The sequence below is a fragment of the Coregonus lavaretus genome, assembly GCF_964263955.1.
Source record: "Coregonus lavaretus genome assembly, chromosome: 15".
Lineage (NCBI taxonomy): Eukaryota > Metazoa > Chordata > Actinopteri > Salmoniformes > Salmonidae > Coregonus > Coregonus lavaretus.
This window is the reverse complement of record NC_140002.1, coordinates 6,403,409-6,513,120: the sequence shown is the minus strand read 5'-3', so window position 1 is coordinate 6,513,120 and position 109,712 is coordinate 6,403,409. Positions and strand designations below refer to the sequence as shown.

Genomic DNA, 109,712 nt, shown 5'->3' with positions numbered 1-109,712 from the left:
ATTTATCTTGTGGATGTAAATTCTGGTGTTATATGTAGAATAATAGATGATAATTTGGAAAGGTGGAATTATATAATATTGTGTTATATTATGTTAATCCTACTACTACTACTAATAATAATAATTGACCATTATGTATTTATACCTGTATATTTTATATTTTATTATTAATTAGTTTTTCTAGCCATTTACCAATGCTGTGTTGATAATTTAGTTGAAATATTGATAACGCTTTTAATATTTCAGATTTTTCTTTTCTTTTTTATCGTCACAAACCCAGTGCACTTGACTTGGGTAATAAAATATATTCCCAGTTCAAAACCAAACCCTAGTATATATACAGTGAGGGAAAAAAGTATTTGATCTCCTGCTGATTTTGTACGTTTGCCCACTGACAAAGACATGATCAGTCTATAATTTTAATGGTATGTTTATTTGAACAGTGAGAGACAGAATAACAACAAAAAAATCCAGAAAAACGCATGTCAAAAATGTTATTGATTTGCATTTTAATGAGGGAAATAAGTATTTGACCCCTCTGCAAAACATGACTTAGTACTTGGTGGCAAAACCCTTGTTGGCAATCACAGAGGTCAGACGTTTCTTGTAGTTGGCCACCAGGTTTGCACACATCTCAGGAGGGATTTTGTCCCACTCCTCTTTGCAGATCTTCTCCAAGTCATTAAGGTTTCGAGCCTGACGTTTGGCAACTCGAACCTTCAGCTCCCTCCACAGATTTTCTATGGGATTAAGGTCTGGAGACTGGCTAGGCCACTCCAGGACCTTAATGTGCTTCTTCTTGAGCCACTCCTTTGTTGCCTTGGCCGTGTGTTTTGGGTCATTGTCATGCTGGAATACCCATCCACAACCCATTTTCAATGCCCTGGCTGAGGGAAGGAGGTTCTCACCCAAAATTTGACCGTACATGGCCACGTCCATCGTCCCTTTGATGCTGTGAAGTTGTCCTATCCCCTTAGCAGAAAAACACCCCCAAAGCATAATGTTTCCACCTCCATGTTTGACGGTGGGGATGGTGTTCTTGGGGTCATAGGCAGCATTCCTCCTCCACCAAACACGGCGAGTTGAGTTGATGCCAAAGAGCTCCATTTTGGTCTCATCTGACCACAACACTTTCACCCAGTTCTCCTCTGAATCATTCAGATGTTCATTGGCAAACTTCAGACGGCCCTGTATATGTGCTTTCTTGAGCAGGGGGACCTTGTGGGCGCTGCAGGATTTCAGTCCTTCACGGCGTAGTGTGTTACCAATTGTTTTCTTGGTGATTATGGTCCCAGCTGCCTTGAGATCATTGACAAGATCCTCCCGTGTAGTTCTGGGCTGATTCCTCACCGTTCTCATGATCATTGCAACTCCATGAGGTGAGAACTTGCATGGAGCCCCAGGCCGAGGGAGATTGACAGTTATTTTGTGTTTCTTCCATTTGCGAATAATCGCACCAATAGTTGTCACCTTCTCACCAATCTGCTTGGCGATGGTCTTGTAGCCCATTCCAACCTTGTGTAGGTCTATAATCTTGTCCCTGACATCCTTGGAGAGCTCTTTGGTCTTGGCCATGGAGAGTTTGGAATCTGATTGATTGATTGCTTCTGTGGACAGGTGTCTTTTATACAGGTAACAAGCTGAGATTAGGAGCACTCCATTTAAGAGTGTGCTCCTAATCTCAGCTCGTTACCTGTATAAAAGACACCTGGGAGCCAGAAATCTTTCTGATTGAGAGGGGGTAAAATACTTATTTCCCTCATTAAAATGCAAATCAATTTATAACATTTTTGACATGCCTTTTTCTGGATTTTGTTGTTGTTATTCTGTCTCTCACTGTTCAAATAAACCTACCATTAAAATTAAAGACTGATCATTTCTTTGTCAGTGGGCAAACGTACAAAATCAGCAGGGGATCAAATACTTTTTTCCCTCACTGTATGTGATATATTGTATTATATTATTTTATACTAATACAATTATTATTATTTTATCTATAAAAAGATATGGAGCAAAAGTATTGCCACCTGTTTTCAATACTCCGGCACCCTCCACTTGCGAGGATAACAGCACAGCTTTTTTATAAAATGTTTTATCAGGTTGGAGAACATATTGGGAATTATCTTTTAGTTTTCACCTCCACTATTCCTCTATTATTTTCAAGCTATAACATATCAAATTAATTATAATTCTTTAAAAAGACTGAAATTAAGTCAGTCAAAAAAACATATCATATTACATCATATTCACCCACAGTAAACATGTGTATCTTCTTTCTTACATGATTATGTATTTGGATAGAAAGCAAGCATATAATGTCACAGGAAGGGTATAGCTGGCTCTAAGTGTGTGTGTCCTCAGATCAGGAGAGAAGGGGGCTGTTTCGGGCGTGTGTCTTCAGCCCCTGGGCAACAACTCTTCTCTGTTGTTCCTCCCCTCCATCCCCTCCCTCGCTTTTCTCCTGTCATCTGCCTGATGCCTCTCTCCTGTGTCTGCACCTCATAGCTCCCCTAGGAAACCTGTAAGAGAGAGGGAAATAGAGAGACAGGAGAGGTTATAATCTTATGGACAATTCCAAGGGGCAAGTATTGAAACGAACACCATGCAGTGTGTGTCTTTTCCTCACAGAGTTGGTTCTCTCTTCCAGCAGCCAGGTTGGAGTCTCTTCTGCTTCTCTTCGGTCTGTTGGCGTAGATTGGTGTAGATACGTAGAATGGTGTAGATACTCCTCTCCTCTCATCTTCTTCAACTTCTCCCCCAAGATCACAAGGAAGCAATGGTGTGCCATGTTAATCACAATGTCTTAGTGATCTACTAGTGTCACACATGACAACATGTTTACCATCCATTTTTACTGTGTTAAAATTGAATTAGGTTCCCTAACAGTTCACTGTAATATACAGTAAACTAGTGTTTTTCCAATGTTGGAGCTAGCATAATATGGGAATGCTATGATTTGTAATGTTAATGACAATGGATTATTGATCTGCTAGTGGCACACATTTTTTTAAAAGTATACCAGACATTTTAACACTGTTTATATATATTTTTACATAGGTGTCATAAAAGTTCACTGTAATATAACTACTTAAAAAATATTTTAAAAATAATGGTGGGATAGACCAAGAGTAGTTATTTAACACTTTTTAACATTTTAAATCAAACAAAAAAAACATATCAAGCTCCCTTAGATCTTGCTGTGAAGTTGTGTGTGTTTGTATGTCATGACTGTAAACACATCTTGCTTTAACAATTTAACATGTGCTAAACAGCACCCCCGTTAGGATACTGCAGCATATGCAGCCTCACCCTAACCGTGATATCAAAGTAATTTTTGATTAGGCGCGAAAATGAAATAAAATAATTGGTAAATTCTGATTATGGAAGATCGAATAAGTGTACTTCAAACTGTTTGCTTGGAATGATTTGTAGCTATTGTCTTTAGGAATGATTTGTAGCTGTCGTTTATCTGTGCATGTCGGTGCATCCGACTCAGTTTCCCAAACAGAAAACACGGGATACCGTAAAGTGTTGTGCATTCACGCATACCTATTCAGGAGGAAACTGAAAAGTGGATGGCATAACAGCGTTTTGCGTGTCGGCAAAGAGGAGAGGAAGAGAGCCTCACCTCGACGGTAAATCTGTATCACCCCAGCAGGTGGTTTTTTCGTTGTTTCGCCCACCGAGACGGCTATGCATATTCATGACATAAGGCTAGTTAGCATAGCATTTCTCTCCATTGAATACATGAGGTTGACGTCAACAATCCTCATAGAATCTAAAATATATATATTACAATAATGAGAGGTATCAACCAATCCAAAGAAAGGGTACGCGGGCGCTAGACAGCCCTCCGTGCCGCTTTGTGGACAACGACTCTGTTATGATGAATGTAACATTTGTTTTGAGCTTCAATTATTGCAAATTTTCTCAGAAAAAGTATAATTCAAAACTGACTGCTCAGGCAAATTTGCGAACTGCTAAACTTGTAACCAATCGGAACTGCCGTACATACGGGAGTTCTGATTGGTTCCAGGTATGTACAATGGGCTGCTTCTATCTACTATGTAAACACAGCCTCTGATCTGCTGGCAGTGTGTTAGTAGGAACTAACGTTAGCTCCCAAAGGCCGAAATAAGAAAAATATCTGTTTTCGAGTGTACTTGAAATATGCAGTATGCAATAGGAATGGTCTTGATCACATGAAGAGATAACTCCGTTGACCATTTAGCCATTTTATTGAAAGCTAGCCAAAGTTACAGTTGACAAGCCTAGCCAGCTAATACTGTAAACGTAATGTGTCTGCTCAGGAAACGACTGTTTAATTAGTTATCTCTGTCAGTGAATTCAATTTTGAATCAGGTTTTGGCATGATTGTCTCATTTCAAGTAACTAGCAACGACAGCTGCATATGCATATTAGCCAAATACATATTGCATACCTTGCAATACGATCATCTCTAAAAACAGTTGTACAATATGCTCTGCAATGAGATAACCAGTTTGATTTCTAAACCAGATGAGATCTCAAATAGCAGCTGCCCAATACCATGGTGGGCATGCATAATGTTGGATGTACTGGAATATAAGGCATTGATAATGATAAAGAGCCTGTGGGATTATAGAAAAAGCAGTTGGGAAATTAATGTTTGAGTTTCACTAAATGTTCAGTGAATGTGAGTATATTTAGGTGGTTTAAATTATTAACTGTCCTACAAACCTACATTTTAGTCATTTAGCAGAAGCTCTTATCCAGAGCGACTTACAGTAGTGAGTGCATACATGACATACCTTTTTTTCTCAGTGGGAATCGAAACCACTATTTGGGGCGTTGCAAGCGCCATGCTCTACCAACTGAGCGACACGGGACCTACTAACTACGGGATTTCTACTAACTATGACATGTTTTCCATAATGTACATTCCATGCATATACACTCATGCTCAAAAAAATAAAGGGAACACTTAAACAACACAATGTAACTCCAAGTCAATCACACTTCTGTGAAATCAAACTGTCCACTTAGGAAGCAACACTTATTGACAATACATTTCGCATGCTGTTGTGCAAATGGGATAGACAACAGGTGGAAATTATAGGCAATTAGCAAGACACCCCCAATAAAGGACTGGTTTTGCAGGTGGTGACCACAGACCACTTCTCAGTTCCTATGCTTCCTGGCTGATGTTTTGGTCACTTTTGAATGCTGGCGGTGCTTTCACTCTAGTGGTAGCATGAGACGGAGTCTACAACCCACACAAGTGGCTCAGGTAGTGCAGCTCATCCAGGATGGCACATCAATGCGAGCTGTGGCAAGTAGATTTGCTGTGTCTGTCAGCGTAGTGTCCAGAGCATGGAGGCGCTACCAGGAGACAGGCCAGTACATCAGGAGACGTGGAGGAGGCCGTAGGAGGGCAACAACCCAGCAGCAGGACTGCTACCTCCGCCTTTGTGCAAGGAGGAGCAGGAGGAGCACTGCCAGAGCCCTGCAAAATGACCTCCAGCAGGCCACAAATGTGCATGTGTCTGCTCAAACGGTCAGAAACAGACTCCATGAGGGTGGTATGAGGGTCCGACGTCCACAGGTGGGGGTTGTGCTTACAGCCCAACACCGTGCAGGACGTTTGGCATTTGCCAGAGAACACCAAGATTGGCAAATTCGCCACTGGCACCCTGTGCTCTTCACAGATGAAAGCAGGTTCACACTGAGCACATGTGACAGACGTGACAGAGTCTGGAGACGCCGTGGAGAACGTTCTGCTGCCTGCAACATCCTCCAGCATGACCGGTTTGGCGGTGGGTCAGTCATGGTGTGGGGTGGCATTTCTTTGGGGGGCCGCACAGCCCTCCATGTGCTCGCCAGAGGTAGCCTGACTGCCATTAGGTACCGAGATGAGATCCTCAGACCCCTTGTGAGACCATATGCTGGTGCGGTTGGCCCTGGGTTCCTCCTAATGCAAGACAATGCTAGACCTCATGTGGCTGGAGTGTCAGCAGTTCCTGCAAGAGGAAGGCATTGATGCTATGGACTGGCCCGCCCGTTCCCCAGACCTGAATCCAACTGAGCACATCTGGGACATCATGTCTCGCTCCATCCACCAATGCCACGTTGCACCACAGACTGTCCAGGAGTTGGCGGATGCTTTAGTCCAGGTCTGGGAGGAGATCCCTCAGGAGACCATCCGCCACCTCATCAGGAGCATGCCCAGGCATTGTAGGGAGGTCATACAGGCACGTGGAGGCCACACACACTACTGAGCCTCATTTTGACTTGTTTTAAGGACATTACATCAAAGTTGGATCAGCCTGTAGTGTGGTTTTCCACTTTAATTTTGAGGGTGACTCCAAATCCAGATCTCCATGGGTTGATAAATTTGATTTCCATTGATAATTTGTGTGATTTTGTTGTCAGCACATTCAACTATGTAAAGAAAAAAGTATTTAATAAGATTATTTCATTCATTCAGATCTAGGATGTGTTATTTTAGTGTTCCCTTTATTTTTTTGAGCAGTGTACATTCGAACACCATCACAAATAGTGTTTCACCATTTATTGAGTACGGAGACCTCTCTCAGGCAGTATTTGAAGCATTTAAATATAGTGTAACCTACCAATCAATGTATGTGGATGACACAATCTTACAATGCTGCAGTCCAGAAATGAGAGCTTTACCATCTATGCCAAAAGCCTGGGCCTCTGATGGAGACTGTGGAACTGTCAGAACAGATGCTTTAGTATTCCTCCTTCTCTCTAGCATTTGTGTGCCCCGGCCCCATAGGTGTATTGAAAGGATCCCACCCTGGTCACCCCAGGAAGAATAGCTGCTGCTTGTGGCAGCCATTTGTGAGAGAACCAACCCCTCAGCTTTGGGTTCTCAATCCATGGTCTGTTGGTTTTCAGTTCAACAAGGTTATTTGTCCTTAACCATAGAGGACCTGGCAATTCTCCGGAGGAGACCAAGGACCGTTTCAGTGTGTTGGCCAAGCCCGTTGTCCTTTTGCCTCTATAGACACATACCCCCACCCCTCGTCTTACCAGACGTAGCTCTTCTGTCTTGCCGATTTACGGAAAACCCAGCCAACTGTATATTATCCGTGTCGTCGTTCAGCCACAACTCGGTTTCAGTGGATGCTATTGTTTACGTGAGAACTCCCCCTCAAGTGCGGCAATTTCAAATTCAGAGAAGTCCACCATAAAGTGGCTGGGATCCCAGTCCGGGTTCCAGTCCTTGAACACACGGAGGGACTCTCTTACATTCAATGTTGTCTTTGTCTGTGTGACAACTGCATAACAAACATTGGTTCGGACACACAGAAAACACAGTGGCACAGAGTACCGGCAGGTCTTGTAGGTTGCGTCTTAAAGAAACATATGTTGGGCATATAGGTTTAGTAGTCTCTTTTGTCAGGCAGCCTGCATGCACAGCAGTTTCATGGCCCCTCGTTGACCTGGTATGGCCTGTAAATCAAATCTTATTGGTCGCATACACATATTTAGCTGTAGTGGACCGAGCAGCCCAGCTCGGAAGACCATTTATCAACCAGGGCCTGTGGAAGAGGCAATGACCCGTTGCATAGACATACAAAACAATGACTATTCATTCTGAATTACTAACGGAACAGACTAATATCCCCTAACATCGCCTGTCCTGTCAAATACATATATATTGCTGCACCTTCAAATTTTCCTGGTCAATGTTGGACTCTTGTGCCCTTCTTGATCTTAAACATTACATTTCTTATGTCACTGTCAGTTGGGTAATACCGCCTACGGGTAGGTGGAGGGGGCTGTTCTCCACAGAAAAGCTCTTCTACTACAAAGGTGTTTAGATGATGATTCATTTCAGTCATCTTTCTCACACCCGACAGAGTCAGCTGCTCTATCTTCTCTCTCAGCCTGGCATCTACAGCTTCCCTAACATCAGCTGCCTGTTGGATGAAAAATGCATGGGTTTATCACAAAGGGGTAAGTGCTCCCATGAGTAGGTAAGGGGTTACTTACTCAGCATTCTTAAACACTGTATTCAGAAAGTATTCAGACCCCTTGACTTTTTTCCACATTTTGTTACGTTACAGCCTTATTCGAAAATTGATTAAATTTTTTTTTTGCCCTCATCAATCTACACACAATACCCCATAATGATAAACCTAAAACAGGTTTTTAGAATTTTTTGCAAATTAATAAAAAACAAAAACCGGAAATATCACATTTACATAAATATTCAGACCCTTTCCTCAGTACTCTGTTGAAGCACCTTTGGCAGCGATTACAGCCTCGAGTCTTCTTGGGTATGACGCTACAAGCTTGGCACACCTGTATTTGGGGAGTTTCTCACATTTTTCTCTGCAGATCTTCTCAAGCTCTGTCAGGTTGGATGGGGAGCGTTGCTGCACAGCTATTTTCAGGTCTCTCCAGAGATGTTCGATTGGGTTCAAGTCCGGGCTCTGGCTGGGCCATTCAAGGACATTCAGAGACCTGTCCCGAAGCCACTCCTGCGTTGTCTTGGCTGTATGCTTAGGGTCGTTGTCCTGTTGGAAGATGAGCCTTCGCCCTAGTCTGAGGTCCTGAGTGCTCTGGAGCAGGTTTTTACCAAGGATCTCTCTGTACTTTGCTCCGTTCATTTTTACCTCAATTCTGATTAGTCTCGCTGCCGCTGAAAAATATTCCCACAGCATGATGCTGCCACCACCATCACTGTAGGGATAGTGCCAGGTTTCCTCCAGACGTGACGCTTGGTATTCAGGCCAAAGAGTTCAATCTTGGTTTCATCAAACTCCAAACGGGCTGTCATGTGCCTTTTACTGAGGAGTGGCTTCCGTCTAGCCACTCTACCATAAAGGCCTGATTGGTGGAGTGCTGCCGAGATGCTTGTCCTTCCACAGAGGAACTATGGAGCGAGAAATTGCCAAGAAACTGAAGATCTCGTACAACGCTGTGTACTACTCCCTTCACAGAACAGCGCAAACTGTCTCTAACCAGAATAGAAAGAGGAGTGGGAGGCCCTGTTGCATTAAATAGTACCCACAAAACACCAGTCTCAACGTCAACAGTGAAGAGGCGACTCCAGGAGGCTGACCTTCTTTGCAGAGTTGCAAAGAAAAAGCCATATCTCAGACTGGCCAATAAAAAGAAAAGATTAAGATGGGCAGTCTGAGATATGGCTTTTTCTTTGCAACTCTGCCTAGAAGGTCAGCATCCCGGAGTCACCTCTTCACTGTTGACGTTGAGACTGGTGTTTTGCGGGTACTATTTAATGAAGCTGCCAGTTGAGGACCTGTGAGGCGTCTGTTTCTCAAACTTTTTACGTCATTTAGCAGACGCTCTTATCCAGAGCCACTTACAGTTAGTGAGTGCATACATTCTTTTTTATGTTCGTGGGAATCGAACCCACAACCCTGGCGTTGCAAACGCCATGCTCTACCAACTGAGCTACATCCCTGCCGGCCATTCCCTCCCCTACCCTGGACGACGCAGGGCCAATTGTGCGCCGCCCCATGGGTCTCCCGGTCATAGCCGGCTACGACAGAGCCTGGACCAGGATCTCTAGTGGCACAGCTAGCACTGCGATGCAGTGCCTTAGACCACTGCACCACTCGGGAGCTACAATAGCCATTTACAACATTACCAATGTCTACACTGTATTTCTGATCAATTTGATGTTATTTTAATGGACAAAATAATTGCTTTTCTTTCGAAAACATTTCTAAGTGACCCCAAACTTATGAACGGTACTGTATATACACACACACATCTTTTTAAAATATATTTTCCTTTATTATTTTCCGCTAACCCTACCACCACTCCCCTAGATTCAGCCACTTGTGAATTTACAGAAATTTATGAAAACACAGAGAAACAAAGATAAATTATTTTATTATTTTTATTATTGGTCAAATATTTGGGGAAGCCTGGCTTCCATTGGCATCCATGAATACACGCCACTGCTGCTGTGTCATGCGGTGTCATGTGTGAAGGAGAACAGTTAAAAATATGAACTTGTTTTCCCCCAACTTAACATAAACACACCTATTGCCAGAGATCGTAGAGAGAAGATCAGTGCATGGTGACCTACTTTCCTTGTTTGGATGTTTGCTGTTGAACTTTGTCCATAGATAACAAGACAATCTGCTTCTTCGGGAGACTGGTGAGTCTGATGACATGTGTAACAGCACACACTATCCACTAGAGGGTGTTCCTGATCCAGAAGTGATTTGGGAGGGGGCTAGTAGCCTTTGGTACCAGAACATGAGACAATGATCACAATCACAACATACTGTAAGAATGGAATCAAATACATTCCAACGCCTTCACATCTCCTACACCATCTCCTGGTAACTGTTTATTTTATTTTGAGATCACATTTGGAGCGACTTGCCAAATTACAAACAAAGATATCATTACACCCTTATTGTGAAACGAAGAGTGATGATATCTCAACAATACATCACTATTTCTCAACAACGTCCTCCTGAGAAAGTACTAGTTAAACATTTAGAATGAACCAGGATGGACTATATACTGAGTTATCAGATGCCATCTATGCTCAGACATTTGAGAGAGTGTTTCTGACATGGTTAGATTGGAAGAGACTGTGGTTGTTGTGGCAGCAGGACTCCTAGGGAGGAAGGAAGGAAGGAGGGAGGGGGAATGAAGAAGAAGAGTGAGAAGGAGGAGGGGAGCATAAAGAGAGATATGATGACCTGTGTGTGCAGTTCTCTGTAATGTATACTCATTAATTGCCTCGTCCCTGTACACTAACCACATCCCCCTGCTCCCTCCCCTGACTGACCTCTCTCTCTCTGAGTTTCTTGATGAAAGCAAGTCAGATGATTTTCATTCCACCTGGAGAAGCCGATGTCGTTGCTCAGCTCTTAAGATAATTCCTGTTTATGGGTTCCCTCATTCATGGTCCCTATATTTGGAGGCAACACTAGACGTGAGTCATATGGAATAACACCTTTTTTTCTTCTTCTTTTACTACAGACGACCGCTGCGGAGACCGAGAAGGGCTTTCCCCCAGCGATGCCTCTGCTCTGAAAACGTGGCCTGGGAATAATTGGGTTACAGCTCTAAACAATCAAATCAGTTGGGCTCCGTAAAGGCAATGACTCCATTTAGCCTCTCTCTCAATTCAATTTAAGGGCTTTATTGGCATGGAAAACATATGTTAACATGTCCAAAGCAAGTGAAGTAGATAGTAAACAATAAATATTAACAGTATACCTTACACTCAGAAGTTCCAAAAGAACAAAGACATTTCAAATGTCATATTATGTCTACAGTTGAAGTCGGAAGTTTACATACACCTTAGCCAAATACATTTAAACTCAGTTTTTCACAATTCCTGACATTTAATACTAGTAAAAATTCCTTGTCTTAGGTCAGTTAGGCTCACCACTTTTATTTTAAGAATGTGAAATGTCAGAATAATAGTAGAGATAATGATTTATTTCAGTTTTTATTTATTTCATCACATTCTCAGTGGGTCAGAAGTTTACATACACTCAATTAGTATTTGGTAGCATTGCCTTTAAATTATTTAACTTGGGTCAAATGTTTCGGGTAGCCTTCCACAAGCTTCCCACAATAAGTTGTGTGAATTTTGGCCCATTCCTCTTGACAGAGCTGGTGTAACTGAGTCAGGTTTGTAGGCCTCCTTGCTCGCACACACTTTTTCAATTTTGCCCACAAATTTTCTATAGGATTGAGGTCAGGGCTTTGTGATGGCCACTCCATTACCTTGACTTTGTTGTCCTGTTGTTGTATGCTTGGGGTCATTGTCCATTTGGAAGACCAATTTGCGACCAAGCTTTAACTTCCTGACTGATGTCTTGAGATGTTGCTTCAATATATCCACATAATTTTCCTTCCTCATGATGCCATCTATTTTGTGAAGTGCACCAGTCCCTCCTGCAGCAAAGCACCCCCACAGCATGATGCTGCCACCCCCGTGCTTCACGTTTGGGATGGTGTTCTTCGGCTTGCAAGCAACCCCCTTTTTCCTCCAAACATGACGATGTTCATTATGGCCAAACAGTTATATTTTTGTTTCATCAGACCAGAGGACATTTCTCCAAAAAGTACAATCTTTGTCCCCATGTGCAGTTGCAAACCGTAGTGTGGCTTTTTTATGGCGGTTTTGGGGCAGTGGCTTCTTCCTTGCTGAGCGGCCTTTCAGGTTATGTCGATATAGGACTCGTTTTACTGTGGACATCGATACTTTTGTACCGGTTTCCTCCAGTATCTTCACAAGGTCCTTTGCTGTTATTCTGGGATTGATTTGCACTTTTCGCACCAAAGTACGTTAATCTCTAAGAGACAGAACGCGTCTCCTTCCTGAGCGTTATGACGGCTGCGTGGTCCCATGGTGTTTATACTTGCATACTATTGTTTGTACAGATGAACGTGGTACCTTCAGGTGTTTGGAAATTGCTCCCAAGGATGAACCAGACTTGTGGAGGTCTACAATTTATTTTCTGAGGTCTTTGCTGATTTCTTTTGATTTTCCCATGATGTCAAGCAAAGAGGCACTGAGCTTTGAAGGTAGGCCTTGAAATACATCCACAGGTACACCTCCAATTGACTAAAATTATGTCAATTAGCCTATCAGATGCTTCTAAAGCCATGACATCATTTTCTGGAATTTTCCAAGCTGTTTAAAGGCACAGTCAACTTAGTGTATGTAAACGTCTGACCCACTGGAACTGTGATACAGTGAATTATAAGTGAAATAATCTGTCTGTAAACAATTGTTGGAAAAATGACTTGTGTCATGCACAAAGTGGATGTCCTAACCGACTTGCCAAAACTATAGTTTGTTAACAAAAAAATGGTGGAGTGGTTGAAAAACGAGTTTTAATGACTCCAACCTAAGTGTATGTTGTATATACAGTGTTGTAACAATGTGCAAATAGTTAAAGTACAAATGCGAAAATAAATAAACATAAATATGGGTTGTATTTACAATGGTGTTTGTTCTTCACTGGTTGCCCTTTTCTTGTGGCAACAGGTCACAGATCTTGCTGCTGTGATGGCACACTGTGATTTTTCACCCAGTAGATAAGGGAGTTTATCAAAATTGGGTTTGTTTTCGAATTCTTTGTGGATCTCTGTAATCTGAGGGAAATATGTGTTTCTAAAATGGTCATACATTTGGCAGGAGGTTAGGAAGTGCAGCTCAGTTTCCACCTCATTTTGTGGGCAGTGTGCACATAGCCTGTCTTCTCTTGAGAGCCAGGTCTGCCTACGGTGGCCTTTCTCAATAGCAAGGCTATGCTCACTGAGTCTGTACATAGTCAAAGCTTTCCTTAAATTTGGGTCAGTCACAGTGGTCAGGTATTCTGCCACTGTGTACTCTCTGTTTAGAGCCAAATAGCATTCTAGTTTGCTCAGTGTTTTTGTTAATTCTTTCCAATGTGTCAAGTAATTCTCTTTTTGTTTTCTCATGATTTGGTTGGGTCTAATTGTGTTGTTGTTGTTGTCCTGGGGCTCTGTGGGGTCTGTTCGTGTTTGTGAACAGAGCCCCAGGACCAGCTTACTTAAGGGACTCTTCTCCAAGTTCATCTCTCTGTAGGTGATGGCTTTGTTATAAAAGGTTTGGGAATCGCTTCCTTTTAAGTGGTTATAGAATTTAACGGCTCTTTTCTGGATTTTGATAATTAGTGGGTATCAGCCTAATTCTGCTCTGCATGCATTATTTTGTGTTTTTTGTTGTACACTGAGGATATTTTTGCAGAATTCTGCATGCAGAGTCTCAATTTGGTGTTTGTCCCATTTTGTGAATTATTGGTTGGTGAGCGGACCCCAGACCTCACAACCATAAAGGGCAATGGGTTCTATAACTGATTCAAGTATTTTTAGCCAGATCCTAATTAGTATGTCAAATTGTATGTTCCTTTTGATGGCATAGAAGGCCCTTCTTGCCTTGTCTCTCAGATCATTCACAGCTTTGTTGAAGTTACCTATGGCGCTGATGTTTAGGCCGAGGTATGTATAGTTTTTTGTGTGCTCTAGGGCAACGGTGTCTAAATGGAATTTGTATTTGTGGTCCTGGCAACTGGACCTTTTTTGGAACACCATTATTTTTGTCTTACTGAGATTTACAATCAGGGCACAGGTCTGACAGAATCTGTGCAGAAGATCTAGGTGCTGTTGTAGGCCCTCCTTGGTTGGTGACAGAAGCACCAGATCATCAGCAAACAGTAGACATTTGACTTCAGATTCTAGTAGGGTGAGGCCGGGTGCTGCAGACTGTTCTAGTGCCCTCGCCAATTCGTTGATATATATGTTGAAGAGGGAGGGGCTTAAACTGCATCCCTGTCTCACCCCACGGCCCTGTGGAAAGAAATGTGTGTGTTCTTTGCCAATTTTAACCGCACACTTGTTGTTTGTGTATATGGATTTTATAATATTTTATGTTTTCCCCCCAACACCACTTTCCATCAATTTGTATAGCAGACCCTCATGCCAAATTGAGTCAAAAGCTTTTTTGAAATCAACAAAGCATGAGAAGATTTTGCCTTTGTTTTAGTTAGTTTGTTTGTCAATTAGGGTGTGCAGGGTAAATACGTGGTCTGTCGTATGGTAATTTGGTAAAAAGCCAATTTGACATTTGCTCAGTACATTGTTTTCACTGAGGAAATGAACTAGTCTGCCGTTAATGATAATTCAGAGGATTTTCCCAAGGTTGCTGTTGACGCATATCCCACAGTAGTTATTGGGTTCAAATTTGTCTCCACTTTTGTGGATTGGGGTGATCAGTCCTTGGTTCCAAATATTGGGGAAGATGCCAGAGCTAAGGATGATATTAAAGGGTTTAAATATAGCCAATTGGAAATTGTGGTCTGTATATTTTATCATTTCATTGAGGATCCCATCAACACCACAGGCCTTTTGGGGTTGGAGGGTTTGTATTTTGTCCTGTAGTTCATTCAATGTAATTGGAGAATCCAGTGGGTTCAGGTAGTCTTTAATAGTTGATTCTAAGATTTGCATTTGATCATGTATATTTTTTTGCTGTTTGTTCTTTGTTATAGGGCCAAGAAGATTGGAGAAGTGGTTTACCCATACATCTCAGTTTTGGATAGATAGCTCTTCGTGTTGTTGTTTGTTTAGTGTTTTCCAATTTTCCCAGAAGTGGTTAGTCTATGGATTCTTCAATTACATTGAGCTGATTTCTGACATGCTGTTCATTCTTGTGTTTGTCCCCCTGTGTGCTGAGGGTGTCAGGTTCTTGTCCAGTTCTGGCATTTAGGTCGCCACAGACGAGTACATGACCCTGGGTCTGGAAATGATTGATTTCCCCCTCCAGGATGGAGAAGCTGTCTTCATTAAAGTATGTGGATTCTAGTGGGGGGATATAGGTAGCACACAGGAGGACATTCTTCCCTGTTGAGATAATTTCCTTTTGAATTTCTAGCCAAATGTAAAATGTTCCTGTTTTGATTAATTTAATCTCTCTCGCTCTCTCGCTTTCTCTCTCTGTCTCGCTGCTGCTTTTGCCCCGTCCATCTAGGGCTCAGCATCACAATAAGGCTCTGGAGGACATCCAGATGAGAAAGTGGAACATGATAGGAGTGTTAACGTACTAACCCATATTCAGCAGCTACAAATACAGTATGGCCCTCTCTTTGTCTGGCTGGGTCTGTACTCCTGGAACCCCCATACCAATGTCTGGCTAGCTAGAGTAATACCCATTTTATGTACATTTGATGTAAAATCAGATTTATTCTTTCTATTTTAGGGTCATGGTTGAGAGAAATGACTGGGACTGTGTCCCAAATGGCACCCTATTCCCTTTATAGTGCACCTCATTTTGACCAAGGCACGTAGAGCTCTTGTCGAAAGTAGTGCACTATATACTGTATAATATAGAATAATGTGCCATTTGGGATGTATCCTGGATGTCTGGCTACTTCTGGGTCATCTCCACAGTTAAACCTGTCATTCTTCTGGGCCGTCTGTGTTGTCTTCATTATGGGAGCAGTCTGTCTCCTGATGGAAGACATACAGTGGGGAAAAAAAGTATTTAGTCAGCCACCAATTGTGCAAGTTCTCCCACTTAAAAAGATGAGAGAGGCCTGTAATTTTCATCATAGGTACATGTCAACTATGACAGACAAAATGAGAAAAAAAATCCAGAAAATCACATTGTAGGATTTTTTATGAATTTATTTGCAAATTATGGTGGAAAATAAGTATTTGGTCAATAACAAAAGTTTCTCAATACTTTGTTATATACCCCTTGTTGGCAATGACACAGGTCAAACGTTTTCTGTAAGTCTTCACAAGGTTTTCACACACTGTTGCTGGTATTTTGGCCCATTCCTCCATGCAGATCTCCTCTAGAGCAGTGATGTTTTGGGGCTGTCGCTGGGCAACACAGACTTTCAACTCCCTCCAAAGATTTTCTATGGGGTTGAGATCTGGAGACTGGCTAGGCCACTCCAGGACCTTGAAATGCTTCTTACGAAGCCACTCCTTCGTTGCCCGGGAGGTGTGTTTGGGATCATTGTCATGCTAAAAGACCCAGCCACGTTTCATCTTCAATGCCCTTGCTGATGGAAGGAGGTTTTCACTCAAAATCTCACGATACATGGCCCCATTCATTCTTTCCTTTACACGGATCAGTCGTCCTGGTCCCTTTGCAGAAAAACACCCCCATGCTTCACAGTAGGTATGGTGTTCTTTGGATGCAACTCAGCATTCTTTGTCCTCCAAACACGATGAGTTGAGTTTTTACCAAAAAGTTATATTTTGGTTTCATCTGACCATATGACATTCTCCCAATCCTCTTCTGGATCATCCAAATGCACTCTAGCAAACTTCAGACGGGCCTGGACATGTACTGGCTTAAGCAGGGGGACACGTCTGGCAATGCAGGATTTGAGTCCCTGGCGGAGTAGTGTGTTACTGATGGTAGGCTTTGTTACTTTGGTCCCAGCTCTCTGCAGGTCATTCACTAGGTAATAATAATAATAATATGCCATTTAGCAGACGCTTTTATCCAAAGCGACTTACAGTCATGCGTGCATACATTTTTGTGTATGGGTGGTCCCGGGGATCGAACCCACTACCTTGGCGTTACAAGCGCCGTGCTCTACCAGTTGAGCTACACCCCCGTGTGGTTCTGGGATTTTTGCTCACCGTTCTTGTGATCATTTTGACCCCACGGGGTGAGATCTTGCGTGGAGCCCCAGATCGAGGGAGATTATCAGTGGTCTTGTATGTCTTCCATTTCCTAATAATTGCTCCCACAGTTGATTTCTTCAAACCAAGCTGCTTACCTATTGCAGATTCAGTCTTCCCAGCCTGGTGCAGGTCTACAATTTTGTTTCTGGTGTCCTTTGACAGCTCTTTGGTCTTGGCCATAGTGGAGTTTGGAGTGTGACTGTTTGAGGTTGTGGACAGGTGTCTTTTATACTGATAACAAGTTCAAACAGGTGCCATTAATACAGGTAACGAGTGGAGGACAGAGGAGCCTCTTAAAGAAGAAGTTACAGGTCTGTGAGAGCCAGAAATCTTGCTTGTTTGTAGGTGACCAAATACTTATTTTCCACCATATTTTGCAAATAAATTCATAAAAAATCCTACAATGTGATTTTCTGGATTTTTTTCCCTCAATTTGTCTGTCATAGTTGACGTGTACCTATGATGAAAATGACAGGCCTCTCTCATCTTTTTAAGTGGGAGAACTTGCACAATTGGTGGCTGACTAAATACTTTTTTTCCCCACTGTATTGACCTCAGTGTCAATATGTCCAATCCTGTCCACTCATCGTTGGTCAACAATGCTTGTGTTCCATTCCAAGGACACGCCAAGAGCTCCTTCCTGTCATATGTCTTCCTTATCACAATCTCCTCCACCAATTTAAACAGGCCTGCTGCCCCTCCCTGCCCTCCCTCCCTGCCCTCCCTCCCTCGCCCTTCCCACTGGACATATTATTTGTTTGGAGTCTGTCTCCTTAGCTGTAAGTAGATAGTGGGAACAAGGTCCAGAGGTATTGTAATGGACGTGGCCTTGCACATACAGTGCCTTGCAAAAGTATACATCCCCCTTGGCGTTTTTCCTATTTTGTTGCATTACAACCTGTAATTTAAATTGATTTTTATTTGGATTTCATGTAATGGACATACACAAAACACTCCAAATTGGTGAAGTGAAATGAAAAAAATAACTTGTTTCAAAAAATTCTGAAAAATTAATAATGGAAAAGTGGTGCGTGCATATGTATTCTCCCCCTTTGCTATGAAGCCCCTAAATAAGATCTGGTGCAACCAATTACCTTCAGATGTCACATAATTAGTTAAATAAAGTCCACCTGTGTGCAACCTAAGTGTCACATGATCTGTCACATGATCTCAGTATATATACATCTGTCCTGAAAGGCCCCAGAGTCTGCAATACCACTAAGCAAGTGGAACCATGAAGACCAAGGAGCTCTCCAAACAGGTCAGGGACAAAGTTGTGGAGAAGGACAGATCAGGGTTGGGTTGTAAAAAAATATCAGAAACTTTGAACATCCCACAGAGCACCATTAAATCCATTATTACAAAATTGAAAGAATATGGCACCACAACAAACCTGACAAGAGAGGGCCGCTTAAATAAAAAAATAAGCAAACACGTTTGGTGTTCGCCAAAAAGCATGTGGGAGACTCCCCAAACATATGGAAGAAGGTACTCTGGTCAGATGAGACTAAAATTGAGCTTTTTGGCCATCAAGGAAAATGCTATGTCTGGCGCAAACCCAACACCTCTCATCACCCCGAGAACACCATCCCCACAGTGAAGCATGGTGGTGGCAGCATCATGCTGTGGGGATGTTTTTTATCGGCAGGGACTGGGAAACTGGTCAGAATTGAAGGAATGATGGATGGCGCTAAATACAGGGAAATTCTTGAGGGAAACCTGTTTCAGTCTTCCATAGATTTGAGACTGGGACGGAGGTTCACCTTCCAGCAGGACAATGACCCTAAGCATACTGCTAAAGCAACACTTGAGTGGTTTAAGGGAAACATTTAAATGTCTTGGAATGGCTTAGTCAAAGCCCAGACCACAATCCAATTGAGAATCTGTGGTATGACTTAAAGATTGCTGTACACCAGCGGAACCCATCCAATTTGAAGGAGCTGGAGTAGTTTTGCCTTGAAGAATGGGCAGAAATCCCAGTGGCTAGATGTGCTAAGCTTATAGAGACATACCCCAAGAGACTTGCAGATGTAATTGCTGCAAAAGGTTGCTCTACAAAGTATTCACTTTAGGGGGGGGGGGGGGGGGTTGAATAGTTATGCACGCTCAAGTTTTCTGTTTTTTTGTGTTATTCCTTGTTTGTTTCACCCCCAAAAATGTTTTTGCATCTTCATAGTGGTAGGCATGTTGTGTAAATCAAATTATACAAACCCCCCCAAAAATCCATTTTAATTCCAGGTTGTAAGGCAACAAAATAGGAAAAATGCCAAGGGGGGTTAATACTTTCGCAAGCCACTTTATTGAAGTAAGTTGCCAGTGGCCAGACTAACTCACCACTTCTCAGGGCCATTGAGATAACGAGGCCTCTTATCACCAACAAAGGGGAATTGATCACTGAAGTCTTTACAGTTTCACCACCATCCATCCATCCATGGAGAGCAGGAGAGGCTTGGGGAAAAGCATGTGGGAAAAAAGCAAAAAATAAAATAAACAGAATTACAACCTTGAAAATGTTGTTTTAAAATGAGGTCAGAAGGTTGACTTCACCAGACTGCCACATATAGTACAAGCAGCAGAACAACCTTACTTTACCTTTGAGTTAGTCTGCCTCCTAAATGGCACCCTATTCCCTTGAAAGTGCACTAATTTTGACCTGAGCCCATAGGGCCTTGGTCAAAAGTTGTGCAATATATAGGGAAAAGTGTTCCATTTGAGATGCAGTATTAGGCTCCTGACATTGTGTCATGCTCATTAATTTCACCACGGCCAGCCATGTGTTTCAAGTCACGTTTCCAAACGTGTCCCAGTCAATAACTAATTAACACAGCCGTGTCTGGGAAAACATAGGAACCAGTGTATAGTGGCCACCCAAATTGACCCCTTCAACGCACAATTAGATCTTAGAAGCAGTGGCATTACGTCACTAAGGCTAAGTCCCAAATGGCACCCTATTCCTTATATATTGCACTACTTTTGACCAGGGCTCATAGGGCTCTGTTCAAAAGTAGTGAACTATGTAGAGAATAGGGTGCCATTTGGGACACAGACTTTGTAGGAAAGGCCTCTGACTGAATCAACATCTAAATGGTCTTGTGTCACCGGGGATACAGAGCTAACAGCCAACTGGCAGAGAGCAGTGGAGCTGCCTCTCTCCTCTGAAACCATGGAGCTGACTAGAAAACAAGTAGTGGCCACATTGGCAGGTTTCTTGTCTCTGGCACAGCCTCTATGGTCTGCTGCTGTGTCAGTGTTCATGGTGAAAACACCACAGTAACTTCAAACCGTTCATTAGAGCACAAAGTTCAGATGACCAAAGACAAGTCAGTTATTAGACATTGATGGATTCCTTTTTGGCCCAGGGATGGTTATATGTTGAGGTAGGGAACTTCAATCAACCATGGTTAAAGTGGGTGTGGAAGGGAGGTAGATAGGGTGTGGATGTTGGTTACACACACACGCTTTATGAAACACACACACACACACACACACACACACACACACAAAGCTGAAATGCTTAGCACAGCTCTATGCCTTGTACTGTCATACAGTATTTCATGGTGTAATAGTGTAATGAATCCCCCAGAATCTCGATCTATAAACCCTGTTCTGCTGTTCATTAACTATGCATTGTATGATTGCAATATTTGCCATGTCCTCCAACCATGATACAGTATGTTCAATTTGTGAAAGCATTCCGTTCACTGCTTAGAGCCTCAGACCAGGCATCCCCTTAAAGCACTTGTGTAGTATATGGGTTTGGCTGCAGCAGCAGCTGCTCTGGACTGTGAGTTCTACCACAGTTTAGATGGCTACAGCTCTCCTCTCCTCTCCTCACTGCAGGCGCAGACCCCAGTCAGACCATACTGCTGGGTTGTCTGCCAGACAGGCCCAGGCGAGGCAGGCTCACTGTTGGGAGATTGATGGGAAAGATAGCTTCACCTGGCTTTTTTATATACAAACAAATATATATTTTTAGATGTCCCCACCACATCAAGTCTCTCTCTCTCTCTCTTCAAAATAGGATGTGTCCTGTGATCCCTGCTGCTAGAGATGTCTGACTCAGCACAGTGGAAGTGGGGGCTTTTCATAACGTGGTCCATGAAAGAGAAGAGAAATGTATTCTGAATTCAGATGAATTCATCTAAATACTTGTGTATAGAGCTGAGTAGCAGCTGTCTTTAGTGCAGATAGCACTGTGTGATAACTAGTTATTACTTTTTGCATTCTTGAAGATCTACAAGCTAATTTTAGATACCTAGCTAACACAATGCTTGACCATCCAAAGGGGAAACATAGACAGGCCCTGATGTTGTTTTCATTTCATTGCACAGGACAAAATTACAGAGGTGAATGAGGTTTATTGATTTATGAACCATATCTTTATTTGGCTCTTTAAAGGGGCAATCTGCAGTTGCTACACCAATTTTTTGACTTATAAATGAATGATAAACCCATTGATTCTTGAAGAATGTAACTTAGAAATACTGCGTGACTTAGTTTAACTGTAACACTTCATCAGAACCCAAAGCTTGTCTTACTTCAATGTTTGTAAACATTGGCAATGTAAACAAACACTGTATAGCCTCAAAACATGGTTAATATGATAATTTTGATATCATGGATGGTTAGTCTTTCCATCCATAACTATGTCTATGAATTTGAGAGTGGTTACATTTCTCTAGGCCCATCCCTCAGCTTTCCACCTAAACAGAGGCAGGGTGCATACTTTCTTATTGTTTCAATAGAAGCATAGCGGAATATCTTTACCATCGTAAACAGCAAGGCTACACAAACATCACTGGGAGGAGATGAGGTTGGAGGGGGGTGATGGTATCAGTAGCATATCATCATGTCTCTCAGCAATGCCCTTCCTGGACAGGAAGTTGATTTGTAGCAGATATGAACATATGGCACCAGGATCATTGGCGTACCACACAGCCCCGCACCCACGGGCTCTGGGGGCCCCAACCCAAAAAATAAATACTTTTTATTAGCTGTAAATCTGCAACATTTGCAGGAACTTAGCATTTAAAAATTCCAAATTCTCTCAGCCTCATCTCAAAATGTGTCAAATGTGAGGTTAGCAATAAAACAGCCAATTTTTCTCTCTGCCCCATGGCAATATGTGTAGAATTGCAGGAAAATAGCTTTAAAACAGCAACATTTTCACTCATCCTAATGGCAAAATATGTTAAGTTAGCTGTTTTCCCCCAACAAAACATGAAAAAAAAGCCCTTGCTTAGACCTTGCGGGGGCCCCATAAAACTGCAGTACGCCACTGACCAGGATCTGTCTAATTATTAAAGAAGTAAAGGAAAAAACATCTAGGGCTATGAGAACCGCCAGTGTGTGGAACACCTGCAGTAACAGGTGGAGCTGGGCTGGGCGCTCCTCAAGGGTCTGTATTGGGTCCCATGCCAGGAGTGTGGAGCGGTAAGCACCTCATGGACATCAATCAGCAGAGATTGTCTGTGTCTGGATCCCAGCAGCATGTCTGGATCACTGCCTCTATTCTCTGGTTCTGGTTCTATTCATCCAGCCACCTCATAATTAACCCTCAGGGGATCATGGCATCCTCTCAACTGGCGTGCCATGATTTGTGCATCTTCACAGTAACAGCTCATTGTTTCAACACACTCTCCCTCAATGTTCAAACTTTCAGCTTCCTAGGACTGAGAGTCTCATTTTGCCATTGGCTGGTAATGAGTTCATGCTTTCTAACGACATAATATACCGACTTGGTTTAACTCATGCTGTCTTTAGGAAACCCCAGCACATCTGCGGATGGCTCGGCCATTATGTCATATTAACACAGCTATAATTACACCACACATGTAATTTCAGAGAGTAGCACACTGGATGAGACGTATCGAGGGTTTTTGGTGTTCTGGATGTACGTCCAGGAGGTTATTTTCTTTTCATGTACTTCATATTGTGGTCAGAGTTTTAGTGGCTGCCAAAGGGGGAAGAGAAAGAAAATAACTAATAATGTTGCGTGCAAAATCTTATGGATGCTGTATACATTCCACATAAAAACACTATGCTCATTCTTACCAGTAGTGTGCAGAAGAAAATATGCTTGGAAATCTCATGAAAAGACATTTTTAGCAAGGCTAAAATATATGCCTGATAAGTTGGAATTTGTCCAATTGTTTGATGCTCAGAGGAACAACGTCACCTGGGGCTGAATGACAAAGGCAGACGTTCTCTTTTTTATCTTCCCTATTTCTTCAAGATCGAAAGCTGCAGTCATCCCTGCAGTATTTAGCCCAGACGATTGTACCAAGGCTATCTAATATCTGCCATTTAACAGACGCTTTTATACAAAGCAACTTACAGTCATGCGTGCAAACATTATTCCGTATGGTTGGCCCCAGCAGGAATCGAACCCACAACCCTTGGAGTTGAAAGCGCCATGCTCTACTGACTGAGCCACACAGGACCATTTTATGAAGCTGAAGCCAAGTTGTTGAGGAAAAGGAAGCCTTGTCTCTTTTCTCACAGTGGCAGAGGAGCCAAGGTGGCACTCCCACGGCTGGCCTGTTTGTCTCAGTGCCTGCTGGTGTGGCACTTTTCATGCAGTTGCTATGGACACTACTAAAACATGTTGCCAGCTGCTCTGAGAGAGAAAGGGAGAGGGAAAGAGAGAGGGGAGGGGTAGGGGCAGAGTGTAAAAGAAACAGAAAGAGGGGGGAGAAGCAAGCAAGGAGAGAGAGAGAGAGAGAGAGAGAGAGAGAGCAGCTCCTGCAAGCAGCTCCTATTGTTCATGAGTGGGGATCTCCGGCCATACAGCCTGCTCTGGCCTGATGTTTGGGACAGCTGAGCTGGTCTTTCCTGTTTCCTGTCTGCATCAGTCAATTATCCTCAGACACTCTGCAGGAATTTGAGGAAAACATCCTCGAACAATAATGACCAAAAAATACCAATGGAAAGTCTGCCCTGATAGCTGTGTTTTTGTTTTTCAGAGGTTAGTGGAAGTATGTATGCTCTACTTTAATGTGCATGTTAAACCCGGGAATAAGGTTGCAGAGTCACTGATAATGTACAACTTTGATATCAAAATATTACATTACTCTAATTACAGTGAATATATACAGTACCAGTCAAAAGTTTGGACACACCTACTCATTCAAGGGTTTTTCTTTATTTCTACATTGTAGAATAATAGTGAAGACATCAAAACTATGAAATAACACATATGGGATCATGTGGTAACCAAAAAAAGTGTTAAACAAATCAAAATATATTGTATATTTGAGTTTCTTCAAATAGCCACCCTTTGCCTTGATGACAGCTTTGCACACTCTTGGCATTCTCTCAACCAGCTTCACCTGGAATGCTTTTCAAACAGTCTTGAAGGAGTTCCCACATATGCTTAGCATTTGTTGGCTGCTTTTCCTTTACTCTGTCGTCCGACTCATCCCAAACCATCTCAATTGGGTTGAGTTCGGGTGATTGTGGAGGCCAGGTCATCTGATGCAGCACTCCATCACTCTCCTTCTTGGTCAAATAGCCCTTACACAGCCTGGAGGTGTGTTGGGTCATTGTCCTGTTGAAAAATAAATGATAGTCCCACTAAGCCCAAACCAGATGGGATGGCGTATCGCCGCAGAATGCTGTGGGAGCCATGCTGGTTAAGTGTGCCTTGAGTTCTAAATAAATCACAGACAGTGTCAACAGCAAAGCTCCCCCACACCATAACACCACCTCCTCCATGCTTCACGGTGGGAACTACACATGCGGAGATCATCCGTTCACTCACACCGCGTCTCACAAAGACACGCCGATTGGAACCAAAAATCTCCAATTTGGACTCCAGACCAAGGGACACATATCCACCGGTCTAATGTCCATTGCTCGTGTTTCTTGGCCCAAGCAGGTCTCTTCTTCTTATTGGTGTCCTTTAGTAGTGGTTTCTTTGCAGCAATTCTACCATGAAGGCCTGATTCACACAGTCCCCGTTGAACAGTTGATGTTGAGATGTGTCTGTCACTTGAACTCTGTGAAGCATTTATTTGGGCTGCAATTTCTGAGGATGGTAACTCTAATGAACTTATCCTCTGCAGCAGAGGTAAGTCTAGGTCTTCCATTCCTGTGGTGGTCCTCATGAGACCCAGTTTCATCATAGCGCTTAATGTTTTTTGCGACTGCACTTGAAGAAACTTTCAAAGTTCTTGAAATGTTCCGTATTGACTGACCTTCAGGTCTTTTACCAAATAGGGCTATCTTCTGTATACCCCCCCCCCCCCCCTCCTCCCCTCCCACCTTGTCACAACACAACTGATTGGCTCAAACGCATTAAGAAGGAAAGAAATTCCACAAATTAACTTTTAAGAAGGCACACCTGTTCTTTGAAATGCAATTCAGGTGACTACCTCATGAAGCTGGTTGAGAGAATGCCAAGAGTGTGCAAAGCTGTCATCAAGGCAAAGGGTGGCTATTTGAACAATCTCAAATATAAAATGTATTTTGATTTGTTTAACACTTTTTTGGTTACTACATGATCCCATATGTGTTATTTCATAGTTTTGATGACTTCACTATTACTCTACAATGTAGAAAATAGTAAAAAATTAAGAAAAACCCTTGAATGAGTAGGTATGTCCAAACTTTTGACTGGTACTGTATATATATGGTATGTGTGAATATTTTGGATATACTGTATGTTTGAGGGCTCTTGGCTGATGTTTTACTTTATCTAATAAGTCAAATCACAGATAGAAAATGGAGGAGTGGAATGAACTATTAGAATGGGATTTTTTGGTGAAAGGTACCCCACGGGAGAGGTTGTGTCCGGTGTCTTCCCATTTGACTAATTTCCTCATATTTTAGCCAAGTTTGGTGGGGCTGACATGTTTCTCAAACCTAAAGCCATCTGTTTGGTTTTCATATCCAGTTTTATGTACACAACTCTAAGAAGGTAGAGATTTAGTGAATTGCATGGGTCTATAAACACATATCTCAAAGATGGATCTCAGCCACTATCAGACCTTGGCTGCTCACACTGGATGTAAACAAACTCCTAAGGATAGATTCCCTCTGTGTCATATTAACCACAGGGCAATGGACGCTAAATGTGTCCACAACAATGCCAAAATAACATAAGCATTCGTGCTTTTTCCACTGATGGATAGCCTTTCTTTATATTCTTCTTCACTAGTAATGTAGTTTCCTTTCCCAAGAGTTGGGGGGAGGTCAAGGTCACTCTTTATTCTCAATCCCATTTTGATGAGACAAAGAGCACAGTTTCTCACAACAAGGACTAGCTAAACATTTGGAGGATCATCAAGGCTTTCTTTCCCAGAATCCTCACAAAGCCTCACAAACAACACTGCTTCCAACTGTCAGGGCACAAATCTCTGTAATACAGGGGATTGAATAAACATGGTAACAAAATGCCCAAGATGGGGCATGATGCTCCTCTAGCCTTGCTATTCTAGTTCTCTCGCATTGCACAATAATGCAATCTAAACTTAAGTCTTCTTTGCAAACGCTGCAAGTTTCAAATAAGCACCTTCAAGTGTTGTCGTAGTGACAGGCATATTGGAATGGAATTTGGTTGCATCTCAGAAATGTCCTCTGATACTGAAAATAGAAAGAGAGACAGAGAGAAAGAGAGTTTCTCTATAACCTCTCTTTTTAATTCGAACTATGCTTACACACAATTACATTATGTATTTCCCCAGACGTTTTGGAGATGGAACTATTTCAAAGAAAGATCATACATTAAGATAATTCAAGCTAATTAGAAAGTATTTTTCATCTTTCAAGCTGCATTGTTCCAAAGGTGGATGGGGAATAACTGACACTCCACTTTTTAGTACCCTAGTATGTAGAGTGCCTAACCCCAGGTTTTACAGGCACTCATCCAATAAGACACTACAAATCACAGCTGTCAGAAACAACAGGTTGGTACCGTATGGAAGGGGAGGAGAGGAATGCACTGAAGAAAGGAGAGATGGAGTGAGTGAGTAAACGATTGAGTGAGGCCTGGTTTCAGAAACTAATTGGAACCAAGCCCAAATGACAGTGGGCTCCATAAGCCCAATGGAGTGACAGGCATCCTCCACATCAAGTGAATGAGTTGCATTCCTATTAGATCTTGTTGATGAATTACACCAAGGGAACGTGCATGTGGAGGGAGAGGAACCACACAGCCAATGCTTTCCAGATACAGCAATTTTACCTTCCTCTGAGCTTTAAAAGGAAAGATTAATTTGTTTAGACCTTATAAGTTAGAACTCTCAAGCTGAATGGATCTAAAGCCAATATGCATCACAGAAGCTGGGCGTTTTTGTCATGTTTTGGGGGGTTTGAAGCTCTCCCAACAGACTCCTCACATCATGTTTATTCTGATGGACAGTTAGCTAGCTGATGCCGCAGTAGGGACATTGGCCACATTACACAAGACAGACGGTTACGGAGACATGAAGTGTTTATCTTCAGCACAGCTCAGTGTTTACAGTAGAACCAAAATTAGTTGAAACACTGGAGCTCAAAATTCTTTCCATGGAGTTTCCAAGTGCTCTCTTTGCGTCTCTCTCTCGCTCTGTCACGTCAAGTCACTTCAGTACTACATATAGTGTTTGTGTCTCTGGTATCTACTGTATTATTAAACTAGATTCCATTTTAATGTATAGTGCCCTCCTGAATTATTGGCAACCTAGGTAAATATGAACAAAAAAGGATGTTACACTCAAAATATCATATAAATCTAACCACTAAACATCATCAATACAATTTTTTTTTTTTTTTTACATGCGTGTCAATTATTGGCACCCCTAGAAATTCTTAGGAACAAAATCTAATTGATGTACAGTACCAGTCAAAAGTTTGGACACCTACTCATTCAAGGGTTTTTCTTTATTTTACTATTTTCTACATTGTAGAATAATAGTGAAGACATCAAAACTATGAAATAACCCATATGGAATCATGTAGTAACCAAAAAAGTGTTAAACAAATCAAAATATATTTTATATTTGAGATTCTTCAAATAGCCACACTTTGCCTTGATGACAGCACTCTTGGCATTCTCTCAACCAGCTTCACCTGGAATGCTTGAAGTCTTGAAGGAGTTCCCACACATGCTTAGCACTTGTTGGCTGCTTTTGTGGAGGCCAGGTCATCTGATGCAGCACTCCATCACTCTCCTTCTTGGTCAAATAGCCATTACACAGCCTGGAGGTGTGTTGGGTCATTGTCCTGTTGAAAAACAAATGATAGTCCCACTAAGCCCAAACCAGATGGGATGGCGTATCGCTGCAGAATGCTGTGGTAGCCATGCTGGTTAAGTGTGCCTTGAATTCTAAATAAATCACAGTGTCACCAGCAAAGCACCCCCACACCATAACACCTCCTCCTCCATGCTTTACGGTGGGACCTATACATGCAGAGATCATCCGTTCAGCCACATCGTGTCTCACCAAGACACGGCGGTTGGAACAAAAACTCTCAAATTTGGACTCCAGACCAAAGGGCAGCTTTCCACCGTTCTAATGTCCATTGCTCGTGTTTCTTGGCCCAAGTAGGTCTCTTCTTATTATTGGTGTCCTTTAGTAGTGGTCACTTTTCAGCAATTCGACCATGAAGGCCTGATTCACACAGATCCCCTCTGAACAGTTGATGTTGAGATGTGTCTGTGACTTGAACTCTGTGAAGCATTTATTTGGGCTGCAATTTCTGAGGATGGTAACTCTAATGAACTTATCCTCTGCAGTAGAAGTAACTCTGGGTCTTCCATTCCTGTGGCGGTCCTCATGAGAGCCAGTTTCATCATAGCGCTTGATGGTTTTTGTGACTGCACTTGAAGAAACTTTCAAAGTTCTTGAAATGTTCCGGATTGACTGACCTTCATGTCTTAAAGTAATGATGGACTGTAATTTCTCTTTGCTTATTTGAGCTGTTCTTGCCATAATATGGACTTGGTCTTTTACCAAATAGGGCTATCTTCTGTATACCTTGTCACAACACAACTGATTGGCTCAAACGCATTAAGAAGGAAAGAAATTCCACAAATTAACTTTTAAGAAGGAACACCTGTTAACTGAAATGCATTCCAGGTGACTACCTCATGAAGCTGGTTGAGAGAATGCCAAGAGTGTGCAAAGCTGTCATCAAAGCAAAGGGTGGCTATTTGAAGAATCTCAAATATAAAATATACACTACCGTTCAAAAGTTTGGGGTCACTTAGAAATGTCCTTGTTTTCCATGAAAACATACATGAAATTAGTTTGAATAGGAAATATAGCAAAATGCATAGGAAATTTAGTAATTGACAAGGTTAGAAATAATGATTTTTAATTGAAATAATATAATTGTGTCCTTCAAACTTTGCTTCCGTCAAAGAATCCTCCATTTGCAGCAATTACAGCCTTGCAGACCTTTGGCATTCTAGTTGCCAATTTGTTGAAGTAATCTGAAGAGATTTCACCCCATGCTTCCTGAAGCACCTCCCACAAGTTTTATTGGCTTGATGGGCACTTCTTACGTACCATACGGTCAAGCTGCTCCCACAACAGCTCAATATGGTTGAGATCCGGTGACTGTGCTGGCCACTCCATTATAGACAGAATACCAGCTGACTGCTTCTTCCCTAAAAATAGTTATTGCATAGTTTGGAGCTGTGCTTTGGGTCATTGTCCTGTTGTAGGAGGAAATTGGCTCCAATCAAGCGCCGTCCACAGGGTATGGCATGGCGTTGCAAAATGGAGTGATAGCCTTCCTTCTTCAAGATCCCTTTTACCCTGTACACTTTACCACCACCAAAGCACCCCCAGACCATCACATTGCCTCCACCATGCTTGACAGATGGCATCAAGCACTCCTCCAGCATCTTTTCATTTGGTCTGCGTCTCGCAAATGTTCTTCTTTGTGATCCGAACACCTCAAACTTTGATTAGTCTGTCCATAACACTTTTTTCCAATCTTTCCAGTGTCTGTGTTCTTTTGCCCATCTTAATCTTTTATTTTTATTGGCCAGTCTGAGATATGGCTTTTTCTTTGCAACTCTGCCTAGAAGGTCAGCATCCCGGAGTCGCCTCTTCACTGTTGACATTGAGACTGGTGTTTTGCGGGTACTATTTAATGAAGCTGCCAGTTGAGGACCTGTGAGGTGCCTGTTTCTCAAACTAGACACTAATGGATTTGTCCTCTTGCTCAGTTGTGCACCGGGGCCTCCCACTCTTTCTATTCTGGTTAGAGCCAGTTTGCGCTGTTCTGTGAAGGCAGTAGTACGCAGCATTGTACGAGATCTTCAGTTTCTTGGCAATTTCTCGCATGGAATAGTTCAAGTGGTAAAACAAAATTTCCAAGGATCACAGTTGGAGAATTGCAGAAGTTGGTTACATCTTGGGTCACCAAGTCTCCAAAACTACAATTAGACACCACCTCCATGCCAACAAGTTATTTGGAAGGGTTGCCAGAAGAAAGCCTCTGCTGTCACCAAACCACAAGCTTAAATCGCCTTGAGTTTTGGAACTTTGATTGGAACCAGGTTCTATGGTCTGATGACTAAAATATAGCTTTTTGGCAACGAACACCAGAGACGGGTTTGGCGTAAAAACCGCCATGGTCATGCAGAAAATAACCTAATCCCCACTGTGAAGTATGGTGGTGGATCTGTGATGTGGGTCTGTTTTACTTCCAAAGGCCCTGGGAACCTTGTCAGGATATGGCATCATGGACTCCATCAAGTACCAGGAGATTTTAGGCCAAAACCTGTCTGCCTCTGATAGGAGGCTAAAACTGGGTCGTCGTTAGATCTTCCAGCAGACAACAATCCATAGCATACCTCCAAATCCACATAAATGGTTCACTGACCATAGAATCAAGCTTTTGCAATGGCCGTCCCAGTCCCCTGACCTAAACCCCATTAAAAACCTGTGGGGTGAGCTGAAGAATTGAGTCCACAAGCGAGGACCAAGGACTCTGAAGGATCTGGAGAGTTTTTGTATGGAGGAATGGTCCTTCCTTCCTATGTGTTCTCCCACCTCATCAAACATTATAGGAGAAGACTCAGAGCTGTTATCTTGGCAAAGGGAGGGTGTGTTCTCCTACTTCATCAAACATTAAAGGAGAAGACTCAGAGCTGTTATCTTGGCAAAGGGAGGGTGTGTTCTCCTACTTCATCAAACATTATAGGAGAAGACTCAGAGCTGTTATCTTGGCAAAGGGAGGGTGTGCTCTCCCACATCAAACATTATAGGAAACGACAGAGCTGTTATCTTGGCAAAGGGAGGGTGCACAAAGTACTAAATGCAGGAGTGCCAATAATTGTGACATGCATGTTTTTGAATAAAATAATTTATTGACAATTTTATTTTCTTTGAACAATTTTAACTCAATTAAAAAAGGTTAGATTCATACAGTATGATATTTAGTGTAAGATCATGCTGATAAAATGACATTTTTCACAGCATTTTCTTCATATTTACCTGGGGTGCCAATAATTCAGTAGGGCACTGTACATGCAAATATATGAATGAAAATAATAATGCATTCTAACCTAATGGTGAGCTATTTCAGCTGCTGTGAAAGCTCCCTCTTATACAAAGTCTGAAGTCTTTATCGTGTTCTCCATGCATGATGAAAGTATGAGAGACTAGCTTCCTAGACGCCATGTTCCTTGCTGCTGCTGTTTGGGGATTGACGTGTGACTAACAGCCTAACAATATGCCACCAATATGGAAAACATTACACTGTGCCTATTAAGAGGAGTGTTCAAAGCCTTGGAATCAAGTCACTAACTGTTGGCCATGTTGTTAAACCACATCACTGTTCTATTAACGGACTTCTTAATTAAAAACAGACCAATTTCCCTTCTCTGCCTCCCTGTGCATCTCTTCTCCCCCCCCCCCCCCCCGCACCCATTGTGGTTGACATATTTAATGGGGTATGAAGGGCTCCCCCATCTTCTGTTACGGATTATAGTAAACCACTGAATCTCAGCCATACATCACACTGTACGGTAAAACTTGACATTCGTTCTTAAACAACCCACAAGCTTCTCATGTTACCCAAAATGTCCTCAAACATTGTGGGAGGAAAATGTGAAGAAAAATCAAAATATTCACCATACAATAAATGATTACTATAAAAGTGTGTAGGTTTTTGATCCCACCGTTAGAACATAATTCAAAAAGGCAGTTGTGTTTTAAAAATCTATCACTAAAGTCTGCTTGTGACAAATTAAAACATGTTCTCACAGCCCATTAACATGTCGTAAGAGGCAATGCTGTGAAAACATGAAACCCATTTTGTGGCACCGGAATTTCAAACAAATAAGGTCTCTAGGAAGTAGATGTCTCTGGGTTTGGATCAGTCAACTTCTGTGCGTCCAAATGGCACCAAAGCAGTGCACTACGTAGGCAATAGTGTGCCATTTGAGACCCAAGCCTTGACTCCAAGCTGGAGGTCTGAGGACATGCTGTTGGTAACGTGTCGTGCTGGCGGTCTGAGGACATGCTGTTGGTAACGTGTCGTGCTGGCGGTCTGAGGACATGCTGTTGGTAACGTGTCGTGCTGGCGGTCTGAGGACATGCTGTTGGTAACGTGTCGTGCTTGCGGTCTGAGGACATGCTGTTGGTAACGTGTCGTGCTTGCGGTCTGAGGACATGCTGTTGGTAACGTGTCGTGCTGGCGGTCTGAGGACATGCTGTTGGTAACGTGTCGTGCTGGCGGTCTGAGGACATGCTGTTGGTAACGTGTCTTGTCATGGACAGGATATAAAACTCCACATATTGGAACCCCTTGCTATTTTTACGCCGGTGTCCACAGGCAAGTTAAACTACTATTCTCAAAACATTCCACAATAAATTAATTATGCCTGTAAAAAATAAATAAATGCTGAATCATGAGTATGATTACTTATTTTTCACTTTATTATATCTTAAAAAACAAATCGAAGAAACCAGAGTGAAATGTGTCTGCAAAACAATAAGTTAAACACGAGAGGATTCTGTGACTACACACAGTAAGCACTTAAAACGACACAGACGTGTGAAGGCAGAGTGACTAGTTATGTTTGTTAAACAGACATGAAACAAATATGTACAATTACAACTAAAAACACACAAATAATTTACAAACTACTGTCCTAGTTGGCATTCCAGTAGCTAAACGTTAGGGTTATGGTGGATATCGAATAACAAGCACTATGAGATGGAGAAAAAAAAAAAAAAAACTTATTTTTTTTTTTTTAAGAATCAAATATTTTACAAATAGCACTTTTCATCCAACTATTGTTCATCCTACAATTTCAGGGGAAGAGACTTTGTTCCCAGCGTGAATATTTTTGTCATTTCCTAAAGCACATAAATGCCATCCCTCCCTGGAAATGTAGAAGTCTGATTAATTCAGTGGACTTGGCTATGACTATACATGTCAAACAAGAAGAAAACAATATACTCTTTCAAATACCATCCCTCAGCCAACAAGCACTGTCTGTCTGTTTCTACAAAATGTGCCACAGAACCTAAATAGATTGATTATTCCCGCATGTTCCTAGATTCACGGGCTGGATTTCATTGTTTTCCATGTCCTTGCGTCTCTGCTCCCCACAGCTTTTTAAAAGCTGCTACAGTGGGAGAGACAAACGGCTTTCTCGTGTGGCACTGGAATGTACTTCACCAGATGTAATGAAGCTGGGGTTCTTTAACTGTAGAAACCGTGAGAAGCATTGAAAGTTAAATTCCAGTCACAGTCAGGTGCTTGACCCTAATTCCATTCCACTAACTGCATTTTAGTCAGCAGGGTTAAAAATAGAAAACCACCCCCAGATGTGAGATGTCATTCGGTTGCATATTGCTTATGTTTCAACAAGATCTAAAGGTGCTATTGACACAAAGAAAAGCCCTCACATTGTTTTTTTACTCAGCAGGGGTAAAAATGTAAAGTCCGTCAGAAATAGTAATAGTATGCTGTACAGTATGTGGGAAAGAGCTAAAGAGAGACTAGAAACCTCTGCACACCACTCTCCAGTATCCCACTCTCAACTGACATCTTTTCCGGCGACAGCTTAGACATGTAGTGTATTGGATTGGAAATAGAAGACCTTGCTACCTGCTGGGAGCTGTGGTTAAGACAGAAGGGTTGTGTTTAAAGTCTGTCCAGCTCAGACCAGTTCAACCTTGGAGTTGGGGTAGACTGCAACCACGTCATATCCCTCAGGAGGCTGGACACGGGCCATGGCGTGGGTCTCACAGTACAGGTTCTCCTCAATGAAGAAGTAGCCCTTCTGCTTGAGGTTCAGGCCGCAGTCGTCACACATGAAGCACTCTGTGTGGTACAGTTTGTCTCTGGCCTTCACGATGGTGCCCCTATACAGACCATGTTATTAGTCAATCAAATGCATTTCATATAGCCCTTTTTACATCAGCAGTTGTCACAAAGTGCCTACGTTAGTGAAATGTTAAAGATAATTTCTTTAATTATTGAGAAGCAATTAAGAGCTATTTGAATATCATTAATTTGCATATTTAAGTATGTCACTGTGTATTTAAGTTACAAGTATGCCATTCATGGATGTGAGTATTTGCATAACCAATAAGTATTAAATAGCTTCAAAAACAGCCATAACTCTTTGAATTTGAATGTCCCCTGTATCCAGCCCTTTATCCTACCCACTACTGCTTTAACAGTAGGTACATTCTTTAGTGCCCTGCCTAAAACCCCGTGTAAACACTCTACACAACAGATCCATTGAGCTAAGCCTCCACAACAGTCATGTTCAAATTGCATCACTGTTTATCCATGGTGCTAGAGCAGTGTGGGGATTACCAGCACGTCTGGGTTCCTGAGGAGGATAGGGCGTGGCGCAGAGGTTGAATTATTTAAAGTGATATATGGGACATCGTTTTCCCTCTTATTAGCTTAGACCTGTTGGAGCGGGACTAAACTGCATCCCAAATAGCACCCTATCCCCTATGTAGTCTCTGGTCAAAAGTAGCACACTAGAGGGAAAAGGGTGCTATTTGGGATGCACACCTAGTCTGCAGCATCGTTGTTATCCTCTTGGTTCTATCTTGCATTACTCATCTCATATGTATTTACTGCATTCTATACTATTCTACTGTATCTTAGTCCATGCCGCTCTGTCATTGCTTGTCCATACATGTATATTTTTCTTAAATTCCATTCCTTACTAGTTTTGTGTGTATATGTTGGAAAATGGTTAGATATTACTGCACTGTCGGAGCTAGAAGCACAAGCATTTCGCTAGACCCGCTATAACATCTGCTAAACACGTGTATGTGACAAATAAAATTTGATTTGAATGACTCACACTATGCCGTTGCCACAGCGCGTGCACTGGGGAAGTTTCTGTAGGCCAGGCATCGGGCCCATGGGGCCGGGAATGGGGCTGCCCAATTTAGGGACTGGGGATTGAACTGGGGACCTTAGGCCTCTCACTCCAGACCTGTCAGTGGGGGACACACCTGTGGACAAAGAAAACACCTCAGTTAAGACCAGCAGAGTTCCAGGTACTGTATGAGGCTAAGGGGTGAAGGTAATTAAGGTAATGTTCCAAGTAATGTATGAGGCTAAGGGGTGAAGGTAATTAAGGTAATGTTCCAAGTAATGTATGAGGCTAAGGGGTGAAGGTAATTAAGGTAATGTTCCAAGTAATGTATGAGGCTAAGGGGTGAAGGTAATTAAGGTAATGTTCCAGGTACTGTATGAGGCTACGGGGTGAAGTTAATTAAGGTAATGTTCCAGGTAATGTATGAGGCTACGGGGTGAAGGTAATTAAGGTAATGTTCCAGGTACTGTATGAGGCTACGGGGTGAAGGTAATTAAGGTAATGTTCCAGGTACTGTATGAGGCTACGGGGTGAAGGTAATTAAGGTAATGTTCCAGGTACTGTATGAGGCTACGGGGTGAAGGTAATTAAGGTAATGTTCCAGGTACTGTATGAGGCTACGGGGTGAAGGTAATTAAGGTAATGTTCCAGGTACTGTATGAGGCTACGGGGTGAAGGTAATTAAGGTAATGTTCCAGGTACTGTATGAGGCTACGGGGTGAAGTTAATTAAGGTAATGTTCCAGGTACTGTATGAGGCTACGGGGTGAAGGTAATTAAGGTAATGTTCCAGGTACTGTATGAGGCTACGGGGTGAAGGTAATTAAGGTAATGTTCCAGGTACTGTATGAGGCTACGGGGTGAAGGTAATTAAGGTAATGTTCCAGGTACTGTATGAGGCTACGGGGTGAAGTTTCGCCTAGGTACAGATCTAGGATCAGCTTCCCCTCCCCCAATCCTAGACTATTAGTTGGGGAAGATGACATTTACCCAAGATCAGAGTCCAGGGGCAACTTCACCCTACACCAGTATATGACAGCTCAGAAGGCAGTGGTCAGCCATGAGTTAAAGGATGGCGATGGAAGAATTAAGGGTGTTCACACTTGGCTCAGGGAGGCACCAAGGTCAGCTCCCGTCCACCACAGAGACATCACTCCTCAGCTACCACTTCCCTCCCTTTGTGTTACCCTCGGAGGGTATGGAAGGGATACAGACAGAAGGCCAGAGTGGCACTCACACCGCCAGCCTCTACCTCTTTCTTCCCCATCTCTTCATTCACTCTCCCCCTCTATACCCCTCTCTCCACCCATCTCTACTTCTCACACACCCCCCACCCCCTCATCGCTCACCCTCCGTTCACATATCAGGGATGCCAGGGCCGATGCCAGGACCTGACACACAGCAGGAACACATCAATTAGGAGATGAAAGCGGCAGCTGCCTGGCAGAGCAAACATTCCATATTAAGGAGCAGACCATCACACCAGAGTGCTACAATCACACTCTCTCTGAACCACGGAGTGATGAGGTGCCAACAGGCCCCATTAACCCAGCATGCCACTGCCCCTGGCTCTGGCATGGCCTACCCACCATACTGGTGAAGTACCTGGTACTTGACAAAGAAGTTTCCATCACTTCACTAATGCTCTGTGACTTTAAGAGGTTTGACTAACAACAGGGTCTGTTTTTGCCATAATAATTGGTCTATTACGCCTTTAGTCATCATTGCACTCGTCATGGGATGCTCACAAGTGGGAGGGAGGTTTAATCATAAGACTTGTACAGTGTACAGAGCCACTAAGCAGTGCTAGCGTCATTTGACAGATACGCTTCATGTCTCAGACAACCGTCTTATCAAGCAGACATGGAGAGCTGCCCCCTGTGAAACTCACATCCATAAGCTTCATAGGAGAGGGGAAGTAACATACAGATGTAGGATCTTCATTTGATCACTATTTTGTTACTGAGAATGTTCCTGCACCGCAGGAAATGAAGATGAGCGTTGTGATTTACATAAATTCACTGAAAACCCACACTAACACACAGTTATAGTAACAGCATTGCACTTTACATAGCCTACTTTTGGCCAGCTAATAGCCTAACCACCGATCAAGCAACATTATGTTGCTGCAGGATTATTTTGCTATGACAATATAGGTCATATTAGGATCCTATATCTGTAGGAATGATGTCTACTAAGAAGTCTTAATGAATAGAGTTCATAGCCTGTGATCCCCCCAAGTTGTAGATCCGGTGCCCTGTCCACTAAAGAAAGTGACTTTCCAACTATTCATCTTAGTTATTAGAGCAGCTTTTAATAAACCAGATAGTGGCTACCTGCAGTGGCTAATGGGAGTCACATTTCTGGATAAACAGAAACAAAATCAACATGATGTAACCCGGTCTATATTTCTTATTTTTAACAACTTCAAAAAGGTTACACTCCTACACAGGGGGTTGGCGGAGACTTCAGAGTTGACTTGTTTATTTTTGAACTACAGGCGGTACAACGTGTGTCACATCTGCATCCTCAAAAGTAAAGTAAAGTAAATATATGATGGCTTCCCTCCTATGTCTGTCTGACTATTATACAGTATGTCACTATAAGTGCCGTATTCCTCAGTGATTGTGTTTATTATTAGAGTGAACTCCCTGGCTATACCAATCTGTCACGCCATCGTCTCCTCTCCACCCGGTCTGACACCACAGATGGTGACAGAGACTGTGGGGCTCAAACATACCAACTCGTTTGCTCTCCCTGGAAATCCCAGGGATGCCAACATTTTCAAAACAGGAACGTATTATTTTTATTAAAGGATGAAAATATCACACACAGTCAAAATGCTCCTCTCTGTCTAAACGTCAACTCTGAGCTGGAAAAAAATCGTAGAAACTCCTTCAGCAGAACATAAAGCAATGATTTCCAGACGAGAGCAACAAGCACAGACAGAGATTCAGGGAAGAGTCTAGAGTAAACCCCAAGGTGTGTCAGCAGCTTACCAGCAGCTTAACCCAGTGTCAATGACGCCTTTTGTGGTCGTGAAAAAAATAACTGTGCAGCAGGTGAATCGTCCTGGTGCCATTTAATCTAATTATGTTGAAACCATTATTGAGTTCTCTCTTCCTTAATCCCCTGTAACACCTGCAAGTGATTAGCGCCAAATTCAAAGAAAAACATGGCCTGGAGTTAATCCAAAATCTTCTCAGGGCGCTCTGACAGACAGCATGTCTGGTTCCTATGGATTATCTAGTCTGTTTGGGTTCTCCGTGAGGAGCTAGGGCCTGGCCATGAGGTAAGAGGCTGATCCTAAAATATCACATGACTCCTAAGGACTTCAGAGAGCCTAGGCCTACTTTTTGGAATGTGAAAACAGTTCAAAATACACACCAGGAAGTAATTTCTCAGGTTGTTTTGCCACACACACACTCCTGTGTCTGGAATTAATCACACGCTCCACTTCCAGAGGAAACTATTTAGCTCAAATATACAAACATATCTAGCGTACATAAACATACATGAGTACATACAGTACCAGTCAAAAGTATGAACACACCTACTCATTCAAGGGTTTTTATTTTTACTATTTTCTACATTGTAGAATAATAGTGAAGACATAAAAACTATGAAATAACACATATGGAATCATGTAGTAACCAAAAAAAAGTGTTCAACAAATCAAAATAATTTATATTTGAGATTCTTCAAATAGCCACTCTTTGCCTTGATGACAGCTTTGCACACTCTTGGCATTCTCTCAACCAGCTTCATGAGGTAGTCACCTGGAATGCGTTTCAATTAACAGGTGTGCCTTGTTAAAAGTTAATTAGTGGAATTTCTTTCCTTCTTAATGCGTTTGAGCCAATCAGTTGTGTCGTGACAAGGTGGTGGTGGGTGGGGGGGGGATACACAGAAGATAGCCCTATTAAGGCAAGAACAGCTCAATTAAGCAAAGAGAAATGACAGTCCATAATTACTTTAAGACATTTTTTATTTAACCAGGTAAGCCAGTTGAGAACAAGTTCTCATTTACAACTGCGACCTGGCCAAGATAAAGCAAAGCAGTGTTTGTGTTTCCCCCTTCTGATAACCAGGTGGCGAATCGCATCTCTGGCAGACATATCAGTATGGATGACGGATCACCACCTCAAGCTGAACCTTGGCAAGACGGAGCTGCTCTTCCTCCCGGGGAAGGACTGCCCGTTCCATGATCTCGCCATCACGGTTGACAACTCCGTTGTGTCCTCCTCCCAGAGTGCGAAGAGCCTTGGCATGACCCTGGACAACACCCTGTCGTTCTCCGCTAACATCAAGGCGGTGACCCGATCCTGTGCCAGGTCAGTTAGGAAGGCCTGCTCGCTGAAGTGTTTTAGGGAGCGTTTGACAGTGATGAGGGGTGGTCATTTGACCGCGGACCCGTTACGGACACAGGCAATAAGGCAGTGATCACTGAGATCCTGGTTGAAGACAGTGGAGGTGTATTTAGAGGGTAAGTTAGTCAGGATGATATCTATAAGGGTGCCCATGTTTACGGATTTAGGGTTGTACCTGGTAGGTTCCTTGATAATTTGTGTGAGATTGAGGGCATCTAGTTTGGATTGTAGGGTGGCCGGGGTGTTAAGCATATCCCCGTTTAGGTCACCAAGCAGTACGAACTCTGAGGATATATGGGGGGCAATCAATTCACATATGGTTTCCAGGGCACAGCTGGGGGCTGAGGGGGGTCTGTAGCAAGCGGCAACAGTGAGAGACTTATTTCTGGAAAGGTGGATTTTTAGAAGTAGGAGCTCAAACTGTTTGGGCACAGACCTGGATAGTATGATAGAGCTCTGCAGGCTCTCTACAGTAGATTGCAACTCCACCCCCTTTGGCAGTTCTATCTAGACGGAAAATGTTGTAGTTTGGGATGGACATTTCAGAATTTTTGGTGGCCTTCCTAAGCAAGGATTCAGACACTGCTAGAACATCAGGGTTGGCGGAGTGTGCTAACGCAGTGAATAACTCAAACTTAGGGAGGAGGCTTCTGATGTTAACATGCAAAAAACCAATGCTTTTATGGTTACAGAAGTCAACAAATGAAAGCTCCTGGGGAGTAGGAGTGATAGTGGGGGCTGCAGGGCCTGGGTTAACCTCTACATCACCAGAGGAACAGAGGAGGACTAGAATAAGGATACGGCTAAAGGCTTTAAGAACTGGTCTTCTAGTGCGTTGGGTACAGAGAGTAAAGGGGGCAGATTTCCGGGCGTTGTAGAATAGATTCAGAGCATTATGTACAGACAAGGATATGGAAGGATATGAGTACAGTGGAGGTAAACCTAAGCGTTGGGTAACAATGAAAGAGATAGCATCACTGGAGGCACCGATTGAGCCGGTCTCCGCGTGTATGGGGGGTGGAACAAAGGAGCTATTTGAGGCAGTTTGAGAGGGACTTGGGGCTTTACAGTGAAATTGTATAATAAGAAATAACTGGAACAGCAATAGGCAAGGCATATTGACATGGGAGAGAGGCATAAAGCAATCACAGGTGTTATTCGAGAAAGTTAAGGCAACAACTGGTAATGGCAATGAAAGTTTGGGCTGAGGCTAAACAGATAAACAGGACAGGGTACCGTGTAAAGGAATAGTCCAGCAGGCATCAGCTGTGCAGCTGAGTGATCATAAGGTCCAGTGAACAGCAAAATGTGAGTCCGAGAGCAGTTCGAATTGGTGCTACAGCACAGGCTAGCAGGAAGCACGGCTGTTCTTTGCGTGTGCTAGCGGGCCGGGGCTAGCAGATGGATCTTCGTGGTCGTAGCAATGGGAAGCCTGTTGAAACCACAGACGATTACATCGGCAGACCAGTCGTGATGGATCGGCGGGGCTCCGTGTCAACTCTAGGAGGTCCCGTCCGGTTGACAGAGGTAGATAGCCGGGAGATGGGCCTGACTCGAGGCTAGCTCAAGACTGATTAGCCAACAACATCAATTTGGTTGCAGCTAGCTAGTTGCGATGATCCGGAGTTAAAAGGTCCAGTGATTCAGTGATTCCGGCAGAAAAACTGATATGTTCTGGGTCGATAACGCGCTGTGCAGACAGTGCAGACTGGCCGATAATAGTCCAGGCTAGAGCTGGCTGGTAGGTAGTGCAGGCCACAGACAATGGTGAAAAACCGCTAACGGTGGCTAATAGCAAGTAGCTAGTTAGCTGGCTACTCCCGTCCGGTAGACAGAGGGGTAGATAGCCGGGATATGGGCCTGGCTCGAGGCTAGCTCAAGGCTAACTGGTGCTTGCGTTGGGGGCAGTGGTGATTAGCCAACAGCAACATCCATTCGTTTGCAGCTAGCTAGTTGCAATGATCCGGAGTTAAAAGGTCCAGTGATTCAGTTATTCCGGCAGAAAATCCGATGTTCTGGGTGAAAACCGCTAACGGTGGCTAATAGCAAGTAGCTAGTTAGCTGGCTAGCTAGTTTCAACTGGAGATTCTAGATAAAAGGTAAGTCAATAATAGAATCCGTTCCACATCGAGTGAGGCGGGTTGCAGGAAAGTACACTGCTCAAAAAAATAAAGGGAACACTAAAATAACACATCCTAGATCTGAATGAATGAAATAATCTTATTAAAGACTTATTTCTTTACAGAGTTGAATGTGCTGACAACAAAATCACAAAAATTATCAATGGAAATCAAATTTATCAACCCATGGAGGTCTGGATTTGGAGTCACCCTCAAAATTAAAGTGTAAAACCACACTACAAGCTGATCCAACTTTGATGTAATGTCCTTAAAACAAGTCAAAATGAGGCTCAGTAGTGTGTGTGGCCGCCACGTGCCTGTATGACCTCCCTACAACGCCTGGGCATGCTCCTGATGAGATGGCGGATGGTCTCCTGAGGGATCTCCTCCCAGACCTGGACTAAAGCATGGATGGAGCGAGACATGATGTCCCAGATGTGCTCAATTGGATTCAGGTCTGGGGAACGGGCGGGCCAGTCCATAGCATCAATGCCTTCCTCTTGCAGGAACTGCTGACACACTCCAGCCACATGAGGTCTAGCATTGTCTTGCATTAGGAGGAACCCAGGGCCAACCGTACCAGCATATGGTCTCACAAGGGGTCTGAGGATCTCATCCCGGTACCTAATGGCAGTCAGGCTACCTCTGGCGAGCACATGGAGGGCTGTGCGGCCCCCCAAAGAAATGCCACCCCACACCATGACTGACCCACCGCCAAACCGGTCATGCTGGAGGATGTTGCAGGCAGCAGAACGTTCTCCACGGCGTCTCCAGACTCTGTCACATGTGCTCAGTGTGAACCTGCTTTCATCTGTGAAGAGCACAGGGCGCCAGTGGCGAATTTGCCAATCTTGGTGTTCTCTGGCAAATGCCAAACGTCCTGCACGGTGTTGGGCTGTAAGCACAACCCCCACCTGTGGACGTCGGGCCCTCATGGAGTCTGTTTCTGACCGTTTGAGCAGACACATGCACATTTGTGGCCTGCTGGAGGTCATTTTGCAGGGCTCTGGCAGTGCTCCTCCTGCTCCTCCTTGCACAAAGGCGGAGAAGCAGTCCTGCTGCTGGGTTGTTGCCCTCCTACGGCCTCCTCCACGTCTCCTGATGTACTGGCCTGTCTCCTGGTAGCGCCTCCATGCTCTGGACACTACGCTGACAGACACAGCAAACCTTCTTGCCACAGCTCGCATTGATGTGCCATCCTGGATGAGCTGCACTACCTGAGCCACTTGTGTGGGTTGTAGACTCAGTCTCATGCTACCACTAGAGTGAAAGCACCGCCAACATTCAAAAGTGACCAAAACATCAGCCAGGAAGCATAGGAACTGAGAAGTGGTCTGTGGTCACCACCTGCAAAACCAGTCCTTTATTGGGGGTGTCTTGCTAATTGCCTATAATTTCCACCTGTTGTCTATTCCATTTGCACAACAGCATGTGACATTTATTGTCAAATCAGTGTTGCTTCCTAAGTGGACAGTGATTTCACAGAAGTGTGATTGACTTGGAGTTACATTGTGTTGTTTAAGTGTTCCCTTTATTTTTTGAGCAGTGTATATTTAGTAGAAGGATGAAAAGTGTGATAGGGAAATATGTACATGTATATGTAAACATAAAAAAAAGAAAAGAAAACAGGCTATTTACTGACACGCAGAGTACACGACCGCACTGCTACGCAATCTTGGATATTACGGAAGGTCAATACGGAAAATTTCAAGAACTTTGAACGTTTCTTCAAGTGCAGTCGCAAAAACCATCAAGCGGTATGATAAAACTGGCTCTCATGAGGACCGCCACAGGAATGGAAGACCCAGACTTACCTCTGCTGCAGAGGATAAGTTCATTAGAGTTACCAGCCTCAGAAATTGCAGCCCAAATAATTGCTTCATAGAGTTCAAGTGACAGACACATCTCAACATCAACTGTTCAGAGGGGACTGTGTGAATCAGGCCTTCATGGTCAAATTGCTGCAAAGAAACCACTACTAAAGGACACCGATAAGAAGAAGAGACTTGCTTGGGCCAAGAAACACGAGCAATGGACATTAGACAGGTGGAAATGTGTCCTTTGGTCTGGAGTCCAAATTTGAGATTTTTGGTTCCAACCGCTGTGTCTTTGTGAGACGCAGTGTGGGTGAACGGATGATCTCCGCATGTGTATTTCCCACCGTGAAGCATGGAGGTGGTGTTATGGTGTGGGGGTGCTTTGCTGGTGACACAGTCTGTGATTTATTTAGAAGTCAAGGCACACTTAACCAGCATGGCTACCACAGCATTCTGCAGCGATACGCCATCCCATCTGGTTTGGGCTTAGTGGGACTATCATTTGTTTTTCAACAGGACAATGACCCAACATACCTCCAGGCTGTGTAAGGGCTATTTTACCAAGAAGGAAAGTGATGAGTGCTGCATCAGATGACCTGGCCTCCACAATCCCCCGACCTCAACCAAATTGAGATGGTTTGGGATGAGTCGGACCGCAGAGTGAAGGAAAAGCAGCCAACAAGTGCTCAGCATATGTGGGAACTCCTTAAAGACTGTTGGAAAAGCATTCCAGGTGAAGCTGGTTGAGAGAATGCCAAGAGTGTGCAAAGCTGTCATCAAGGCAAATGGTGGCTATTTGAAGAATCTCAAATATAAAATATATTTTAATTTCTTTAACACTTGTTTGGTTACTACATGATTCCATATGTGTTATTTCATAGTTTTGATGTCTTCACTATCATTCTACAATGTAGAAAATAGTTTTTTTTAAATAAGAAAAATCCTTGAATGAGTAGGTGTTCTAAAACTTTTGACCGGTAGAGAGAGAGAGAGTGTGTGTGTGTGTGTGTGTGTGTGTGTGTGTGTGTGTGTGTGTGTGTGTGTGTGTGTGTGTGTGTGTGTGTGTGTGTGTGTGTGTGTGTGTGTGTGTATTTTATATATAAATAAATAAATAAATAATTAAATACAACTGTAGAGTGAATGGCATATACAAACAGCTAAATAAACAGACAGTCATATAGAGCCACAAATGAGGGTACCTCCATCCTCTGCCTCCAGTATGCCCTGTAGGTATTTGAAGGAGCCGGACTGTTTGGGTGCAGAGACTGGCTCCTCCGGGTCCTGCAGCATCTTGTACACGTCTGACTCTGTGGTGACTTCAAAACTATGAGCGTTCCCATTACGGCCCAGAGGAGAATGCATCGGAGGCTCAGGGCTGAAAGAGATAAATTAAGTTGTTTTTAGTTTAGTGTGACTAACAGCTTCTGTGACTGAAATGTCTCCACTAAATGTTGCATTGTTTATAGATTTAATTCGTAAATGCTGTGACAAGATTTATTTTTAGGGTAAAAATAAAATTCAGTTTAACAAAGTACAAATCCCAGAAGATACTGTAAGATTAACAAATTATACAACACTTCATATGTGGTCCTCACATTGACGTGGTGAATATACCAGGACATCTTGAAACTACTGCAGAGGTTCTACTCTGGGAGAACACATACATTTATCAAACATCTGAGAGGCCACACGATAACAAAATGGCTTTTCCACTCCGCATGGCCGCCATGCCTCACCTGTGTGGGGAGCTCAGGCTCAGGCCGCCCATTTGTTTTGGTAAGACCCTGTCTCTGTCTCCGTTGTTGCCATTGTTGTGCGCGTACAGGCCGGCTGGGTTGTTGTACTGCTTGGAGGTGCCGTTGTTGAGGTGCGGCGGCTCGGAAATGTAGGAGGGTTTTCGGCTGTAACCACTGCTGTTGTACCCGCTGCTGTAGCCACTGGTGTATCCACCGGTGATTGGTCCGGAGCTGATGGGTCGGAAATTCTGGAGATAGAGAACAGAGGAGCCATTAAGAAAAGTATGGTTGTTTCTTCTAGCTCATTCTATAATCTGTCATAGTCTGCTTGTTTGTTACCTAACATTATTTATGGAAACATGAATTACATCATCTCCAAGGCATGAAGGTGACTGTTTGCACAGAGGTCCATTTTTTTTAGCAAGGACCTGCACAAACTATACAACGACGTAACCAAATATTTCAATGTTTACTTCTGCAGATACAGACTTCCACACACTACACTGATAATCTAGTGTAGTGAGTGCTACATGCGTGTTCATCTCTCCAAGCTACAGATAAAGATGGATTGCAATCTTTTGTTGATGTTATCACTTTTCTAACAGCTGGTTTTAGTGGTATGACTGTCTGTCAAACAAAAGATAGTGACTTAATGGCGATTGTGGGCTGCACACAATCAAAAATCCTCTGTAAATCCTCTGTAAATATGTCAAGTGACTTGTTTAAATGGTTGTGCAAGACATAGTTGTCATCCCACACAGCCAGCCAGACCATTGATTAACGCATGTGTGTGTTGAGTGGTGGGTAACGTCGCTGGTTGGCCCCAGGAAGCAGAGGTTCAGACTCTCCAGGCTGGCAGCAGGACCCCAGTCTCATCTCAGCAGATGTGGCCTGGTCCTTGTTCCCTGGCTGGTCCGGACCACCCACGCCATCTCTAAAATCACCACTCTGCCGAGCCCTGGACGCTATACCCCACCCCAAGCTGCGTCGCCAACCCTGGGCTTGGGCCATATATCCAAGCCCGCTCCCCTCTCTCCAGCCCAGACAAGCAGCTCCTAGAGGGGGTGACAAGGAGAGGACTACCAGAGAAGAGTGTAGCTGTAGCTGAGCCACCAGTCCTCCAATCCCTCCCCCTCTGCAGTCCTCCAACCCCTCCCCTTCCTCTTATTCCAATGATAACCATCAGTAATTGTACCCGCAAGACTTTCATTTTCAGGTCTGGGCAACAAGAGTACAAGAGAGGGAGAGAAAAATAATAAGAGTGCATTGTATTACCAAGTGTTCCTGCAATGGCATGACAGTGAAAACTTGGCCTTTTACGACTTCTTTAATGTGTAAACATGACGTGTGGATGGATTCCAGCGCCTCCCTCAGACAGTTACAATAGAAGCCACAGAGCCCTGAGCGAGCTCACCAAGAGGAAATGTGACAGGGCTGCTTGGCAAACACTTTGGCTACACCAAACCCTCATGAGAGTGAGTGCAGATAACTTCCGTGATTATTTACTGTATTCAAGCACGGTAAATGAACAAACATATTTGGATGTTGCCCGTATAGAGTGGCAATTTTGACATTAACTGATGTAGCTAGGGAGGCCGAGAGAGAGAGAGAGTAAAGTCTGCTTCAAATCCCTGGCACACACATTTATGTCTCAGTTGAATGCCGAGATTACTCTATTTGGAAGACTTTTCCATAATATGCAGTTCTATGGCCTCGTGTCTGCAGCAAATAGATATTTGATTTGAGTGGATGGCAGATTTATAAAAAAAAGGCAGCACATCTGGTGCATAGCTTTTTAAAAGTGCCAGTTTGGTAACACTCAGGACCTGTAAGTGTTTTTAAGTTGCTCTTTAGGTATGGAAGCTACCATTACTTTCATTAAATAAATCATAGTAAGCAGACTGTCCCATTAAACTGATTTATCGTACATATGCCGGTCTGTAGTGGTGATTTTAAAATGGCACATAAAATAGTTAAATGGAGACCGTGCCAACTGGTGACACTCCTTCCACAGAGTGTGTGCTTTGTTAAATCATATCTAAAATCATCAGATAAATCACCTAGTAACCTTATCTTGTTTTTTAAACCAACGCAATCAAAAACGAATGTTGCTACAGTACTACCAGGCACTCAGTTTTTCCCATGTAGGAACTGTATGTGAGAGACTGATATACTCACTTTCTTCAATCCTTGACTCCAGCTCAGAGAGAAAGACTGGAGAGAGAAAGCAGCAAGTATTTATGAGAAGCAGTTCTGTCTGCTCGGAAATGCAGACCGTCATCAGATTTCACTGACCTGTTTTACAATAGTGACCAAGCATGGCCCTTGGTTCTGGGTGACTGGCTACTGAGCCTGTGCGACTAGCCGGGGAGGGGGGGGGGGGGGGGGGGGGGGGTTGTTATGCCTTTCAGACTGGGGCCCATTTAGACAGAACCACAGGACTCCTGGGGAAAAAAATAATAATCTGCCTGACTTATAGCTACATGTATTATAGTAATAAGGGCTGAGGGAAGGAGGGGACGAGAGATTTACTGTTTTTACCCAAGTCGACACACTGCAGAGTTTGGTCAGGGAAAGGTAAAGAGCAGGAGGATGGGGAGGAGACTAATTAAAATCATATGCCTGCCTAACAACCTCCCCATGGTAACCCCCAGACCTTGAAAAGTAAGCTTTCACATAGCGCTCTGCGTCGCTAACCAAACACACCATCTCTTTATCATCCCTGTTCCTATCCCAGAGAGAGGCACGGGGACAGTGTGTCCAGGGCTGGCTGGAGGCAGGCAGCCTGTCAGACAGACAAACAGCGGGCTAGCTAGTGCTCCGTTCTCTGCTCTCCATGACCCCACCCGCTCCCCAGCCCGCTGACAGGGGGAGAGGGAGAGAGACCTCTGGGCCAACCCAAAATACAGATTTGGACATTCTGGGGATTACCGGCTGATTAGTTATTACTTCACCCAGGACTGGAAACAAACAACTAAATATGTGGGGTCACAAGTTCACGATCTGAAGTCCTGGATGAATGTGGTGCAGTGAATATGAACTCTCAATGGCACTGTGTTGATTGGATATTTTGGCAGATGAAAAAGTTTATAGTTTAACTACTGAACATATTTGACAGAGGCATGTATGGAACAGCACATAAAAGCCCTATAGAAAGATCCTATAGGTACGTCACAATTAAGACTGTATTGTCAGTTCTGTACTGTAATTTAAAAAGGCATATCTGAGAGGTATACCGGAAGACCAGTGGACTTGTTCCATTCATAAGAGATTCTGTATCACTCTGAAGTAAAATGAATTCCAAGCAATAAAAAAAATTACAGTCTTAAGTAATGCATGGACCCTCGCTGTCAGATCTCAAACGCTAGCAGGGAGAATTCTCTCCCTCTTGCCAGCTTGGCAGTGCGGCTTGAGAATGGAACATTTGTGATGTGAGTTCCAGCGCTTCCGCAGTCTTAAGGTCCATACTGCTGCAGAGCAATACAGTGTCTTGTGGTGGCCACCTGTAGACCTACTTCATCACACTGTAGACCACAGGCCTAATTCCCCTATTTATTCTAGCAATACTGTGAAAATGAGTCATACTTTCTGGTAATCTTACAAAATTCTTGCCTGTTGATGAGTAAGATAAGTTCATGGAAACACTCAATGTTCCTCCCGTTGCCCAACAAATAGCTTTAGTTTCATAGCTGTTCAGGCTCAGATCCAAAAATGCAGTCATTCAGCTTTATGAGAATCTCCCATGTTCCCCTTGTTCACCACCACTTGTGTCACTTCCTGCTAGCTAGAATTGGAATTTCCAATGACTTCAGCTACTGGTAGGGAGTTCACGTGTGGTGTCTTATGTCCCAACATTGACCGTACGTACATTTCCCAACCAGAAGCCATGGATTACAGGCAACATCCGCACTGAGCTAAAGGCTAGAGCTGCCGCTTTCAAGGAGCGGGACAATAATCCGGACGCTTATAAGAAATCCTGCTATGTCCTCAGGCTAACCATCAAACAGGCAAAGCATCAATACAGGACTAAGATTTAATCCTACTACACAGGTTCTGACTCTCGTCGGATGTGACAGGGCTTGAAAACTATTACAGACTACAAAGGGAAGCACAGCCGCGAGCTGCCCAGTGACACAAGCCTACCAGATGAGCTAAATGCCTTTTATGCTTGCTTCGAGGCAAGCAACACTGAAGCATGCATGAGAGCACCAGCTGTTCCGGATGACTATGTGATCACGCTCTCCGTAGCCGATGTGAGTAAGACTTTTAAGCAGGTCAACATTCACAAGGCCGCAGGGCCAGACGGATTACCAGGACGTGTACTCCGAGCATGTGCTGACCAACTGGCAAGTGTCTTCACTGACATTTTCAACATGTCCCTGACTGAGTCTGTAATACCAACATGTTTCAAGCAGACCACCATAGTCCCCGTGCCCAAGGACTCTAAGATAACCTGCCTAAATGACTACCGACCCGTAGCACTGACGTCTGTAGCCATGAAGTGCTTTGAAAGGCTGGTCATGGCTCACATCAACAACCCTATACCCACTCCAATTTGCATACCGCCCCAACAGATCCACAGATGATGCAATCTCTATTGCACTCCACACTGCCCTTTCCCACCTGGACAAGAGGAACACCTACGTGAGAATGCTATTCATTGACTACAGCTCAGCATTCAACACCATAGTGCCCTCAAAGCTAATCACTTAGCTAAGGATCCTGGGACTAAACACCTCCCTCTGCAACTGGATCCTGGACTTCCTGACGGGCCGCCCCCAGGTGGTAAGGGTAGGTAACAACACATCTGCCACACTGATCCTCAACACGGGAGCCCCTCAGGGGTGCGTGCTCAGTCCCCTCCTGTACTCCCTGTTCACCCATGACTGCATGGCCAGGCACGACTCCAACACCATCATTAAGTTTGCTGACGACACAACAGTGGTAGGCCTGATCACCGACAACGATGAGACAGCCTATAGGGAGGAGGTCAGAGACCTGGCCGTGTGGTGCCAGGATAACAACCTCTCCCTCAACGTGACCAAGACAAAGGAGATGATTGTGGACTACAGGGGCAAAAAAGAGGACCGAGTACGCCCCCATTCTCATCGACGGGGCTGTAGTGGAACAGGTTGAGAGCTTCAAGTTCCTTGGTGTCCACATCACCAATGAACTATCATGGTCCAAACACACCAAGACAGTTGTGAAGAGGGCACGACAAAGCCTATTCCCCCTCAGGAGACTGAAAAGATTTGGCATGGGTCCTCAGATCCTCAAAGAAATTCTACAGCTGCACCATCGAGAGCATCCTGACTGGTTGCATCACTGCCTGGTATGGCAACTGCTTGGCCTCCGACCGCAAGGCACTACAGAGGGTAGTGCGTACGGCCCAGTACATCACTGGGGCCAAGCTTCCTGCCATCCAGGACCTCTATACCAGGTGGTGTCAGAGGAAGGCCCTCAATTGTCAAAGACTCCAGCCACCCTAGTCATAGACTGTTCTCTCTGCTACCGCACGGCAAGCGGTACCAGAGTGCCAAGTCTAGGTCCAAAAGACTTCTCAACAGCTTCTACCCCCAAGCCATAAGACTCCTGAACAGCTAATCATGGCTACCCGGACTATTTGCACTGCTCCCCCACCCCATCTTTTTACGCTGCTGCTACTCTGTTAATTATTTATGCATAGTCACTTTAACTCTACCCACATGTACATATTACTTCAACTACCTCAACTAGCAGGTGCCCCCGCACCGGTACCCCACTGTACAGTGGGGGAAAAATGTATTTAGTCCGCCACCAATTGTGCAAGTTCTCCCACTTAAAAAGATGAGAGGCCTGTAATTTTCATCATAGGTACACGTCAACTATGACAGACAAAATGAGGAAAAAAAATCCAGAAAATCACATTGTAGGATTTTTAATGAATTTATTTGCAAATTATGGTGGAAAATAAGTATTTGGTCAATAACAAAAGTTTCTCAATACTTTGTTATATACCCTTTGTTGGCAATGACACAGGTCAAACGTTTTCTGTAAGTCTTCACAAGGTTTTCACACACTGTTGCTGGTTTTTTGGCCCATTCCTCCATGCAGATCTCCTCTAGAGCAGTGATGTTTTGGGGCTGTCGCTGGGCAACACGGACTTTCAACTCCCTCCAAAGATGTTCTATGGGGTTGAGATCTGGAGACTGGCTACGCCACTCCAGGACCTTGAAATGATTCTTACGAAGCCACTCCTTCGTTGCCCGGGCGGTGTGTTTGGGATCATTGTCATGCTGAAAGACCCAGCCACATTTCATCTTCAATGCCCTTGCTGATGGAAGGAGGTTTTCACTCAAAATCTCTTGATACATGGCTCCATTCATTATTTCCTTTACACGGATCAGTCGTCCTGGTCCCTTTGCAGAAAAACAGCCCCAAAGCATGATGTTTCCACCCCCATGCTTCACAGTAGGTATGGTGTTCTTTGGATGCAACTCAGCATTATTTGTCCTCCAAACACGACGAGTTGAGTTTTTACCAAAAAGTTATATTTTGGTTTCATCTGACCATATGACATTCTCCCAATCCTCTTCTGGATCATTCAAATGCACTCTAGCAAACTTCAGACGGGCCTGGACATGTACTGGCTTAAGCAGGGGGACACATCTCGCACTGCAGGATTTGAGTCCCTGGCGGCGTAGTGTGTTACTGATGGTAGGCTTTGTTACTTTGGTCCCAGCTCTCTGCAGGTCATTCACTAGGTACCCCCCGTGTGGTTCTTGGATTTTTGCTCACCGTTCTTGTGATCATTTTGACCCCACGGGGTGAGATCTTGCGTGGAGCCCCAGATCGAGGGAGATTATCAGTGGTCTTGTATGTCTTCCATTTCCTAATAATTGCTCCCACAGTTGATTTCTTCAAACCAAGCTGCTTACCTATTGCAGATTCAGTCTTCCCAGCCTGGTGCAGGTCTACAATTTTGTTTCTGGTGTCCTTTGACAGCTCTTTGGTCTTGGCCATAGTGGAGTTTGGAGGGTGACTGTTTGAGGTTGTGGACAGGTGTCTTTTATACTGATAACAAGTTCAAACAGGTGCCATTAATACAGGTAACGAGTGGAGGACAGAGGAGCCTCTTAAAGAAGAAGTTACAGGTCTGTGAGAGCCAGAAATCTTGCTTGTTTGTAGGTGACCAAATACTTATTTTCCATCATAATTTGCAAATAAATTGATAAAAAATCCTACAATGTGATTTTCTGGATTTTTTTCTCCTCATTTTGTCCGTCATAGTTGACGTGTACCTATGATGAAAATGACAGGCCTCTCTCATCTTTTTAAGTGGGAGAACTTGCACAATTGGTGGCTGACTAAATACATTTTTTCCCCACTGTGTGTGTGTATATATATATATATATATATATATATATATAGCCTCCCTACTATTATTTTAATTTTACTTCTGCTCTTTTTTTCCTCAACACTTTGTTGTTTTATTCTACTTTTTTATTAAAAATAAATGCACTGTTGGTTAAGGGCTGTAAGTAAGCATTTCACTGTAATGTCTGCACCTGTTGTATCCGGCGCATCTGGCTAATAAAATTTGATTTGATTTGTTACCGGAGCAACAAGTCTAGGACCAAAAGGCTCCTTAACAGCTTCTACCCCCAAGCCATAAGACTGCTGAACAATTAATCAAAATGGCCACCCGGACTATTTACATTGACCCGCCCCTTTGTATTTATACTGCTTATTCTCACTGTTTATCTACACAGTCACTTTAGAAATGACCTCGACTAACCTGAACCCCCGCACATTGACTCGGTACCGGTACCCCCTGTATATAGCCTCGTTATTGTTATGCAATTTTCTTGTGTTTATTTAAAATATTTTCTTAACTCCATCTCTTGAACTGCATTGTTGGTTAAGGGCTTCTAAGTAAGCATTTCACGGTAAGGTCTACACCTGTTGTATTCGGCGCATGTGACAAATAAAATTTGATTTGATGTGTCTGGAGAACAATCAGCATTGTTCGATGCTGGTAACCGCTTTTAAGGTATATTACATTATACTAGCCTGTAGCAGGAAATGACCAGGGTCATTCATTTAGCCTAACGCAAGTGACAAACCAACCATTTCCCTCCACCTGAAGCAAATGCAGCCAAATGGTACTCACTTTGCCGTTTCCAACTCAACCTTAACTCTATTAAAAGGAGACGGCAGTCTTTCAGTAGAGAGTGGATACAAGGTTTCCAAACCTCTAACTTTTCCAGGAGATAGAGAGAGCAGCCTTCTTTGATTACAAACACACAGAGGTACTGCTAGCATGCATGACTCTGTTTATATACAGAGTTTTTTGATCGTTCCCCCTAGTTCAGGTCTGGTATTTCCTCGCATTAATCAAGACAAGACTTCAGCTCGTGTTGAGATGGTGAAATACAAAAAAGGTCCTAATCCCCAGGACCCCTTCTCAGGAAATCTGCCCGTCTCCTTGGATTGCCTGAAGGCTGGAATAGGGAGGTCTTTCACCTCCTTTATCACTAGGCAGATGTATATGTTATTACTACCATGCTTACAAAAATAGTATATCAACCATGTACCCCAAGACCATTTTAAATATTTAGAGTTAGGATCAGTGGCTTTGACTTAGTAATGGATGACATGTATTAAATCAATAAAATGTCAGAATTTCTGAAGACAAACCCCCCAGAAAAAAAGACTAATGTAAACTCAGGCTCAGCTACATAGACAAAAACATCCCTGTCCCATTCACCTCCAGTGATAGCTACAATACAGAGCAAGTAAATTATTTCATTTCATACATCTCTTTCATTCAAAATGTCCACCAGCCTGCCTACTGAAGTGGACCTCAATATATGTATCGGTCTGCTGTGTATAGTGTCAACCTTCAATTGATGAGATGACCGACGCATTTCATTTCAGGCCTTTGTGTGACCATTTAGCCCAGTTGACAGCGATCGCCCCACTGAAACAACTGGGACATGGGAAAACGCCCAACATGACAACCAACGGCCACAATAAAAGAGGAATGGTCATTTCTCAGATGTCCCAGCCACAATACACGCATTGTCTGCTCGTTCTGCTTACACTTTGCGTCACACACTCTCTGGTCAGTATCGGAAAACTCTGCAAAGTTCAACGGCAAGGGCTTGGCTTGCATGAGTACGCATGTCAGAATTAGTTTCAGAACAATTGAGGCCCTATTTCAATACTTTCCAACTGACAGAGGAACACTTGCTCTCTTTTTAATCATGTGAGAAACAGCAGTTTATCAGTAGATAATCTATATAATCTTATCCATGACTCATATTTGCATGTAAACAAGTGCAGCTCATACCTGTGTGGACTCAGACTCCAATGTAGCCATGAATGGACTTGTCTTGCCATCTTCAATAACAGTTGGAGACAAGACTTTGTCTTCAGACCTGAAAGACAATACCCAGGGAAGAGAGCGCTACATTAGTCATTGTTTATCTATCTATAAAACGCTCAGGGGCTTTTAAAGAGGTTATATCTGCTCCTATCAATGTGTTCACAGGTTATTTGCTCACAGCAGTCACTAAGAAGATGCTCTTAAAAATGACATTATATGCTTGACATGTTAGTGTGGAATTAAAAAGGGACGAAATTCAAGTCACATACACCAGAACACAGTTAAGTTAGCAAAAAAAACATTACTTGAACTTTCATATTAAATACCACTAACCACTGCAGAATATTAGCGGCGTACTCCATGTGATGAAATTGTTCACTGCGCGCCAAAATAAGCTTAACGTCTTCATTTTACACAGTAGCAATGTCATGCGTTTTTGTTTGGCAGGCATAACACTGGCAGCTGAAGATGACCACATTCCAGTACACTTTAATGATAGTCATCACTACTGCAGATCAGCAGAACTATGGCATGAACTCCCAACCCTTAACAAAACACACAATGATTCCTGTTTTATTAACTTCAGTACCACTCAATATAGTAGTAATAATAAATCATTTTAAGATCCTGTAAGTCGCTCTGGATAACAGCATCTGCTAAATGACAAAAAAGTGTTTTTTAAATAGTTGGTGATTACCTACAGTACTATCGGACTGAACCAGGCCTAGAGAGACACTTAATATCTGTGCACACCAATCTTCACCTTGCCTTCATAGACAGTGATGGCTGTATGCAGTATTTTTTTCTAACACGATTTTATTTTACCTTTATTTAACCAGGTAAGCCAGTTGAGAACAAGTTCTCATTTACAACTGCGACCTGGCCAAGCCTCAGGCACAGGTAGCCTAATCTCACAGTACATCTTGTTATTAGATTAGCTCAACATGTTAAGACAGCCATCCAGGTGAACAGAAACAATAGGATGGCAAGGGGTCAAATAAGGATTGTCTGCTCGCTGTGTCCGACGACAATAAACCACATTGTCCTTCATTCATCAAAGAGATTTTTTCCTATCATGGCTAGGCCCATTTATGTACTAAATATAGAATCTGTTGCTGTTCTTATACGGTATTGTACTTTTGTCCTATGTTAAAACAATAGGCTAGTCTACATGCCCTGTGCTACACGTCCCAGACAGAGAATTGCTTCAGCAAGATTTAGAACTTCCCATAAAACCATATGGTAATAAAAATGTGTAATCCAATTGGCATGGTATTATATAGCGTTTAATGGCACACTGTTGAGGGGGTAGTAAAAGACTTGAGGGAGGAGTGAGTAATGCTTTTTGGAATTCCTGAACCGTTTTCCAAACATGTCAGGGGTCCCGTTGTTTGACTATTTGCTGTTATGTGGGCAGCCACCAAAAGGCCAATGCCATGTCATCACACCGGCCCCAGCGAGGGAGCAGAGGGCAGTGTGTGTATGTAGAGGAACAAAGACGATTTTCCCTCCACTCAGTCCCTTCCCCTGGTCAGTCAGTAAGTCAGTCATTCATTCACACCTACGTACGTAGACGCAGGCAGGACTCTGGGGCAGGAGAAAACAATGATGCCTCTGAGTTCTCCACTGGTGTAAACTTCACGACTGGAGGATGAGGTCACTCTGGATTCAGCTGGAATTGCTGCGGCCGGATGAGGCAATGCCTCAAAAATGAGCAGAGGTGTTCGTATCAAGACTGCTTTATGGGCAAGTGTTTGATGGATGAGCTGCAGACTGCGTGGGATGATCCGACCCTCCCACTACTTATATCAAGACTTTATATATCACAGGATGTTTGTTTCCTTGGATACATATGAATGCTCTATTGAGCAAGTCAATTAGTGGCAAATTAAATTCCATTCGCTTAAATACAAAGAACCATAGAACATGGTCAGAAAGCAGCGAGGAGGACATAAGACGTACGAGTGGAAACAGAGAGGCAGAGAAGGAGGCCGATGGAGTAGGCAGCAGACATTGCGATACACACCAATAGGACAATGGAGCATATCGTTTTCCGTGATCCAGTTTAGCTCCGATATTGAATCAGTGTGTGGGGGATTAGTGGAGATTAGTGCACAGCTCCGACAACCGACAGCCATCTACGCTCTCCTCACTGGCTTCCAGTGCCAATGATCCAACAGGGAGACAACTGGTGACATGTACTGTATAGGGAAGATCTTCAGAGCCTGATTCCATTTCAGATTCGCAACCAACTGTATAGGGTCTGAGCCCGATTTGATTCCAGGTCAAATGCAAAATCCTTCCCCATATCCCCTTGCTCATAAATGTGTATACAAAGGCGATAGAAGTCTCTGAAATGAAATGGCCCAGTCTCAGGTTATCATTCTGACTTTCAACAAACTTTCCCTTTGGTCAGATTTCCCTCTGACCTGCTCTGCCGGTTTACATTTCCTGATATGGTTTTGAGGCGGTGTATGTGGATGGTTTATTTTGGCAGTGAGGAGATTCCATGCCGCATTGACTAGAGGGGAGAAGCTACCCTCAGAACAATATGCTGATCAATAGCATTACCTCCAGTTCAGATCGAGGCCTTCCTGTTGTTATCAAATGCATCTGGACTCCTCTTGATCCCAATGAAACCACTCTTTTGATATTACCCCGTTCTAAATCAAAACCATCACGCTGCTACTTCGTAATCAGTGTAACATGTAACGAGATCAAATGTAGCCTCTGATCTTGGAGACAGTGGTTAAAACCACACATATGGAGTCTTCTCACCAGACCTGGGGGACACTTAGTAGATTCCTGGACTGGGAGATGACAAATAAAAATGGCAGCAGCAGGGCTGTAGTCTCCCCTCCTGACTCCACCGGCTCACTTGATGTGGCATTTACGACTGCAACAGAAGTGCCCTGGGATGACCGGGGAGGGCTTTTCCCCTCTCTTTGGCTGTTCTCTGTACCTCTTCCCCCCAGCAGGAGTACTGCGCTTCAAATCCCTGTACCATTCATAATTCCACAGCTCTGACTCATTGTCCAGGCAGTCAGACAGCGGCGGCATAACTTCCTCTCCCGCTTACTTTTTGTTTCGCTCTCACCCTCTCTCCATCTCCGTACCCCTCTCGGTCTCCCGCTCCCCTCCCAGTCTCTCTCCCCCCTCAGGTCTATGACTTCGGGGGTTGGGAGGTGAGATTTGCCACAGCTGGTCCGTGTCTTCATGGAGGCTCAATAGGCTGAAGATATACAGTCCAGCTAAGGGAGACATGACATGTTTCAATACCGCCCTGACCTGCCAGGTTTCTGTCCGCCCGGTGCTGACACCACAGTGAACTTGGAGCAGGGCCTGTTTAGTAACGGCTAGTCTCGCTGCGAGAGACACCTTTTGATCAGGCTGCCAGAAATGCCGAACTAGCAGAGCCATTTTACCTCACAGCACAGTATTGAGAGAGCATATCAGGGGCTGGAAATGGAGCAGCGAGGTTCGATGGGTTGAAGTGGTGACTCTGTCAAGCGCTACTAAAGCTGGGCTCGGTTTCAGGATGGAACTTAGGGTGTTTTAACAACGCATCTTTCCTACAAAACGGCCGAAGATGTAACATGCGTTTCCCAAAACACTACGCAGAAAGAATGGTCGCTAAGTGCGTTGTTGGAGCATGTGTCGATACTGATAGGATCGAAAGAAAGGGAGTGCAGCTTTGTCCATTCAAATCTTTCCTTCACATTAGAACTTTCACAATACTGACGGATCAGCTCCTAGAGAGAGATATTACCACCTACGGCTGCAAATATTGAGGTAGCTTATTCTAATGCTCACCCATTAAATGTATTTCAATAATGATTGAAATAGGCCTATAGCTTACCGTTTACGTTGCTTTTTTGTATCAATTGCAAAGACATTGGCAACTTTGTAGTCAACTTTGTTCTGGAGTCATCGACGTCATAGACAGATACACCATGCGATTCTGTTTAACTGAGATTTAAATAATAAAAAACATCCAACGACGCACTTCGCTGTTCTACGAGTGGTCTGAGGCAGGCACTAGATTACGAGCGTTTAAGTGCAACATTAATAACGGTGGTTTTTGGAAACAGCTCAGAGATTTAACGACGCTCCTATGACGGTTCCAACGATGAATTTATCCTTAAGATGCTTTTGGGAAACCGGACCCTGGCCTGTTGCTTCGTTTCGCTTTCCTTCCAACTGCTGAGTGACAAATATATTAATAACACCATTTCTTGATTCAGAGGCAGTGTCTTTCTAATAAAAAAATGAAAAGGTCATGAAAGTAATGAATTCAGAGGCATAACTAAGACATTCTTGTACTTAAGTGCCTCAAGCTTCGCTGCAACCAATGTCATTTTGGTTCACAAGCAGAAGTGTACGCTCATATTTTTATCCAACAGCAGCACCAGAAAATTACAGGCTTCTCCAGCCTGACAGTTGAGTCCTTTATAGCAGTCTTTTAATGAGGGCTTGGTCTGTTGTTCTCAAAAATATTATTTTCTGGGTAAGCCAACTTGGCCTCCGCCTCTTCTGGTCATTCCAAACAAAAATACATCTTACATTTTGGTTGCACAAGTTCAATACTTCCGTCTCCCCAGGAAACATAACTTAAGTCATAGACTGTTCTCTCTACTACCACATGGTAAGCAGTACCAGAGCACCAAGTATGGGACCAAAAAGGCTCCTTAAACTTCTACCCCCAAGCCATAAGACTGCTGAACAGTTAATCAAATGGCTACCCAAACAATTTGCATTGAGGCCTTTTTTTGTAAATGGTATGTAGTTATTTCTTTTGTTTAAAAATCTTTCCATTGACTATGCACACTCACTGGACTCTACCCACACCACACACACAATCTTCACATACGCTGCTGCTACTCTGTTTATTATCCATTGTGATTGACTAGTCACTTTCACCCCAACATGCCTTCAGAAAGGGTCTACACACCCTTTGACTTTCTCCACATTGTGTTGTGTTACAGCCTGTGTTTGGTTTTTTCTTTTTTTTCCCCCCCCACTGGCCCGGCCAGCCCGCCCACCCCCACACACAATGTTAGTGGAATTATGTTTTCCTACAATTTTTACAAATTAATACAAAATTAAATGCTGAAAAGTCTGGAGTCAATAAGTATTTAACCCCTTTGTTATGGCAAGCCTAAATAAGTTCAGGAGTAAAACTATGTTTAAGTCACATAAGTTGCATGGACTCACTGTGCAATAATATTATTTAACATGATTTTTGAATGACTACCTCATCTCTGTACCCCACACATACAGATAATTGTATGGTACTGCAGTCGAGCAGTGAATTTCAAACAGATTCAACTATAAAGACCAGGGAGGTTTCCCCAATGCCTTGCAAAGGGCACCTATTGGTACATGGGTAACAGTTTTTAAAATAAATAGACATTGAATATCCAAGTTATTAATTACACTTTTGATGGTGTATCAATACACCCAGTCACTACAAAGATACAGGCACCATTCCTAACTCAGTTGCCGGAGAGGAAGGAAACCGCTCAGGGATTTCACCATGAGGCCAATGGTGATTTTAAGAACTTGTATATAGTCTCATTATTGCCATTTTACATTGTTACCATTTCCTTTTCATTTAGCACATTTGTCTTACTTTTAAACTCTGCATTGTTGGGAAAGGGCTCATACAGTAAGTAAGCATTTCACAGTAATGCCTACAGCTGTTGTATTCGGCGCATATGACAAATACATTTGATTTTGTCATACAACACAGAATTCCTGTTGTTAAGAAATCAATAAAGTGAGCATTATCCATAATAAGCCCTCCAAAATATCCCCTCCCTTGTGCTTACTGTAAGTGTGAAAGGAATGTACCTTTAAATGCAGGTAAAATATGTAAAACGCATGACATAAAGTGAGGGACTTGAAGTGCCCTATATCCTCTGCGTATAAGAGAGAAATCTAAATGCTCAACTACACTATGCATGCAGTCTATGTAATTGAATTTCCAGTCATACACACAACAAAAATCTGTGCAGTAAAATAACAATTCTTATGCCCACGTGGATTGTCCCCGCCTCCACAATTCCACCAGTTCCGTACCGCTCACTGAAACGCACTGCACATGTATGCTAGCAGCTCATTTCACCTGGGGCAAAGGGTGCATAGTTATCGGTACAACACACCATCCATGGAGTCAGCAGCCCAGGCCAACATAAATTACTCAATGGTGTAGTGAAAAAGGTCACATACCAGTAGATACCGGGGCGTTGTGCTGCTGTGTTCACCATACGGTCATGTGACCTGCCTTTTGAATGTTCTCATTAAGCCGTGGAGAATAGAAAAGATGGATGAATGTGAAACAGCATTCACTTATTTTGTCCTGCAGGAGTGGTTGGTTAGCATTTCATCTCTAACATCCAGTTATGGTTTCCCCAAATAATTTGCTCATGCTCCTGACTAATTGAAAAGAGCATGCATTTTATGGAGTAGAGGCTAATAAAATAAATATATATGTTTGATTGATATTGCTTTTGATTAAATATCCCCAAAAAAGGTACTTTCACGCTTTTAATGTGTACTCGACATAGAAAGCTACAAGGTGAGCTTTCCTACAGCTGTGGGCCTTTCAGTTCCCACTTGAGATCGCAATGAACTCAACCTTGATTATCCTTAAATACAGATAAAGTCGGAAGTTTACATACACCTTAGCCAAATACATTTAAACACAGTTTTTCACAATTCCTGACATTTAATCCTAGTAGAAATTCCCTGTCTTAGGTCAGTTAGGATCACCACTTTATTTTAATGTGAAATGTCAGAATAATAGTAGAGAGAATGATTTATTTCAGCTTTTATTTCTTTCATCACCTTCCCAGTGGGTCAGAAGTTTACATACCCTCAATTAGTATTTAGTAGCATTGCCTTTAAATTGTTTAACTTGGGTCAAACGTGTCAGGTAGCCTTCCACAAGCTTCCCACATAAGTTGGGTGAATTTTGGCCCATATCCCTGCCTGTGCTATTAAACCCCTACAACTCATCCAGAACGCTGCAGCCTGTCTGGTGTTCAACCTTCCCAAGTTCTCTCACGTCACCCCGCTCCTCCGCACACTCCACTGGCTTCCAGTTGAAGCTCGCATCTGCTACAAGACCATGGTGCTTGCCTACGGAGCTGTGAGGGGAACGGCACCTCCTTACCTTCAGGCTCTGATCATTCCATACACCCAAACGAGGGCATTGCGTTCTTCCACCTCTGGCCTGCTGGTCCCCCTACCTCTGCAGAAGCACAGTTCCCGCTCAGCCCAGTCAAAACTGTTCGCTGCTCTGGCACCCCAATGGTGGAACAAGCTCCCTCACGACACCAGGACAGCGGAGTCACTGACCACCTTCCGGTGACACTTGAAACCCTACCTCTTCAAGGAATACCTGGATAGTATAAAAGTAATCCTTCTCCCCCCCTCAGAAAAATATATATATAAAATTTTAAAAAATGACGATTAAAAATACTCAATTTTTTTTATTGAAAAATAATAATTGTAAAGTGGTTGTCCCACTGGCTATAATAAGGTGAATTCACCAATTTGTAAGTCGCTCGCACACGCTTTTTCAGTTCTGCCCACAAATGTTCTATAGGATTGAGGTCAGGGCTTTGTGATGGCCAGTCTAATACCTTGACTTTGCTGTCCTTAAGCCATTTTATCACAACATTGGAAGTACGCTTGGGGTCATTGCCCATTTGGAAGACCCATTTGCGACCAAGCTTTAACTTCCTGACTGATATCTTGAGATGTTGCTTCAATATATCCACAATTTTCCTTCCTCATGATGCCATCTATTTTGTGAAATGCACCAGTCCCTCCTGCAGCAAAGCACCCCACAGCATGATGCTGCCACCACCGTTCTTCACGGTTGGGATGGTGTTCTTCGGCTTGCAAGCTACCCCCTTTTTCCTCCAAACATAACGATGGTCATTATGGCCAAACAGTTATATTTTTGTTTCATCAGACCAGAGGACATTTCTCCAAAAAGTATGATCCTTGACCCCATGTACAGTTGCAAACCATAGTCTGGCTTTTGTATGGCAGTTATGGAGCAGTGGCTTCTTCCTTGCTGAGCGGCCATTCAGGTTATGTCGATATAGGACTCGTTTTACTGTAGATATAGATACTTTTGTACCCGTTTCCTCCAGCATCTTCACAAGGTCCTTTGCTGTTGTTCTGGGATTGATTTGCACTTTTCACACCAAAGTACGTTAATCTCTAGGAGACAGAACGCGTCTCCTTCCTGAGCGGTATGATGGCTGTGTGGTCCCATGGTGTTTATACTTGCATACTATTGTTTGTACAGATGAACGTGGTACCTTCAGGCGTTTGGAAATTGCGCCCAAGGATGAACCAGACTTGTGGAGGTCTACAATTTTTTTTCCTGAGGTCTTGGCTGATTTCTTTTGATTTTCCCAAGGTGTCAAGCAGAGGCACTGAGTTTGAAGGTAGGCCTTGAAATACATCCACAGGTACACCTCCAATTGACTCAAATGATGTCAATTAGCCTATCAGAAGCTTCTAAAGCCATGACATAATTTTCTGGAATTTTCCAATCTGTTTAAAGGCACAGTCAACTTAGTGTATGTAAACTTCTGACCCACTGGGATTGTGATACAGTGAATTATAAGTGAAATAATCTGTCTGTAAACAATTATTGGAGAAATGACTTGTGTCATTGCCAAAACTATAGTTTGTTAAAAATAAATTTGTGGAGTGGTTGAAAAACAAGTTAATGACTCCAACCTAAGCGTATGTAAACTTCCGACTTCAACTGTACATTTACTACTCCTATGTGGATATAGCGCTTAACGCTCAGTATGATAAATGGACCGGTTCTCAGAGGCCGGAGCGTTTCGGGGAAAGCACATTCTACACACGAAAGTGGAAAGTTTCTTCTGACAGGATAAAACATTGAGCTCAAACAACTCCATGACTTCTGCTCATTTGATGGATCAGGTTACCCATGGATGTGGAATTTAGGCTGATTCTCCTTTCCATTGCATTCTCCAGGCTGAAGCGTAGTACAATTCTGGGCCTACGCTTCACTTTACTACTCAGGAGGAGGACATTTTCATCCTGGATCTGTTGTCATCCCAAACCGCAGTAGCCAGCTACTCTTCACATCTGAGAATTTCAAACCCGCCATTGGGTTATATAATCTTCCACTCTGCTTTATCCCCATTACTGAGTTTTCCGTTCCAAATGGCTGTTTAGCCTGACGATTTTCTTTGGATTAGAGATTAGATAACTATATTGCATTACAACATGTTGCTCCTGTCCTTCCCAACACCAAATGACTCATCCCAAATGGTCCTGAACTAAGAAGTATACATCGGTGTAAGCAGTGGAAAGACACGTTTCACCCATCATGATAGGATGAATATACAATATCAATCCAATGGTCCATTTCAGAGGCCATGCTGTGCCACAATGTGTACGCCTTAATGAATGTGATGCAAGAGTGCTCTGTGGGGGGTAGAGAATTGATCACTTTGACTGGCTTCCATGTGACTGAAAAGAGCAATATATGGCTGCATCGGACAATTAAATCTAATGTACTGTATCATTAATTTATTCATTCATTCCAATTAAGACCTTGTCAATGCTGTCTGGTTAACCCTCTAAAAAACAACTTTAGGAGACGATCGTTTTGAGGTCAGTATAGTGTCTGAAGGCTGCGTTACCAAATAGCACCCTATTCCCTATATAATGCACCACTTTTGACCAGAGCTATGTAGGTGGTAGGGTAGGGTGCCATTTGGGACTCAGACAGTGCCATGTAGACGTACCTGCTGATGGCCAGTGTGAGCTCCCCCATGCAGGCCTTGATCCTGTTCTGGGCCTCCATGTGTGTCATGGTCTCTGTGCTGTCCCCATTGATGGCCAGGATAGTGTCTCCAGGACACAGGTCCCCCTGTGCTGCCTTACTGCCCGGTGTTACCTAACCACCAAACAAAGATAGACAAAGAGAACATATTAGGGTGGACGTGCCACACCCAACCAAAATACAATAATATTGTCAGTCTATTCACACTGTAATGCTAGGACTATAGGTTTACATATCCTAATGCTAGCAGCAGTGAGTGACACAGCAAAATGAGCAAGCAGCCACTTAAAGTGTGTGAAAATAGTGTCAAAGCATTGATAGCCACCATGATATGACAAGCAGGTTCTAAAACAATGAAATTCAACAGTGGAAGACAAAATGTGCCTCACTATTTTTAAGCCCTACATAAAATAAAATTGTCATCATACCACCCAAATCTACAGGACGTCAACAGGTGTCCACCCAATTCCCTGCTACTAGGACCCATAGGGCTCTGGTCAAAAGTGGTGCACTGTATAGGGAATAGGGTGTAATTTGAGACGCACCCAGCCCATGAGTGCTGTCCATCAGAAAACACACGGCCCTCTAATAAGACCTGTCTAACACAGATTTATTTATTTAACCAGGGAAAAACACAGAGACCTAGATCTCATTTGTAAATGTGCCATGGGAACAATACAGAAAATAAGATGTTTACACAATTTAAAACTCAAAATTAAATAAATAACAAATAAAACAAAATAAAACACATTTATCAATGTAAAAATCCCTAGCCTTTCTCCTAAACTGACCCTGAGACTACACACCCAAATGAAACATTCCTTGGAGATTATTCCACATGATAGGGGCCTGATAGGAAAAGGCAGATTTACCCAACTCTGTGGATACACGTGGGGTCTCCAGCATTAACCAACCCTGTGATCAGTGCAGATACAGTGCATGTTCCTCTATGATCCCTCACTCTAGATAAACAGTGCCTTGCAAAAGTATTCATCCCCTTTCGCGTTTTTCCTATAATTTAAATGGATTTTTATTTGGATTTCATGTAATGGAAATGTAAGTGAAATGAAAAATATTACTTGTTTAAAAAAGAAAAGTTGTTCAATCAGTTAAACAAAGCTTATTAATTATAATTGTACATGATATACTCAGTATAAAAGAGGGGTGGCCATCAACATGCTTTCTCTATAACACGCATGGATGAATGCAATATTTTACCTCCCGTGTGACATGTAAACTTTGTTGGACTGAACCATAACCAATCAGAGTGAAGATGTTTAGTGGGTCGTCATAGAACTAATGGCGCTCCAGACGTGTCACTTTCCTGTAATCAATTTCTTTAAGTGTTGTGCTTTCACAGCTCTCACTTCATAAAAGCGCAAATCGCAACTTGATCTCATAATATGGCCTATTACTCTGAATGCTGTTTGCAAGTTACATTAGGATAGATTATAATTTGGGCCAATGGTTGGAACACAATTGTCTTAAAATAACATTTGGACACAGCCCATTATAAATAAATGGCAGCCGACAGTTTAATAATTTGAGAACATGGACTGAAAACAATGTTAATGTCTTAAATTACGCAAATTAAATCGCTTACCCTGGAAATAGTAACATTTTGTTGTGCATCAATATTGAAACACTGGCAGCTCAAAAGAACATTTAAAATGACCTGCAGATGATCTAAAGCATGATTCCCCAAACTCAGTCCTGGGGCCCCACCTTGGTGCACGTTTTGGTTTTTGCCCTAGCACTACACAGCTGATTTGAATCAGCTGTGTAGTGCTAGGGCAAAAACTGAAATGTGTTGGGGGGGGGGGGGGGGGGGGTGACACAGGACCGAGTTTGATTTATAGCACTTCACAATATCTATGGAGAACAAGCGCTTCCGCAGCAGGAGAGCAGGCCGGCACACTGAGCAGTGCTTTGCTTTAAGAGGAAAAGCACATAAATTCATGGTCCATGAAAAACTAATAGCCGAGACGAGTGTTTCAGTGTGGAATGCCTAATTTCCAGCCTCTGACTCCCCTCCCGGTCACAGGCAGTCCCGGTAAACGTAGGGGTCACTGCCGTGGGGTCTGACTGCTCCTGAGAAAACAGAGGTGTATTGTGGATGATGTGACGGTGCAGGAGGGACAAAGACTAGGGTCCAGGCATAAATGGCCATCCATACGAGACTCCCTCATGCTCCCTTACAACAGGCCTTTAATTATCCAGAACACACGCTCGGATGCATTCACACAAACACTATACTGAAGCTATTAGTACAACAAGCAGTCCCTGTTTAAATGTATGGAGGGTGTTTGGTGAAAGGTTCAGAGTCCAGATCCCTTCTTAGGCAAATTTTATGAAATCAATTGAATGCATATTCAGTGCATTGCTTGAGCAATCTAAAACAATGAGTCACTCCAGAACATGGTCCCTTCACACAATGACACAGTTAATCAGTAACACATTCAGTCAGTGGTTAGCATATTACATTTTAATGTCACACAGAAAGGCCATGGGGCCTGCCAAAGACTGAGCGAGTCCCCCAACGTACAGTATGTTGCTTGGAAACAGCAGGATCAACAGTGCTTGGTGAGGTGTGAAATAGGGCAGGGTCAAAATATTGTGTAGTGTCATCGTGTGCCACAGTACAGCAGCATTCATCTGAACAGTTTTGCCCTGTGGGCCCGATCTACATAAAAAGGCTCACATGGTGAAATAGACGAATAAGGCTGGCAACCGGACAAACAACTACTTTTGTTTGCTTGCTTGCTTGTTGGATGATGGAGACCATGGTGACACTTAGGGAAAACCATTACTTGCTAGGTTACAAAATTCCCAATGCCGTTTGATTGTCGCACACTTACAAAGGAGTTTAAATGTGCCAGTGCCATAAACAATGGAGCAGCTGTTGAGTAAATCCATTGGCTCTCTCTAATGAGAAGGCAAAGCCAGGGAGAGCGCGCTTGAACTTCAATACAGCAGAGGGATGCAGTCGCATACTACGCTTCGTATACCACCATTGGCGTTAGTCATTGAGTAACGCTCTGAATCCAATTGGTGTAGCTAAATGTCTGTCCTTTGCAAATAAGTCCACTCCTTGCGGTCCATTGACCAATATCCATGTATTTTATTTATGACGCTTTACTGAGTAGTACCGCATGTGCTAGAATTGTATAAATGAATTTGTAATTTGCATGACGGTAATTGAAACCATGTTGAATGCCTCAAGTGCTGGAAATGGCTGCAGGAAAATATTGGCCGACAAAATGTAAGTAAATCTCATTTGGCTGTAAGCCACATGGCTCTTAGGTATGCGGCACAGAGACATAAAGATTAGGGGCACAGAGACAATGTGTTCAGCACTATGGTGTTAGGGAAACCGATCATAAAACAGCAAGCTAACAAGAAAGGCCTGTAAATTAAACTTGGGAAGAACCAGGAGAAGGAAGAAAAAATTAAAATAAAAAAAATAGAAAAAAAAGATTATACTGCCTGGTAGTTACATCCTTATCTCTTAAAAGACCTTCAGAGGAAAGGAAAATATAACAGAGTCCAAATGTCAGTGAAGTAAACCTCTCCTTGCATTTGAAAGGAGGAAACAGACATTGGGAGTCAAGTACTGAAGACTACAGCTTTATCTACTCTGCGATAATATATCTCTGATAAGGAGTAAACGTCAGTGACCTCAGTCACATTCAGTAGAGAAAATACACAAGACAATGGTTTGTAAAGGCTCGATATGTATAGACCTTATGAACAGGATCTGACCTTGGCATCAGTGTGTAGGCCCACTACAACTGTATCGTCTACCTAGCCAACAAATATTTACCAGAACGTTGTGGGAAAGTTGTCAAATAACCCAAATATAACCTTTAGGGAACGTTACGGGAAAGTTATGTATTAGCTGGGAATCATCCATTCTCAGGACCAAACAAGTCATACAGTTTGGAGCGACCAAAGGAAACTTGTGAATAATCCTTAACACACATTTTTGTATTCATTTAATAATAATATGCCATTTAGCAGACGCTTTTATCCAAAGCGACATACAGTCATGTGTGCATACATTTTTACGTATTGGTGGTCCCGGGGATCGAACCCACTACCCTGGCGTTACAAGCGCCATGCTCTACCAATTGAGCTACAGAGGACCACATTTACATGACATGGAGCAGTGAACTACTGTCCAAGAGGACAAATGCTTGAAGTGGCACCATTAGCTGGCCACTTGGGTCACCTCTTGCATGAGAGCTGAATTTACATTGATTTAACAAGGTTTTATCCCACAACTGCTATTTTCTGCACATCCCTTCAAAATGCTTTGGCAAATCCATCAGTGACCTGGCTGGCAATTTAGATGCACAACTCCTATGGACTTTACATTCATCAACTCCAGCCTAATTGCCCAACCTCAGGAAATTAGCACCTTTAGCTACAAACCAGCTGCTGCTATCAGGACTGTGTACTGGGACCCATAACGTTCACTGTCTCAGAGTGCAGGTGTTCTAGATCATGAACTCAGATATGCACAGGGGAATCTGCCCTCTGTAAAATAGAGTGCCGCTCAGCACTTGGATGGAAAAACGCTGAAGTATCTCGCCGGTTAGGCATGTCCACTCCACTCTTTCCTATTTGGCTACATTTTACATTTTAGTCATTTAGCAGACACTCTTATCCAGAGCGACTTACAGTTAGTGAGTGCATACATATTTTTTTTCATACACTGAGCTTGAACCATGTGGGGGTTTGGTTGAATCCATATAGGGACATTTGGACCTCATTGTAACCTTGCTACATCAGTACTACATATGGTGTAGTACGTACACTCATGGTGCGGTATAGCAGGAATGCAGTGAATGTGATTAATAGCAAGCAGGGAATACTAGAGCAGCAGCAGCAATTGAATAACAATAGATATATCGTAGCATAAACAGTGAGGGAAAAAAGTATTTGATCCCCTGCTGATTTTGTACGTTTGCCCACTGAAATAAATTATCAGTCTATAATTTTAAATGGTAGGTTTATTTGAACAGTGAGAGACAGAATAACAACAACAAAAATCCAGAAAAACACATGTCAAAAATGTTATAAATTGATTTGCATTTTAATGAGGGAAATAAGTATTTGACCCCCTCTCAATCAGAAAGATTTCTGGCTCCCAGGTGTCTTTTATACAGGTAACGAGCTGAGATTAGGAGCACACTCTTAAATGGAGTGCTCCTAATCTCAGCTTGTTACCTGTATAAAAGACACCTGTCCACAGAAGCAATCAATCAATCAGATTCCAAACTCTCCACCATGGCCAAGACCAAAGAGCTCGCCAAGGATGTCAGGGACAAGATTGTTACCCTACACAAGGCTGGAATGGGCTACAAGACCGTCGCCAAGCAGCTTGGTGAGAAGGTGACAACAGTTGGTGCAATTATTTGCAAATGGAAGAAACACAAAATAACTGTCAATCTCCCTCGGCCTGGGGCTCCATGCAAGATCTCACCTCGTGGAGTTGCAGTGATCATGAGAACGGTGAGGAATCAGCCCAGAACTACACAGGAGGATCTTGTCAATGATCTCAAGGCAGCTGGGACCATAGTCACCAAGAAAACAATTGGTAACACACTACGCCGTGAAGGACTGAAATCCTGCAGCGCCCGCAAGGTCCCCCTGCTCAAGAAAGCACATATACAGGGCCGTCTGAAGTTTGCCAATGAACATCTGAATGATTCAGAGGAGAACTGGGTGAAAGTGTTGTGGTCAAATGAGACCAAAATGGAGCTCTTTGGCATCAACTCAACTCGCCGTGTTTGGAGGAGAAGGAATGCTGCCTATGACCCCAACAACACCATCCCCACCGTCAAACATGGAGGTGGAAACATTACGCTTTGGGGGTGTTTTTCTGCTAAGGGGACAGGACAACTTCACCGCATCAAAGGGACGATGGACGGGGCCATGTACCATCAAATCTTGGGTGAGAACCTCCTTCCCTCAGCCACGGCATTGAAAATGGGTCGTGGATTGGTATTCCAGCATGACAATGACCCAAAACACACGGCCAAGGCAACAAAGGAGTGGCTCAAGAAGAAGCACATGAAGGTCCTGGAGTGGCCTAGCCAGTCTCCAGACCTTAATCCCATAGAAAATCTGTGGAGGGAGCTGAAGGTTTGAGTTGCCAAAAGTCAGCCTCGAAACCTTAAATGACTTGGAGAAGATCTGCAAAGAGGAGTGGGACAAAATCCCTCCTGAGGTGTGTGCAAACCTGGTGGCCAACTACAAGAAACGTCTGACCTCTGTGATTGCCAACAAGGGTTTTGCCACCAAGTACTAAGTCATGTTTTGCAGAGGGGTCAAATACTTATTTCCCTCATTAAAATGCAAATCAATTTATAACATTTTTGACATGCGTTTTTCTGGATTTTTGTTTTGTTATTATGTCTCTCACTGTTCAAATAAACCTACCATTAAAATTATAGACTGATAATTTCTTTGTCAGTGGGTAAACGTACAAAATCAGCAGGGGATCAAATACTTTTTTCCCCCTCACTGTAACTAGCCCCCTGGATCAGTGATTCTCAAGACTGGTCCTGGGGACCCAAAGGGGTCAATTTTTTTTCCTTTAGCACTAACACCTGATTAAAATCATCAAAGTCTGATGAATTGGTGTGAATAAGGTGTGTAGTACTAGGGCAAAAACAAAAATGTGCACCCCTTTGGGTCCCCAGGACCAGGCTTCAGAACCGTTGCCCTGGATGATCCCAGCTGGATTCCTTTCCCACCATTATGACTTTTTTAAAAGTTGGAATTGACTACATACGACACTGACTTGGTGTTATGGAGTGGGTCTGATCTTTTAAGCACCATTGGATGCATGATACTGTACCCTGTGATTAACATCCCACATGGCACCCTATTTCCCCATTTAGTGCACTAGTTTCCACCATTTGGGACACAAACAACTAGTGACATCTGGCAAAATCTGACAAAGCTTCAATCATAGTATTTTTATAGTGCCAACAATGCAGTTTGGGTATTACATTTTAGTCATTTAGCAGACGCTCTTATCCAGAGCGACTTAGTGAGTGCATACATTTTTCATACTGGCCCCCCGTGGGAATCGAACCCACAACCCTGGCGTTGCAAGCGCCATGCTCTACCAACTGAGCTACAGGAGGCCCTGTATGGTATTGATCTAACCGGCCTAAGGAAGATTTGAGAAAGTCTAATAATGTCTTGGTACAATGAAAACCACAGTCATGATATCAGATGATCAGCCCTTACATTGCACAAAGTCAAGGTACTGTAAACTCTGAAAGCTCGTTAGCCCTTTAAAAAACAACTAGGCCAAGCAATTATGTCAATGGCCTGGAACATGAGAGGGTATCTAGCTGACCTTGAGTCAGTCTTCTCTCGTGAATCAAAAAATTACACCCTTGGTTGCAATGGTAGTTAAAGGGTCTGGAAGCTTACAGCTGAGACAACACCTGGAATCCCTCAGCAGCACCACAATCTCTGATGAAAAACAAATGTCAACGCCTGGCCCACTCCAGGAGCCCATCACAGTTTACCCTGACTGAGACCAACCATTGGCTAATGCCAAATCCACTGCTGGAATCGACCCTTTACCCATATTTTGAGGTAAAACAAGATTGTTTGAGCTTTTGGTCACTTACGAACATTTATATATTATATTGATATTATACATGATTATAGCCTATTATATTGATATGTGACACCCCATAGTAAGCTACTGTCTTGTTAATAGTATATCATAATGTGGGTGTTGCAAAAAGTACAGATAGGCCAATATAGACAGTCTGTCCTGCATCATGTGGCAACACTGTAGCAAGTTTGTTTGGGTAATCTTAGCAGACAGAATGACAGAGGCCTCTTCATTGTATCAGTCTCATTATGGTGTCTGAGCGCACAGGCAGTGCCATTGAGGACATCTCAATTTTGAAGTAGTCCATTTTCTTCTACTACTTCTATTAGTTCGTAAACAAACTGAAGGGGTGCATACTGCCACCTGGAGTGTGTTGTTTGAACAGGTATAAGCCAAGTTTGGCGATTTACTGCCACCTGCAGTTATGGAATGTTTACTCACAAATACAATTCATTTGCTGATCCCTCCTGATGACCTAGACAGTAATAATAATTCCTTAACTCATAGGAATTCCCACCAAGTTCACTACTTCAAAATGGTGAAAGTCCTCAACAGGGGAGAACGACAGCCCCCTCATTGATGCCACGGAAGTTTAAGGCCGACCGCAGTACTGCAGGCATTGTTTTCAGAAAACAGGATTCCCATTCTAGTGAATGGTAAAATGGTCAATCTTCGTGTAAATAAACGAAAATAAAAAAATACCAAGACAATCATGGTACCAATACCTGCTTCTAATAAACCAGATGGCCTTGAACCGATTATTTAAACGTCGCACACAGAAGTGAAGGATAATTTAGTTGCTAATGTCTATCGCTTTTCATTTGTATCTGCTGTAGTTTTAGAATCTCAGAGTTGGTTACTGTTTCTGTCACGTATTTGGCCACGTTCGTGTGGCTCAAACAAAAACACCCTAATGATTGGTTGACAAATAGTGCCTCCCACAATGCATGTGATGGCTGCATGATGTGGTTGGTGAGAAACAACTGAAGCGACTTGAAGGCGCCTTAATGAAATTGCATGTCCTTTGATCACCTGATTTTTGTTAAATTCATGCAGTCGCAAGTCGCGCACACAACCATAATGCGACACTTAGAAAGGCTATGACCAACAATGGTCACCGACTAAACAAAAGTGATCCACTCGAACGCGCCCATTCTCTATGAAGGCAGAGCAGAATTAACAGCAACCGTCGCGTTTCACAATGAAGCATGGTAGCACGCTACACTTAATTCAACACTAGGCTACCTTCCCATGCGAGAAGACCCCACCACTTATTTGTATAATAAATGGAAAGTGAACATAACACCTAATAGATGCACAATTTGTGGGTGTTTGGGATAATAAACCGCATCCCTACAACGGCACAATGTGGTGAATCTGGCACACTTGAATAAACTTCGACGCACGAGCCGGTGGATAACGTTACTTCACCGTCTGTCTTGAGCTAGAGTAGGCGGGACACTGCGAAAATATCATCTAGAGCCTCCGAGAATATGCTGACAACACAATCACGTTGACACTTGGATGTGAATAGTCAAATTAAAATCAGTGGTTTTAGAAGGATTGAGACGGTCAGTCGATCGGTGAAATGCGTCAGCCTCGTTGCCAGAAAAGCTATCTTTGTATATCAATTTTGGTATTATTCTTTGTCGAAATACAACCTCAATTCACAATAAGGGGTGGTGACAAATTACATTAACATCATTAGACCCAACGCATTAATGGCTACAGCAATCGTATTTTGACATAATAAATAAATGGGAACACATTTAGGTTACATACCCGCGAAATAGTTAACGGTGTACTAAAGTCCCTTCCACCGACCAGTCGAAAACCCCAAGGTGAGGGTCCCTTCAGTGTCACAGTCTGGGGCATAATTGATTTAGAACAATTATATCCGTAGGAACTGTGTGATAAACTGTGCAAAACAACTAGTTTCACCGCCTATGAGCTGCTAGGCAACGTTGTCTCTGTCGCAAAAACTTTCTTCTCCACTTGATTCAACTTTAAATAATGAAACCGCCTCTGACGTGTGATGGGGAGTTGTTGTATGAAGCCGCCTGACTGCCTAGCTCGAGTTTAATCTGAATGGGAGGGTGCAACGAAACGCGGTTCCATGGAAACGATCCACTCTTTATTGTTTTAGGATGACAGACCACCTAGATTAGAAGTACCTATTGTAGTTTTTTAACTAAAGAAAATAAATTACAGGATTGGGATAGATAGAACATTGGACTTCAGTTCCCAGGCATGTGTAAAGTAGGACAGCATTTTTTTTAAACACCTGCATATACACAGGCAGCCAATTCTGATCTTGTTCCACTAATTGGTCTTTTGACCAATCACATCAGATCTTTTCACATCAGCTCTTTTTCAGATCTGATCTGATTGGTTAAAAAAACAGTTACTGAAGAAAAAATAAATCAGAATTGGGCTGCCTGTGTAAATCCAGTTTGAGCCTGATTGGTGTCACGCTTTTGCCCAAACTAACTCACCTGACTCCAATAATCAACTAATCATGATCTTCATTTTAGAATGCAATTAGTTGAATCAGTTGTGTTTGCTATGGGTGGAGCAAAAGTGTGACACCACTCCGGTCAGGGAGGCCCTAAGCGAGATTTGGTTGGGGGGGCACCCACCTCGAGGCAAAACATTTTATTGGCCTCTCTCTTGACAGCGAAGAAAACATTTACATTTTAAAGTTAATTTCCTGCAATTCTACACATTTTACCATGGGTCAGAGAGAGAAAAATAGCAATTGTAGAGCAAAATTCCTACAATTCTACACATTTTGCCATGACTTATGTCATGTTATTATGATATCTGAGTGAGAATGACTAACAAAATCAATGGTGGGACCATGCCTGGAGGTCAGGGCCCCTGGGCACAGGCCCTGCGTGCCCGGTCGGTATTTGGCCATGATTTACAAGTTTAGATAGCTGGCTAGACTAAATACCAATCTAAATATTAACATGGCTAATTGTCAGGTAATTGAGTGACTGACATAGCAAGAGAAAAACTGCTGATGCACAACAAAATTTCGAAATTTCACCTGGTTTATTTTACTATTCTTACTCTCAATAGCAAGTTGAGAGCCCTACTGAGTTCCTAAAAAAAAGCATACACTCAGTTAGAGGCCCCCTAGCAGCCGGGAGCCCTAAGCAACCGCTTATCCCTGGAGCCGGCCCTGACTCCGGCCCCAAGGACTGGAGTTGCCCATCCCTGACTTAGACCAGGGTTTCCCAAACTCGGTCTTGGGGCCCACCCTGGGTGCACGTTTTGGGTTTTCCCCTAGCACTACACAGCTGATTCAAATAATCAAAGCTTGATGATGAGTTGCTTATTTGAATCATCTGTGTAGTGCTAGGGGAAAAAAACAAAACGTGCACCCGAGGAGGAGGGGGGGGACCGAGTTTGGGAAACCCTGACTTAGACTATGGAGACCAAATCCATTGTGGACTTTAACCTATGCCAGATAAAGCAACTGAACAATAGATACAACTGAAAAGTTATCATGTCAACAGCTGATATTGATTGAAAAAAAGTACAATGTGGATGCATTAAAAAACAGGCCATTAATAATGCATTGGATCCTCCGGTCTCGTCACTGATTTACCCAGTCAATTATACAGTGACTCACTGAGTATGATTTCTGTCTGTGAGTCTATGACCTCATAGACATTCCAGCATGGCTAGGCTAGCCCTGTCTCTGTACAAAACAGACATGGGAATTGAAGAAGTGTCTGAGTGTATGCTGGTGAACACTATTGAGTCAGAGTGAGTCAGGGGGTACATCTCTACCTGTCAGAGTAGCCTGACAGATGTAACTGATATCTAATGATAACATATCTAATGGTATTGAACAACAGTGATATTCTAAGTGCCCTACATACTAAGGAGCCATAGTACACATATAGGAGACACTGAGGTTAATCAGCTGTCTTGTAAGCATGAGCTGTTCAGCTCTGTCACAATGCCAGTGTATGGAGAATGACTTAATCTGTGTCAATGAAAGTGTTGCATGAACTGTTGATCATCAACCCTTCTGTTTGTAAACAATACAGTGGGGAAAAAAGGTATTTAGTCAGCCACCAATTGTGAAAGTTCTCCCACTTAAAAAGATGAGAGAGGCCTGTAATTTTCATCATAGGTACACGTCAACTATGACAGACAAAATGAGAAAAATAAATCCAGAAAATCACATTGTAGGATTTTTAATGAATTTATTTGCAAATTATGGTGGAAAATAAGTATTTGGTCAATAACAAAAGTTTCTCAATACTTTGTTATATACCCTTTGTTGGCAATGACACAGGTCAAACGTTTTCTGTAAGTCTTCACAAGATTTTCACACACTGTTGCTGGTATTTTGGCCCATTCCTCCATGCAGATCTCCTCTAGAGCAGTGATGTTTTGGGGCTGTCGCTGGGCAACACGGACTTTCAACTCCCTCCAAAGATTTTCTATGGGGTTGAGATCTGGAGACTGGCTAGGCCACTCCAGGACCTTGAAATGCTTCTTACGAAGCCACTCCTTCGTTGCGGGCGGTGTGTTTGGGATCATTGTCATGCTGAAAGACCCAGCCACGTTTAATCTTCAATGCCCTTGTTGATGGAAGGAGGTTTTCACTCAAAATCTCACGATACATGGCCCCATTCATTCTTTCCTTTACACGGATCAGTCGTCCTGGTCCCTTTGCAGAAAAACAGCCCCAAAGCATGATGTTTCCACCCCCATGCTTCACAGTAGGTATGGTGTTCGTTGGATGCAACTCAGCATTCTTTGTCCTCCAAACACGACGAGTTGAGTTTTTACCAAAAAGTTATATTTTGGTTTCATCTGACATTCTCCCAATCCTCTTCTGGATCATCCAACTGCACTCTAGCAAACTTCAGACGGGCCTGGACATGTACTGGCTTAAGCAGGGGGACACGTCTGGCACTGCAGGATTTGAGTCCCTGGCGGCGTAGTGTGTTACTGATGGTAGGCTTTGTTACTTTGGTCCCAGCTCTCTGCAGGTCATTCACTAGGTCCCCCCGTGTGGTTCTGGGATTTTTGCTCGCCGTTCTTGTGATCATTTTGACCCCACGGGGTGAGATCTTGCGTGGAGCCCCAGATCGAGGGAGATTATCAGTGGTCTTGTATGTCTTCCATTTCCTAATAATTGCTCCCACAGTTGATTTCTTCAAACCAAGCTGCTTACCTATTGCAGATTCAGTCTTCCCAGCCTGGTGCAGGTCTACAATTTTGTTTCTGGTGTCCTTTGACAGCTCTTTGGTCTTGGCCATAGTGGAGTTTGGAGTGTGACTGTTTGAGGTTGTGGACAGGTGTCTTTTATACTGATAACAAGTTCAAACAGGTGCCATTAATACAGGTAACGAGTGGAGGACAGAGGAGCCTCTTACATTACATTACATTACATTACAGTCATTTAGCAGACGCTCTTATCCAGAGCGACTTACAGGAGCAATTAGGGTTAAGTGCCTTGCTCAAGGGCACATCGACAGATTTTTCACCTAGTCGGCTCGGGGATTAGAACCAGCGACCTTTCGGTTACTGGCACTACGCTCTTAAACACTAAGCTACCTGCCGCCCCTCTTAAAGAAGAAGTTACAGGTCTGTGAGAGCCAGAAATCTTGCTTGTTTGTAGGTGACCAAATACTTATTTTCCACCATAATTTGCAAATAAATTCATTAAAAAATCCTACAATGTGATTTTCTGGATTTTGTTTTCTCAATTTGTCTGTCATAGTGGACGTGTACCTATGATGAAAATTACAGGCCTCTCTCATCTTTTTAAGTGGGAGAACTTGCACAATTGGTGGCTGACTAAATACTTTTTTCCCCCACTGTATATGTTTTTAATGCCTATTCTCCCTTTAAAACACAGTGGAAATGTCTCTGATCAACACCACCATGTTAAGGCCTTGTGTATGGCCTGCAGATGTAAAATTGGTAACATTTTCAGTAAAATAAAAACGTTTATTTGTGGCTCACAGCTTGTTTCAGAGATTTATGTTGCCAGTGTTGCAGATGCCTCGTCATACAGTATGAGACAGTGTGACACAGTGGAAACAATGGTGGCACTGCAACTCCACTGTCTAAAGGCCCCAGAGGGAAATTAAGTTTAATTCATGTGGTTAGGAAAATGCTGAGTGGAACAACACCTTTTCCCCCTCAGGAGACTGAAAAGATTTGGCATGGGTCCCCAGATCCTCAAAAAGTTATACAGCTGCACCATCAAGAGCATCCTGACCGGTTGCATCACCGCCTTGTATGGCAACTGCTCTGCATTCGACCGTAAGGCGCTACAGAGGGTAGTGCGTAAGGCCCAGTACATCACTGGGGCCAAGCTTCCTACCATCCAGGACCTCTATACCAGGCGGTGTCAGAGGAAGGGCCTAAAAATTGTCATAGACTCCAGCCATCCTAGTCATAGACTGTTCTCTCTGCTACCACACGGCAAGCGGTACCGGAGCGCCAAGTCTAGGTACAAAAGGCTCCTTAACAGCTTCTACCCCCAAGCCATAAGCCTGCTGAACAAATAATGAAATGGCCACCCGGACTATTTACATTGACCCCCCTCCCCCCCTTGTTTTTACACTGCTGCTACTCGCTGTTTATTATCTATGCATAGTCACTTTACCCCTACCTACATGTACAAATTACCTCAACTAACCTGTACCCCGCACATTGACTCGGTACCGGTACCCCCTGTATATAGCCTCGTTATTGTTATTTTATTGTGTTACTTTTTATTTTATTTTGTAATTTATTTTATTTGGAAAATATTTTCTTAACTCTATTTCTTGAACTATTTCTTGAACTGCATTGTTGGTTAAGCATTTCACGGTAAGGTCTACACCTGTTGTATTCGGCGCATGTGACAAATAACATTTGATTTGATTTGATTAGAAGCAGATGTAATCGTTAGACAACCACAGGGCCGAAGTATCTCTAATTAACATAAGTTTATAGTGTATACAACATGCTCATCAGCCAGGACTCACCAGTACAGTGAGTTGTGGTGATGGTCATGATGAATAGGAACTATTTGCAGCTCTTCCCTGCTCACTGAGGGTAGAGTCGATTTACCTTGCTATCCATCACTGTATATGTATTCAAACAGCTCTGTTTTTCAGTCACCCATACAGACACCAGGTGTTCCAGTTTAATGTTTAATGTAGTGCTTGGTTAAGGTTGCTGGAACAATAAAGAGGTGTGAATGTATTTGAACATTTGCTCATTAATTTGTAATTTCATCAAATGAGAATAAGAGCAAGGTCATGCACTCTCAAAAGAAAAGGTTCCTGGAGGATCCTTTAGGGGTTCTTCAAATTGAAACTGTGGGGGAACCCCTATAAATTATTTGAATAACCCTTTAAAAGGGTTATTCAAAGAACCCCTTTAATGGATCCTCGAATAATCTTTTGAAGAACCTTTTGGGGTTCATTTTTGAATTACCCCCCCTCCCCTATTATTAATAATAATAATACGCTTAACAATAACAACAACACAATATTTTAGTTCTCAGTGTTTATTATGATTTTAGTGACAAAGCAGAATAAAAAAATCCCAATATGAGGTAAACTCCCAGCAGAGCCCCAAGTCCAATGGGTATATCCTCTGGCGTGTTGATGTTAATGTGTTGATGTTCTCCGTATCCATAGCCAAAATGATTTTGCAGTGCATGGTGATCAAACAGGTTTTCCTGTTATATTCATCAGAGGTGTAGGGAGGGTGAAGTCTGTGAATCAAAAAAATAGTAATTATACAGATGATTAACAAAACATGCACACGACAGTATTCATACCTTGGTTTTTGTGGTGAATGTGAATGAAAAAAACTGTTTTGATAATTGTATACATACACATATCTTGTCTATAATGTAGAGGCCCATGGGATTTTATTGAAGGGGAAAGGGAGGAGGATGGTGTAAGGGATCGGGGGTTGGCGGGGTCTAGACAGAGTCTGACACTTCCCCGATCTACAGAGAGGGGGAGTCATCAGACTCGATCTGGTTCACCTGAGTTCTGAGCACACCTGTCAGTAATTAGTGTAGGATTTAAGGTGTGCTCAGAAGTTCAGTCGGTGCGAGGTATTGTTCCTTTGTGACTTGCTAAGCGTTTTGTTGAGAGAGAGAGAGAGAGAGAGAGAGAGAGAGAGAGAGAGAGAGAGAGAGAGAGAGAGAGAGAGAGAGAGAGAGAGAGAGAGAGAGAGAGAGAGAGAGAGAGAGAGAGAGAGAGAGAGAGAGAGAGAGAGAGAGAGAGAGAGAGAGAGAGAGAGAGAGAGAGAGAGAGAGAGAGAGAGAGAGAGAGAGAGAGAGAGAGAGAGAGAGAGTTTGTTGTTTTTGATTACCCGTGTATCCGACCTGTGCCTTGTTGTTTGACTCCCCGTATTGCTTAATCCTCTGCTTGTCTACCCCAGTGATTACCGTTCTCTGATCCTGTGCCTGTGCCCTCGACTACGACTAAGCCCGCTCCCTTGGTACCTCTGCCTGTCTATGCCTGGCCCGGTTTTGACCACAGCCCGCCCGACCACGATTAAGCTATTCCCTTGTCTGTCCTCTAATAAAGCATCGCTATTCTGCGATTGGATCTTACCACTCTGTCCGAGTATTCATTACAGATGGTAAATGTGCTCTGCATAACATACCAATACCAATTGACATACCTTTGTATGCCTCCTCGTCTGTATACCTGCAGACACAGACACAAAAATTAGCAGTTCAGTCATCTGCACCCAATACAGCTAGCCTTCAACATATTCTTATAGCCTACATATTCTTACCTCTTTGTTGATTGATATCCATTGAATTGTGTCCATTGAATTGTGTTTAAGAAAGATTTGCTCAAATATGAAAAGATAGATAAAACAATATCAATTTAGATCATACAAGGGACAAACCTTACCTTAAATTGAGGAGATCTTTACATTTTCCAGTTAAGTGCCTGCACCTGCTGTCCTTTCAAATTCAGGTTCCTGCAAGAACCCCCATCAACTAAGGAGGTTCCTCGATGAACCCCACCTCCTATGGGGTTCTTGGAAGAACCTTTTGGGGGCCATTTTCAGTGCCAAGAACCCTAAGGTTGAGGATCTTAGAAGAACCCATGTTGAACCCCTAAATTCTTGAGTGTGTGTCAATGTGTTTGTGTTAAGTACCCTTCACGGGAGGATCAGGCAACACTGAATACAGTAGTCCCCTGTAGCTCAGTTGGTAGAGCATGGCACTTGCAACGCCAGGGTTGTGGGTTTGTTTCCCACGGGGGGCCAGTATGAAAATGTATGCACTCACTAACTGTAAGTTGCTCTGGATAAGAGCGTCTGCTAAATGACTAAAATGTTTAAAATACACTACACAAACACAAACAGACACTCTCTCTGTCTCTCGCTCTCTCTCTCTCACACACACACACACACACACACACACGCACACACACACACAAACAACTTATACCCATTTCAGACAGAAGATGTGGTTATATTACCTGTAAATGACCCTCTTTCAAACAGCCCCTTATTTACCACCTTGCTGGTATACCCCTTTTATACATATCAGTGGGTAACTGGCAAATCGGGAGGGGTGGGAGTGTTGCTAAACCATGGGGGCAGTTTGCATTTCAAATTAGGGAGGTGTTAAACAATGGAAGTCTTAATGAATTTGCCTGCAAAAAAGCAGAGAACCATTTATACAGACCCGATACCTGTATTTTGGTTATGCAGGAATCATGACTAGGTCTTCCGGTGGCTTTTTATTTGCCATGTTTTTTACCCCCTACCCCTTTCAGATATACAAAAAAGCTGGTAAAAATAAGCAGGCATGGTACATTCGTGGGATCTTTGTCTGTGTATGAAAGGGGTATTACTGTACATATGCATGTATGCTTCTAGAATGGCCTAATAAAAAGTTAATTTGAACCCTGTGCTCTGATAACCTCTGTCTTGGCTTCAGCTGTATCTCTCCAGGGGTCAAACACATTTTAATGACACCAAGCCCTCTCATTAACTCCCAAGGCGCGCCAAAATGCTTGTGGATGCTTCCAATAAACCATGACCTAAAACCCTGTAAGTGATGGGAAGGAGGACCGGATAGACACTCTGCTGTACTAGACTTGGCTAACAGGGTCTGGCCAACACACACACCACCCCGATGCTGAGCTCAGCCTTCTCACTGCTTTGTTCTTCCCACAAACCATACAGTTGAGTGCCACTGATTCTTTCTCTCTCTCTCTCTCTCTCTCTCTCTCTCTCTCTCTCTCTCTCATATCAATGGCGGCCATCTTGGAAGAGTGGTCCAAACAGATTGTGTAGCAGCTGGTGGACAAAAATTAAATTACTTAACAAATGCCACAGTAGGTCACCCGCTGGATTGGGCCTTTTATAATGTCCACTGACATCTCAGATAGAGGGGCGAGGAAAAGGAGGGGACATGATATCAACTTGATCAGCTTTGGTATCTTATTATTACTGTATGATAACAGAGCAAAGCAGCAATAATCAGATCCATTTTACAGCACAGGAGGTTGGTGGCATCTTAATTGGGGAGGACGGGCTCGTGTTAATGACTGGAGCGGAATCAGTGGAATGGTATCAAATACATCAAACACATGGTTTGCAAATGTTTGATGCCATTACATTTGCTCCGTTCCGGCCATTATTATGAGCCGTCCTCCCCTCAGCAGCCTCCTGTGTTTTACAGGTAGGTCAAACAGTAGTTTCCATAAGTAAACAGATACAGTATGTATGCTGATTTAGCTTCCATTACATCTACACAAATTAGATGAGGTTCAATTCAGTGAACTTGACATTACAGAAACATCAAATACATGATTCATCGAACCAAACTGAAAATGAGGAGTAAGTATAGTATATTGCTGTAAATTACAGCAATTCGCAGACAGTGGGATTAAGTATAGTATATTGCTGTAAATTACAGCAATTAGCAGACAGCGGGATTAAGTACAGTAAGCTTCCTAAATATCATAATAAGCATTAACAATCTGTGGTTAAAAATGAATAAGGCTTAAATATATCTGGTGAGACATAAAGCAGCAAACAAATTACATGAATACTCTTTAGTTCAGATTGATGTTTTTGTACTCTCCAATGTGACAGTTAATTATCTGAAAGAAGGACAGTAACCAGACAATTAATCTCAAACAAGTCCTTTCAAATTGCCAGACACAAAAAGGACTCCAAAAAGGACTCCAAAACGCCAAACAGCATTATCTTTGACAAGCCGCAGTACATGAATGGGTGTTCTGGAGCACTACATATTATACAGTGCATTTGGAAAGTTTTCAGACCCCTTAACTTTTTTGTTACAACATTCGGAGAGTACGACCCTGCCTTACACAGGAAGCGGCACAGGTCCTAATCCAGGCACTTGTCATCTCCCGTCTGGAATACTGCAACTCGCTGTTGGCTGGGCTCTCTGCCTGTGACATTAAACCCCTACAACTCATCCAGAATGCCGCAGCCCGTCTGGTGTTCAACCTTCCCAAGTTCTCTCACGTCACCCCGCACCTCCGCACACTACACTGGCTTCCAGTTGAAGCTCGCATCTGCTACAAGACCATGGTGCTTGCCTACGAAGCTGTGAGGGGAACGGCACCTCCGTACCTTCAGGCTCTGATCAGTCCCTACACCCAAACGAGGGCATTGCGTTCATCCACCTCTGGCCTGCTGGCTCCCCTACCTCTGCTGAAGCACAGTTCCCGCTCAGCCCAGTCAAAACTGTTCGCTGCTCTGGCACCCCAATGGTGGAACAAGCTCCCTCACGACGCCAGGACAGCGGAGTCACTCACCACCTTCCAGAGACATTTGAAACCCCACCTCTTTAAGGAACACCTGGGATAGGATAAAGTAATCCTTCTACCCCACCCCACTTAAAAAAAAAAAAAAAGTGGAAAGTGGTTATCCCACTGGCTATAAGGTGAATGCACCAATTTGTAAGTCGCTCTGGATAAGAGCGTCTGCTAAATGACGTAAATGTAAATGTAAATTCTAAAATGTATTAAATAAAATTTTCCCTCATCAATCTACACACAATTCCCCATAATGACAAAGCGAAAACTGGTTTTTAGAACATTTTGCAAATGTATAAAAAATAAATAACTGAACTACCTTATTTACATAAGTATTCAGACCCTTTGTTATGAGACTCGAAATTGAGCTCAGGTGCATCCTGTTTCCATTGATCATCCTTGAGAGGTCTCTACAACGTTCTACAACAAGCCATGAGGTCGAAGGAATTGTTCGTAGAGCTCCGAGACAGGATTGTGTCGAGGCACAGATCTGGGGAAGGGTACCAAAAAATGTCTGCAGCATTGAAGGTCCCCAAGGACACATGGCCTTCATCATTCTTAAATGGAAGAAGTTTGGAACCACCAAGACTCTTCCTAGAGCTGGCTACCTGGCCAAACTGAACAATCGGGGGAGAAGGGCCTTGGTCAAGGAGGTGACCAAGAACCTGATGGTCACTCTGACAGAGCTCCAGTTCCTCTGTGGAGATGGAAGAACCTTCCGGAAGGACAACTATCTCTGCAGCACTCCACCAATCAGGCCTTTATGGTAGAGTGGCCAGATGGAAGCACATGACAGCCCGCTTGGAGTTTGACAAAAGGCACCTAAAGAACTCTCAGACCACAAGAAACGAGATTCTCTGTTCTGATGAAACCAAGATTGAACTCTTTGGCCTGAATGCCAAGCTTCACGTCTGGAGGAAACCTGGCACCATCCCTACAGTGAAGCATGGTGGTGGCAGCATCATGCTCTGGGGATGTTTTTCAGCGGCAGGGACTGGAAGACTAGTCAGGATCGAGGGAAAGATGAAGGGAGCAAAGTACAGAGAGCTCCTTGATGAAAACCTCAGACTGGTGTGAAGGTTCACCTTCCAACAGGACAACGACCCTAAGCACACAGCCAAGACAACGCAGGATTGGCTTCGGGACAAGTCTCTGAATGTCCTTGAGTGGCCCAGCCAGAGCCTGGACTTGAACCCGATCGAACATCTCTGGAGAGACCTGAAAATAGCTTTGCAGCAACGCTCCACATCCAACCTGACAGAGCTTGAGAGGATCTGCAGAGAATAACGGGAGGAACTCCAAATACAAGTGTGCCTTTGCTTGTAGCATCATACCCAAGTTTTTTTTCTAAATTTGCAAAAATGTCTAAAAAAACTGTTTTTGTTTGTCTTTATGGGAAATTGTGTGTAGATTGATGAGGGGAAAAAATGATTTAATCCATTTTAGAATAAGGCTGTAACATAACAAAATGTGGAAAAGGTCAAGGGGTCTGAATACTTTCCGAAAGCACTGTAAATGACACAGGCTATAAACCAACGGGAAACGCTTGATAAGGATGTGAATGTATCTGATACCATATCAGTTTGGGTTTTAAATGAGGTTGAAGTATTACAGAGAAGTTGTTCTTGGATAAATGTAACGAAAGTAGCTGATTACAGGAAAACAAAGTGTGAAAGTTAAAGTTGAGGTTGTAGACCCTATGGTTACACAGAGTTATGACTAAGAAGATAGCCAGGAGCAGTTTAGAAGTGGGGGGGACATCTGTTGATCTTCAGCACCTTCCACTCCCCTTTAAGTCCCCCCAACAATCTACACAGTGGCAGCTGACAAACCAGAGTTAGAGAGGAAGTGCGCTAACAGTTGTCATAGACAAGTCAGCCAGCCTCACACTACTTCTTACCCAGTCTGAAGTGAAGTGCCCACCCACCCACCCACACACAGCAGGACAGGACAGCAGGGTGTGTTAGACAAGTCTGGTCCTGAATTTGAGACAGGCAATTACATGGTAAACTTAACAGGAAGGCCAGGCAGGATCACAGTCTTTCATTCAGAGTGACAGCTCCTCCCCTACTGTATGTGAGGAGAGCAGGACAGTGTCCGCACATAGGAGTCATGTTACCTCCCAGGCCCAGCTATAACAGAGATAGCTAGTTAGCTAGCTGGAGAGAAAGTAGTGACTTCTCTTCAGGTCATGTCTTTCCACTGGATACCTGTATAGCAGTGCATGAACATATGGCTCTATGGTACATTAGCTATAGCTTTGTCCATTGTGTGAGATCATACCTCTGAGGGGAAGTCAGCAAAAGCCTGGTCTACACCACTGGATGAAATACTGCCAGACTTCAACAGCTGCCCCCTTTTAAATCCTGTGCGTCAATCTAAGTAACATAATAAAAAAATCCCCATCAAAATCCATCAGTTTAAGCTAGAGATATTTGGGTTTTTTGCTTGGGCTGTGTCTCAATCCACCAAATCCGCCTATGTTTATTTTTATTTATTTGATTTCACCTTTATTTAACCAGGTAAGCCAGTTGAGAACAAGTTCTCATTTACAACTGCGACCTGGCCAAGATAAAGCAAAGCAGTGCGATAAAAAACAACAACACAGAGTTACATATGGGGTAAACAAAACATAAAGTCAAAAATACAACAGTCAAATATATATACAGTGTGTGCAAATGTAGCAAGTTATGGAGGTAAGGCAATAAATAGGCCATAGTGCAAAATAATTACAATTTAGTATTAACACTGGAATGATAGATGTGCAAATAGAGATACTGGGGTGCAAATGAGCAAAATAAATAACAATATGGGGATGAGGTAGTTGGGTGGGCTAATTTCAGATGGGCTGTGTACAGGTGCAGTGATCGGTAAGGTGCTCTGACAACTGATGCTTAAAGTTAGTGAGGGAGATAAGAGTCTCCAGCTTCAGAGATTTTTGCAGTTCGTTCCAGTCATTGCCAGCAGAGAACTGGAAGGAATGACGGCCAAAGGAAGTGTTGGCTTTGGGGATGGACCAGTGAGATATACCTGCTGGAGCACATACTACGGGTGGGTGTTGCTATGGTGACCAATGAGCTAAGATAAGGCAGGGATTTGCCTAGCAGTGATTTATAGATGACCTGGAGCCAGTGGGTTTGGTGACAAATATGTAGTGAGGACCAGCCAACAAGAGCGTACAGGTCACAGTGGTGGGTAGTATATGGGGCTTTGGTGACAAAACGGATGGCACTGTGATAGACTACATCCAATTTGCTGAGTAGAGTGTTGGAGGCTATTTTGTAAATTACATCACCTAAGTCAAGGATCGGTAGGATAGTCAGTTTAACGAGGGCATGTTTGGCAGCATGAGTGAAGGAGGCTTTGTTGCGAAATAGGAAGCCGATTCTAGATTTAACTTTGGATTGGAGATGCTTAATGTGAGTCTGGAAGGATAGTTTACAGTCTAACCAGACACCTAGGTATTTGTAGTTGTCCACATACTCTAGGTCAGACCCGCCGAGAGTAGTGATTCTAGTCAGGTGGGCGGGTGCCAGCAGCGTTCGATTGCCAGCAGCGTTCGATTGAAAACAAAATGTGAAAGTTAAAGTTGAGGTTGTAGACCCTATGGTTACACAGAGTTATGACTAAGAAGATAGCCAGGAGCAGTTTAGAAGTGGGGGGGGGGGGACATCTGTTGATCTTCAGCACCTTCCACTCCCCTTTAAGTCCCCCCAACAATCTACACAGTGGCAGCTGACAAACCAGAGTTAGAGAGGAAGTGCGCTAACAGTTGTCATAGACAAGTCAGCCAGCCTCACACTACTTCTTACCCAGTCTGAAGTGAAGTGCCCACCCACCCACCCACACACAGCAGGACAGGACAGCAGGGTGTGTTAGACAAGTCTGGTCCTGAATTTGAGACAGGCAATTACATGGTAAACTTAACAGGAAGGCCAGGCAGGATCACAGTCTTTCATTCAGAGTGACAGCTCCTCCCCTACTGTATGTGAGGAGAGCAGGACAGTGTCCGCACATAGGAGTCATGTTACCTCCCAGGCCCAGCTATAACAGAGATAGCTAGTTAGCTAGCTGGAGAGAAAGTAGTGACTTCTCTTCAGGTCATGTCTTTCCACTGGATACCTGTATAGCAGTGCATGAACATATGGCTCTATGGTACATTAGCTATAGCTTTGTCCATTGTGTGAGATCATACCTCTGAGGGGAAGTCAGCAAAAGCCTGGTCTACACCACTGGATGAAATACTGCCAGATATGGGGCTTTGGTGACAAAAAGGATGGGACTGTGATAGACTACATCCAATTTGCTGAGTAGAGTGTTGGAGGCTATTTTGTAAATGACATCACCGAAGTCAAGGATCGGTAGGATAGTCAGTTTAACGAGGGCATGTTTGGCAGCATGAGTGAAGGAGGCTTTGTTGCGAAATAGGAAGCCGATTCTAGATTTAACTTTGGATTGGAGATGCTTAATGTGAGTCTGGAAGGATAGTTTACAGTCTAACCAGACACCTAGGTATTTGTAGTTGTCCACATACTCTAGGTCAGGGTCTGGGTGCCAGCAGCGTTCGATTGAAGAGCATGCATTTAGTTTTACTAGTGTTTAAGAGCAGTTGTAGGCTACGGAAGGAGTGTTGTATGGCATTGAAGCTTGGTTGGAGGTTTGTTAACACAGTGTCCAATGAAGGGCCAGATGTATACAAAATGGTGTCGTCTGCGTAGAGGTGGATCTGAGAGTCACCAGCAGCAAGAGCGACATCATTGATATACACAGAGAAAAGAGTCGGCCCGAGAATTGAACCCTGTGACACCCCCATAGAGACTGCCATAGGTCCAGACAACAGGCCCTCCGATTTGACACATTGAACTCTATCTGAGAAGTAGTTGGTGAACCAGGCGAGGCAGTCATTTGAGAAACCAAGGCTATTTAGTCTGCCAATAAGAATGCGGTGGTTGACAGAGTCGAAATGTTGGCCACATCTGCTGTGTTTGTCAGACCATAAGACATACCGAAAATCAGGCTTCTCACGAGAACGTCTGTAGCGTCCGAACGGTTTGGCCTACAAACGAATATGACCATTCTATGTTTTCCTCTACGATCCCCACAGGTGTCACAGGACTTGTCTGAAGGTAACCGGTACTGGTTTAAAAATGAATGAAAGTATGGAGGTAGTTTTGTACCAACAAATAAAAGGGGTTAAATATGTGTCCAAAACACAAAAATATTTCCTAAGCTTTCTTATCTCCTAGATATAGGACAGACACTTCAAAACCTTATTCCTTATGATAGATTTTTTGACAGTCTGTTTTGCCATTTATTCAATGGCTTTCTATGGGCTATCGTAGTAAAGCCCAAATTCAATATTTTATCAAATTATTTAAAAATATATAATCTTTATACCTACAGGGGTCCTCAAATTCAACCCCCCCCCACTTATATCCCCCACACATTGTCCACTGTGAGTAACTAGCCTTTCACTGATGCTCTCCAGACCCTAAGGGTTTGTTTGTTTGCTGGCGCTCAGCTTGTCTACTGTTAGTTGGTTCCTTTCTGCCCTGTGTTTGGGTATGGGTGGTAGAACTACTCAAAGACTGCGTTCCAAATGGCACTCTATTCCCTAAGTAGTGCACTACTTTTGAAAAAGGACCCATAGGGGTCTGGTTAAAAGTAGCATACTATATACCGAATATGGTGCCATTTAGGACACCTAAAGGTATCTTTGAATGATGGAGGGGAATGTAGCTGTGACGCACAGGAACCACAGTTAACAAGGTTTGTTTTTCTCCCAGATATATTTTTAAAACCCATCTGTGAAATCCCTGGGCTACTGTCAGACACAAAGCATTTGCACGGGTTTGAAAGAAGAAGAGGCTGAAAAAAGAGCCATCTGTCTTTTTATCCTAGTGTCCCTCTCTATCCACAGAGGGTGGGCTCCAGCCGAGGATCCACGGTCAACACTAGCTCTCCCCAGGAAGAGGCATTCCTCCTCCCCATACCCAAGCCTTTGGTCTAGCTCTCCCCAGGAAGAGGCATTCCTCCTCCCCATACCCAAGCCTTTGGTCTAGCTGTCCTCAGGAAGAGGCATTCCTCCTCCCCATACCCAAGCCTTTGGTCTAGCTCTCCCCAGGAAGAGGCATTCCTCCTCCCCATACCCAAGCCTTTGGTCTAGCTGTCCTCAGGAAGAGGCATTCCTCCTCCCCATACCCAAGCCTTTGGTCTAGCTCTCCCCAGGAAGAGGCATTCCTCCTCCCCATACCCAAGCCTTTGGTCTAGCTGTCCTCAGGAATGCCAAACAGCACTTGTGAGAAAGGCATACAGGGTCTGCCAAATGGTACACACCTACAGGAAATGACTGGTGTCTGCCTTTTATTTCCCCAATCCATTGTTTGGGAGGCCGTACGGCCCGTACCTGCCTTAATGACCAACTGTGCGTCAGAGGAATTAACTGTACCTACATGTTGCTACAGTAGTTGCCTAATTCCCATTTGGCACACCGTGTAATTTTAATGTGGAAATTTGGGTAATATTTAATTGAGATGTTGATCAATGAGATTTCAACCTTTATTCACCTACTCAAAAAGACAGCCAGAAGTTTGTTGAATTCCCAATGTGTTATCACTATGCTTTCAACCATTTAAAAGAACAACAAAGTTCAAATAGGAATACAATGTCAGATATTTTGTAATCATACAACAAGTTAATGTGTTATCACTGTGCTTCATCTAATAGCACAATCAAATTACCTGGATTGCAGTTGAGATTACATTAAAAGTTCATAGTGCAAGTGATCAATGCTGTTGAAGATTCTGCACAGATTATTATAGCAATTGTGAAGATCTCCACAGACCTGCAACCTTTGCATGCTATCTTGAACATGTAGGCTTTCTATGAGTACATAAAGACATTTATAGTTACAATAGGCTAACCTTAAAATGTGGCCATGGATGTGTTACTCATTTTAAGGTTGAATAAATACTGTTACATTAGTTTGTAAAACATCCTTAACTTTAGGCTACTTACTGTATTACAAAATTATTATTGAATTGTGTTTAGTTGACAACACAACCAAATATCAACATTTGAAAGAGATGTATATTTTGTGCCACTGACTTAGTCTGGCTTTAATTCCAGTTTGTCTACAAATTAATAATTGACATGTTGCATTCCCGTCTCGATCTCAACCAAAAATCCAAGTTAAAGAATAGGACTAAATATGATCTAATCAAACTATAAATTCACTTTAAATAAAGTTTGATTTGATTTAGTCCTAATCTTTAACTTAGATTTTTGGTTGAGATTGAGACGTGAATACAACATATAACATTTACATTTACATTTTAGTCATTTAGCAGACGCTCTTAACCAGAGCGACTTACAGGAGCAATTAGGGTTAAGTGCCTTGCTCAAGGGCACATTAACGTCATTTAGCAGACGCTCTTAGCCAGAGCGACTCACAAATTGGTGCGTTCACCCTATAGCCAGTGGGATAACCACTTTACAATTTGGGGGGGGGGGGGGGGGGGGGTTAGAAGGAATACTTTATCCTATCCCAGGTATTCCTTAAAGAGGTGGGGTTTCAAATGTCTCCGGAAGGTGGTGAGTGACTCCGCTGTCCTGGCGTCGTGAGGGAGCTTGTTCCACCATTGGGGTGCCAGAGCAGCGAACAGTTTTGACTGGGCTGAGCGGGAGCTATGCTTCCGCAGAGGAAGGGGAGCCAGCAGGCCAGAGGTGGATGAACGCAATGTCCTCGTTTGGGTGTAGGGACTGATCAGAGCCTGAAGGTACAGAGGTGCCGTTCCCCTCACTGCTCCATAGGCAAGCACCATGGTCTTGTAGTGGATGCGAGCTTCAACTGGAAGCCAGTGTAGTGTGCGGAGGAGGGGGGTGACGTGAGAGAACTTGGGAAGGTTGAACACCAGACGGGCTGCGGCATTCTGGATGAGTTGTAGGGGTTTAATGGCACAGGCAGGGAGCCCAGCCAACAGCGAGTTGCAGTAGTCCAGACGGGAGATGACAAGTGCCTGGACCAGGACCTGCGCCGCTTCCTGTGTAAGGCAGGGTCGCACTCTCCGAATGTTGTAGAGCATGAACCTGCAGGAGCGGGTCTCCGCCTTGATGTTGGCGGAGAACGACAGGGTGTTGTCCAGGGTCACGCCTAGGCTCTTCGCACTCTGGGAGGAGGACACAGCGGAGTTGTCAACCGTGATGGCAAGATCATGGAACGGGCAGTCCTTCCCCGGGAGGAAGAGCAGCTCCGTCTTGCCAGGGTTCAGCTTGAGGTGGTGATCTGTCATCCATACTGATATGTCTGCCAGACATGCAGAGATGCGATTCGCCACCTGGTTATCAGAAGGGGGAAAGGAGAAGATTAGTTGTGTATCGTCAGCGTAGCAATGATAGGAAAGGCCATGTGAGGATATGACAGAGCCAAGTGACTTGGTGTATAGGGAGAAAAGGAGAGGGCCCAGAACCGATCCCTGGGGGACACCAGTGGTGAGAGCACGTGGTGCGGAGACAGCTTCCCGCCACGCCACTTGGTAGGAGCGACCGGTCAGGTAGGACGCAATCCAGGAGTGAGCCGCGCCGGAGATGCCCATCTCGGAGAGGGTGGAGAGGAGGATCTGATGGTTCACAGTATCAAAGGCAGCAGACAGGTCTAGAAGGACAAGAGCAGAGGAGAGAGAGTTAGCTTTAGCAGTGCGGAGAGTCTCCGTGACACAGAGAAGAGCAGTCTCAGTTGAATGACCAGTCCTGAAACCTGATTGGTTTGGATCAAGAAGGTCATTCTGAGAGAGATAGCAAGAGAGTTGGCTAAAGACGGCACGCTCAATAGTTTTGGAAAGAAAAGAAAGAAGGGATACTGGTCTGTAGTTGTTGACATCAGTGGGGTCGAGTGTTGGTTTTTTGAGAAGGGGAGTAACTCTCGCTCTCTTGAAGACGGAAGGGACATGGCCAGCGGTCAAGGATGAGTTGATCAGCGAGGTGAGGTAGGGGAGAAGGTCACCGGAGATGGTCTGGAGAAGGGAGGAGGGGATGGGGTCAAGCGGGCAGGTTGTTGGGCGGCCTGCAGTCACAAGTCGCAGGATTTTATCTGGAGAGAGAGGGGAGAAAGAAGTCAAAGCATAGGGTAGGGCAGTGTGAGCAGGACCAGCAGTGTCATTAGACTTAACAAACGAGGATCGGATGTCGTCAACCTTCTTTTCAAAGTGGTTGACGAAGTCATCCACAGAGAGAGAGGAGGGGGGGGGGGGGGGAGGATTCAGGAGGGAGGAAAATGTGGCAAAGAGCTTCCTAGGGTTAGAGGCAGATGCTTGGAATTTAGAGTGGTAGAAGGTGGCCTTAGCAGCAGAAACAGATGAAGAAAATGTAGAGAGGAGGGAGTGAAAAGATGCCAGGTCGGCAGGGAGTTTAGTTTTCTTCCATTTCCGCTCCGCTGCCCGGAGCTCTGTTCTGTGAGCTCGCAATGAGTCATCAAGCCACGGAGCTGGAGGGGAGGACCGAGCCGGCCGGGAGGATAGGGGACACAGAGAGTCAAAGGATGCAGAAAGGGAGGAGAGGAGGGTTGAGGAGGCAGAATCAGGAGATTGGAGGGAGAAGGATTGAGCAGAGGGAAGAGATGATAGGATGGAAGAGGAGAGAGTAGTGGGAGAGAGAGAGCGAAGGTTGCGGCGGCGCATTACCATCTGTGTAGGGGCAGAGTGAGTAGTGTGGGAGGAGAGTGAGAGAGAAAAGGAAACAAAGTAGTGGTCGGAGACATGGAGGGGAGTTGCAGTGAGATTAGTAGAGGAGCAGCATCTAGTGAAGATGAGGTCAAGCGTATTGCCTGCCTTGTGAGTAGGGGGGGACGGTGAGAGGGTGAGGTCAAAAGAGGAGAGGAGTGGAAAGAAGGAGGCAGAGAGAAATGAGTCAAATGTGGACATAGGGAGGTTGAAATCCCCCAAAACTGTGAGGGGTGAGCCATCCTCAGGGAAGGAACTTATCAAGGCGTCAAGCTCATTGATGAACTCTCCAAGGGAACCTGGAGGGCGATAGATGACAAGGATATTAAGCTTAAATGGGCTAGTGACTGTGACAGCATGGAATTCAAATGAGGAGATAGACAGATGGGTTAGGGGAAAAATTGAGAATGTCCACTTGGGAGAGATGAGGATTCCTGTACCACCACCCCTCTGACCAGATGCTCTCGGGGTATGCGAGAACACATGGTCAGACGAGGAGAGAGCAGTAGGAGTAGCGGTGTTTTCAGTGGTGATCCATGTTTCCGTCAGCGCCAGGAAGTCGAGGGACTGGAGGTTGGCATAGGCTGGGATGAAGTCAGCTTTGTTGGCAGCAGAACGGCAGTTCCAGAGGCTGCCTGCGACCTGGAACTCCACGTGGGTGGTGCGTGCAAGGACCACCAGGTTGGAGAGGCAGCAGCCACGCGGTGTGGTGCGTTTGTGTAGCCTGTGCAGAGAGGAGAGAACAGGGATAGGCAGAGGCATAGTTGACAGGCTGTAGCAAATGGCTACAAAAATGCAGAGGAGATCGGAATGAAATGGACTAAGCATCTGGGAGCGGAGAGAGCAGGGCCTCCCTCACCAAAAACTTCTACCTCAGAAACTAAAATTGTTTCACTGAACCACCCGAACAAAAAACTCTCCCAACTTCCGCCTTTGGAAATCAGAATTGTTGTGAACCACAGCGGTTCAATGTTTAAAGGAATAGACTCAACCCACTTTGTTCAGCTAGCCAACTATGACACCATAGCCAACTAGCAGACTAGCATCCAATAACAATAACACACCGTTTAGCACCAACACTTGGTCACAACAAACCACCAATAATGTGATAACACACTAAACAGATCATTCGTGTCTGTGTCAAGTTCCTTTCATGACGCAGCAATGATTAGACGTTGGCTAGCTAGGACAAGTATATTGTGGTTAGCTACTACAGTACAGCCAGCTGGTCATGTTGGGTAGCTAGCAATGGCCACTGTGTTGACTCTGTTTGAAGAACGGCTAGCTAGCTAGCTTCGTGCTACAGCCGGCACGGCCGAGGACACTGCCAAGACACAGTAACTACCCACAACAACCCACGAAGCCTAGCTATGACGCCGTAGCCAACCTGCAAGCTAGCATCCATTAGCACACAACTTAGCATCAACACCTGGCCACAACAAACTGCCAAGAGTGTGTCAGCACACCAAACAGACAATTCAAGTCCGTGTCGAGTTCCCTTCACAACGCAGCAAAAAAAAAAAAAAAAAAAAATTAAACGTTGGAACCAGCTCTCCAGCGTTGCTAATCGTTACCAGTAGCTACCCGCTAGCTAGCTAACCTCGTGCCTCGATACTAACCTACAACTACCCACGGAAACCTACAATAACAACAGCACCAACCTACAATAAATACAATACCTAACTACAGCTAACTACCTACCTACGATCTAATACATGGTTAAGCAAAAGTTAAACGTTGGCTAGGACTACATTACCATTGGAACCAGCTCTCCAGCGTTGCTAATCGTTACCTGTAGCTACCCGCTAGCTAGCTAGCCTATAAGTTGAAGATTAAATTTGAAATCAACCAAAGCTTGAAACTAGGCCTGTATGTATTGTCTATTTGTAGTCCAACGCTGGGTTGAATTGAAACAATAGCTGTTGATGACTTTGCAAATGCTATATAGGTCTAAATAGAATAATTGATGATATATGACTTATAAAGTATGGTTACATTTCATTTGATCTGCTAAACCTACCTTTTGGAATGACTTAACTAGCAACAGTGAATATATTTAGTTATTAAGAGATCTCTCAATAATCATTCTCATGATAGCACATTGGTAATAGTCAGTGACAAATATTGAAGCTAAGTAGGGTTTGGTTTGGTTAGAACCCTGGATGGCAGACCAAATGAATAGCTGTAGATCAACTCTCCAATAGGAGGTGCTTCCCAGCCTATAGCTTTTTTTTCTGATAGTGGATACAATGTTGGAGATCTGATATTGTTTCAAAGGTACAAATTCAACACATTTTATACAAGATTTGTCAAGATTTGAAAATTCGTTACAATGATGACATAATCCTTTGGTTGAAATTTCACCCTAAAAACAAACGTTTTGACTTTTTTTTTTAATCCAATGTATTTTCCACGTAGATTCCACGTCAAAGTACGTTGACAAATTACATTGATTCAACCAGTTTGTGTCCAGTGGGTTGTGTTCTGTGGGCTAACACAAGAAGGTACATCTCTAAATAGAGAAAAGTGGATGACAGAGAAAGAAAGCGGAGACACTTCAAAACCTTATTCCTTATGATAGATTTTTTGACAGTCTGTTTTGCCATTTATTCAATGGCTTTCAATGGGCTATCGTAGTAAAGGCCAAATTCAATATTTTATCAAATTATTAAAAAATATATAATCTTTATACCTACAGGGGTCCTAAAATTCAACCCCCCCCCCCCCCCCCTTCTATCCCCCACACATTGTCCACTGTGAGTAACTAGCCTTTCACTGATGCTCTCCAGACCCTAAGGGTTTGTTTGTTTGCTGGCGCTCAGCTTGTCTACTGTTAGTTGGTTCCTTTCTGCCCTGTGTTTGGGTATGGGTGGTAGAACTACTCAAAGATTGCATCCCAAATGGCACGGTCAACACTAGCTCTCCCAGGAAGAGGCATTCCTCCTCCCCATACCCAAGCCTTTGGTCTAGCTCTCCCCAGGAAGGACCCATAGGGTCTGGTCGAAAGTAGCGCACTATGTAGGGAATAGGGTGCTATTTGGGACAGACTAAAGGTACACTACATGGCCAAAAGTATCTGGACACACCTTCAAATTAGTGGATTTGGCTATTTCAGCCACACCAGTTGCTGACAGGTGTATAAAATCGAGCACACCGCCATGCAATCTCCATAGACAAATATTGACAGTAGAATGGCCCGTACTGAAGAGCTTAGTGACTTTCAACGTGGCACCGTCACAGGATGCCACCTTTCCAACAAGTCAGTTCGTCAAATTTCGGCCCTGCTAGAGCTGCCCCGGTCAACTGTAAGTGCTGTTATTGTGAAGTGGAAACGTCTAGGAGCAACAACGGCTCAGCTGCGAAGTGGTAGGCAAAATAAGCTTACAGAATGGGATCACCGAGTGCTGAAGTGCGTAGCGGATAAAAATTGTCTGTCCTCAGTTGCAACACTCACTACCGAGTTCCAAACTGCCTCTGGAAGCAACGTCAGCACAAGAACTGATCGACGGAAGCTTAATGAAATTGTTTTTTATGGCCGAGCAGCCACACACAAGCCTAAGATCACCATGCGCAATGCCAAGCGTCAGCTGGAGTGGTGTAAAGCTCGCCGCCATTGGACTCTGGAGCAGTGGAAACACATTCTCTGGGGGTGATGAATCACGCTTCACCACCACCATTCTAGACGATTCTGTGCTTCCAACTTTGTGGCTACAGTTTGTGGAAGGCCCTTTCCTGTTTCAGCATGACAATGTCCCGTGCACAAAGCGAAGTCCATACAGAAATGGTTTGTCGAGATCGGTGTGGAAGAACTTGACTGGCCTGCACAGAGCCCTGACCTGAACCCCATCGAACACCTTTGGGAAGAATTGGAACACCGACTGTGAGCCAGGCCTAATCGCCCAACAGCAGTGCCCGACCTCACTAATGCTCTTGTGGCTGAATGGAAGCAAGTCCCCGCAGCAATGTTCCAACAACTAGTGGAAAGCCTTCCCAGAAGAGTGGAGGCTGTTACAGCAGCAAAGGGGGGACCAACTCCATATTAATGCCCATCATTTTTTTTATGTTATGTTCGACGAGCAGGTGTCCACATACTTTTGGCCATGTAGTGTATATTTTGAGTGATGGAACGGAATCTAGCGGTGACCTTTATTACGGCTCCAGGCTTAAGGGATGGAAACAATTGTGGCTTTAGGGGGAGTTTGCAGGAGAATGCCTTACCTTCTTTGTATAATTACTTCCAGACTATCTGCTGTTTCCTTCTCGTTAAGCTGAATAACTTTGTCAGTTGATCCTCAGTGAGAGACGTCCTTAACAACCTTTTATGGCCAACTTCAGAGTTTCAAACATATGAGCTTCAACAATCCGTCCACTGTACCGTCCTCATCTAACCCTTTGGTGAAATCCAATATTTCAATATCTGTGGAAATCTCCACTACTGCCATGCAAAGGAAATGTAACTATAGGTGCACAAATGTTTGACATTACATTCTGCTTATAAAAATATGTATATATTATTTTACTCCTAATTGGTTGTTACAGTCTTGTCCCATCGCTGTAACTTCGGTACGGACTCGGGAGAGGCGAAGGTCGAGAGCCATGCGTCCTCCAAAACACAACCCTGCCAAGCCACACTGCTTCTTGACACACTGCTCGCTTAACCCGGAAGCCAGCTGCACCAATGTTAGGAGGAAACACTGTACAACTGGCGACCATGTCAGCGTGCATGCGCCCGGCCCGCCACAGGAGTCGCTAGAGCGTGATGGGACAAGGACATGCGCCCGGTCACGGCCGGCTGCACCACTCGGGAGGCCCATTCTGCTTATTTTCTCAGTTACTTTACACACTTTACCAACATAACATGACATAATATGTCTTGGTGTGTTTCATATTAGATAGCCAATGAAACAAAAGTCCTAAACAATAACTCAGAAATGTTTATTTTCCTTCGATGTTCGGTGTGCAGGCTTGGGTATCGTAGAATTGGCCTGTCAATTAACGTATTACAATTGCATATTTGTTTTGAGTGGCAGGCCTCAATGATTTTGTACTGAGTGGTGGAATCTTTCATTCAGGAAGGAACTACATTGGCTACTTATAACAGGCCGTGGTTAGAGATGCATGGTTTCACGGCCTTAAGTGGTCAAATACGATTTAGAGTGAAATGCACAGAAGACTTAGGGGTCTGGATTCCCTCTAAGCTGCTCTTGGAAAGGCTGCCCATGCCTCCTCTTGGCTGCTGATTACTTCAGCACACGTCTCAGGAAGTATAGACTGTATTTCTGTTACTCCCTGAGTGTTGCTAGTCAAGCACTCTTTCCAAATGAGAATAGCCATATACCATAGATGTAATTTGACGGTAAAATAGCCTGTCCCAAACCTAGAGATGCTTAAAACTGTATTTTTGTGGGCTCTGGGCTTAACATTGTTATAGGAAATGTTTTGACCTGATCTCAGATCTCAGAGCGGAGAGCTCCTCCAGCTGAGTTGTGGCATTATAGCGTCTGTCAATCTGTCTTTCTCATTCACTGTTTTTATTGCTGTGGGAATTTCTGGGAATGCCAGAAGGATGGTTTCCAGTCCTTGTGTGGTACATTTGTAGGATCTTAATTTGAGCCAGTTTGCTAAAGCATGAAAATAATCCTGCAGCAACAGGAAATATGAATTATTATGTGGATTATAATTAATGGACATTTTTGTAGGAGGATAAATCTTTCGTTGGGGCAAATCAAGTCTGAATTTTCCAAGTGGAAATGACAAACTTTATAAGCCTTTTTAAAACTCAAATACCCTACAAGTTCACATTTCCTGCTGTGCAGGAATATTCTCAGCGACAATGATCAATCTAAGATGCTACATCTGTACTAGCGTATAGTGGACGTATATCACTCCAGAGATGGACTCTCTTGAGGTTAAGTTATTTTCATCCGCATGTTTGTCTTATTCTTGGGTCCCTTGCCTCTTGTCTTTGCCACTATAAACCAGATAGGATCTACAGAACACTTTCATTAGAGGCCCTTGAATCAGGAGCTTGGTTCTGAGAGCTACTCCCTACTGACCTGGGTCAGTGCTCAGTGGTTATTTTGGTGTAAGGAAAAGCCTCTTCCTTGTTTTCACCCGTATTTCACCACTGTAATGGGTGGCAACCTGCTTGTCCATCTGGTTTAACTACTTATCCTTTCAAGAAAGAACTGAGTCAATATTAGTGAAGCCATAACTTAGTGATATGTTAAACAGTAAGGGATGCTTGAGTGACAGGGCCGTTACTCAAGTGACACACACACACAAACAGATTTGCATGGGTGCGTACTCAAGCGACACACACACACACACACACAAATAGCGCTTAAGTACTCCAGATATAGCACCAGGATCATAAAAGCCTGCTCACTATATAAACGCAATCACAAAAATCTTACTTCATTTCTCTGCCAAAGAGTGATGTCACCAATTGATTGAAAGGATCTACCAGCTCAACGTCAAGAAAAAGACTATTAGTTCTATTGTGGGAGAAAGAGCTGTAATGACTGACACAGCTTGTAACCTGATCCCTCTCGTTAAGAGATCGCACATGAGTCATTCATTGGCTGGGCGGCTGGACACACTAATTCCCCCAGCCTAAATCTCCTGTTCCCTGCCTTTTGTTTCTGTCATGTTCTGTGTTCTGGAAGCCAGTAGTAGAGGTACACCTTCAAGTACAGTACCTTCAGTTCGACTGATAAGAATTGATTAGAGTTAACTTAAGTAAATGGGTAGAAGGGATGTTGTTTTTTCAAGCAATTCTGTCACCATATGCACAATACTCTGCTACCTGATGCCCGAGTAGACAAAGCCACCAACATATTTAGTGCATCGTCATCAGTGTCAGAGGATGGGACACACTATACACATTCTACAATCTCTAATCTCTACATATTGTATATCTTCCTATAGTAATATATATATATATATATATATATATATATATATATATATATATATATATACACACACTACCAGTCAAAAGTTTGGACACACCTACTCATTCAAGGGTTTTTCTTTATTTTTACTATTTTCTACATTGTAGAATAATAGTGAAGACATCCTAACTATGAAATAACACATGGAATCATGTAGTAACCCAAAAAAATTTAAACTAATCAAAATATATTGTATATTTCAGATTCTTCAAAAAGCCACACTTTGCCTTGATGACAGCTTTGCGCAGTCTTGGATTTCTCTCAACCAGCTTCATGAGGTAGTCACCTGGAATACATTTCAATTAACAGGTGTGCCTTGTTAAAAGTTAATTTGGGGTACAGAAGATAGCCCTATTTGGTAAAAGACAAAGTCAATACAAGAACAGCTCAAATAAGCAAAGAAAAATGACAGTCCATCATTACTTTAAGACATGAAGAAAATGTCAAGAACTTTGAAAGTTTCTTCAAGTGCAGTCGCAAAAAACATCAAGCGCTATGATGAAACTGGCTCTCATGAGCATCGCCACAGGAATGGAAGACCCAGAGTTACCTCTGCTGCAGAGGATAAGTTCATTAGAGTTAACTGCACCTCAGAAATTGCAGCCCAAATAAATGCTTCACAGAGTCTCAAATCTCAACATCAACTGTTCAGAGGAGACTGTGTGAATCAGGTCTTCATGGTCGAATTGCTGCAAAGAAACCACTACTAAAGGACGCCAATAAGAAGAAGATACTTGCTTGGGCCAAGAGAAACCCGAGCAATAGACATTAGACCGATGGAAATGTGTCCTTTGGTCTGGAGTCCAAAATGACAGCTTTGCACACTCTTGCCATTCTCTCAACCAGCTTCACCTGGAATGCTTTTCCAACAGTCTTGAAGGAGTTCCCACATATGCTGAGCACTTGTTGGCTGCTTTTCCTTCACTCTGCAGTTCGACTCATCCCAAACCATCTCAATTAAATTGAGGTCCAGGGATTGTGGAGGCCAGGTAATCTGATGCAGCACTCCATCACTCTCCTTCTTGGTAAAATAGCCCTTACACAGCCTGGAGGTGTGTTGGGTCATTGTCCTGTTGAAAAACAAATGATAGTCCCACTAAGCCCAAACCAGATGGGATGGCGTATCGCAGCAGAATGCTGTGGTAGCCATGCTGGTTAAGTGTGCCTTGAATTCTAAATAAATCACAGACAGTGTCAACAGCAAAGCACCCCCACACTATAACACCTCCTCCTCCATACTTTACAGTGGCAACTACACATGCGGAGATCATCCGTTCACCCACACCTCGTCTCACAAAGACACTGCGGTTGGAACCAAAAATCTCCAATTTGGACTCCAGACCAAAGGACACATTTCCACCGGTCTAATGTCCATTGCTCATGTTTCTTGGCCCAAGCAGGTATCTTCTTCTTATTGGTGTCCTTTAGTAGTGGTTTCTTTGCAACAATTCGACCATGAAGGGCTGATTCACACAGTCTCCTCTGAACAGTTGATGTTGAGATGTGTCTGTGACCTGAACTCTGTGAAGCATTTATTTGGGCTGCAATTTCTGAGGCTGGTAACTCTAATGAACTTATCCTCTGCAGCAGAGGAAACTCTGGGTCTTCCATTCCTGTGGCGGTGCTCATGAGAGCCAGTTTCATCATAGCACTTGATGGTTTTTGCGACTGCACTTGAAGAAACGTTAAAAGTTCTTGAAATTGATTGACTGACCTTCATGTCTTAATGTAATGATGGACTGTCATTTCTCTTTGCTTATTTGATCTGTTCTTGCCATAATATGGACTTGGTCTTTTACCAAATAGGGCTATCTTCTGTATACCCCCCCTACCTTGTCACAACACAACTGATTGGCTCAAACGCATTAAAAAGGAAAGAAATTCCACAAATTAACTTTTAAGAAGGCACACCTGTTAATTGAAATGCGTTCCAGGTGACTACCTCCTGAAGCTGGTTGAGAGAATTCCAAGAGTGTGCAAAGCTGTCATCAAGGCAAAGGTTGGCTATTTGAAGAATCTCAAAATATAAAATATATTTTAATTTGTTTAACAATTGTTTGGTTACTACATTATTCCATATGTGTTATTTCATAGTTTTGATGTCTTCACTATTATTCTACAATGTAAAAAAGAGTTTAAAAAAACAAAACAACCTTGAATGAGTAGGTGTGTCCAAACTTTTGACTGGTAGTGTATATTATATATATTATAGCCTACGTCATAAACCAATTCTATGATGGAAAGCTTTACTCCATTGCCATATGATGGTGTTCAGAAAGTTCTGTAGAGGGTGACATCTGCTGACCATAGTATCTACAATGTTATTACAATGATACGATATGTAATAATAAGATAAAGCTGATAATCAATGGTAGTAGCCTATTAGGATACCTGTATAGAGGCCCCTATTCTCCTGTTGAGCCGGTGCTGAACACACTATGCCCTCTGCTGGAATACAACCCAGCAGAGGAGGCTGCATTCAGAGGAAGCAGAGGGACATCTACTGGACACAGTTTCACAGAGATAATGTATTTCTCCAGAGAGGAAGAGGCAAAGAGAGAAGATTTACTCCACCCCAAAATCTGTCCATGTGAGATAAGCCCTTTTTGTGCGGAGGTCTATGAGAGTGTCGATTTACTTGAGGATTATTTGATTGAATAGAAGTTTCATAATGTTTAGGCTGTTACAAAATGTACTTATATAAACCAGTCTGTAATCCCAAATGTTTCAAGCAGACCACCATTGTCCCTGCTCCTAAGAACTCAAAGGTAACCTGTCTAAACACATCTGTAACCAATGAAATGCTTTGAAAGGCTGGTCATGGCACACATCAACACCATCATCCCAGACACCCTGGACCCACTCCAATTCACATACTGCCCCAACAGATCCACATATGACGCAATCTCTATTGCACTCCACACTGCTCTCTCCCACCTTGACAAGAGGAATACCTATGTAAGAATGCTGTTCATTGACTGTAGCTCATCATTCAACACCATAGTGCCCTTCAAGCTCATCACCAAGCTCGGGACCCTGGGACTGCACACTTCTCTCTGCAACTGGATCCTGGACTTCCTGGACTTCCTGACGGGCCGTCTCCAGGTGGTGAGGGTAGATAACAACACATATGCCACACTGACCATCAACACGGTGGACCCTCAGGGGTGTGTGCATAGTCCCCTCCTATACTCCCTGTTAACCCACAACTGTGTGGCCACGCACGACTCCAACACCAGAGCATATGAGCGGAGTGGAGCGGTGAGAATCTCAGCTCCTCGCTCACGGAGCTGTTCACCCCTCCGCTCCCCCCGCTCAAAGCCACTTCAGGCCAGTCCGCTCATTATCGCTCAGCGCTCAACGAAGTTTGCATCGCGCTCCACTCAAATCGCCCCCTCGCTCGCTCCAAAAAAGGAAGAAAATCTGCATGTATTTCACTTTTAGCTTAAACCACAGCCTTACCTCCCAAAGAACTAAAGAGCAACGACAACATTTTCCAAATATAAATGTTTTATTTCAAATTACAAATTAGGCCTAGCCTATGTAAGAAGGAATATACACAAAAAATCCTGTAAAATTAAACGAATCAATGGGCCTAATTACATAAATAAAAATATACAGGCTATACATCAAAGTTTTAAAAGTAAATTAACTATTAGGCCAAAATTCTGATAACTGAACTTTTGCGCAGCTTGCACGTGGATTAAAATTAAAATTGGCTTGTATCCATTGTCAAACAAAAAAAAAAAAAAATGAATTGCTTTCCTTATCTACAGTTCTTTTGAGTTCACCTTCAAGAACACAAGTTTGACCAATGTCTGAGGCTTCAGACTCATGCGGTGGTTTCTTGACAGCAGGCCAGCAGCGGAGAAAACCCTCTCTGCGCTCGCAGACCTGCTTGGGATGCTGAACACAATGCAAGCTACTTTAGCCAGGCGGGGAAAAGACGTGGAGTTTTCTTTCCAAAATCGAATAACATCTGTGTCCGGGTTCTGTCTCGGGGATGAGAGGTAATTTTCGACTTCACCTTTGGCGTCTCCGGTTATGAGTAGCTGCTCACTGAAGTATGACCCGAACAGGCAAGCTCTTTTTGGTTCAGGCTCGGGATTCAGGTCAGCGGCGGGTGGGGTGTCTGTCTCGGGTGTCCCGCTGGGAGCGTTAATTTCCTCAGCTTCTTTTATGAGGAGGTTGCAGATCTCCCCGAGTTTGTTGCATACAGAGTCATCTCGGATTATCCATTCTGTCTTGAAACGGGGATCTAACACTGATGCTAAAATGAGATGTTTATCAGTATAGTATATTCCATAGCGAATTGACACATTGTTAGCCAATGATTCTGCAAAAGCAGCGATGCCCATTGAAAGTGCAGCGTGAGTGTCATCGGTGAGCAGGGATTTGATTTATGTGACAGCAGGGAGGATCATCCTCAGGTTCCCCAGCTCCTTCTGCATTTTGTCTGTGAGGTCTGCCAGTGGTGTCAGCACACTGAAAAGGTGCGTCAGCTGCCGTACTTGATTCAGGGTGATGTTAGCAACATTAGACTTGAGTTTGTTTTGCCATAACAGTTCTTTTTGGAATAACCGGATGAACGACTGAATCAAGTGATCCATCAAGTGGCGCAGGCATTTGTGGGGCGGACACCTAATTGGTCGGTTTCCTCTGTGTTCAGGGTGCTCTTGCGTACACTTTTCACCAGGTGCCCAACTTTCACTAACAGCCTATTAATGTTGTCGTGCTCATTAATGGCATTTTTGATCGCCAGCTGAAGCATGTGAATGGGGCATCTCAGATGTAAATTTAACACAGTAAAGTACAGATTTATCATAGTTTCTACATTAGAGGTTATCACTTCCACATGGACTTGCGAGGGCGCAGGTGGTCCCTCATCCTCCTCTTCATGTTCTGCACTGCTGCTGGCATCCGCGGTCACTTCACCCTCCGCCTCCTCTTCAGTGCCAGGGAGGAGGTTAAATGCCTTGATCATGTTGCTGGCACTGTCAGTGATGACCCGAATCACACGTCGTTGCACGTTCCAATATTTCAGTACACTTTCATACTTTTGGTAAATACGATCTGCGGTATGGTGCCCCTGTATGTGCTCACAGCCCAACAAAACCGTGTGCCCCCGGAACGTCCCATCAATGAAACTGGCCACGATGCCAAGGAAGCTGTGCCCTCTTCTACTGGTCCAAATGTCCACTGACTGAACGAGCCCATCACCATTTTGCAGTAGGTCTTGCAGTTTGGCTTCCATCTCTTCCAGGGCATGTGGCATGAATGTGTCCCGTACGGTGTTGTAGCATGGGGGGGGGGGGGGGGGGGGGGGGTGTAGCCCGGTTGAGCTGCGCTGGCGAAGTGTTGCATCCCTTCGCGTTCTCCTTTACTCAGCGGTTCATAGTCCATGTAAATCATTTTCTTTAAATGCTACATCCAGCTCTCTTTTTCTCTCCCTTGTTATGGTTGGGCCTTTGTGTGCAGTGAATAAACTTTTGAATTCCTCAACCCTTTTCTCTTGTTGCTGCTGCTGCTCCTCTAGCTCTATAAAATACAAATTCATGGACGACACAAATTAAATTAAACGAACCATATATTAGGCCTACTTTGAATGACAAAACGAATTTGTTTGAATATTAGGCTATATTTACTTTACACTTTTGTTTCAAGTTACCCTATTCAACTTGCTAACCTTTTGCTTTCTTCGCAGCATGTTTCTCGTAGCACACTTTCGTGTTTTCGAGAGATGTGTCTTTTTAGATTCCAAAATGAATCTTTACTGACTGAAACGATGTCACCACATTCTTTTTCTTGAACCACATTATCATTGTTAGTTAGTTTTATATTAATAGTACACCTGTATGACTTCTCATTTTCCTTTTTGAAGTACTTGGTGAACTCCATTATTGAGCCGAGTTCTGACTGAAAATAGTCTACTGTTGATGACTGTGCAAGACACAGATGGATTCTGGGTCAGGCTTGAGCATGCTTCAGACTCGTTGTGTGAGCGGAGCGAAATTGGAGCGGGACATAGGGCGACGCTCCGTCCATTTAAAAATGCCGCTCTGCGCTCTGTCCAAAATCCGGCCGCTCGCGCTCCCCGCTCGCTCCCGCTCCACTCCGCTCACATGCTCTGTCCAACACCATCATCAAGTTTGAGACAGCATACAGGGAAGAGGTCAGAGACCTGGCAGTGTGATGCCAGGACAAGAACCTCTCTCTCAACGTCAGCATGACAAAGGAGCTTACCGCAAGGCCCTACAGAGGGTGATGCGGACGACCCAGTACATCACTTGGGCCGAGCTCCCTGCCATCCAGGACCTCTATACCAGCAACCCAAGCCATAGACTGTTCACTCTGCTACTGCATGGCAAGTCCGGACCAAAAGGCACCTGAACAGCTTCTACCCCCAAGCCATAAGACTGTTGAACAGTTAATGGAATGGCTACCCGGACTACTGCATTGACCGTTTGTTGTACTTACTCTCTTACACTGACTCTGTGCACACTCACTGGACTCTACCCACACACTTAGACATACGTACACTGACACTCCAACACACATACATACACACACACACACTAGTGGTGCGCGGGTCAGCAGTTTGTTCACCCGCACCCGCCCACAGTTTCTAACAACCCATCCGCAACCGCCTGACTATATGTGTTAAAGAGAAAATCTGAGGCCCGCACCCAACCCTAACCCGCTAATATAGAAAATGCGCTGTAGGCTACAGTCAGAGACGGCGGAACGATTTTTTGACAGGGGGTGCAGGAAAAAACTTTTTTGAGGGGGGTTTGTTTTTGCTTATAACGTCCGACATTTTGGTAGGATATTTGTTACTCAACTTGTCTATAATTAGATACATGCAGCTAATCTTCCGTCATTATACGTTGCCCCAGAAGACTAAATAAACCCTTGCTCACCAGAATAATGTCATAAATCGATAGAATGAATGCTTCAATCTAGTTGACATCGGTAAAGTTCTCTGTGATCTCTGCTTTTTTCGCGGAGGAAAGACGTTTAGGGACCAATGCAATAACAACAAAAAAAGGCATATATCTTCTCTGCAGAATTTGCAAATGGCATCAGTGTCACGCTCTGGCTCTGGGGACTCTTTATGTTGAGCCAGGGTGTGGAGTTTCTGTTACATTTTCTATGTTTTAGTTTCTAGATCGTGTGGATCTATGTTGGCCAGGGTGGTTCCCAATCAGAGGCAGCTGTATCTCGTTGTCTCTGATTGGGGACCATACTTAGGCAGCCTTTTGGCATGTTAGGTTGTGGGATCTTGTTCCGTAAGGTTTTGTGTATAACCTAGGACTTCACGTATCGTTTCATTTGTTGTTTTGGTTCGTGTGTGTACTAAATAAAGAATGTACGCTTATCACGCTGCGCCTTGGTCCGTCTCTTCATCAGTCAACGATCGTGACAGAAGATCTCACCACCAGAGGACCAAGCAGCGTGCCCAGGAGGAGAAGAGGGCGATGGCTCAGGTGGGCGAATGGTGGTCATGGGAGGAGATATTCGCGGGCAGAGGGCCCAGGCAGGAGAGGAAAAACGGCGCCAACCGTGCCGACGACGGACACGCGAGAGGCAACCCCAAGACATTTTTTGGGGGGGGCACACGGCGTGGACGACGGGGCTGCTGGAGGCAGCTACAGGGCGAATCGGCGGACTAGTAGAGGAGGCCACCAGGTTACGGGGGCTATTGGTCACGAGGGAGAAGGAGAGTGTAGAGGCACGGCGAGAGGAACTGGTTAGGCAGCAGAGGGAGCGGAGGTTTATGAGGAAACCCAGTCCCGCTCCTCGCACCAAGCAAGTGGTGTGTGTCACCAGTCCGGTCCGGCCCGTTCCTGATTCCCGTACAAGGCCAGTGGTGTGTGTTCCCAGTCTTGCCCGACCTGTTCCTGTCCCCCGCACCAAGCCTGTGGTGCGCGTCGTCAGCCCGGTCCGGCCTGTTCCTGCTCCCCGCACTAAGCCAGTGGTGCGCGTCGTCAGCCCGGTCCGACCTGTTCCTGCTCCCCGCACCAAGCCTGTGGTGCGCGTCGTCAGCCCGGTCCGGCCTGTTCCTGCTCCCCGCACCAAGCCAGTGGTGCGCGTCGCCAGCCCGGTCCGGCCTGTTCCTGCTCCCCGCACCAAGCCAGTGGTGCGCGTCGCCAGGCCGGTCATCCGGAAAACACCTTGTGTGAGCACTACCATCAGTCCTGTGTCATGCCAACAGTAAAGCATCCTGAGACCATTAATGTGTGGGGTTGCTTCTCAGCCAAGGGAGTGGTCTCACTCACAATTTTGCCTAAGAACACAGCCATGAATAAAGAATGGTACCAACACATCCTCCGAGAGCAACTTCTCCCAACCATCCAAGAACAGTTTGGTGACGACCAATGCCTTTTCCAGCATGATGGAGCACCTTGCCATAAGGCAAAAGTGATAACTAAGTGGCTCGGGGAACAAAACATTGAAATCTTGGGTCCATGGCCAGGAAACTCCCCAGACCTTAATCCCATTGAGAACTTGTGGTCAATCCTCAAGAGGCGGGTGGACAAATAAAAACCCACAAATTCTGACAAACTCCAAGCATTGATTATGCAAGAATGGGCTGCCATCAGTCAGGATGTGACCCAGAAGTTAATTGACAGCATGCCAGGGCGGATTGCAGAGGTCTTGAAAAAGAAGGATCAACACTGCAAATATTGACTCTTTGCATAAACTTAATGTAATTGTCAATAAAAGCCTTTGACACTTATGGAATGCTTGTAATTATACTTCAGTATACCATAGTAACATCTGACAAAAATATCTCATAACACTGAAGCAGCAAACTTTGTGAAGACCAAT

The 109,712-nt window shown here is 43.7% G+C and overlaps 1 protein-coding gene and 1 long non-coding RNA gene across 3 annotated transcripts; both read right to left on the bottom strand.

Annotated features, from left to right (window-relative positions):
- Positions 1 to 2,287: 2,287 nt before the first annotated feature.
- Positions 2,288 to 3,687, bottom strand: LOC311142316. The gene is made up of 3 exons (XR_014614286.1): positions 3,629 to 3,687; positions 2,627 to 2,749; positions 2,288 to 2,519 (listed from the first exon to the last, which is right to left on the bottom strand). It is a non-coding gene; the product is annotated as an uncharacterized lncRNA (long non-coding RNA).
- A 29,362-nt stretch (positions 3,688 to 33,049) lies between these two features.
- On the bottom strand, positions 33,050 to 74,453 carry LOC311142184 (PDZ and LIM domain protein 4-like). Of its 2 annotated transcripts, XR_014614273.1 has the most exons (8): positions 74,184 to 74,453; positions 64,716 to 64,867; positions 54,868 to 54,955; positions 45,534 to 45,781; positions 44,997 to 45,172; positions 35,474 to 35,627; positions 34,252 to 34,508; positions 33,050 to 33,847 (listed from the first exon to the last, which is right to left on the bottom strand). XR_014614273.1 is itself a non-coding variant. In XM_084177778.1 (7 exons), the coding sequence occupies exons 1-7, from the start codon at positions 74,274 to 74,276 to the stop codon at positions 34,304 to 34,306; spliced, it is 1,116 nt and encodes a 371-aa protein (XP_084033904.1). In that variant the 5' UTR covers positions 74,277 to 74,393; the 3' UTR covers positions 33,050 to 34,303. The 2 variants fall into 2 exon arrangements, 1 of the variants encoding a protein (XP_084033904.1); XM_084177778.1 differs by having other exon boundaries at positions 33,050 to 34,508; positions 74,184 to 74,393.
- Between the last annotated feature and the right edge of the window lie 35,259 nt (positions 74,454 to 109,712).

Excerpts from the sequence above, each read along its gene's own strand:
- LOC311142184 (XM_084177778.1), bottom strand. The coding sequence starts at position 74,276 with ATGCCCCAGACTGTGACACTGAAGGGACCCTCACCTTGGGGTTTTCGA. Across the intron at positions 45,173-45,533 it reads AGCCTGAGCTCCCCACACAG|CCCTGAGCCTCCGATGCATT; the intron begins GTGAGGCATGGC and ends TATCTCTTTCAG. Across the intron at positions 34,509-35,473 it reads CGCTGTGGCAACGGCATAGT|GGGCACCATCGTGAAGGCCA; the intron begins GTGAGTCATTCA and ends TGGTCTGTATAG.